Genomic DNA, 144,179 nt, shown 5'->3' on the forward strand with positions numbered 1-144,179 from the left:
GAATTCTAACTGGAAAGTGCTAAATGTAATGGAAGAAGTAATGGAATACGCTATGGGATTTGGAAGAGAAAGAAATATAGTCGTTATCCTTTATTAAGCATTTACCATTACATGCTTGGGAGTTAGCCTAACCATGATTCTCAGTTTTCAGGATCTTACATTATAAGACAGACAAAAATTCAACTCATAATCCAATAAGTACTGTATGTATCAGTGGGTATACTGTATGTATTAGTACTTTGGTCAAAGCAGCTCTGTGTTGTAGTGTTTTGCAGGAAAGCCATGAATCTGCCTGGAGTGACTTGATGGTTGGTGGTCAGGTGTTAGACATTTTAAGCAGCTTTCCAGCTAATGGCCGATCACACGGACTATGAGTGCGCCTTGGTAATAGGACTGCGTCCCCCACGGAGCCAAGGAATCGCTGGGAACCTAACCACGCAATTCTCAGCAGGAGCAGCGGCGGAAGATGCCGAGGGTGGACCCAGAGGAGGGGCGGGGCCATCGCGGCTGCCGAGGGATTTAAGTCACGAGTGGACTGGGAGGAGCAATTGTGACCTGCCCCGGTCCCTCCCCTCCCTGGGCACTGTGATGCAGCAGGGCAGCTGCTGGCCCAGAAAAGTGGGATGTGAGACTGGGTTTCTTATTTCAGCAGAGATTGATTGGCCTCTGCTGGGGAAAGTGGATGGAGGTTTAATAATGTTTTGTAAAGAGAAGGGCTCATGCCAAGGCCAGACCCAGTTGCTCCTAGCCATCTCCAAATAGTAGGGGAAATCCCTTCAACGTCCTGTGGCCCCCAAGAGGAGGCCCTATTATTGGGCAAAGAAAGCCAGATCCCTGATATCGCTTAGTACATTCTGGGCTTAAATGTAGGAAGAGGGAGCGATGATAAATGGATCAAGAAAGAGATTTGAAAATAATGGTGGAAGAGTGATGTATACCGATAGAGCAATAGAAACAGAAACAGCTTAAGCATTGAGCACCTGCTGTGTACCTGGAGCTTTATGGTTTTATACATGTTATCTCAGGTAATTCTCCAGTAACCACATAGTCTTTGATGGAAGTAGAAAGAGGTTACTAGACCAGAGACTCAGCAACTTGCTCAAGCACAGACAGGTAAGAAGCAGAGCTGAGCCTGGAAGCCTACTCCTCCTAGCAGTGAGACCAGCACTCTCCTGGGTTTAGGATGACTGCCGTCAACTAAACCCCAATCAGGTGGCTAGTGTTTGGCAGCAGGAAGAGAATGAAAGTTTGAGCAGTGACAAACATTTTGTCTAGCAGCACTTTTACATTTCTTTTTAAGCAGCTTTCCAGCTAATGGCCGATCACACAGACTATGAGTGCGCCTTGGTAATAGGACTGCGTCCCCCACGGAGCCAAGGAATCGCTGGGAACCTAACCACGCAATTCTCAGCAGGAGCAGCGGCGGAAGATGCCGAGGGTGGACCCAGAGGAGGGGCGGGGCCATCGCGGCTGCCGAGGGATTTAAGTCGCGAGTGGACTGGGAGGAGCAATTGTGACCTGCCCCGGTCCCTCCCCTCCCTGGGCACTGTGATGCAGCAGGGCAGCTGCTGGCCCAGCATGTCTGTCCCCGGCCCCCTCCCGCCCAGTGTGTCACAACAGCGGAGGCGGCTGTATCTAGAGCAGTTGGGGTGGGCAGGCCCAGCTGGGAGGCGAGCCGGCGAGGAGAGCAGCCGCCATGGTGAGCCTTTTCAGGTCCCGGGGCTGGGGGCCAGGGATCTGGGGCGCGGGGCTGGCAACAAGCCGAGAGCCATATCTGCGCGGGGGCTAACAGATCCATCGCTTTGGATCTGCAGAGCTTGAAGTCTCTTGGGGTGTCAGTTCAGGGTCGAAGAGGTCCCTGCCCTTGGGCGGAGGACACCCGTGCCAGTACCCTTTATAATATACATAAAGTAGAGACCTGAGGCGAATCGCCCCCCAAAGGGACCTAGGGGAGATTTGCGCACGCAGGTGAGGAGAGGGAGGATATGGGAAGCAGGCACCGAAGAGGTGAGATTCTGAGGAATCCCCAGATGGGCAGCTCAAGGACTAGAGTGGGTTAAGTAGGAGACAGTCCAGGGATTCCAGATGGCTGAGGTGGGCTCCGGCAGCTGGGGGAGTGGGTGCAGTTAGGTCCCCAAATCCAATCAAATGAGACAGAGCCCCAGAATGTGACAGAGGACTTAAGGCATCACGGTCTCCTCGCTTGAGGTCATTTTCCTTTTTTGTCTCTGAATATTCGCTTGGGCTTGCGGGGCAGGGGGTGGCATTTAAAACTTGAATGCTCTCAGCCTCCCAGACACCTGGCACCCACGCCAACTCCCCAGTTTTTCCAGCGGTCGAAACCGGAAGGACTTTGGTGTACAGAAGTCTCCCTCAGAAGGCAAGGGGACCTCCGGACTTCTCTTTTTTGTTTACTGTCATGGTTAAGGGCTCAGCGGTGGCTCCTCCGCCCCCCACCCCGCCCCTGAAATCTATCTCCTCTTGCAAACGCAGATCCTACTTGGCTGGAGGGGGCTTCCCCAGGCTCTCTAGAATCCTTCCTGTGACCCTCCCCGTTCTCCCCCGGGAGTAGATAAAACCATTCCCAATCTATTTCCCTGAACACCTGAAAACCCAGAATCTCCTTGCTCAGAGCCCTGGTATTTTGGTAGAGAAGGGGTGCATTGGGAGAGTTGGGTGGAGGAGGGGGACAGAATAAGCAAACCAAGGTCAAGTTCTCTGGGCACTTTTGCTCCAGGTGTCAGCGATCACGCAGGGCAGGCTAGAAAACCCTCCTCACCCAGCCTCTGCTCTTTTTGGAAAGTGCCCAGGCCTCTCGCTCTGGCTCCAGCTCTGTTTTCTAGCTAGAGGTCTGTGCAGCAGCCTTTCTCTCTGGAGCATGCTCCCAGACCCATCTGGGAGCTTTAAGAACTTGGGGGATATTGGTGATAGTGGCCAAAGGAATCGACTCCTGTCTGAGGCTCCCCATGTGAAGTTATAGAAGAAGCCCAGAGAAGAATTTTGACTCCTGGCTCTGCAGCTAGCTTCAAGAAGTTCGATTAACCTCATTAGATGGGTTTTCTCATCTACAAAATGAAGAGGGGTTAAGGTTACAATTTCCACAGCTCCACCTAGCTTTACTATTTTAAACTTCTTATTGTGGAGAATTTCAAACATATGCAAAAGGGGAGAAAATGGTATAAGAACCCCAGTGTATGCCTCATCCAATTTTGACAATTATTTACTTATGACTAATCTTGCTTCATTTATTCCCCTTTCCCTTACTTCCTACTATTCTGAAGGAAATCCTAGGCATACTCAAAATTTGATACTTAATATTTATACTATCTAGTATGTAGTGCTTTATAATTTTCAAAGTGCTTTATTTTGTATGTTTTAACTTTGACCTGAATGCTATAGCGACTCTCAGAATAGAGCCTTAAAGGAGACTTACAAGGGAGCCAAGGATTGTAATTATTGACTATGTATTCAAAAGGAAAGTTTCTGAAAATATCTAGTAAATAAAAATTTTAAACAGTAAAACCTTATTTTAAATGTGGCTGAAAACCTATGGTTGAATATTTTGAGAAGAGTTTTTTAATTTATTTTGAAACAGAATTTTGTATAGCAGATTGTGTTTGAAATATTTAATTACATGGGCAGCATTGTCTTTTTTTTTTTTAAGATTTATTTATTTATTTATTTGACAGACAGAGATCACAAGTAGGCAGAGAGGCTGGCAGAGAGAGAGAGGAGGACGCAGACTCCCTGCTGAGCAGAGAGCCCTATGTGGGGCTCTCCCAGAGTCCTGGGATCATGACCTGAGCCAAAGGCAGAGGCTTTAACCCACTGAGCCACCCAGGCGCCCCTGGCAGCATTGTCTTAATGGGAAAACTTTTTTTTTGGAAAACATTTTTTATTGGCCATTTCCTACTCATAGAACCTCTTTTTAAAAATCTCTTTACTCATTCATGAAAGGCTAGAATGATCCATCTAATAAATGAAGACCCAAAGAATTCTACCCTTGCAGAAAGGACTTTGCTTCCTTTAACAGATTGTCTCAGGCAGCCATCCTCCAGGATTCCCTTCTCTTGTGAGGATGGAGGGAGAAGGCTACTTCTGTCTTAAGAAGAATTAGATTAAGCATTTCTGTAGGTATATGTATAACTAATCCTATAACTGAGCATCCCAGTCTGCTCCCAGTGGCCTTCTAGTAAGTTGTTCTGGGAACTGAGACTAGGACACCTTTGGGGAAAGTGGTATGGAGACTCCTGGCCAGGTGCCCCAAGCCAAGCCTGTGTCAATAATACAAGGGTACAGAGAAAGTGTCTGGGTTTATGGGGAGGTGAGAATATCTGTAGCACAATCTCCTTAACTGCATTTCTTCTGAACAAAGGAGCACCGATTCAGATGGGGATAGGCATGAAGTAGCAACAAAGAGCTTGTTTCCTCAAGAAAAAAAGTAGAGGGGAGAGTGTTTGGGGGATGAGATGGACACTGCTTCTGTGTCTGCAGTCCTCTGCAAACTGCCCCCACGTAGGCAGGCATGGCTGAGCTCTGCAAGGTCCATACTTATTTTCTGACTTCAGACACTTCTAGAGTCACCGCTGCCTCTGCCCTTCCCATTACGAAGCACAGATTCCCCCAGAATTTGTGGGGGTCCATGGCTCTGAGTAACAGAGGAGCCCTGATGAACAGAACTTCCCTCTGCAGCGGCTAGGGCAAAGGTGCTGGCTAAATGAGGAGGAGTTTTCAGGCTTAAGGAGGAAGCTTCAGGCTTAAGTCAGGCCCATGCAGAGCTAGAGGGGTATTGCTGTTACTGAGTGTCCTTTTGGAGTGTCCTAAGGGGCTCCTGAGTGACCTTGAGAGGAAGATGAAAAGTTAAAAATAACTTCTGAGGGGGAAATAGCTGGTGAATTCAGGACTGGTGATAGGGGGTGGGTGGATCCAACTGGCTTCTTCCTTGGGGGAGAAAGAGGACCAACTGCTTCTTTTCCCTTTGGCTGCCAAGGGACCAGTAATGCTATCTGTGGCCTTTGTGGTTGACATTTCCACTATCTGTGTCTTCCTGTTAGAATTTCTCCCAGATAATGAGAGAATGGGAAAAAGAAATGGGTGCTATGTACCAGATTAAAAGTCCTTAGCTGTCTCTCACACTTGTCCCCAATGTCAGCTAAAGCCTAAGGGCCTTCGGACACCAATAGGTCTCTTAGGCTGGGAGTCTATTTACTTCACATTCCTGCCATTCCTAAAGGTGGTCTTAATGTCATCTCTATTGCTGCCCTAAATGCAGTGCCTATAATCCAAGACCCCTCTCTTGAAGCTCTTTCACTCACTGATGTTAATTTAGGTCAAGTTTTTTTTTTTTTTTTTTTTTTTTTTCTTTTTCTGGCTTGCTATATATTCTTTGTTCTGAGTGATTCTAAATATGCTGTAATTGAAGGGCTTTGAGCAGAGATAATTCAAACAATCTTTAATGAGTCACAATTCTTCTTACTTTAGTTATTCCTCCATAACACGGTGGATCTACTTTTTATTAGTAGACCACATCTTTGACCTAGATCCTAAAATATAGGTGATTTATTAGCCCCACCTGACCACTAGACATAATTTGGTGTAATGATATGCTTCTGAAAGCAGCTGTGTGGCATTTGACCACATTGGTGTTCAAGAGATGTGGACTGGTTTCAGGTTTTCATGTGTCATATACTGCTGGTCTGTGTCAGTTCCTTTCCTAGATAACATGCCAGTTTTATTGTTTTATGATATTTCAAAATGATTTTTGAAGCTACAAATCTTCTTCCACACCTTAATTAGCTGATCTTAGTCATCTGAGAACAAAATAAAAGGGAATGACCAATATTAAAATAGAAATAATATAAGATTGATGTATGAAAAGGTTTCTTATAGTGGAATTATAATAAGGCTGTAAAGTTTTAGAAATTCTTTTTTGATATTCTGCAAAATATAGGTTCCCCTCTCAATGGAAGATGAAGGTAGGTGGCACAGATGTCTTATCTGTTCTGCTTTTCATGAGCCTACACATCAGGCAAACTGCATGATTTGTGGGGCTTGCCCTAAGTTTTCTTGCCTTTTGTTAACATTGCTCCTAAGCTCAACTAAAATGATCATTTTGGCATGTTTTTAAAATTCGTCAAGGTCGCTGCAAATATTCCTGTTCCAGGAAGCCAAGCCAGAGTTGTTTTTTTCTCCTTTGAACTCCCATTGTCTCTTCAGCACTGCCTACTCTTTTGTTAAATAGATTATAAGACCCCTCAGTGCAGACTTTTCATTCTAATCATCCCTATATTTGTTAAGCACCCACTACATTCAAGCACTGTGCTTGTTACCTGGGATGTACTGAGTAAGCAGGGGTTCCTTGCCCTCACAGATCTTTTTCTCTCTGCTAGGAAGTCAGAAAATTGAACAAGCACCTATAATAGGGTATGATAAATACAACAATAGAGAAGAAGTGGATCTTGGGAACACATAGTAGGGACCCTGAGCTGGTTTGTGGTTTCCCAGACTTCCTGTATGAAGTGAATTTAATGAGTAGGAGGAGTAGGAGTTAGCCTAGTACCTTTCCATACTTTCTTACACATAATAACACAATAAACATTTGTTGTAGGAATAAACAGTGGGTAACTTTTGTAGTTACACCAGCACTAGGTCTGTGTAAGGTTATGTCCTACTTTTCTTGAGGAAAGAAAACTTCTGTATTAGGTCTGTCCATCTCCTTCATCTTCACCCTCTGGATTGCTGGGCAGAGAGGTCCAGCAGCAAATAGGGAACCCCTTTCACCTCACAGCATCCCCGGAGCACAGAAGTGGTCTGAGCTCTATAAGCCCAGATTCGAAATGGAACTGAGAGAGAGAAATACTGTGAGAGAAAATATGAGCTCTGATTGGCTAGATAGGGAGATCTGAAATCGGAGTTTGGAGAAAATTTAGGATTTAAATATCCTCTGCTGGGTCAGCTTCTTCTATACTTTGGCCCCCTCCCTGTCCTTGTACACATCAGCCCTGAAAAAAGATTCTTGGTTCTATCAGAGAAGGATGCCACCATAAGCCATTCTGTTTCTTTCTGCACTGAGCTTTTTTCTGTTTGGAGTTTTGCTATACAAGGTTGGTCTTGCTATATACACTATCAGGCTTGCATGGATGTAGATGTGGGCACCCCCCAGGGTCCTGAAAGTTCAGAGTGCAAGTGAGGCTGGAGGTTGTGTGGTGTAAAGGAAAGAACTCAGGCTGGGGTCAGAAGACCTGGGTTCCAGTCTGGGCTCCTGCTGCAGAGCTGTGAAATCTTGAGTTTGTCCCTTTAACTTTCTCAGCCTCAGATTTTTCATCTGTAAAATGGGGAGGGAATTATATTTGGTGACCCACGAGGCCAGTATAGTTCTAGTGTCCTAAACATTTACAGTTGACATAGTATCCCTGGTTATGCCAGATAGATGACCTCTCTTCGGCATGAGGGGTGACCTCACAAGGCCATCAGCACTGGGTCTGCTCTGTGTTTATCTATGTAGAACTTCCAGGGAGGGAGATGGGGATGGTGATCAGGCAGTGGCTGGAGAAAACTAGCTCCGTGCACTAACAAATTAGTTCTTTTTTTTTTTTTTTTAAAAAAAAGGTTTTATTTATTTATTTGACAGAGAGAGATCACAAGCGGGCAGAGAGGCAGGCAGAGAGAGAGGAGGAAGCAGGCTCCCCGCTGAGCAGAGAGCCCGATGTGGGGCTTGATTCCAGGACCCCGGGATCATGACCTGAGCTGAAGGCAGAGGCTTTAACCCACTGAGCCACCCAGGCGCCCCTGACAAATTAGTTCTTAATATTGTTAGTTGAATAATGACTAAGTGAAATGGGATAGGAAGAGCCTGGGCCCTGCAGGATAAGATAATTATGGTGAATGGAATCTTTACTCCCATTCTTCCTGTAGTTCCTTTCTTTAATTTTTTTCTTTTGAGTGTGAAAAAATTTTAATGCCACCCATACATATATGATCTAGATTTAATAATAGTAATTATCATTTTTCTGCCATTTTAATTTTATCTGCTGTGTTTGTTGAAGTATTTTAAAGTAAAATACAGACATAATGGCATTTTGCCCCAGATGCTTTAGAAGTGACCCTCAAAAACTAATGACGTACTCTGTTGGCTAACTGAACATAATAAAAAAAAAAGTACTCTAAAAAATAAGGACACTGTTATACCTACATATACTTCATTATCATGCTTAACAAAATTAATCAATTTCTCTATTTGTTTCCCAAATAATTTTGATTTGTTCAAATCAGAATTCAGACAAAGTGCACATACTGCATGTGGACTTGTGTTTCTTGAGTATCTTTTGATATGGAACAATCTCTCCTATCATCTTTATTTTCCATGAACTAAAAAGATTGTATCAATTGACCTGTAGAATGTTTCACCTTCTGGATTTATTTTATTGTTTTCTCATGATGTCACTTATCACTCAGAACCTGGTGTTTTCTACCATTTGAAAACTAAATTTAAAGTGTTTAATAGTGCAGCGGCTCTTTCTGCCCATGGGTCCTTTTCCTGTGCTTTAATAAACCACAGTTTTGCACCCCCCCCAAAAAAAATGTTTGGTAGATTAAGGCTGAGTTTTGTTTGTTTGTTTTAGAGAGTGAATGCAAGAGCAAGACTGAGTGGGGTGGGGAGGGGCAGAAGGGGAGAGAGAGAGAGAATCTTAGGCAGGCTACAAGCCCAGTGCAGAGCACAACGTGGGACTCGATCTCACAACCCTGAGATCATGACTTCAGCCAAAATCAAGAGTTGCTTAACCAACTGAGCCACTCAGCCATCCCGAGGCTATGTATAAGAATTCCTCGGGGAAGATGTTGTCATGTTGCATCACATCAGGATGTTCTTAATATCTGGTGCTCTCACTATCAGTACTGTTAAGATTGATCCCCATGTTTGGCTAACAAATGTTGTTGTTACTTTTCCCCCTTGTAACCTGTAAATAACAGTGATGATTTAATGCTATGTGAATATCCATTCTTTTCCCATCAACCTTTCACTTAATGGTGTTGGCATCCTTGTCCAAATCAATTACGTGATTAGGGATTGTAATATGGCAACATTTCTTAATATATCATTCCTTGTGCATTTATTAGCTGATATTCTTCAGTAAAAAAAGGGCTTTCCCTCATAAACTGTGCTATTTGGGGACAAATGAGTTATTTGTTTTCTTGATAACACTAAGGAGTTGTGGATTTTTATATATATCCTGTTCCAATCAAGTACCATTATTCTTCTTTTTGGTGCTCATACTGTCTTATCTTTGATAGTGGAAGTTTCTTCAAGTTGGTTTCTGAGATCTTTCAATGTCATCCCAATCTGTGTTAGCTTCTGTGCTTTCAGGCACCATAAAATGTTCCAGGCTCATCTTGTATGTTCCTTGCCCCAGACCTAGAACTCATCATTTCTCCCAGGAGTCCTGGTTCCTGTTAGTGGGGAATGGTATTGAGGGATCTTCCTTTTCTCTTGATTGGTGTAGCCACTTTTGGGTTTTGGAAGCATCTATGAACATATCAGTTAGTTCTGAGATTCTTTTATACTTCCAGTTGCTCTAAATTAGTTTAACAAGGAAAATAGCTCTTCCTAAGGAGTGTGTATGTGTGTGTATGTGTGTGTGTGTGAGAGAGAGGGAGAGCAAGAGAGCAAGAGCATGTTTGTGAAGACTGGCATATTAGTGTTTGTGAGATTAAAGGGGATAACAAAAAGGCTTGTGTCATTGATATCATCATATTGGTAGTTTTCTGGTCCCAAAGAGGCCTTACTCTTCCTCCCATGACCTCTGATCTTTCTGAAATATCCCTGCATTCTTACTGAAAAAGAGTGTTCCAGAAGGAAGGGCTGACCGGAGAGCAAATAGCACCACAGACAGACCTGGAGGATAGTTGGGGTATGGTGGTGGTTGGTGGGGGAGGGCAAAGCTCAGAAGACTGAGGGTCAGGGCCACAGAGGATTCAGTCACCTGGAACGTGATCCATAGGATCAGATATATTTTTAGGTCTCTCCAAATTCCCATCAGCTTTAGACACCTCTTTAGGAAGCCAGGGCTGCCTGGATATGAAAGATGTGGACTGATTAACAACACACTGGTTGTGGGGTGGTTTCTGGGTGTAGGACACTTTCTTAATGTCTGAATTAAGACCCAAGGTGAAGGCAGAAAATAGACCTTACAGTAAAGGTGAGTAGAATGGGGACCTGGAATCTCTAACTTTCTACCTGTGTTTCTTCTGGGTGGAGAATAAAGCCACAAGGTATTATCATAATGAAAATAATAATGGTAAAGGCAACAACAACATAATCATGGCTAACTTATTTTCATTAAATTTTTTAAAAAATTTTATTTATTTGACACAGAAAGGGTGAGGGAGACACAGAGACAGAGAGCAAGCACAGAAAGGGGAATGGCAGGCAGGGGAGAAGCAGGCTCTCCGCTGAGCAAGGGGCTCAATTCCAGGACCCTGGGACTTGATCCGACTGAGTCCCAGGGACTTGAACCGACTGAGCCACCCAGGTGCCCCTAACTTACTATTTTCAGATAAGGCAAAGTTAGTTAACTCAGCCAAGGTCACACAGCATAGCAAGTAAATTGAGAAGGCGAGATTTAAACCCTGGGGTGTGGACAACTTTGTGAGTGGAACCTTTCTCTGGCCACCAGACTCATGGAAATGTAGCTGGGTTTTATTCCCAGATAGGGCTATGTTTCATACTGGCTGCTGTGAACACCCGTGCTCTATGCTCCATGAGGCGAAGGCAGGTGTAAGATAGGTACTCAGCTCTAAAATTGAATTAGGGAGTAATGGGTCCTGGCACCTCTGGCTCTTTGAGGTGTTATTCGGGGCAGCTGCCCTGTTCCCTTGCCCAGAGAACCTACAAGTTCCCTCCGGCTCCATGTGTTTCAATGCCCAGCCAAATTTTCTGGAGGCTTTGCTCCTGGCTTGGGTTACCTAGCTGGAAAATGGCAGGTCAGATCATGGATAAGAATAGAAACCCACGGATGAAGCACATGCTTCCCATCTGGACTCTAGCAGGCCTCACAGGCACAGAGCCACTTTGTGTTGGCCACTGCTTCCTCATTGATGGGATATATGGAGGTGATGCGATCATGATTTCTGGTGAAACCCCAGCTTCTATTAATACACAGACATTCATATTCTCTCTCTCTCTCTCTCTCTGCCACCCACACACCCACACACCCACCCATTCTCATCCTCAAATATTAGTATCATGATCAATCAGGTAATTGTGGCTTTATCCCAGAGTAACAAAGAGGTAAGGACCCTCTAAAGGTTAGCTTTAATATGTGGCCTGACATAGACAAGGGAGCAAATTACGGTAGCTACAAAGAAATTTTCCAGCTTCAGTGAGGAACCTAATTTAGGTTCCCAACAAATTATGTGCTCTCAACTCTCCTTTGCTGATGTAAGTCTTTTCTTCTTCCTACATTTGTAGCCAGAACACTAAAGACACTCATGATACCTAGTTACAAAGTATTTTCCTTCCATGAGAGTTTATCTGCTCTATGATATTCTGAGACTCTGAGTGAGTGTGTGTGTGTGTGTGTGTGTGTGCATGAGGAAGAGAGGGAGAGGGAGGGAGACGAATGGAGGGAGAGAGAGAGAGAGAGAGAGAGAGAGAGGGTGTTGTCTAGGAAGGTCAGGGCTTAGGCATGAATATGAATGCTGCCACTGTGTATGCTAGGGAATTTATGGACAGTTTCTGCTATTATCACTGGTTCATCCTTTGACCTCCTTCATCAGCACAGGAATTTCATGGTTTGGAATTAGCCCCTTGTTTTATCAGTATAGCTGCCCTCTTTTTCGTTTTCTTGGCACAAAGGATTAACCTGGGAAACAAACTTTGGAGCAAAGCCATAAAACCGATTCTTCCTCAGAGCCAAGTGTCAGTCCAGACTGAGGGGGTTAGGGTTAGACACCTGACACCTCATATCCCACCTGGTTTTATATGGCATGGTTGGAGGGATGGATATCCTGCGAGTTGAATGCTAGGGAGAGACAAGTCCTCAGATGTGCGGGATATAGCACAAGGGCATAACCAAGGCCTAGGACTCTCTGACCTTGATTCTGCACTCTCCTCACAGCGGGAGTGCATATCAGTCCACGTGGGTCAAGCAGGAGTTCAGATTGGCAATGCCTGCTGGGAGCTCTTCTGTCTGGAACATGGCATCCAGGCAGATGGCACCTTTGGTGTCCAGGCCAGCAAGGTCAACGACGATGACTCATTCACCACCTTTTTCAGTGAAACTGGCAATGGGAAACATGTGCCTCGGGCTGTCATGGTAGATCTGGAGCCTACCGTAGTAGGTGAGTATGGGCTAGGATCCTTTCTACAGAAAACAACATGAAGCTGCAGAGCCTTTGGTCCTTGATAGCTAAGGAAGCAGAATCTCTAACTGGAAGGTGGGGTGGCTCAGCTAGAACCTCCCCACCCCACCCCACACTTACTTCTGTCAATTTCTTGAAATCTCCACAGTCTGGTGGAGTCTCACAATAGAGACCACAGATCTCTGCTTCCCCATTACAGCTGTAACCTATGCAGAACAAAATACCCTGTACTTAAACCCCTTAAACCTGTTGAGAAAGATCCAAATTGAGAGAGTCTTAACTATGTGCTAAGAGCAGAAAAATAAAATAGTAGAAAAATAAAAATAATTTTAGGAATTATGAGAGGTCTCCAAATAGTCAATTTTCCAAAGTATAGGTTTCTGATTCTATAACAATTGCAGTCTTTTCTCATGGTTCTGGTATAACCTTGAAGTATCTTACTCAAAATGAAATAATAGCAGACACATTCTCTTAAAGCCAGAGGTTGCTGCAGTTCTAGAAGGAACCTCCTCTGGATCCTAGAAAACAGACTTGTGTTGGAACAGGGTTCTTGGTGCTTCACCATTCCCTTGAGTCCTCCTCTCCACCACCCTGGCATCCTTTCCCTTGGGTATGATTCCTGGATCAATTCTCAGCTTAACATCAGGATTTCCTCAGCTTCAACGCTGGTTCACCAAGCAAGGGATGGGTAAATCTAACAGAGATATCTGGGCTAATGTCTGTAATGACGAAACACTAATTTCTAGGGGCAACAGACTATAGGTACACAACCCTGGGATACTCTGTACAAATATAAAATGTGCAGATTACCCTCCCAGGCACTATGCAAATGAGTGATTTCCCTGGGTGGGGGCGTAGAGGAACTCTGAAGAAAAGAGGACATGTAGTTGGGGCTTGATACGTCTTGGTCTGCCATATATCTACTTTGTGTGGACCCTTCTAGGACCTGGAGCATAGCTCTGCTTCAAAGTCATTCTAAAATATCTCTAGTGCCTTACATATGTTAGCTTAGGGGTGGGACAATTCCTGGGAGAGCAGATCACCCGGAACCTTTCTCTGTATCCCTAGAACATTTTAGTGCGAATGAAATTGGGTTAAAGTTTTGGGTCACCTTGCAGCATGAAAGAAAAAACAAAAAGGAAGACTTAAGGGGCCAAGGTAGAAAGAAGAAGGGGCAATCAGCTTTGGTGTTTGGTGAAATTTGTGAACCTAATGCTTTTAGAAGTTCCTGCCAGCAGAGCAGAAAAGCTTCTCTTTGCCTGAATCACAGGCTTCTGTTTCTATTAGTGCCTATGTTACCCTGGAATTCTCTCAACCCTTTCCAGATTTATTATAGTGTTGTCTGGTTTTACCTCAGTGGAGTTTTACAGGTAGAGGAAATGGATACCCAGAAAAGTATTATATGATATTTAATGAGGGATGTATCTCCTCTATAAACAATGTGATAAGACCTGATGGCTTCTGTCTCTTGGTAGATGAAGTTCGGGCAGGAACCTACCGTCAGCTCTTCCATCCAGAGCAGTTGATCACAGGGAAGGAGGATGCAGCTAACAACTATGCCCGGGGCCACTACACAGTGGGCAAGGAGAGCATCGACCTGGTGCTGGACCGCATACGGAAGCTGGTAAGTATGAACAAGGGTATGGAATTGATGAGTCAGGCTAAAAGAGACAGGATAAGTGGAAGCATTTGTCCCCTGGCTACAGAATAGAGCTCCTAAGATTTGGGAATTTTTGCTTATATTCTGTGAGAAGCATTCACAGGGATGATGCCCCTTCCTCCACCTGGACATCATGAACTACCCTACAAGCCAATGCCTTACTAAATCTTATCGGTACTATATGGTAATATCTGGAGGAAATTCCAGGTATAAAGAAGGCTAGCTCTTTGCTTGTTGGAAGCATAGGTTAACACAGAATTTAACTTGGAAGAGGAGAGGAAGAGATTGTTGATACTTTTGAGCACTTACAAATGCCATTACAAATATCAATTAGATACATTCCTTCACTTAATTCCTTTAGTAATGATACACAGAAAGTCATTTACCTGTACTTTACAATGAAGAAATTGAGGGCCAGTGTGGCTCAATAATTTAGCTGGATCACACAACTAGAAAGTGGCAGAGTTGGGATTTAAATCAGGTGGTTTTGGCTAGAAAGCACTGAGTTGTATGGTGGGCCACTTTATCGCCTTGAGCTTTCATTTCCTTATCTTTACAATGGAAATGGTTGGACTTAATCAGGGGTTCTTGGGAGCTAAAGGTGCCAAATTTTTGTATATGTTCACTTTTTCTGTTTAGTGGAGGGCTCACAGGGGTTATCTGTCTCAAAGCTTTCTGTGGGCCCCAAAAGTTTAGAACAAGTATCATAGATCATACCCAATGGGAAAATTTGTGACTGTCTGAATTCTCTTAGTTCTCATAAAAGCTAACATTGACTACTTACTACATATCAAGTCTTTGCTCAGCATATCATGCTATCTCATTTGATAATCACAATAACCTTGTGAGATGAGGTGTTTTTTTTTTTTTTTTAATTGCCCTACTTTAGTCAGGAAGAAACAGTGATCTGGAGAGGTTCAATAACTTGCTCAAGTTTTTACAACTGGGAAATGACAAAATTGGTACTAAAACTCAGGTTCTTTGACTCCATTTATATCTCTGAAATTTGTACACTGAGCCACCTTTCAAGGTGGGGCTGAGATGTATACTCAGCAGCTCCCACAAAACCAATGACAAGGGCAGGGAAAATGGGCAAAGAGTTGGGGTTCTCAAAGGGCAAAGCTATTAACCACTGTGGTTCTGAAATTCTTATTCCTGGTTCAACCAAGCCACTGGGCTGGAGCCTTCCATATACCTAGTGGCATGTACCTGTGCAGTTTGCCACCCTATATATTTTAGCTAGTCCTCTCAAGATCAACCCAACTCCTTTTATCTTACTTCTCCAAGACTGTTTTGATTTTACTGACATAAAAATGTTAAGGAATAGAGTGGGGGCAGCAGATAAGATTGCCTGCCTTTGTTCACATGAGGGTATTCTCATAAACTTGTCTTCATGGTTTCTTCTCATGTTCTTTCTACTCTCCCCAGACAGATGCCTGCTCTGGCTTGCAGGGCTTTCTGATCTTCCACAGTTTTGGAGGGGGCACTGGCTCTGGCTTCACTTCTCTGCTGATGGAACGACTCTCCCTAGATTATGGCAAGAAGTCCAAGCTAGAGTTTGCTATCTACCCAGCCCCTCAGGTCTCTACTGCAGTGGTGGAGCCCTACAACTCCATTCTGACCACCCACACCACACTGGAACATTCAGATTGTGCTTTTATGGTGGACAATGAAGCCATCTACGACATCTGCCGCAGGAACTTAGACATTGAACGCCCCACCTATACCAACCTCAATCGCCTCATCAGCCAGATTGTGTCCTCCATCACTGCCTCTCTCCGCTTTGATGGGGCCCTTAATGTGGACCTCACTGAGTTCCAGACCAACCTGGTGCCCTACCCCCGCATCCACTTCCCACTGGTCACTTATGCACCCATTATATCTGCTGAGAAAGCCTATCATGAACAACTCTCTGTGGCTGAGATAACCAGCTCCTGCTTTGAGCCCAACAGCCAGATGGTGAAGTGTGACCCAAGACATGGGAAGTACATGGCCTGCTGCATGCTCTACCGGGGGGACGTGGTACCTAAGGATGTGAATGTCGCTATTGCCGCCATCAAGACCAAGAGGACTATTCAGTTTGTAGATTGGTGTCCCACAGGCTTTAAGGTGAGAGCTGATGACTTAGGGAGAAGATAGACAATTAGAGAAGCAGGAGGAGATTACCAGGGAGAAGGGAGAAAGAGGTGTAAATTCCAGGGTCTTTGATATACAATTCCATGGGAGCTTCAAGCTTTATGGGATGATATGGGGAGAGGGCTTAAGACAAATATAACCATAATTTCATTAGTTCATTCATTTTAGGTAAGAAGAAATTAGAGAATATTATTGAAAGATGGGGGAGGAGGACAGTTGTGATACTTGGAGGGGCAATACTGCAGTAGGGAAAAGCCTCCTGCTGCTCATACCCTAACATCTGCAAGCATCTCAAAGGTCAGGAAGAAAAGGACTTTTCTCTAATAAGGAGGAGTGAACAGGCTAGAAAGAACCCATGCAGGCAAGTGGGATGAACAGGATGAATGAGTGGAGGTACCTGTAATCTGACAATAGATCAAAGAAAGGAGTTAACCAAGTTATTCAAGTTACCAGAGAGATAAAATTCCCTCCTTTAACAAAATATGTATTCCTCTCCCAATTTTTGAAAAATTAAATATTCATCCTGTAAGTCTTAATTAACTTAGAGTGAGGATAAGAAATTCTATGGTGACTACAGGATAGTGAAGCACTTATTTTGTGAAGCCCTGACATTTTCCACTAACCAGGAATAAGCAGAAGCTGGGGAAACCTATTGTAGATCAGGTGTCTGCAATCTGGAAAATGCCAAACTCTGAGGGTTAGTGGGTAGATACAACATCCTGGGAAAACCCATGGATCTCAGAACTAGTGAATGTTAAGTGTCAGAAGTCACTCCTTTGAGTTGCACTGATAAGGCATGCAGCTGGTTCTGTGCTTATGAACTGCTTGATCACTTTGCCCTGTGGTCCCATTATCTTTAATCAGATTCTACTATCGAAATAGCTACCATCATTTACATTAGTTAATAACCCCCAGCCATGCCTTTAATAGTTCAGAGGTTCACTCAGCACCAGGGGTGGTTATACCAGTTGCTAGATATACAGAGATGAGCATGCCTGTTTTTCCCTGATGGGACTTACAAAAACAAGGCATCATGTACCAGTCTCTTGACTGACCTATTTGTATATTAGGCTTTGACCGAGCTCATCTCCTTTTGTAGCATTTTTCCTCACTGCTGTACTTCTAGCTATACACACAATCTTTCCCCCCAAGACTACACCAGTTTTTAATCAGTTTTGGTCATTCTTGTGAAAACTGAGGAGATCTTCCAAAATATGGAGTTTTTCAAAATTTTAAAATGGAAACAAACAACAAAACAAGCTAGTAGGAAAATAAATATGAAAAAAGAAAAAACGAGATGTGAGGGTGGTGGGGAATTTACTAAAAGGAGATGCCTCTCATTTTCTCCTTTTATTTTAAGCTGAAGTTTGGGGATTGTATCCAGAAAGATAGGTAGGGCTAGCATCTTAAGATGATTTTCAGAAAAGCTCATGTTTGTTAAACTTCATCCTCTCATATCCTCCCCAAGGGTGTTTGTCCCTATTTGACTCAGTTGAAGGGATAATTACTCTTTGAGAGAAGACAGTTAGCTCCAGGTACAAAGTTTTTTGCTGGTCAGGTTCAGATCTAGCAAAATATGTGATACAGCAAAGTTTATATTCATTGTCCTTTTCTTTCTTATTTTTGGTCCTTTGTCCCTGTCTCAGCATCACCTCTACCAACAAGATGCTACTTTTGTCTAAAAGGAGTGATGGATGATGTGAATTCATTTAATGGGCTACCCACCTTGGCTATATAGCCTGCTGCAACTCCCACTTACATCTCAAGAGGACATGCATTTTATTTTATTTATTTTTTAAAAAAGATTTTACTTATTTTTTGACAGAAAGAGAGATCACAAGTAGGCAGAGAGGCAGGCAGAGAGAGAGGGGGAAGCAGGCTTCCTGTGAAGCAGAGAGCCTGATGCGGGACTCGATCCCAGGACCCTGAGACCATGATCTGAGCCGAAGGCAGAGGATTATACCCACTGAGCCACCCAGGCACCCTGAGGACATGTATTTTAAAGCTATGAAATTAAGAGGCTGACAGTTAAGGCATGATGACCCGGGTAGGAGAGCTATTTTTTGGATAGTATTTTGGTTCTCAGTGTCCCTTAAATATTATCATGGTTTGTTCCTTTCAACTTCTTCCAGTTTCCTATAGTTTTGTTTCTGGGATTAGCTTTGATTTGGGATATGTGTATAGGGAGGAGGGAGATTTCTCAGATAGTGCCTCTAACATCAGATTGGGCTAGGCTTAGTTTATAGGACCCTGCCATGCTATCAGATCTTGGGAATTTGGCTTGTCCAGGCAAAAGTTTTAATTAACTTTCTTTGATGGAAGTCCTTGCTTTTCTTCTAACCAGCCTCACTCCCCTCAGATGTGGGGCTGGATTAACATTAACACCATCTCCAGGAACTTTGGGATTTTAAAATTTATTGCTCTGGATTATCTCCATGATTTTTTAAAAATTTAAATTCAATTAGCCCAGGTATCATTAGTTTTTGATATAATGTTCAATGATTCATTAGTTGAACATAACACCCAGTAATCATCATATCACGTGCCCTCTTTAATTCCCATCACTCAGTTACCCCATCCCCCACCCACCTCCCTGATCTTTTAAACAGACCTTTGCCTTTGGCAGAGAATTTTCCCTAAATTTGTTGACAATATAACTAAGAGAAACTTTACATGACCATGTGGAAAAGAGTAAATGTCAAGTCTAAAAATTAATTTGCCTCTAAAGGGGATCTATTTCCTTTTAAAGATAAACATGTATCGTACACCCCTTAATAATAATCTCACTCACTACTCTCATTTGTCTACTTGGATCTCCCCTCACTAACATTTCTACCTATTATCAGCCCTGTACTCCTTCTTTTCTTTTCTTTTTTAAAAAATATTTTATTTATTTATTTGCTGGGGGGAGGTGCAGAGAGAGAGTGCAAGCACACAGCAGGGGAGTGGAAGGCAGAGGGAGAAGCAGACTCCCTGTTGAGCAAGGATCCTGATGTGGAACTTGATCCTAGGGCCCTGAGCCGAAAGAAGATGCTTAACTCCCTGAGGGACCCAGTTATCCCTGTTCTCCTCCTTTTCTTTTGCAGTTTTTATTTTGTCTCCAAGTTTTAATTTAAATTCCATATAGTCTTTTACAGTCTTTAGATTTTATAGCCCTTCTCTTGAATTTGCTTTCGCCCAGTTCTACTCACTTTTAACCTTCTCTTCAACACTCTTTCTACCTGTCCATTTCTCCAAACCTTTGGTTCCTCCTTTTCACATCCAGGCCTGCTCCCATTCCCAACCCATGGCTGTGTCTTGCTACCACACCGTGTTACCAAGATAACCCCATCTTGAATTATCTTTTGGCTTTTCTGCATTTTATTTGGTTGCTCCTCTTTTTTCTCTGTTCCTCAGGTGGGTATCAACTATCAGCCACCCACTGTGGTGCCAGGAGGGGACCTGGCCAAAGTCCAGCGGGCTGTTTGCATGCTGAGCAACACAACTGCAATTGCGGAGGCCTGGGCCCGCCTGGACCACAAGTTTGACCTCATGTACGCCAAGCGGGCCTTTGTGCACTGGTATGTTGGAGAGGGAATGGAAGAAGGAGAATTTTCTGAGGCCAGGGAGGACCTGGCTGCTCTGGAGAAGGATTATGAAGAAGTGGGGACTGATTCATTTGAAGAAGAAAATGAAGGGGAGGAGTTTTAAATAGAACACTTTCCCCTTGGCTGTGTCTCTTTATTTATGCTTCTCCACTCAAAGCACATTTAACTATTCCAAGAATAATAGACTACACTCCTAAGCCCAGCCTAATTTCTGTTTTCCATTGGAAGAGGCATCTGACACCAGTGCCTGGGCGAAAATCGAGGCTAAGCTGTTCAGACCCTCCCTTGGGCAAAAGTAGCTTTGTGCCACTAAAAAAAAAGAGAGTCACTGTCTCTAGGTTAGGGTGAAGCAGGTTATATGTTGTGAAGAGGCCTAATCAGGATTTTAAATGCTTAATTAGTCTGGGCCCACCCCAAAATGCAGCCTACTGTCTGTGGAGGGATCTGAGCATTGGAAGATTTCAGGAAGAGAGTGGCACTTTTAGAGAGTAAGAAGACAGACACATTTCTTGCCCTTGTAAAAACACAAATAAATGAATGAATTCAGGTAGTGTTAACTGATGTAAAGTTAAAAAAAAACAAACAAACCGTGATGAGGGAAAAAGTGTCTGGGAGTGCTCCTTTAACCTGGGTGGTCAGAAAAGGCCCCTTGGAGACCTGAGCAACAGAAGAGAGCATCATTTGAAATTCTGGAGTTAGAGAATGCTGGACATAGAGCAAAACACAGATGTGGGCTTATTGTGAGATGGAGATGAGATCCGAGAACCAAGCTGGGGCCAGAGCGTACTTAGTCTTATAGACCACGGTAAGGTGTTCAGATTTTTCTCTAAGTGAAAAAAAAATTTGGAAGGTTTAAAGCGGGATATAATATACTTTATATATGTACATATCTTATCTCTAATCCTCCCAACAATCTCAAATGGATATTCTGCTCATTTTATAGATGAAGAAACTGGGGTTTACAGAGTTGATATATTGCACATAGTAAGAAGAGTTCAGAGAGCAGAGACTACTAATTCTATTCTCTTTTGTCTACCCTACACTGTTTCTATGCCTTGGTATCTGTGTCCAGGTTTCAATTGCTGCTTCATAGAATGATGGATGGAGGAGAAATAAAAGTCTATAACACTTGCAAAAGAGAGGATGAATTAATGCATCTTTTCTCTGAAGTTGGCAGCTCTGGTAGGATTTTAGGAAAATCAAAAAACTGTTCTGATGAAGCTACTATTGATAAAATACCCAGGGTTGGAACCATAGTAGGTCCCTGTGTTTTAAATGTAAATTTTGTTAATTATTGATTTTCCCTAATTTTTATTGTATATTCCTTGGAAGCCCTGAGAAAAATAGAATAAAATGGTCCAAGAAAAGGGAGTTTAGGTAAGAAATAATGCTAATCACTGTTAGAAGATTGTTTTCAGAAAGCACACTTTCTTGCTCTTCTATGAAGGAGATAATGGTGAAAAAAAAAAAAAAAGGTCCAGATCTCCTGTCCATTCTGACCTCCCTTACCTGAGATCATTCCTGCACCAAGTACCATAGGTACTTGCATAGACAAATTTATTAGAAAATTGTATTACAGAATTAGAGTCAGGAACTCAAGAAGGGGCATATTCCCTCTTGATTTGAAGTTGAGAGACCTACCTATGGATTTCTGATAAGCCTCGAATGACTTCCTTGGTGTATAACTATGACTTAACTAGGGAGAAGATAACACAACTTCAAGGCCAGGTTTAGGGCTGTGATAAATCACTTATGGTATGTTCCTTTCCTTTAGACTAATGTAAATTAGTTTAAATTAACAGGAATGGCAGAGTCATGTTTAAGAGGTATGAATAAAGGGGGATAGGGCTGCAAGAAAGTTTGAGGGATGATATATAAAAGCTTTGGATGTATTTCCCCCAGTTTCTCTTCCATTTTTCTTCATTTGGTTAAGTCCTTGCCCAGTCATGGGGTTGGGTACCTCCAGCCCTGCTCAGCTCTGGTCATGAAGTAGGATATTGAATTTTAGAGCTGGAGTTAGATGTCCCTACAAAGAGGGTACATAGGAGAGTGGGTGATTCTGTACCATTCCCTAAGATAGGAACCATGATTATTCTTTCTCTAGTAGGGGATTAGAAAGAGGCTTCTTAAGACTGTAAAGCAAGTTTGGCAAATGCTAGATAAGAGAATTGTGTTTGTTTACCACACTGGGTCTGGATTATCCAGGCTCTTCAATCCTAACACCAGTTCTTAGGTATTCCTAAGTCATTCTCACTTATCCCCTACAAAAGTCATTTTTACCTTTTAAATACTTTATCCCAGGAATTAGGAGTCCAAAGTTAATATAATATTTAGTGAAATTTCTTTAGTTTTATACCATAATTTCTCAATTATAGTTCTTTCTAGTTTGGCAGTGTGGACATTCATATGCATTCCTCATTCCTGGGTCCTGAATTGTTAAAATGGACAGACCTCCAATCTTTTGACAGCAATCAGCTTAAGTTCCAAAATGAGCCTACTAAGGAAAAGATAATATGTTTATTTTCTCGAAACTGCTAATTCTATCAGCAATTAGATCTGCATTTAACTTTTCCCTAAAACAAAATTGCCGCTGGCCCCACTATTCTGAGTTGTTAAGGGCCACTGAGTGAATCTCAGTGGATTCACCTTTCCTATTATAATGCAAATTTATTAAGGGATTGAAAATTTATGTTGTGAGTCTAAACTGTCTACATTAAAAAACTAGTTTTTTGTTTGTTTGTTTGTTTGTTTTTTAGGTCTTGTGACAAACTTATAATGCTGGGCATTTTAGGGATTATGAAAGTGAGAGAGTAAGTGGGCCAGTAAGAATGAATATCAATATACTAATTAAATTTTGTAGTGCTTAGATTATCCTTCCTTCTCTTATGTAACATAATCGCCAAGAGTAAAGGTGAGACTTGACTTACATCTTTTCATGAATGTGCAGAATGGAACTCCTTATGTGACTTTTTTGGATTTAGAATTTTGGATTTAGAAACTAAAGTCTAAAATGTAAGTCTTTTTGTTTGGCTCTTGATCAATGAGACAGAACATAGACTTTTTTAAAAAAAGATTTATTTATTTATTTTACAGAAAGTGAGCATAAGCAGAAGGAGCAGAGGGAGAAGGAGAGAGAATCTCCAGCAGACTCCATGATGAGCATGGAGCCTGATGTGGGGCTCGATCTCACAATCCTGAGATCACAACCTGAGCCAAAACCAAGAGTCAGATGCTTAACTGACTGCCCCACCCAGGCACCCCCAGAAGATAGACTGTCTAAGCAGGTTCCATTATTTTGCAGTGGGAGGGAAGGAATAAAAACATAAAATGGTCTTCCTTATAAATGTCAGTGCAAAAATCATTAGCAAATTATTATCAAACAGAATTTATGCACTGAAAAATACAGCACAACCAAGTGGGATTTATTCCAGGAATTCAACCATAGTTCCATATTAGGAATTCCATCAGTCTTAAAGCCTGTATCTTAATGGGAAAACATTAGAGGCATTTTACTAAGTTCAAGGACAAGGCAGGGATGCTGGATGCTTAGGACCTCCACTACTATTTAAATTGTACTAGAAGTATTAGCTAATGTATTCAGATAAGGGAAAATAGAAGAATAATAGTTGCAAATGAAGAAATGAAACTATTTCTATTTGTTGATGATATGGTGGTACATTTGGACAACCCTATTCTATAGGACCAACTTAGACAATATATTAATAGTCTTGATTTCACAAATATGATAATTGGTTAGTAGAAAAAGAAACCTCCATTGACAACAGAAATAAAAAGAGAAATACTTAGAAATAACAATTTAACTAGTAATGTTTAGCAGCCTTTATGAGAAAATTTCAGACTCAAAGACATAAAAATAGGCTTGAGCAAATTTAAAGACATTCCTTATTATTGGTTGGTAACTATCAACAAAATACACATATTATTCTCCCTAAGTTCATTTACAAATTTAATGTAATCCAATAAAAATGCCCATTTTTTTGCTTATTTTTCTTAAAAAAACTTTATTGTGAGATAGAGATTTACAGGAAGTTGCAAAAATGGTACAGAGAGGTTTACTCAGTTTCCTCCAACAATTATATTTTACATAATATCAAATTCAGGAAATTGACATTGACACCATTTGTGAGCATATCTCTGTGCCATTTTATCACGTGCAGATTTGTGTAATTACCGCTCCAGTCAGGATAAGGAACTGTTCTATCACCACAAAGATCTCTCTCCTGCTACCCCCTTTATTCCTACTCATTCTACCGCCCCAACCCTTAAACACTGGCAATCACTAAATTTGTTTTCCATCTCCATAGTTTTGTTACCTTGAAAATGTTATACAGATGGAGTTATATAGTATATAAGTTTACCTCTATTTCTAGTTCTTTAAGAGTTTTAAATAATAAATAGGAGTTGAATTTTGTTAAATTTTGTTAGAAGCCTTTTCTGTATCAGTTGATTTTGATCACGTGATTTTCTTCTTTAACCTGCTAACATGGTAGATTACATTGATTTTTGAATATTGAGCTATCTTTGTATCCTTGGAATAAAACCCTATCTGGTCGAGGTGTATATTTCTTTTTATATATTGCTGAATTCTATTTGCTAACATTTTGTGAAGAATTTTCACATCAGTATCCATACAGGATATTGGTCTGCAGTTTTCTTTTCCTTTTTGCACTGTCTTTGTCTTATTTTTGTATCAAGGTACTATTACAGGGAAACCAACGGGGACTGGAGATTTTTTTGGAGTTGTAAAAATTAAATGTTCAATTTCTTAAAACTTATTGAGTTATTCAAAGTATCTCATATTGGTTAGGTGTGGTAGTTTATGCTTTTCAAAGAATCATTCAGTTCAAACAGGTTGTCAAATTTATGTGTGTACAGCTGTTTGTAATAGTCTCTTATTATGCTTTTATACCTGCAGGGTCTGTAGTAGCATATTCTTTTAAATTCCTGATGTCGGCAATTTGTATCTTCTCTCTTTTTAAAAAAAATCTTATTTTATTTAAATTCAATTAAATAACATATAGTGTATTATTAGTTTCAGAGGTAGAATTCAATGATTCTTCTTTCGTTGTCAGTCTTGCTAGAGGTTTGTTAATTTTATTCATCTTTCAAAGAATAATTTTTCTATTTCTCTGATTTTTCAACATTGTGTATTTTTCAATTTCTTTGGAATATCCTGTATGTCTTCCTTCTTTTTGCTTAGGGTTTATATTGCTCTTTCTTCCTAGTTTCTTACAGTGAGAACTTATATTACTAATTAGAGACTTTTCTTCTCTAACAGAAACATTTAGTCCCATGAATTTCTTTCTTTCCTTTTTTAAGATTTTATTCATTTATTTGACAGAGAGTGGGAGAGAGAGCAAGAGAAAGCACAAGCCGGGGGAGCACCAGAAAGAGGGAGAAGCAGGCTCCTCACTGAGCAGGAAGCCCAATGTGGGGCCAGATCCCAGGATCCTGGGATCATGATCTGATCAGAAAGCTGATCCTTAACCAACTGAGCCACCCAGGTGCCCCTATAATTTCTTTTTTAGTACTGTTTTACTTATGACCCACAATTAAAATTTTTTATTTAAATTAAACTTATTTACTTATTTTTGAATGCATTAAGAATTTATTTATCTATTATTATGTTGTTAGCCCCCATATGTGCTTATCACAATACCTGCCCTCCTTAATACCTACCACTTGGTTACACCATCCCTCCATCCTCTCCCTTCTGTAACTTTCAGCTTGGTTTCCAGAGTCCAGAATCTCTTATGGTTTTTCTCCCTCTCTGATTTCTTTGCAATCAGTTTCTTCTCCCTTCCCCTGTGGTCCTCTGCACCATTCCTTATGTTCCACATATGAATAAATCCATATGATAATTGTCTTTCTCTACTTGATTTGTTTCACTTAACATAATCCCCTCCAGTTCCATCCATGTTGATGCAAATGGTAGGTATTCATCCTGATGGCTGAATAATATTCCTTTGTATGTATGAAACACATCTTTATCCATTCATCTGTTGAAGGAGATCATGAATCCTTCCACAGTTTGGGTACTGCGGATACTGCTGTATGAACATTAGGGTGCATGTGCCCCTTCTTTTCACTATGTCTGTATCTTTGGGGTAAATACTAGTAGTGCAATTGCTGAGTCATAGGGCAGCTCTATGTTTTACATCTAGAGGAAACTCCATACTGTTTTCCACAGTGGCTGTAACAGCTTGCATTCCCACCAACAGTGTAAAAGGGTTCCCCTTTCTCTACATTCTTGCCAACCCTTGTTTCCTGTCTTGTTAATTTTTGCCATTCTAATTGTTATAAGGTGGTATCTCATTGTGGTTTTGATTTGTATTTCCCTGATGGCTAATGGCATTGAACCCTTTTCATGTATCTGTTAGCCATTTGTATGTCTCCTTTGTCTGTTAATGTCTTCTGCCCATTTCTTGATTGGATTATTTGTTTTTTGGGTGTAGAGTTTGAGGAGTTCTTTATAGATCTTGGATACCAGTCTTTATCTGTAATGCAAATATCTTCTCCCATTCCGTGGGTTGCTTCTTTGTTTTATTGACTGTTTCCTTTGCTGTGCAGAGCTTTTTATCTTAAAGTACCAATAGTTCATTTCTGCTTTTGTTTCCCTTGCCTTTAAAGACATATCTTGAAAGAAGTTGCTGTGGCTGATGTTAAAGAGGTTACTGTTCATGCTCTTCTCTAGCATTTTGATGGATTCCTGTTTTACATTAAGGTCTTTCATTCATTTTGTGTTTATCTTTGTGTATGGTGTAATTATATGTTGAATCCAGTTTCATTCTTCTGCATATGGCTAACCAAGGCTCCCAACACCATTTATTGAAGGGACTGTCTTTTTTTCATTGGATATTCTTTCCTGCTTTATCAAAGTTTAGTTGACCATAGACATGAGGGTCTATTTCTGGGTTCTCTATTCTGTTCCATTGATCTATGTGTCTGTTTTTGTGCCAGAACTGCACTATCTTGATGATTACAGCTTTGAAGTCAGGCATCATAATGTCCCCAGTTTTTGGCTTTCTTTTTCCCTGGTGATTCAGGGTCTTTTCTGGTTCCATACAATTAGAGAATTGTTTGTTCCAGCTCTGTGAAAAATGTTGATGGTATTTTGGTAGGGATTGCATTGAAAGTGTAGATTGCTCTGGGCAGCATAGACATTTTCACAGTGATTATTTTTCCAGTCCATGAGCATGGAATGTTTTTCCATGTCTTTGTTTCTTCCTCATTTTCTTTCCTAAGTGTTCTGTAGTTTCTAGAGTATAGATCTTTTACCTCTTTGATTAGGTTTATTCCTAGGTATCCTGTGGTTTTTGGTGCTATTATAAATGGAAATGATTCCTTAATTTCTCTTTCTTCAGTCATACTGTTAGTGTATAGAAATGCAACTGATTTCAGTGCATTAGTTTTGTATTCTGCCACACTGCTGATTTGCTGCATGAACTCTAGTAATTCAGGAGTGGAGTCTTTGGGTTTTTCACATAAAGTATCATATCATCTGTGGAGAGAGAGAGTTTGATTTCTTCTTTGCCAATTTGAGTGCCTTTTATTTCTTTTTGTTGTCTGATTGCTGAGGCTAGGAATTCTAGTACTATGTTGAACAACTGTGGTGAGAATAAGCATTCCTGTCATGTTCCTGACCTTAAGGGAAAAGGTCCCATGTTTTCTCCATTGAGAATGATATGTGCAGTGGGCTTTACATAGATGACTTTATGATGTTGAGGTGTGTTCCCTCTATCCCTGTATTTTAAAGAGTTTTAAGCAGGAAAGGATGTTGTATTTGTGAAATGCTTTTTCCTGCATTGAAAAAAGCATTGAGGATGCTTTTTCAGTTGAGAGAATCAAACGGTTCTTGTCTTTTTTTTTTTGTTAATGTGATTTATTATGTTGATTGATTTGCAAATGCTGAATCATCCTTGCATCCCAGTAATAAATCCCACCAGGTCGTGGTGAATAATCCTTTGATCCTATTGGTGAGGATCATGTTAAATATTTTGGCATCCATGTTGATCAGGGATACTGGTCTGTAATTCTCCTTTTTGATGAGGTCTTCAGTTTTGGGATCAGGGTCATGTTGGCCTCATAGATTGAGCACTAGAAATTACCATATTAACAGCAGAGAGAAAACAGACTAAATAATTTAACAGAGCCTCAATGACCTGTGGTACTGTACAAAAGATTTAACATTTGTCCAGACGTCATCAAGTTCCAAAAGAGAACAGAAAATGTGAGGCCAAAATATATTTAAAGATCAGATGATTGAAACTGCCCACATATGGCAAAGACATAAACCTACAGATTCAGGGAGGAAGAAAGATGGCAGAGTAATAGGGAACCCTAAATTCATCTGGTACCTGGAATTCAGTTAGATAGTTATCAAATTACATTTATCACCCGTGAAATCAATGGGTGAACTGAGAAAATAATTACTTAAGTTCTACAAATAGAAAAGTGATCACTTTTTGCAAGGTAGAAGACATGAATCTAGGGTGATATATTGTAAAATAAACCATGGAGGGGAGGGAGCTCTTAAGCAAGCTACTGGAAAGATTATAAGCAGCAGAGCACAAAATTGGAACTTTTAGAAGTCTCCTACAGTTGGGGATGTCATTGGTTTAAAGGTGCTCAGGTGTTAAGGTGGGGCAGAATCCTAAGTGGGAAAGCATGGTCTCAGGATCCTTAGGGTCATAAAAAGAAGGGGGGTGCCTGAGTGCAGCAGAATTCCCAAGCACTGGAGCAGGGAAGCTGGCTGAAAACAATGTCTAGGTGCTGGTTTGCTGCTCAGTGTTGCCATAGTGAATGGCTGCATGGTTAGGTAACTGCTTTCTGGGAGGGGCCCTGCAAATAGTGGAAGCAGGGTGAAACACCCGTTATTTCCCTGGGAGGAATAGCATGGGTCCATGAAGCAGGACTCCAGAAAATTTGGAATCTTGAAACCCAGTCATGGGTCTGAGATTAAAAACAGCCACAGGCTCGTAAACACAGAGTTAGGATGGAAAGCAGGAAGACAAGAGTGACTGACTGCTTTTCTGTGAGGGCTCATTGAAAAGTTGGGGGAGGGTGTGTGAGTACAAACTTTCAGCTCCAGGGCTAGATGCACTGCCATTTTCACTGGGTGCCGAAAGCCTTAAGGGAGCAAAACAGTGCCACATGGTGCAATCCAGAGCTGCTTACACTGAGCGAGACCCTTGGCAAAGGGGAAGCATACATGGGAAACAGCACAAGGCTTCTCCCCCAGGAGACCAGCAGGAACAACTGCTTAGCACCAAGTTTACCAATTAGAACTGTAAAGCTTCAGCTCTTGGGGAAAACAGTATACAGCATTTGTGTTTTTAAAAAATTTTCTAGTGCTTCAGTATTATTTTTCAGCTATTTTCTTATTTTGTAAATTCTTTATTTTAAAAATTTATATATATGTATATATATATTTGTTTCCCTTCATTATATATATTATATATAATATATATGTTTTATATAATTGTGTATACACACACAAACACACACACACACACACACACACACACACATAAGTTTTCTTTCTTTCCTATTTTGAGATCTAGTTTTCTTTTAACAAGCAGACCAAACACACCCAGGATCTAGTTTTCTGTTCTGCTTTGTTCTAGATTTTTGTTCTGCTTTGTTTCTTGTTTGTTTTTTTCTTATTTGGTTTTCTTTTTCTGGTTTGTTTTGTTCTTTTTCTGTTGTTGTGGTTGTTATTGTTGTCTTCTCTCTTTCTTTCTTCTTCTTCTTTTTTTTTGCTGGACAAAATGAGAAGAATGATAAACTCACCAGTGCTTTAAAACTTGAAGTCAACCAGAAAAAAACTTTTGGAAGGACCACAAATACATGGAGATTAAAGAGCATCCTACTAAAGAATGAATGAATCAACCAGGAAATTAAAGAATTAAAAAAAATACATGGAAGCAAAGGAAAATGAAAACATGATAGTTCAGAACCTTTGGGATAGAGCAAAGGTGGTCCTAGGAGGGAAATACACAGCAATACAGGTCTTCCTCAAGAAACGAGAAACTTCATACACAACCTCACCTCACACTTAAAGGAGCTAGAAAAAGAATAGCAAATAAGCCTAAATCCAGCAGGAGAAGAGAATTAATAAAGATGAGAGCAGAAATCAATGACATAAAAATAATAGAAACCCAGTAGAACAGATCAATGAGACTAGGAGCTGGTTCTTTGAAAGAATTAATAAGATCAATAAGCTCCTAGCCAGACTTATCAAAAAGAAAAGAGAAAGACCCCCAATTAATAAAATCATGAATGAAATGGGAGAGATCACAATCAACATCAAAGAAATACAACTACAAGAGAATATCATAAGCAACTATATGCCAACAAATTAAGCAATCTGGATGAATTCCTAGAAACATATCAACTACCAAAACTGAACCAGGAAGAAATAGAAAACCTGAACAGACCCATAACCAGCAAGGAAATTTACATAGTAATAAAAAAATCTCCCCCCAAAGAGGCTAGTGTTGGATGACCTCCCAGTAGAATTCTACTAAACATTTGAAAAAGAATTAATACCAATTTTTCTGAAGCTGTTTCAAAAAAATAGAAATGGAAGGAAAACTTTCAAACTCATTCTATGAGGCTAGCATTACCTTTATTCCCAAACCAGACAAAGACCTCACCAAGGAGAATTACAGACAAATATCCCTAAAGAACACGGATGCAAAAATTCTCACCAAGACACTAGTTAATAGGATCCAAGAGTACATTCAAAGGATTATTCACCAGGACCAAGTGGAAGTCATTCCCAGGCTGCAAAGGTGGTTCAATATTCACAAATCAAGCAATGTGATACACCACATTAATAAAAGAAAGAACAAGAACCATATGATCCTCTCAAATAGTTGCAGAAAAAGCATTTGACAGAGTACAGCATCTGTTCTTGATAATAACTCTCTGTAGTGCAGGGATAGAGGGAACCTACCACAATACCATAAAGGTGATATAAGAAAAATCCACAGTGAATATCAGTCTCAATGGGGAAAAACCGAGAGCCTTTTCCCTAAGGTCATGAACAGGACTCTTTTTTTCTTTTTTTAACATCTTAATTTAATTTAATTTTTTTCAGTGTCCCATGATTCTTCATATATACACCACATCCAGTGCTCCATGCAATATGTGCCCTCCTTAATAACTGCTACCAGTCTCACCTAACCCCCACTCCCCTCACCTCCAAACCCCTCAGTTTGTTTCTCAGAATCCATAGTCTCTCATCCTTCATCTCCCCCTCGGATTTCCAACAATTCACTTTTCCTTTCCTTCTCCTAATGTCCTCTGTGTTATTCCTTATGTTCCACAAGAAAGTGAAACCATTTGATAAATGGATTTCTCTGTCTGACTTGTTTCACTCAGCATAATTTCTTCCAGTCCTGTCCATGTTACAAAAATTGGGTATTCCTTCTTTCTGATGGAGGCATATTTCATTGTACACATGGACCATATCTTCTTTATCCATTCATCTGCTGAAGGCCATCTTAGCTCTTTCTATGGTTTGGCAATTGTGGCCATTGCTGCTATGAACATTGGGGTACACGTGGCCCTTCTTTTCACTCCATATGTATCTTGGGGTAAATACCCAGTAGTGCAATTGCAGGATCATAGGGTAGCTCTATTTTTAATTTTTTGAGGAATCTTCACACTGGTTTCCAAAATGGCTGCACCAGCCTGCATTCCCACCAATACTGTAAGAGAGTTCCTCTTTCTCTACATCCTCTCCAACACTTGTTGTTTCTTGTTTTGTTAAGTTTGGCCATTCTAACTGGTGTAAGGTGGTATCTCAATATGTTTTTTTTTTTTGTTTTTTTGTTATTTTAATTTTTTATTTTTTATAAACATATATTTTTATCTCCAGGGGTACAGGACTGTGAATCGCTAGGTTTACTCACTTCACAGCACTCACCAAAGCACATACCCTCCCCAATGTCCATAACCCCACCCCCCTTGTCCCAACCCCCCTCCCCACAGCAACCCTCAGTTTGTTTTGTGAGATTAAGAGTCACTTATGGTTTGTCTCCCTCCCAATCTTGTTTCATTTATTCTTCTCCTACCCACTTAAGCCCCCATGTTGCATCACTACTTCCTCATATCAGGGAGATCATATGATAGTTGTCTTTCTCTGCTTGACTTATTTCGCTAAGCATGATACGCTCTAGTTCCATCCATGTTGTCACAAATGGCAAGATTTCATTTCTTTTGATGGCTGCATAGTATTCTATTGTGTATATATACCACATCTTCTTGATCCATTCATCTGTTGATGGACATCTAGGTTCTTTCCATAGTTTGGCTATTGTGGACATTGCTGCTATAAACATTCGGGTGCACGTGCCCCTTCGGATCACTATGTTTGTATCTTTAGGGTAAATACACAGTAGTGCAATTTCTGGGTCATAGGGCAGTTCTATTTTCAACATTTTGAGGAACCTCCATGCTGTTTTCCAGAGTGGCTGCACCAGCTTGCATTCCCACCAACAGTGGAGGAGGGTTCCCCTTTCTCCACATCCTCGCCAGCACCTGTCATTTCCTGACTTGTTTATTTTAGCCATTCTGACTGGTGTGAGGTGATATCTCATTGTGGTTTTGATTTGTATTTCCCTGATGCCGAGTGATATGGAACACTTTTTCATGTGTCTGTTGGCCATCTGGATGTCTTCTTTGCAGAAATGTCTGTTCATGTCCTCTGCCCATTTCTTGATTGGATTATTTGTTCTTTGGGTGTTGAGTTTGCTAAGTTCTTTATAGATTCTGGACACTAGTCCTTTATCTGATATGTCGTTTGCAAATATCTTCTCCCATTCTGTCAGTTGTCTTTTGGTTTTGTTAACTGTTTCCTTTGCTGTGCAAAAGCTTTTGATCTAGATGAAATCCCAATAGTTCATTTTTGCCCTTGCTTCCCTTGCCTTTGGCGATGTTCCTAGGAAGATGTTGCTGTGGCTGAGGTCGAAGAGGTTTCTGCCTGTGTTCTCCTCAAGGATTTTGATGGATTCCTTTCGCACATTGAGGTCCTTCATCCATTTTGAGTCTATTTTTGTGTGTGGTGTAAGGAAATGGTCCAATTTCATTTTTCTGCATGTGGCTGTCCAATTTTCCCAACACCATTTATTGAAGAGGCTGTCTTTTTTCCTTGGACATTCTTTCCTGCTTTGTCGAAGATTAGTTGACCATAGAGTTCTCAATATGGTTTTGATTTGAGTTTCCCTGATGGCTAACAATGAACATTTTTTCATGTGTCTGTTAGTCATTTGTATGTCTTCTTTCGGAGAAGTGTCTGTTAATGTCTTCTGCCCATTTTTTGACATTATTATCTGTTTTTTGGGTGTTGAGTTTGAGAATTTCTTTATAGATCTTGGATATCAGCCCTTTGTCTGTAGCATCATTTGTGAATATCTTCTCCCATTCCATGGGTTGCCTCTTTGTTTTGCTAATTGTTCCCTTTGTTGTGCAGAAGCTTTTTATCTTGATGAAGTTCCAAAAGTTCATTTTTACTTTTTTTCCCTCGCTTTTTTTTTTTTTTAATTTTATTTATTTATTTGACAGGATCACAAGTAGGCAGAGAGGCAGGCAGAGAGAAGAGGGGGAAGCAGGCTCCCTGCAGAGCAGAAAGCCTGATGCGGGGCCCTGGGATCATGACCTGAGCCGAAGGCAGAGGCTTTAACCCACTGAGCCACCCAGGCGCCCTTTTCCCTCGCTTTTAAAGACGTGACTTGAAAGAAGTTCTTGAAAGAATCTGTGACTGATGTTGAAGAGGTTACTGCCTATGTTTTCCTCTAGGAATTTGATAGATTCCTGCCTCATGTTGAGGTCTTTCATCCATTTTTGTTTATCTTTGTATATAATGTAAGAGAATGGTCAAGTTTCATTTGTCTATACATAGCTGTCCAATTTTCCCAGCACCATTTATTGAAGGGACTTTTTATCCATATTTTTTCCTGGTTTATCGAAGATTATTTGACCATAGACTTGTGGGTCCATATCTGGACTCCCTACTCTGTTCCACTGGTCTATGTATCTGTTTTTTGTGTCAGTACCATGCTGTCTTGGTGATCATAGCTTTGTAATAAAGCTTGAAGTCAGGCAACGTGATGCCCCCAGCCTTGTTTTTCTTTTTCAACATTTCCTTAGCGATCTGGGGTCTTTCCTGGTTCCATTCAAATTTTAAGATTGTTTGTTCCAGTACTTTGAAAAATGCCGGTGGAATTTTGATTGAAATGGCATTGAAAGTTTAGATTGCTCTGGGCAGTATGGATGTTTTAACAGTGTTTATTCTTCTGATCCATGAGCATGGAATGCTTTTCCATCTTCTTGTGTCTTCTTCAACTTCTTTCATGAGTGTCCATAGACTTATTCCAAGGTATCTTATGGTTCTTGGTATTATAGCAAATGGAATGGATTCTCTAATTTCCCTTTCAATTTTTTTATTGTTAGTGTATAAGAAAGCAACTGATTTCTGTGTTTTGATTTTGTATTCTGCCACATTACTGAATTGTTATATGAGTTCTAGTAGTTTGGAAGTGGAGTATTTTGGGTTTTACTTATAAAGTATCATGTCATTTGTGAAGAGAGAGAGTTTGACTTCTTCATTGCCACTTTGAATACCTTTTATTTCTTTTTGTTGTCTGATTGCTGTTGCTAGAAATTCTAGTACTATGTTGCACAGCACGGTGAAAGTGTTTCTGATCTCATTGAGATGGCTCTCAGTTTTTTCCCATTGAGAATGATATTGACATGAACAAGATTCTTAACTCTAGGGAACAAACAGAGTTGTTAGAGGGGAGGTGCATAAGGGGATGGGATAACTCGGTGATGGACATTAAGGAGCACACTTGAAGTAATAAGTACTGGGTGTTGTATACAACTGATGAATCACTGAATTCTACCTCTGAATTCTATAAAAAAGAAAACTGGAAATTATCCAGATATTCTTCAATGTATTAATTGTTAAACTGTGGTGTCATGTAATCCTACTGAGTAATAAAAAGGAGCAAACTAATGATATACTCAATAATCTGGATAAATCTCAAGAGAATTATATTTTGTGGGGAAAAAAACCCTCTTTTCCAAAGGTTTACATGTTGTTTGATTCCAAATACATAAAACTTTTGAAATGACAAATTATTGAAAAGGAGAACAGGTGAGTAATGTCAGATGAGGAGGGAGCAGTGCTGGAAGGAAATAGGTGTGGGTATAATAGTGCAATATAAGGGATTCTTGTGGTGATGGAAATGTTCTGTATTGACAATGACTTCAGTGGTATCAATATCTTGGTTGTGATGTGTGCTATCGTTTTAAAGGTTGTAGAAACTGGAATTTCTCTGTTGTATTTGTTATAGCCACATGTGACTCCACGATTTTGTCAAAATAAAACATTTAATAATAAAAACCCAAATGAGGGATGCCTGGGTGGCTCAGTGGGTTAAAGCCTCTGTCTTCAGCTCAGGTCATGGTCTCAGGGTCCTGGGATTGAGCCCCATGTTGGGCTCCCTGTTCAGTGGGGAGTCTGCTTCCTCCTCTCTCTTGGCCTGCCTCTCTGCCTACTTGCGATCTCTGTCTGTCAAGTAAATAAAATCTTAAAAAAAATAAAAACCCAAATGAATAATATTATAGCTTGGATTTTGTGTTGGTAAAAAAAGAGTTAATATAAAGGACAAATTGGGATAATTGGCAACATTTAAATATTTAGTGTATGTGTTGGAAAATTGTATTTTATCAATATTAAATTTTCTGATTTTGACAATTGCTCTCACTTAATGTAAGAAAATTTCTTTGGTCTTAGGAGTTACATTGGATTATTATGGGTGGTGAGTCTTTATAGGCAATTTCCTTTCCAATAGTTCAGCAAACAAAAGAACACTGATTTAAAATATATACATATAGGGTGTGTGTGTGTGCCTGTGTGTACACAAGAGAAAAAATAATAAAGCAACTGTGCCACAATGTTAATAATAAGTAAAGAGTATATGGGATCATTGTTATACTTTTGTAACTTCTCTGTATGTTTAAAATTACTTTCCAAAAAATAAAATATTTAATTAAAAAAGGCAATAAATTGCCAGAGAATAGAGAATAATTTAGGAAAGGTAATAGATGCCAAATCGTAATCTGTTTTAGTTTTAATTTCCTGGCATGAATTTCAGGGTAAACTAAAACAGATTATGGTTCTGTTTGACTGCTTCAGTTTATCTCCACTCACTCCTTAACAGACTGTGTTTACCCAAAAAAGTTTTATGACAGAGATTCAATCTACACACCTGAAAATCAAACTTATAATTTATTTTTGGAACCATGCAAAATAAAATAAGTTTTAAAATACAAAAAGCATGTCTTGATAAAATGCAGAAGAAAACAGACAAGGGAAAGAGTTATGGAGGAGAATGAGCAAACAAGTCATATGAAACCAGAAGTGTTTGTGGAGAAATGAACTATGTAAAGAGTACTAATAAAGTACTAATATGTACTTTATTAGTCATTGATTTTTTTTTCTTTTTCTTAAAACACCACTTCCCTAGCCTGTCCTTTTCCTAGAATGAAAATTAACAGGTTCTATAAATTTTTAACAGGTTCTATAAATTTTTCCTCATCTGGTACAAATAGCTTTTCTCTAAAAGTAGCTTTCCATAGCAAAGGAGAACTTGATAATCGAATAAAGTCAGCCAAGGGTTTTTCTCTGTGATCAAATTTAGGCAGTTTTCAAGTGAGGTAGTTAGGTGTGGCTTCTTGTCTTGCACTTGGAATCAAAAAGGAAAAGGAGAAGGAAATCCACCTGTGATTTTCAGTGAAACCGTGCAAGTTATAGAAAATGCTTCTTAGGGCACAAACTTTCTTTCTCTCTGTCTCTCTTTACCTCCTTTTCTCTTTCTTTCTTTCTTTCTTTCTTCTCTTTCTTTTTCTCTCTCTCCTTCCTTCTCTCTTTCTTTCCTTCCTTCTCTCCTCTTTCTTCCTTCCTTTCTTCTTCTCCTCTTTAAATATTTCATTTATTTGAGAAAGAGTGAGCAAGAGCACAAGCGGGGGTGGTGCAGAGTGAGAGGGAGAAGGAGGGTCCTCACTGAACAGGGCTTGATCCCAGAACCCTAGGATCAGGACTCCAGCCAAAGGCAGACGCTTAGGGACTGAGCCACCCAGGCGCCCCCCCCCCCAAACTTTCTTTTGAGGCAACTATCAGCCAGTTTCAATTTAAACTCTTTCTTGCCTGGTTTTGAGAAATGTCAGCCAATGCTTTCAAAGAACACCCTTTTGTTAGATCTTCTCATTGTAAGTTCTGAGGAATAAACAGTTTACTTCTTCTCTCCTCTTTGCTTCACCATTCACCACCACTGTCCTCTGCTGGCTCCGCGGAACAGCAGCAGAATCAAGGAATAAGGTCATTATACCCATGTGCCACATTTCACTGAATCAACAAGCCATCGATTTTAAGATACACAATTTCAGAAATTATATTATGAAAGGCAAAATGTATACTGTGAAACACCAAAAGACTGTAAGACACATCCTTTTTTTAAAACTTAAATTCAATTAGCCAACTAATTTTTAGTTTAGTTAGTTGGCTAATTAGCCAGCTAACTTTTTAGAGGAAAGCTATTTTTACAGCAAATACATCATTAGTTTCATAGGTCGTGTTGAATAATTGCTCAGTTTCTGTAATACCCAGTGCTCCTCACATTAAGTGCCCTCTCAATGACCATAAAATGCCGCATAAAAAGGCCCATATATGCTTGGCCTCGCAGGCAAAGGGCAAGCCCCGGAAGCACAGCATACCTGTTGAAAAGCGAAACCCCAGTGACCACTGGGTCTCCCAGCGGCCGGGTGTGGGCAGTGCATCGCTCTTGCTCCCCAGGCGGAGGCACTGGGCACAGCTGACTCCCGCTGAGTTTCACTTTCCATTCAGTGGGAAACGAAAGCTGGGCGGCCGCTGGTGGGCGGGGCCTGAGCGAACCTTGGAGGGGCGTCCCGCCATCTAAACTCTAGGCTAGATGACTGGACGAGCCGGCCCAGCTCTGCTGTGCATGTGCATTCTCCGCCAACCCGGCTGCCAGCAAGGCTACAGAAGCTTTTTCTGTTTCCCGGGCATCCATCTTCGCGGTGGAGGTTTGACGCTTCCCTGGAAGTCCAGGCAAGTTTGGTGTTCATTTTCAAAGCTTTCTTTCCAGGGACGACATCCAACGGGGCTTTACTAAGATGCCACCAGGGCAATCAAGGGATTTATTTGGATTTTTGCAAATTATAATAATGGTCTATATTTATTACATACATATATTGGGTCAATGATTTTTTTTTTACACGCTGATATATTTATTTGGACTTCTTGCGTTTTGTGTTTAATTTAAAAAGAAATTCCAAAAGTGGTGTAACCTTGTAAAAAAATTGGAAAAAATGCAGACAGGTGAGTAAAGTAGAAACAGAAATTTCTCTTACTCCACAACTCTGTATCGTTTTTCGGTGTACTTTAACAGAAATTTTCATCCATACAAGTTATTAATATTGTTTTGTAATTTGCCTTTTCCCACAGATGGATCTCTTTTCACGGCAAGATGTATAGCTAGGTCAACCTCATTTTAAAAAAATTGGTGCATAATATGGTGCGTGCATCATTTATTTAAACAATTAATAGGCATTTATGCTGTTTCTAGTTTTTACTGGTATAGATGATGCAGCAGTACACATTTATGTACACATTCATGTGAATATACAAATATATTTGTGAAAAATTCCTAGAAGGGGAATTGCTGGGTCAGTGGGCATCTATACTGAGAAATTTGGAAGATTTTGTCAAATTGTGCAAATAAGGAGTATTTTAGTCTTAATCTCCCTCCAACCTCCTCGACTTTTTTTCCTGGAAGAAAGCTGAATTTAGATGTTTAAACATAAAACGCCATTCTATGACTTTTGAAAATCTGGGTTCAAAGTGTTTGGAAATTAAAACAGTGGCTTTAGTAGCATTATTTATAGCTTTGAGGTAGTTATTCTTTGAAATTGTTTCAGAAAACAGGCAAATTATTTATATTTTGTTTTATTATTTTTATTTTTTGAGGAGGGAGAGGGGCCCTGGAAGAGAAAAAAGAGAGAGAGAGAGAGAGAAAATCTTAAGCAGGCTCTATGCTCAGCACAGAGCCCCATCCTGGGCTCAATCTCAGGACCCTGAAGTCACAACCTGAGCCAAAATTAAGAGTCAAACACTTAAACAACTGAGTTACCCAGGTGCCCTTTAAACAAGGCAAATGCTTTAAAACATTTGGAAACTTTCTTTTATAGTGTTATGTAGTGGCAGAGGGAGGTCAGGGGAGGGTGTTTAAATCTAGCTATCTAGGCTATCTAGATATCCTAGTTTATAGGAACAAAATGGGTAGGAGAGTAATGTATGTATATAGTGCTATTTTGATTTATGGAGCACTATCAAGAACTAAAAAAAACCCAACACTGTTTTGTTTTTCCTTTTTCACTATTAAAAATGTGCTTTGCTTTTGGCACTTTTATTTTTTAAACTTTTAAACTTTTTAATTTTTTATTACATATGGTACATCATTAGCTTTTGATGTAGTGTTCAAGGATTCTTCCATTGCGTATAACACCCAGTGCTCATCACAACATGTGCTTTTGGCACTTTTACACAAAGATGGACTTGCAAAGGGGAAACACTTAACATGTACACAGCCTCAAAGAGGGTAAGCCCTAATGCCTTCCACGTGGGCTGATTCTTTTAGAGAGAGTGGTCCCAAGATTCATTCCCTCTTATCTGGGGTTTCCTCTGGTATGGTTCTAATTCATGGACACAGCATATTACCATTACTTAAGAAACATACAACAAATGATTAAGGATGAGGTCTAAATTTGTTATTGCCATGATGGGTTGTATTTGTATGTAGATACAAACCACTATGAGGTAACATGTTCTAGGCATGTTAATTTTGTTCCTCTTAGGGCATTTCGAGACAGTCGGTTTTCCTTATGGAGAGAGAGTCTAGTTGTAGGTGAAGAGCCCGGTTAAAGACACAGACCAGCCAGGTTTCCTGCATCGCATTTTTTGCTGTTTCTTGGAAGTCCCTGATTGATTCTGTGGCTACAATGATGGTGGACTTAGACCTGCTTTTATCATTCACGTCTTCTACTTATTTTAAGAGTAAAAATTTGGGGAAGGTTGGGGACCAGATTAGTTTAGTTCTTTGGAACCAATAAGCATTTAATAAATAATAGACTATTTTCCAGAGCAGTTTTAGGTCCACAGCAAATTTGGGTGGGATGTACAGAGTTCCCATATATCTTATCCCTCTCCTGACCCTCATCTTAACCATTATCATCATCTGACACCAAAGTGGTACATTTGCTGCAACTGATGAGCCAACAGTGACACATGATTATCATCAAAAGTTCATGCTTTACAATAGGGTTCACTCTTGGTGTTGTGCATTGTATGAGTTTTAACAAATGTATAATGACGTGTATCTACCATTATAGTATCATATGGAATAATTTCACTGCCCTAAAAATCCTCTGTTGGAGTCAATTTTTTGAGTCAGGGCTTGAGTTTGAAAATTCAGCTTCGTTGGAATAAAATCATCCTTTTTTCTCTGGTATGTGCTAATCACCACCAACTTAGCTCAACAGCGTATTCTCTGCCAGCTCCGCCTTTCTTCATCCTTCTTAGATCTCTAGGTTTCATTTTCCTTCCTTTTGTAGCCACACCTACTTATTTCCCCTCTGATCAGCTCTGAAGATTTTCCTCTTGGAATCTGGCTTTCCAGCCTGCCCAAATGATACTCTCCACTGGGGTTTACTGCTATATTTGGCTGACATAAAGAGTTTTGAGTTTTTTTTTTAAGACTTATTTATTTGCCAGACAGAGAGAGCGAGAGAGTATGAGAGTACAAGAAGGGGGAGCTGCAGGCAGAGGGAGGAGCTGGCCCCCCACTGAGGAGGATCCCCCCCCCCCATGTGGGACTCAATACCAGGACCCTGAGATCATGACCGGAGCTGAAGGCAGATGCTCAATGGACTGTGCCACCCAAACATCCCAGTTTTGAGGTCTTGACAAAGTACAGAACAATGTCTCTGGAAAACATAGGCCGGTCCTTTTCTATACTGTTTCATCAGATTTCTCTCTGTGTGGTCTTAGAATCCTATTTCTTGCTCATGGAATTGCTAACTGCCATCATTTCTCTCTTAGTTTTAACCCTTCAGGCTGAGGCTCCTCAGATTATGAGATTGTTTTTATTTATTTATTTAATTCATTACAAGACTATTTATTTATTTATTTATAATTTATTTATTTTCAGCATAACAGTATTCATTATTTTTGAACCACACCCAGTGCTCTATGCAATCTGTGCCCTCTATAATACCCACCACTTGGTACCCCAACCTCCCACCGCCCCCCCGCCACTTCAAACATGAGGTTTTCATTAATGATTTCCTTAAATGCAAATGAAACAACCAGGAAATCATGCACTTTTAAGGAAACTAATACAGAAGATTCTTCATGAAACTAAAGATTTTTGTCTTGTGTTGAAATCTGTATGTTTCATGGAGCACTGGATATTATATGCAAACAATGAATCATGGAATATTACATCAACAATTCATGATGTCTCTTTTTAATTTTTTGAGGAACCTCCACCCTGTTTTCCAAAGTATCTGTACCAACTTACATTCCCACCAACAGTGTAAGAAGATTCCCCTTACTCCACATCCCCTCCAACATTTGTTGTTTCTTGCCTTGGTCCAGTGATGGGTATTAAGGAGGACATGTATCGCATGGAGCACTGGGTATTACATGTAAACAATGAATCATGGAACACTACACAAAAACTAACCATGTACTATATGGTAACTAACATAACATAATAAAAAATAATAATAAGGAAAAAAACTAATAGTGTACTGTATGGTGACTAGTATAACTTAAAAAAAAAAAAAAGGAAAAGAAACCTGCATGTCACTGGTCAACCCTTGACATCCTAAGAGTCTTTAGTACCTGTTGTCTAAAACATCTTCTCAAACTTTATTGCATATATAGAGAGCCAGGAATCTTGTCAACGTGCAGATTCAATTTAGTAGGTCTGCTGTGCAGCCCAATATTCTGTTTTTTAAATAGACTTCCAGGTGATGCTGATGCTGCTGGTCTGGAGACCTGCTTTTATTTTTTTATTTTTAATTTAAATTCCATTTAGTTAACATATAATATATTATTAGTTTTGGGGTAGGATATAGTGATTTATCAGTTGCATATAATACCTGGTGCTCATTACATCAAGTGCCCTCCTTAATGCTTATCACCCAATCACCTCATCTTACCCCCTCTCCAGCAACCCTCAGTTTGTGTCCTGGAGTTAACAGTCTCTTATGGTTTGCCTTCCTCTCTGTTTTTATCTTATTTTATTTTTCCTTCCCTTCCCCTGTGTTCATCTGTTCTGTTTCTTAAATTCCACATATTCAGGAAATCATATGGTGTTTCTCTTTCTCTGATTTATTTTGCTTGGTGTAATACCCTCTAATTCCAGCCATATCGATGTAAGTGTAAGTATTCATTTTTTGATGGGTGAGTAGTATTCCATTGTATATATACACCACTTTTTTATCCATTCATCTGTTGATGGACATCTGGGCTCCTTCCATTGTTTGGCTATTATGGACATTGCTGCTATAAATATTAGGGTGTATGTGCCCTTTTGAATCACTATGTTTATATCCTTTGTATAAATACCTAGCAGTGTAATTGCTGGGTCATAGCGAGGGTGGCTCTATTTTTAACTTTTTAAGGAACTTCCACATTATTTTCTGGAGTGACTATACCATCTTGCATTCCCACCAAAGTGTGAGGAGGCTCCTCTTTCTTTGCATTCTCACCAATATCTGTCATTTCCTGACTTGTTCATTTTAGCCATTCTGACAAATGTGAGGTGGTATCTCATTGAGGTTTTGATTTGTATTTCCCTGATGCTGAGTGATGTGGAGCATTGTTTCATATGTCTGTTGGCCATGACTGTATGTTCATGATTTCTAAACAACTCAGAGCTTCCATCTTGTTTGTTCCACTGTTGATGTTATTGACATTTTAAAAAACTGGTTTTTCAGTCCATAAATATTTCTTCAATCAGATTTTCAAGGAGAGAATCCTGGCTGAATTCAATATCCACCATGCTCTTGAATTTTAAAGACTCTGGTTGTTTCTGCCTGTTCAAATAGATACCTGATGCACATGATATAGAAATGGCACATTTAAAATATAAATTTTTTGTGCCTTTTGTGGCCAACAGAATATAATTCAGGAAAATTATTTTTAGCAGAATATTTTCCAGAACAATGTTGTCCTAAGATTCAAAGTTTGGACAATTCTTAAAAGTTTCATTTCCAACTATCAAATTGAGTGACAATCTAAAGCAATCATTTGGATAACAGTTTTTAGCTTTCATAAGTAGACTAAACACTAAAAGTGCTGTGTGCTTGATTCAGTTGTGTAGTATATGATTTTTGAAGTTTGACTATTGAGAACAAACTGTTTATGGGTATCCCATTAGTTTTTAAACTTTTCTTCTTTTTTCAGATTTTAAAATATTCTTTATCATACTTGGATTGAGGGATGATTTATTACTGACTTTTTAGTATATATATTTGGGATTTTTCACCTCATGATAATTTTAGGTTATAAAGTTGACATTCTGCTTTTAATTCATCTTCACAAGATGTGAAGAATTTATAGATAGGATCTTTTTCTTGAAAGACCGTGGCATTGGGAATAAATAACTAAAATTTAAATGCAGTTCTTAATAATAAGTATTAAAGTGCAACAGTACCATTGGAAAGATGTAGCTGATTCTGATATGAAATGGAAAGGTGTATCAAAAATAAAAAAAATGGGGGTGCCCTGAGTTGCTTAGTCAGTTAAGCATCTGCCTTTGGCTCAGGTCATGATACCAGGGTCCTGGGATTGAGTGCCACGTCAGTCTCTCTGCTCAACTTGGAGCCTGCTTCTCCCTCTCCCTTTTCCCACAGCTCTGCCTGCTTGTGCGTGCGTGCTCTCTCCCTCCCCCTCTGTCAAATCAGTCAATCAATTAAATATATATATATATATACACGTGGAGATGTGTTGTCACAAATCTCATATTGTAGTGTCTTCTAATGGAAAAAATTAAATAGCCAGACCAAGTTTGGGTATGTAGGCACTGTCCCCCCTGCGGAATATGTAAAGAATATCCAGGTAAAAATGAGCTGAAAAAAAACTACCAAGCAGTGTACCAAGTAAATAAAAATGAACACATATTAAACAGCATAAAATAAAAGACATAATATGAAAAACCTAAAACATGGAAATATCATTCACTCGCGCCTATGGCCAGGACATTCAAAAAAGTGGCACTGTATCCAGAGGAATTCTAACTTATATGAAGACTTAAATTTTTCAGATGAAGTAGAAAAGCCTGAAAGTATGGCTTCAGTGTCATTATTCAGCCAACATCTACTCCTTGGCTTCAATTCTGACCCCAGTGCTTGAAAGTTCAATTAACAAAACACCACTTAAGTAGCATTTCTGGAGTCCTTGGACTTGTGCATGATCAGGTGATTGCATTGGTTACAACGATGTGTAATCAGTGTGACAAAAGGGAGGTCACATGGATTAGCTGTTAATATCTGAGTATATGCAGTGGCAAATACTACACACATGATTGAGGGTAGAAAATCTCATATACTTTTATGTTGAAATATAAGAGCATAATTTTTAGTGCATAAGTTAAATGTTGCAATAATGGATAGTTGGGGCCATACTTTTATGTATAAAACTATTATTTTAAAATCTTAAAAAAAGAAATTGAAAATTAATACATAAAGAGAATAAATCTGCTAAATAGTAGATGAGGTATCTTTTTAAAAACAATTTTTAAATTTTTTATTTATTTAATTTATTTGATAGACAGAGATTACAAGTAGGCAGAGAGGCAGGCAGAGGGACGGGGAAGCAGGCTCCCTGCTGAGCAGACAGCCCGATGCAGGACTTGATCCCAGGATGCTGAGATCATGACCTGAGCTGAAGGCAGAGGCTTCAACCCACTGAGCCACCCAGGCGCCCAGTGTATAAGTTATCTTTTGGGGGCTTACAGCTATTTATTTTATTTTTATTTTTATTATTATTATTATTTTTTAATTTTAAAGATTTTATTTATTTGTCAGAGAGAGAGAGAGCGAGCGAGCACAGGCAGACAGAGTGGCAGACAGAGACAGAGAGAGAAGCAGGCTCCCTGCTGAGCAAGGAGCTCGATGTGGGACTCAATCCTGGGATGCAGGGATCATGACCTGAGCTGAAGGCAGCCACCCAACTAACTGAGACACCCAGGTGTCCCTTACAGCTATTTATTAAATTAAAAAATAATTTCAACTAATAAAGTTAAGAATGTATCACTTCTATGCTTTATAAAATTGGTATGCCAGCATTCATAATACTGAAGAAAATAATCTTTAAGAATTTATTTACTTATTTTTAAATTCCTATAAATCATTTTTAAAATTTTATCTTCTTTTTTTCAGTGTTCCAAGATTCATTGCTTATGCACCACACCCAGAGATCCATCCATTATGTGCCCTCTTTAAATCATTTTTTTAAAAGATTTTATTTATTTATTTGACAGAGCACAAGTAGGCACAGTGGCAGGCAGAATGGGCAGAAGGAGAAGCAGGTTTTCTACTGAGCAAGGAGCCCAATGTGGGACTTGATCCCAGGACCCTGGTATCATAATCTGAGCTGAAGGCGGACATTTAACCAACTGAGCCACCCAGGCACCCCAGTGCATCTCTCTTTAAGGACTCCTCATCATAGTTAGTTAAAACTGAGTGTTGTTGGGGAAAATAGACAAAGTGACTTGTCATAAATTCAGATTTCGTGTTAGTTCTGCCTTAACTGCTTAAGCTGTGGCACGAGATCTCTGCAGAGTGAATGATTCTTTCTGGCATATATTAGACCACGTCTTCCTCAGACCATTAGCCTTGACCCCAAGTCCCAATTAATTACTTAATTAATTAATAACAAAGCCCTTAGGAAACCTCTTCATCCCCAAACTAGACTGTTGCTAGCAATAACACAATAACACAGGCTTCACTTGTTTCATCCTTCTGCCTCGGCACCAGAGGTCAGTCATTACTTGATCCTTGTGGTTTCACTATTTATTTAAAAAGTTTTATTACACACATATATACTGATGCCTAAGCAACATAATATTCTATTTTCCCTGAGTTTGAATATATTTTGACTCAACATTATGTTTCTTAGAGTCCCCATACTATGACATGTGCTATAGTTCCTTCAAATGCAACTGATGAATATTATTTCATTTGTATAAATTTATTACAGCTTATGTACCCATTCTTCTGTCTATTTGGTTTTCTTATTAACTACATCATTAGTTTCAGATGTAGCATTCAATAATCCATCAGTTGTGTATTAACACCCAGTGCTCATCACATCCTGTGACCTCCTTAATGCCCATCACCCAATTACCCCATTGTAATTACATTTCTAAGAATCTATTTTAAAGTTTGATTTAATATCTGGTTGTTTCTTTTCTTTTCTTTTCTCTTCCTTTCCTTTCCTTTCTTTTCTTTTTTCTTTCTTTCTTACTTTCTTTCTTTAACAGCTGGTTGTTTCTAATGGTCAAATAAATTGGAGGGCTGCAGAGTTACTGGCATGGAGTCAGGGAAACAACTGAGGAAACCTTTCATAAGTGCCTCTGAATGGAGAGAAGGGAGACATAGAGAAGACAATATATTTTATATTTCCCAGCTTAGACTTGGGCACGGACCTGGGCACAGAACCCTGGACAGAGAGCAGCTGTAGGCAGAATTATAAGCCCTTTCGGAAAGAGTTCAGTGAAATCAAAGGGCACAAGGCAGTTGGAGGAGCTGGACATGTATCCCATTTCCACATCAAGCCCCTACTTGGAAAGAGGAGGGAACCTTAATTCATTAATTGTTTTACCTTGCATTGCCTTGCGGTACTCCATGGATTCTCTGGAGTGGTAGTGGCAGTGTACAATAATTGTCACCTGTTCCAAAACACGTAAGAGTCTCCTCCTGAGAGTCTTAAATATGCTTGGGAGCATTTACAGGTGGCTGAAATCTGTGTTGTCAGGAGAAAGTAAAAGAGTAGGGGGATTTGCTTTATGTGGTTAATATGACCTCATTTATAGCTAAGTTTTGATGTGTCCATAGACTTTAGTTTGCATGAGGGACATCAAATAGGTAGAGAAAAGTTTTATGCCTAAAAATGTTCACTATAGTGTATTTGCTATAATTGTAAAAAATTGAAAAATAACCAGAATATTCCACAATGTTTTATTGCTACATTAGTCATCAAAAGGTATTTATAAAGAGCTTGGGAAAAGTTATGTTACAATGTGAAATGAGAAAAACAGTTAAATATAAGCCATGTCAAAAATATTTAGGAAAGAGGACACCTGGGTGGCTCAGTTGGTTAAGTATTTGGTTCTTGATTTTGGCTCAGGTCATGATCTCAGGATGGTGAGACTGAGCGCTGAATGGAACTTGGCATTAACTGTGGAGCTTGCTTGGGGATTCCCTCTTCCTCTCCTATTCCTCTCCCGCTCTCTCTCTCTCAAACACACACACACACACTCACATAAATAAATGTTTGTTTGTTTATTTGTTTATTTATAGGAAAAAAGATTGTTATATACCAAGTAGTGGTTATCCTGAGGTCCTGGGACAATGAGTGGTTAATGTTTTCTTCATTTTGTATTTCTACATTTTACAAATATCCTTCATAAGTTAGCATTATTTGAGAAAAACAACCTTAAAAATTATAATGAAAATCTTAAAAAATACATATATTTCTTTCCTTGGTGGGCATTTGTGTATGTACAAGGGAACTGTTTTCTCTAAGAACACCAGTGATTTCTCTTTCCAGCTGCCATGGTAATTCTCCAGAATACATAATTCAGTGGGACATATTTGAATGCTTCCACTTGAATTAAAATGAATAACTAGAAAGAATCAGAGGCTTCAGGTTTGGGAGGCAAACAAGAGATCTCACACTCCACCCACCCTTTAATTCCTGTCTGCACTCTCTCTTTCAAGGGCTAGCCCAGCTTCTGCTTACTGACAAATTACTGCTGCTGGAGTTGACTTTCTCTATTTTGAAATTAAATCTATTTCTTAGTAGTTTTCACATTTTAGGTAGTTTGACCTCCTCCATCCTCATGCCCCAAAGACAAGAAATCTAAGTAAGTCTAATTATATCACTTCCACATGATAGCCTTTTTAGTATTTGAAAACATTTCTTTGTTCCATACAAGTCCTTATTCTTTCTTGTGTTCATTCATTCATTCAGTGGTTATTTACTGAATGCCCACAAAACTCTGTGCTAAGTGTAAAGGAAACAGTTGAAGATACATACTTCCTGCCTCCCAGATGCTCACAGTTTAGGGTCTCAGGTCAGATACTGAAACTCTGAGATGGGTATGCAGGAGATTACTGGGGAGTACCCTTGGGAACAACATCTGGGAGATGTGAGCAAAGGAGGGAAGGACAGAGGGAAGGGCTGCCAAATAGTTGCAGCAGAGGCCTCAGCTGCTCTTAAGGGGAACTCTGGGGCTGGCTGACCCTTCAAAGCTATTTCATCTTGAGGCAAGGTGGTTAGATTTTATACCTGCTATTGTCCACTCATTGTATAGGGATAAACTTCTTTTCAAGGGTAGATTATTGGACAGGGGCTGAGTGGGGAGCTGTCAAGCTGTGTTCCCCTCAGCCTAAGAAATCATGTTGGTCCTGCAGGAAGAGTGTGAGTGGTGCATCACTGTCCAGTACAAGTGGAGAGATAGCTATTCCCCACAATAGAATATAGTGAACCAATTATCTGATTAGCTCTGAGTACAAGGTATATGGACACACAGACAACATGTAGGCTTCATGTGAGGAGTCAGGACAGGCTTCCCAGGAAGTCAAGGGTACGGATAACAAGGAGAGTGCTTGTTATGCAACTTTAGATGGTGGAGTTGACAGTCCTCAATGATTGTTTGGGCCAGGGAGTGAGGAGAAAGGAGACACCCAGGTTTCTGATCTGGACCCCCTTGGTGCATGTTGTGCTATTTGCCAGAGTAGAGAACCTGTGGGAAAGAGTTATATGGTAGTCTGTTTTGAAGAAGAAATTGGAAACATGTGAGACAAAGGTAAGGAGAGTCTAGCCTAGTTGTCATTTCTAGCCCTAGAGCTTTATAAGTCAAACATTTCTTTCTAAGACTTGTCTGGTTTTTTGTTGTTGTTTTTTTTAATTTTGTTAGTTAACATAGAGTGCAGTAGGGGCATCTCGGTGACTCAGTTGGTTAAGTGTCTGCCTTCAGCTCAGGTCATGATCCCAGAGTCCTGGGATTGAGCCCTGCATCAGGATCCCTCCTCGTGGGGGGCCTGCTTCTCCCTCTACCCCTCACCCCACTCTTGTGGTCTCTCTCTCACTGTTTCAAAAAAACCAGACAGTGCAGTATTGGTTTTTGGAGTAGAATTCAGTGATTTTTTTTTACTTACATATAACCCAGTGCTCATCACAAGTCAGCCCTTTTTCCTCTCTCCCTCCTTCCCTCTCTTTCTAAAATTTTAATTTAAATTCCATTTAGTTAACATATAGTGTATTATTAGTTCGGGGTAGAATGTGGTGATTCATCAGTTGCGTATAACACCCAGTGCTCATTACATCAAGTGCCCTTCTTAATGTCCATCACCCAGTTACCCCATCATCCCATCCACCCCCCCCTCCATCAACCCTGTCTGTTTCCTATAGCTAAGATTCTCTTAAGGTTTGCCTCTCTCTCTTTTTTTTTTTTTTAAATTTAAGATTTTATTTAGTTATTTGGCAGAGAGAGAAAAATCAGGGGGAGCTGCAGTGGGAGAGGAAGAAGCAGGCTCCTTGCTGAGTAGGAAGCCAGATGTGGGGTCTGATCTCAGGACTTTGGGATCACCTGAGCTGAAGGCAGATGCCCAACCGACTGAGCCACCCAGGCACCCCCCTCTCTCTGTTTCTATCTTATTTTATTTTTCCTTCCCTTTTGTTCATCTGTTTTGTTTCTTAAATTTTACATATAGTGAAAACATATGGTATTTGTCTTTCTCTGACTTATTTTAGTTATCATAATACTCTCTAGTTCCATCCATGTCATTGCAAATAAGTGCCTTCTTTAACACCCATCACCCATCTAGCCCATCTCCCCCAAATCTCCCTCCATCAACCCTCAGTTTGTTTTCTTCCCTTAAGAGTCACTTATAGCTTGTTTTCCTCTCTCCTTTTTCTCTTTTCTCCCTTCCCATATGTTCATCTACTTTCTTTCTTAAATTCCACATATGAGTGAGATCATACAGTATTTGTCCTTCTCTGACTTATTTCACTTAGCATAATACACTAGAGTTCCATCCACATCTGACTTGTCTCTTTGGAATTAGAACTGATCACGTGAATATGCTTTCCCTCTTCCCTTATCCTTATCTACTTCTGGTGTGTTTTCACAGAACTCCCACCAATGCTGACTTATGTGAGCTCTTCCCGGAAGTGTGCAGTCCTGAAGACAGGCTGGGCAGCCAGTGGCCTGGGGATTTTGGAGTGATCGCTAATGAGTCAGGTGCTGGAGTGTCTGAGGAAATTTGCCTGTGCATCCTGGCTGAGACTCAGCATTTCTCAGCAGAACCCATTGAGAAGAAGGAAGAGAACAACATGAAGAGGAAGAAGGAGCAGTTAAAGGAGCGCCTCAGTGCCTGGGACTCGCCCCATGGTCATTAGATTCCTCACATTTTTCTCTTTTGGATTGCATAGAAATGCTTTGCTCACCCACTTTACTCTGAAGTAGTAGATCGTTGTGGTTAAAGACTCCTGATTTCTTTTTTTTTTTTTAAGATTTTATTTATTTATTTGTCAGAGACAGAGGGAGAGAGAGCAAGCGAGCACAGGCAGAGAGAGAGGCAGGCAGAGGCAGAGGGAGAAGCAGGCTCCCTGCCAAGCAAGGAGCCCGATGTGGGACTCGATCCCAGGACCCTGAGATCAAGACCCGAGCTGAAGGCCACTGCTTAACCAACTGAGCCACCCAGGCTTCCCAAGACTCCTGATTTCTTATGCCTCCATTTCTGCATCTGTAAAATGGGAATAATCATAGTACTGAGCACATAGGGTTGTTGGGAGGGGTAAGTGAGATAATCTGCAGAAAGTGCTTTGAGTTATAGTTTGGCATAGAACAGCAGCCAGCATTAGTTCTTGCCTTTACTGTTACATCTGTGTGCTAGGATATCTAGAGGCAAGGTGCTTCTTTCTGCTGATTCAGGAGCCAAAATCTGTGATTACTTGCTGTCCCTGGATTTTTTTCATCTTAATCACACACTCAAAACTACTTCCTCAGGAACTCTGAGATTATTGGTATTCCCTCCCTCTTAAATTACTCACCTTGTGCTGTCAGCTGTGTCCAAGTTGAGTTGGGAAAAGAGAGGTTGGTTCCTAGTATATCAAAGAAATGCTGTCTTTTGGTTTTCTCACATCTTCATAAGTTCCTTTTGGCATCTGGCCTCTGGAAGTGAACTTAGATTAGTGAATTTCCCCCAGAGCTTTTTTCCCCCCGATTTCTTTCAGCCTTTCCACTGGAGTCTGAAATAGACTAGCTAGGAAATTACTTTTATCTATGAGCTCCATAGATGCCCATTCTGACTCAACTCTGTAGGGACCAGCTTGAATGGGAAGAACTCAAATGCTCCCAGCTATGCTTTTTTTTTTTTTTTAAAGATTTTATTTATTTGTCAGAGACAGAGGGAGAGAGAATGCGTGAGCACAGGCAGACAGAGAGGCAGGCAGAGGCAGAGGGAGAAGCAGGCTCCCTGCCGAGCAAGGAGCTCGATGTGGGACTCGATCCCAGGACCCTGGGATCATGACCTGAGCCGAAGGCAGCTGCTTAACCAACTGAGCCACCCAGGCGTCCCCAGTTATGCTTTTTGTAATGTTTCTTTCTTTGTCTTTGCTCTTACAACGATTGCTTGTACTACTCATTTAACATTGCATAATACTGTTTCTTTTTTTAAATTTTATTTTATTTTTTCAGTGTTCCAAGGTTCATTGTTTATGAACCACACCCAGTGCTCCATGCAATACATGAACTCCTTAATACCCACCACCGGGCTCACCCATCCCCCTACCTCCTCCCCTCTAAAATACTGTTTGTTTCTCAGAGTCCCCAGTCTCTCATAGTTTGTCTCCCACTCCGATTTCCCCCAATTCACTTTTCCTTTTCTTTTCCTAATGTTGTCTATGTAATTCCTTATGTCCCACACTGCTGGTGGGAATGCAAGTTGGTGTAGCCACTGTGGAAAACAGTGTGGAGATTCCTCAAAAATTAAAAATAGAGCTACCTTATGACCCTGCAATTGCACTATGGGTATTTACTCCAAAGATACAGATGAAGTGAAAAGAAGGGCCATATGTACACTAATGTTTATAGTAGCAATGTCCACAATCACCAAACTGTGGAAAGAGCTAAGATGCCTAATAAGAATATTACTCAGGCTTCAAAAAGGATGAATGCCCAACTTTTCTATCAACATGGATGGGACTGGAGAAGATTATGCTGCATGAAATAAGTCGAGCAGAGAAAGTCAATTATAATAGTGTTTCTTGTGACAACTCTCTTTTCCTAATGAATTATTAAAAGTTTTACTGTTGGATGTGAGAGTGATCTGGCTGTGAGATCTGTCACCTCATTGATTTCCAGGGTTGATTTGGCTGATCTGACTGTCAAAGCAGGTGTCCCCTTCCTCCCTCACCACTCCACATGCATCCCTCCTGAAGCTGCATGCTCAGTCCAAAGAGGACAGCTTTCCCTGATACAGGAGGGCTGTTGTTCTGTCATGGGTACACAAGTCACTGTGCTCCCCTTCTAGAACCTCCAAACAAGCTCTCCAGGTCTGTTTTTAGGAGAACATAAGGTAGTCAAGCTTCCAAGACTCAGAATCGCATGCTTTTATCTCTCCTCTCCAGTTTGTTTGCAAGCTCTTTTGTGAAGTCTTTGTACCTCTGAGAGTATTTTGCAGGATTTCATGACCTTAGTAGATCTTAGAAAACCATCTGATTTTTGTTAAGTCCCTTAGCTTTCCCTTGTCCTCAGTATCTTTTTTTTCTCTTCCCTGTATAGGCCTGGTTGGTTTACACAACATTGGCCAGACATGCTGTCTTAACTCCCTGATTCAGGTATTAATTATGAATGTGGGCTTCACCAAGATATTGAAGAGGTAAGACAACATGTATATTATTCTACATTTTCATATGTTCAATTTCTCACAGTGACTTATACTTTAAAAAATCTTCTTTGAATGGTTGCCAGAGAAAAGATCTTGTTCTAAACAATCTAGACTACACTCTGTAACCACCTAAGAAGTTTAAAAAGAAATATGAATACCTATTTCCACCACCAGATATTTGGTTTCGGTTGGTCTAGGATGGGGTTCAGGTATTAGTACTTCTATTTTTTACTTTAATTAATTAATTTTTTGTCTTGTTTTTAAATTTAAAATTCATTTAATTAGCATGTAGTTTATTACTAGTTTCAGAGGTAGAATTTCGTGGTTCATCAGTTGCATATAATACCTAGTGCTCACTTCATCAAGTGCCCCCTTTAATGCCCATCACCCAATTATCCAATCCCCCCACCCACCTCCCCTCCAACAAGCCTGTTTGTTTCCTACAGTTAAGAGTCTCTTATGGTTTTTCTCCCTCTCCAATTTTTTCTTATTTTATTTTTCCTTTCCTCCCCACTATGTTCACCTGTTTTGTTTATTTTATTTTTTAAATTTATTTTTATTTTTTATTATTATTGTTTTTTAATTTAAATTACTTATTATTTTTAAAATTTCTTTTCAGTGTTCCAGAATTCATTGTTTGTGCACTACTCCCAGTGCTCCATGCAATATGTGCCCTCAACAATACCCACCACTAGGCTCATGCTATCTCCCACCCTCCTCCCCTCCAAAACCCTCAGTTAGTTCCTCAGAGTCCACAGGTCTCTCATGGTTCATCTCCCCCTCCAATTTCCCCCAACTCCCTTCTCTTCATCTTCCCATGTCCTCCGTGTTATTCCTTATGCTGCACAAATAAGTGAAACCATATGATAATTGACTTTCTCTGCTTGACTTATTTCACTCAGCATAATCTCTTCCAGTCCTGTCCATGTTGACACAAAAGTTGGGTATTCATCCTTTCTGATGGAGGCATAATACTCCATAGTATAAATGCACCACATCTTTATACATTCGTCTGTTGACAGGCATCTTGGTTCTTTCCACAGTTTGGTGACTATGGCCATTGCTGCTATGAACATTGGGGTACAGATGGCCCTTCTTTTCACTATGTCTGTGTCTTTGGGGTAAATACCCTGTAGTGCAATTGCAGGGTCATAGGGAAGCTCTATTTTTAATTTCTTAAGGAATCTCTACGCTGGTTTCCAAAGTGGCTGCACCAACTTGCATTCCTACCAATAGTGTAAGAGGGTTCCCCTTTGTCCACATCCTCTCCAACACATGTTGTTTACTGTCTTGTTAATTTTGGTCATTCTAACTGGTGTAAGGCGGTATCTCAATGTGGTTTTGATTTGAATCTCCCTGATGGCTAGTGATGATGAACATTTTTTCATGTGTCTTTTAGCCATTATTATAGTTTTTTACATTTTATTTTTTCAGTGTTCCAAGATTCATTGTTTATGGACCACACCCAGTGCTCCATGAAATATCTTCCCTCCTTAAAACCCACCACAAGAGTCACCCATCCCGCCACCCACCTCCCTTCCAAAACCCTCAGTTTGTTTCTCAGGGTCCACAGTCTCTTCTGGTTCATCTCCCCCTGCGATTTCCCCCAATTCACTCTTCCTATTCTTCTCCTAATGTTGTCCATGTTATTCCTTATGTTCCACAAGTAAGTGAAATCATATGATAATTGGTTTCTCTGCCTGACTTATTTCACTCAGCATAATCTCCTCCAGTCCCACCCATGTTGATACAAAAGTTGAATGTTCATTTTTTCTGATGGAGGTGTAATATTCCATTGTATATATGAATCACATCTCATCCATTCATCTGTTGAAGGGCATCTTGGTTCTTTCTACAGTTTGGTGATTGTGACCATTGCTGCTATGAACATTGGGGTACATATGGCCCTTCTTTTCACTGCATCTGTATCTTTGGGTAAATACCCGGTAGTGCAATTGCAGGGTCATATGGTAGTTCTATTTTCACTTTCTTAAAAAATCTCCACACTATTTTCCACAGTGGCTACACCAACTTGCATTCCACCAATACTGTAAGAGGGTTCCCCTTTCTCCACATCTTTGCCAACACTTGTTTCTTGTCTTGTTAATTTTGGCCATTCTAACTGGTCTAAGGTGCTATCTCAATGTGGTTTTGATTTGAGTCTCCCTGATGGCTAATGATGATGAACATTTTTTCATGTGTCTGTTAGCCATTTGTATATATTCTTTAGAGAAGTGTCTGTTCATGTCTTCTGCCCATTTTTGATATGTTTATCTGTTTTTAGGGTGTTGAGTTTGAGAATTTCTTTATAGATCTTGGATATCAGCCCTTTGTCTGTAGTGCCATTTGTGAGTATCTTCTCCCATTCCATTGGTTGCCTCTTTGTTTTGTTGACTGTTTCCTTTGCTGTGCAAAAGATTTTTATCTTGTTTAAGTCCCAAAAGTTAATTTTTGCTTTTGTTTCTTTTGCCTTTGGAGACGTGTCTTGAAAGAAGTTGCTGTGTCCGATGTCAAAGAGGTTACTGCCTATGTTCTCCTGTAGGATTTTGATAGAATCCTGCCTCATGTTGAGGTCTTTTATCCATTTCAAGTTCATTACTGTGCACGGTGTAAGAGAATGGTCGATTTTCATTCTTCTATACATAGCTGTCCAATTTTCCCAGCACCATTTATTGTCAAAGATTATTTTATCATAGAGTTGCGGGTCCATATCTAGACTCTCTACTCTATTCCACTGGCCTGTGTATCTGTTTTGTGCCAGTACCATGCTGTCTTGGTGATCACAGCTTTGTAATAAAGCTTGAAATCAGGCAACGTGATGCCCCTGTTTTGTTTCTTAAATTCCACATATGGGCACTGGTGCTTTTAAAGACTCCCCAGGTGATTTGAAACTACAGCCAGGATTGACAGCCACTGATTTGGTTAAAACAGTGTTGGGACTAGTTCAATATCAGAAATATCAGTGAAGGAATAAATCAACAAGTAGGCCCCTGCATCTCTCCATTGATTTCTCTCAAACAGAACACACACACACACACACACAGTGTATATATGTGTGTATATATATTCATACATGTACATACTTCATCACACATTCTTTTTAAAAAATGTTTATTATTACTTGATTAAATTATTTTTAGTAAGTTTTTTTCTTGCTGCTAGATTTTTAAAAGTTTTTAATTAATTAATCAATCAGAAAAATGTTATTTATTTATTTATTTGACAGACAGAGATCAAAAATAGGCAGAGAGGCAGGCAGAGAGAGAGAAGGAAGAAGGCTCCCTGCTGAGCAGAGAGCCCAATGCAGGGCTTGATCCCAGGACCCCGGGATCATGACCTGAGTGAGCTGAAGGCAGAGGTTTAACCCACTGAGCCACACAGGTGCCCCTAAGTTTTTAATTTAAATGCCAATTAGTTAACACACCATGTAATATTAGTTTCAGGGGTTCATTATAGTGAGTCAACACTTCCCTACATCACTTGGTGTCCACCACAAGTGCCTTCCTTAATCCGCGTCATATATTGCACCCATCCCCCTTCCCAGCTCTGTTCTAGTAACCAGCATTTTGTTCTCTGTAGTTAAGAGTCTGCTTCTTAGTTGACCTCTCTTTCTTTTTACCCCATGCTCATTTTTTTAAAATTCCATAAATTAGAGCAATCATATGGTATTTGTCTTTCTCTGACTGACTTATTTTCATTTAGCATATTGTTGCTTCCTCTATCTGTGTTGTTGCAATTGGCAAGAATTCATTCTTTTTTATGGCAAAGTAATATTCCATTATATCACACACATATGCACACCTCTTTGGTTAGGCTTATTCCTTGATACCTTATGGTTATTGGTGCAATTGTAAAGATGATTGGTTCCTTCATTCCTCTTTCTTCTGCCTCCTTGTTAGTGTATAGAAATGCAACTGATTTTTATGCATTGATTTTTATATCTTGCCACTTTGCTGAGTTCCTGTATTTTGAGTTCCTGTATTTTACAGTGTTTTGGTGGAGTCTTTTGGGTTTTCCACATAGAGTGTCATGTCAGCTGTGAGGTGTGAGTGTTTGACTTTTTTTTTCCTATTTGGGTGCCTTTTATTTCTTTTTGTTGCCTGATTGCTGAGGCTAGGACTTCTGGTACTATGTTGAACAGCAGTGGTGAGAGTGTTCTGTCTCTGTCCTGTTCATGACCTTAGGGAAAAGCTCTCAGGTTTTCTCCATTGAGGTTGATATTTTATTATGATACACTGTCTTTCTTCATCTCTTATTACAGTCTTTGGTTTAAAATAGTTTGTCTGATACAAGGATGGCTACTCCAGCTTTGTTTGGGTGTCCATCGGCATGATAGATTTTTCTCCACTCCTTCACTTTCAATCTAGAGGTGTTTTGGGGCCTAAAGTGAGTGTCTTGTAAGCAGCTTATTGATGGGTCTTGTGTTTTTATCCTTCCTGATACCCTGTATTTTGATTGGAGCATTTAGTCCATTTATATTCAGAGTAATTATTGAAAGATATGAAGATATGAAGTGAGTGTCATTGTATTACCTGTATAGTTGCTGTTCGTGTAGATTGTCTCTGTTCCTTTCCGGTTTTTGTTACTTTTGGGCTCTCTGTTCACTGAAGGGATACCCTTTGATAATTCTTGTAGGGCTGGTTTAATGTTCACATATTCTTTTAGCTTTTGTTTGTCCTAGAAACTCTTTCAGCAATTTTATTCTTAAATAAATTTTCTGTCCCCTGTTCTCCCTCTTCTTCTGGGACTCCTATAAAACAAATGTTATTACACTTAATAACTCAGTTCCTGAGTTCTGTAAATCTATGCTCATGTTACATAATTCTTTTTTTTTTCTTCTGTTCAGCTTCATTGCTTTCCATTACTTTGTTTTCTAAGTCATTAAATCATTCCTCTGGTTCTTCCAGTCTGCTGTTCATTGCGTCAGGCAGGTTTCTAATTTCATTTATTGCACTCTTCATCTTTGTTTTTTTCTTTAACTCTTTTATCTCTGTGATAAGGGTCTCACTGATGTCTTTCATTCTTTTCTCAAGCCCAGTGAGTATCCTTATGATCATTGCTTTAAATTTTCCCTCAGGCATGTTACTTGTATCTGTTTCATTCAGATCTCTAGCTATGGCCTTACCTTATTCTTTCATTTGGGATAAATTCCTGTGTCTTCCTGTTGTGTCTAAGTCTCTGCCTGCTTCTCTGTGTTAGAAAAGTCAGTTTTGTCTCCTCTTCCTGAAAGTAATGACCTAATAAAGAGAGGTCCTATAATGTCCAGGGCCTGCTGCTTCAGGGAGTGTCTCCTGTGTATGCTGTATATGCTCTGTTGTTGTTTTGGTTGCCCTATCCTTTAGGTCAGTCATTTAAAGAAGCTCTCCTTGCCTGCTGTGATCAGTGTTTTATCTCTGGCCTGAATTTTAACTAGGTGGTGAGTTTTAACTAGGTGTGCCCTGGTTTGCTTGTGAAATGAGACCTGTCACCACCTTCTCCACAACTGAGGTCCTGCAGGACTTTCTGGTTGGGAAGTGTGCTATGCACAGGGGTTTGTGCTGGTCTTCTGGAGGAGGGGCTCACCACTCTGGGACTTAGGGAAACATGACTGAGAAGGGTTGTTTTACTGGAGCTCAGAAGTATGGGTCTTGGTGTAGGTAAGTTAGGCAGCCAGTGTTGGTACACCTGCTTCCCACAGGTGGCTCTGTGTTCATGCTGAAGGATGGGGGAGGGAAATGGTGCCACCTGTCTCTTTTATTCCTGAATGATGTCCCTGTACATGCTTCCTCTCAGGGATGTGCTCTGAGAGGAGCAAATAATCTCCCCACTGTGTGCCCCAGGCATGCTTTAAATCCCTGTTTCCATGCTGTCTGCCCCTCAGGTTGTTTCCTGCCTTCTCTCCATGAACAGCACAGTGATCTCTAGGCTCTATCCCAGTCAAGCCCTCTGATCTTGGCTCTGGCCCTCTGATCTCTGGCTGTGGTTCCAGATGCTGATTGCAAGAACTCATGAAATTTTACCCCTATCATTTTCTAAACCAATGGCTTTGGGGAAATGTTCTCCTTGTGTGTTCTCCTGTGTACTCCTTTTTCTCCCCTTTTTCCATGACCATGACTCCCTTCCCTCTGCAGCATCTGCAGTCTTTTTCTCCCCTAAACAACATCTCTGCATTTTCTACATTCTTTGATGTGGCCTCTTCTTTCCCTTTAGTTGTGGAGTTTGTTCTGTCTTCAGGTCTACTTGATAGTTATCTAGTTGTGTTCCCGGGACTAGTTGTGCTCCTCCTTCTATTGGCTTGGGCAGTGAGAGATACCTATAATTAAATAGGTTATTTAAAAAAAAAAAAAAACCCTGACATTCCTTCATGTCCTTTATTGCCAGGACCTAAATTGGTATTTGCCTTTTCACTTTGGAGTACTTCAGCCTGGACATTTTGCTGTATTGCCACCTTGATGTGGACCCAGTACTCTCTTCATCTGCCCTTCATTTAAGTGCGATTATTGGGCAGAGTGGGGAGAGGGGTAAGGCAAGAGTTGTCTTATCCCCGCCTTGAAAAGGTACTCTCCATAGCCAGTTAGCTAATTTGGTGCTTCTTAACCTTGTATACATTTAAATCATCTGGGAAACAAAAATTCTGATAACTGGGCCCCACCATCAGAAATTCTAACTAAAAAAAAATTCTGATTTTATTAGTCTCCCAAGTGGCCTGAGCATAGAGAGTTTTGGAAGTTCCCCCAAGTGATTCCAGTATGCATCTAGCACTGGGAACTGTGGGGATAAGGAGGTTCATGGATGTTCTTATTTGGCAGGATAACAGTACCAAGGGGAACAGAAGAGCAGAGGAGAAGTGTCCCCTTCCAGTTGCTTTTACTACTGGAGAAGATGCAGGACAGCCGGCAGAAAGCAGTGCAACCTATGGAGCTTGCCTACTGTCTCCAGAAGTACAATGTTCCAAGTAAGATAGCCTTCTCAGCTCTGAAAGAGAGGGAGGGGGAAGAAGTTAGGAAGGGGAAGGAAGGGGAGTGCTTCAATGAATGAGTCAGCTGCTGTTACCTCCTCTTCTTTGTTTTGGAAGCATTTGTGAAGGGATAGGTTCTTTAGGTGTTTGGTAGAATTAAGCCAATTCTGGACCTACGCTTTTCTTTGTAAGAAGTTTCAAAATGACTGATTCAGTCATTTTCTTTTTTACAGTTAGGGTCCTTTCTTTGGGTTAAACTGAGCTCCCTTTAGCAATTTCTTGTAAAGCAAGTGTAGTGATGAACTCCCTCAGCATTTGTTTGGGAAGGTCTTTATCTCTCTCTCATTTCTAAAGTTAAGTTTTCTTGACTGGCAGTGTTTTCCTTTTATCACTTTGAATATGTCATTCCATTGTCTCTTGACATGTAAGGTTTGTGCTAAAAATTCCAATGATAGCCTTATGGGAGCTTCCCTTATAAGTGATAAGGTCCCTTTCTCATAATGATTTTAATCCTTGTCATTGATTTTTTTTATTAAGTTCAATTAGCCAACATATAGTAAGTACATCATTAATTTTTGATGTATATTCAATGATTCATTAGTTGCTTGTCACTGATTTTTAAAAGTTTTGCTATTGATGTGTCTTGGAGAATATCTGTTTGAGTTTAATGTGTCTGGGGACCTAAGAGCTTCATGAACTTTGATGTCTAAATCTCTCCCTAGATTTGGGAAGTCTCAGACACTATTTCTTTATTTTTTTAAATTTTATTTACATTCAATTAATTAACATATAGTGTATTATTAGTTTCAAAAGCAGACTCATCAGTTGTGTATAACATCCAATGCTTATTATATTGGACATTTCCACCCCTTCTCTTCCAACAACCCTCAGGTGTTTCCTCTAGTTAAGACTCTTTTATGGTTTATCTCCCTTTCTGACTTAATCTTGTTATATTTTCCCCTCCCTCCCTCTATACTCCTCCATTTTATTTCTTTTTTGTTGTTGTTGTTCTTAGGTGTTTTATGATTTTGTCACTTAAAAAAAATTTTTTTTTTACTTATTTTAAATTTTTATTTTCAGCATAACAGTATTCCTTGTTTTTGTACCACACCCAGGGCTCCATTCAATCCGTGCCCTCTCTAATACCCACCACCTGGTTCCCCCAGCCTCCCACCCCCCGCCGCTTCAAACTCCTCAGATTGTTTTTCAGAGTCCATAGTCTCTCATGGTTCACCTCCCCTTCCAATTTTTAAAAAATTTCATTTTATTTTTTCTGTGTTCCAAGATTCATTGTTTACACCCCACACCCAGTGCTCCATGCAATATGTGCCCTTCTTTAATACCCACCACCCGGATCACCCATCCCCCCACCCCCTCCCTTCCCAAACCCTCAGTTTATTTCTCAGCGTCCACAGTACTCTCATGGTTCGTCTCCCCCTTCCATTTCTCCCAGTTCACTTTTCCTTTCCTTCTCCTCCATGTTATTTTCTGTGCTCACAAGTAAGTGAAACCATATGATAATTGACTTTCTCTGCTTGACTTATTTCACTCAGCATAATCTCTTCCAGTCCCGTCCATGTTGATACAAAAGTTGGGTATTTATCCTTTCTGATGGAGGTGTAATATTCCTTTGTATATATGGACCATATCTTCTTTATCCACTCATCTGTTGAAGGGCATCTTGGTTTTTTCCACAGTTTGGTGACTGGCCATTGCTGCTGTGATCACTGGGGTACAGATGGCTCTTCTTTTGACTACATCTTTGTCTTTGGGGTAAATACCCAGTAGTGTAATTGTAGGGTCATATGGTAGCTCTATATTTAATTTCTTAAGGAATCTCCACACTGTTTTCCAAAGTGGTTGCACCAACTTGCATTCCCACCAATAGTGTAAGGGGGTTTCCCTTTCTCCACATCCTCTCCAGCTCTTGTTGTTTCTTGTCTTGTTAATTTCAGCTATTCTAACTGGTATAAGGTGGTATCTCAATGTGGTTTTGATTTGAATTTCCCTGATGACTAATGGTGTTGTACATTTTTTTCATGAAGGAAAACTTCCAGACTCTTTCTATGAAGCCAGCGTTACCCAATCCCCACCCAGGCAAAGAACCCATTGAAAAGGAGAATCTCACACCAATATCCCTGATGAATATGTTTTAGTTCTTCTTTGCCAATTTGAATGTTTTTTATTTCTTTCTGTTGTCTGAAAAATGAGGCTAGAACTTCTAGTACTATGTTGGTGTTTTAAATTTTGGCCATTCTGATAGGTTTGTAGATGTATCTCACTATTTTAATTTGCAATTTCTCTTTTTAATTATTTTTTCATTTAAATTAAATTAGCCAAGTATAGTACATCATTTGGTTTGATATAATATTCAATGATTCATTAATTCACTGTAACACCCAGTGCTCATTGTATCACCTGCCCTCTTTAATTCTCTTTCACATATGCCATGCAATACTTCATGTGCTTATTTGCCATTTGTATATCGTCTTTCATGAGATGTCTATTCATGTTTCTTATCCATTTTTTATTCAGGTTTTTTTTTTTTTTTGGTCTTATTGTTGAGTTTGAAGAATTGTGTATTTTGGGTAACAGTCCTTTGTAAGATACGCCTTTTGGACATATTTTCTCTCAGTCTGTGGCTTGTTGTCTCATGCTCTTGATAGTATCTTTTACAGAGCAGAAATGTTTATTTTTAATGAGATCAGTATACCACTTCTCCCTTTTGTTGCTTGTACATTGGAGTTGCATTAAAAAGTAATCACCAAACACAAGTTCTTCTAGATTTTCTCCTGTATTATATTTAGGACCTCTATAGTTTTGCATTTTACATTTAAGTTTATTACACATTTTGAATTTGTTTTCTTAAGGGATTTAAGTTCTGTGTATAGATTTATTTGTTTGCTTGTGGATATTCTGGGTCTTTGCCTCTCCAAATAGACTTTAGAATCACTTTGTCAATATCCACAGAATAAATTGCTGGGATCTTGACTGAAATTACAATGAGTCTATAGATCAAGATGTAAGAATTGGGGGTCGCCTGGGTGGCTCAGTGGATTAAGCCACTGCCTTCGGCTCAGGTCATGATCTCAGGGTCCTGAGATCGAGTCCTGCATCGGGCTCTCTGCTCAGCAGGGAGCCTGCTTCCCTCTCTCTCTCTCTCTCTGCCTGCCTCTCTGCCTACTTGTGATCTCTCTCTGTCAAATAAATAAATAAAATCTTAAAAAAAAAAAAGATGTAAGAATTGGCACCTTGACAATATTGAATCCTTCTTTCCATGAACATGGGATATCTCTCCATTTATGTAATTCTTTTGATTTCTGTCATCAGAGTTTATAGTTTTTCTCATATAGATCTTGTATATATTTGGTTAGATTTGTATCTAGGCATTTCATTTTCATGGTTTCTAACATAAACAATATTATGTTTTTAATTTAAATTCCCCTTAATAAAAAACTAATGATGTTCTTTATGTTGGCTAGTTGAACACAATAATAAAAAAAGGAAAAAATCCCCAGTTCATTGCTGATATATATTTACCTGTATCTTTACCTTTATATATTTAACTTGTATCCAAGTTAGTTCCAGTTGTATCCAACTCCTAGTTCCAGGAGTTTTTTGTTGATTCTTCTGAATTTTCTACATAGATGATCATGTCACCTGCAAATAAGGACATTCTTAATTTTTCTTTCCAATCAGTATACCTTTTATTTCCTCTCATTGTCTTACTGCATTAGCTAGGACTTCCAATTCCACTGAAAGGGATGGTGATAAGGGACACTATTATCTTTTTCCGGATCTTCGCAGAAAAATTTCTCACCATTAAGTGTGATGTTGGCTGTAGGTTTTTTTTTTTTTTTTAAAGATTTTATTTATTTTTATTTGACAGACAGAGATTACAAGTAGGCAGAGAGGCAGGCAGAGAGAGAGAGAGAGAGAGAGAGAGGAGGAAGCAGGCTCCCTGCTAAGCAGAGAACCCAATGCTGGGCTTGATCCCAGGACCCTGAGATCATGACCTGAGCCGAAGGCAGCGGCTTAACCCACTGAGCCACCCAGGTGCCCATGGCTGTAGGTTTTTTTTTTTTTTTTTTAAATTTAGTTATTTATTTTCAGAAAAATAAATCCGTGCCCTCTATAATACCCACCACCTGGTACCCCAACCTCCCACCCCCCCGCCACTTCAAACCCCTCAGAATGTTTTTCAGAATCCATAGTCTCTCATGATTCACCTCCCCTTCCAATTTACCACAACTCCCTTCTCCTCTCTAACACCCCTTGTCCTCCATGATATTTGGTATGCACCACAAATAAGTGAAACCATATGATAATTGACTCTCTCTGCTTGACTTATTTCACTCAGCATAATCTCTTCCAGTCCCGTCCATGTTGCTACAAAAGTTGGGTATTCGTCCTTTCTGATGGAGGCATAATACTCCATAGTGTATATGCACCACATCTTCCTTATCCATTCGTCCATTGAAGGGCATCTTGGTTCTTTCCATAGTTTGGTGACCGTGGCCATTGCTGCTATAAACACTGGGGTACAGATGGCCCTTCTTTTCACTACATCTGTATCTTTGGGGTAAATACCCAGGAGTGCAATGGCAGGGTCATAGGGAAGTTCTATTTTTAATTTCTTGAGAAATCTCCACACTGTTCTCCAAAGAGGCTGCACCAACTTGCATTCCCACCAACAGTGGAAGAGGGTCCCTGGGACCATTCTGAGGCTCCTTCTGCATTTTCTATCCTCAGGCTCTGGTGGTCTGAGCTCCCCTTCCCTCATACTCACCTGCATGCTAACAACCTGCTTTATGCATGTTTCAGAATTAAGCTCTTTCACGCATGCTTGTCTCAGACTATACAGCTTTATACATTTTTTGCCCCTTTACTCTGAGGTGCAGGAAGTGGATGGATTCATCACGCTTCCTTTCCTTTCCTTCCCTTCCCTTCCTCCCGGTCTTTCCTTCAACAAATCACTTTCCCACGTCCCGGGTGCTGAGGGCACTTAGGAAAATGAGACATGGCCCCTACTCTTGAGAAACTCGCTCTGTGCACACCTGTGGGGAAATAAGGGGATTTTCCCATTGCCGTGAAATACACAGCCCTCTGCCTACAGGTAAGTTAGTCCAGCTGGCTGTAGGACAAGCAAAGCTTGAGCACTGCATGCATTCCCCCAGATCCCTTACCTACAGAGAAAAAAAGAAGAAAAAAATGACAGATAGGCCCCTCACCCACACTTTGAGTGGGGAGTTGCAGATCTTTCTGGCCCACTCCCCGCAGGCTGAGGCAGGTTGCCCCACGGGTGGGCACTTCCTCCTCTGTCATTCGCCCTACCCATCCCCCAGATGTGGCAGCCAGCAAGGTCCTTTGTCCCTCACTGCCTCAACTCTCTGCTCACTCTCTCAGGGAGCGGCACACTGTCATTTCTGGATGCTGAGAAGCCAAAGTCTCGGCCATTAGTTCACTCTGTCCACCTCTGCCCTGGGCTGGGATTTTCTCTTGCAAACCTGGGGTTAGAACTCCCAGAACCCCAGGGTTGTGTGGCAGACACAGGAATACATACCTTCTTTCCCTCCAAGGTGCAGGAATGCTTTGCTTTAACCATACCCTAGATAATGCACGTCCTCGCCCTTCTCTGCCTTAACCAGATTCCCCATCAGGCTGGTACTCCTCCCACTCCCTGGCTGGACTGGACACAGCTCCTGCCTAAGAACCCAGAATGGAGGACGCTTTTCTCAACTCACCAACAGTCTGGGTTGCTGGTTTGCAAGCCCTCTTTGATTCCTGTGCCTCGTTGTGTTTTTTTTTTTTTAATTTTTTATTTTTTATAAACATATATTTTTATCCCCAGGGGTACAGGTCTGTGAATTACCAGGTTTACACACTTCACAGCACTCACCAAAGCACATACCCTCCCCAATGTCCATAATCCCACCCCCTTCTCCCAAACCCCCTCCCCCCAGCAACCCTCAGTTTGTTTTGTGAGATTAAGAGTCACTTATGGTTTGTCTCCCTCCCAATCCCATCTTGTTTCATTTATTCTTCTCCTACCCACTTAAGCCCCCATGTTGCATCACTACTTCCTCATATCAGGGAGATCATATGATAGTTGTCTTTCTCTGCTTGACTTATTTCGCTAAGCATGATACGCTCTAGTTCCATCCATGTTGTCACAAATGGCAAGATTTCATTTCTTTTGATGGCTGCATAGTATTCCATTGTGTATATATACCACATCTTCTTGATCCATTCATCTGTTGATGGACATCTAGGTTCTTTCCATAGTTTGGCTATTGTGGACATTGCTGCTATAAACATTCGGGTGCACGTGCCCCTTTGGATCACTACGTTTGTATCTTTAAGGTAAATACCCAATAGTGCAATTTCTGGGTCATAGGGCAGTTCTATTTTCAACATTTTGAGGAACCTCCATGCTGTTTTCCAGAGTGGCTGCACCAGCTTGCATTCCCACCAACAGTGGAGGAGGGTTCCCCTTTCTCCACATCCTCGCCAGCACCTGTCATTTCCTGACTTGTTTATTTTAGCCATTCTGAGTGGTGTGAGGTGATATCTCATTGTGGTTTTGATTTGTATTTCCCTGATGCCGAGTGATATGGAGCACTTTTTCATGTGTCTGTTGGCCATCTGGATGTCTTCTTTGCAGAAATGTCTGTTCATGTCCTCTGCCCATTTCTTGATTGGATTATTTGTTCTTTGGGTGTTGAGTTTGCTAAGTTCTTTATAGATTCTGGACACTAGTCCTTTATCTGATATGTCGTTTGCAAATATCTTCTCCCATTCTGTCAGTTGTCTTTTGGTTTTGTTAACTGTTTCCTTTGCTGTGCAAAAGCTTTTGATCTTGATGAAATCCCAATAGTTCATTTTTGCCCTTGCTTCCCTTGCCTTTGGCATTGTTCCTAGGAAGATGTTGCTGTGGCTGAGGTCGAAGAGGTTGCTGCCTGTGTTCTCCTCAAGGATTTTGATGGATTCCTTTCGCACATTGAGGTCCTTCATCCATTTTGAGTCTATTTTCGTGTGTGGTGTAAGGAAATGGTCCAATTTCATTTTTCTGCATGTGGCTGTCCAATTTTCCCAGCACCATTTATTGAAGAGGCTGTCTTTTTTCCATTGGACATTCTTTCCTGCTTTGTCGAAGATTAGTTGACTGTAGAGTTGAGGGTCTATTTCTGGGCTCTCTATTCTGTTCCATTGATCTATGTGTCTGTTTTTGTGCCAGTACCATGCTGTCTTGATGATGACAGCTTTGTAATAGAGCTTGAAGTCCGGAATTGTGATGTCACCAACGTTGGCTTTCTTTTTCAATATCCCTTTGGCTATTCGAGGTCTTTTCTGGTTCCATATAAATTTTAGAATTATTTGTTCCATTTCTTTGAAAAATATGGATGGTACTTTGATAGGAATTGCATTAAATGTGTAGATTGCTTTAGGTAGCATAGACATTTTCACAATATTTATTCTTCCTAATCCAGGAGCATGGAACATTTTTCCACTTCTCTGTGTCTTCCTCAATTTCTTTCATGAGTACTTTATAGTTTTCTGAGTATAGATTCTGTGCCTCTTTGGTTAGGTTTATTCCTAGGTATCTTATGGTTTTGGGTGCAATTGTAAATGGGATTGACTCCTTAATTTCTCTTTCTTCTGTCTTGCTCTTGGTGTAGAGGAATGCAACTGATTTCTGTGCATTGATTTTATATCCTGACACTTTACTGAATTCCTGTATAAGTTCTAGCAGTTTTGGAGTGGAGTCTTTTGGGTTTTCCACATATAGTATCATATCATCTGCGAAGAATGATAATTTGACTTCTTCTTTGCCGATTTGGATGCCTTTAATTTCCTTTTGTTGTCTGATTGCTGAGGCTAGGACCTCTAGTACTATGTTGAATAGCAGTGGTGACAATGGACATCCCTGACGTGTTCCTGACCTTAGCGGAAAAGCTTTCAGTTTTTCTCCATTGAGAATGATATTTGCGGTGGGCTTTTCATAGATGGCTTTGATGATATTGAGGTATGTGCCCTCTGTCCCTACACTTTGAAGAGTTTTGATCAGGAAGGGATGCTGTACTTTGTCAAATGCCTTTTCAGCATCTATTGAGAGTATCATATGGTTCTTGTCCTTTCTTTTATTGATGTGTTGTATCACATTGACTGATTTGCGGATGTTGAACCAACCTTGCAGTCCTGGAATAAATCCCACTTGGTCGTGGTGAATAATCCTTTTAATGTACTGTTGAATCCTATTGGCTAGTATTTTATTGAGTATTTTCGCATCTGTGTTCATCAAGGATATTGGTCTATAGCTCTCTTTTTTGATGGGATCCTTGTCTGGTTTTGGGATCAAGGTGATGCTGGCCTCATAAAATGAGTTTGGAAGTTTTCCTTCCATTTCTATTTTTTGGAACAGTTTCAGGAGAATAGGAATTAGTTCTTCTTTAAATGTTTGGTAGAATTCCCCCGGGAAGCCATCTGGCCCTGGGCTTTTGTTTGTTTGGAGATTTTTAATGACTGTTTCAATCTCCTTACTGGTTATGGGTCTGTTCAGGCTTTCTACTTCTTCCTGGTTCAGTTGTGGTAGTTTATATATTTCTAGGAATGCATCCATTTCTTCCAGATTGTCAAATTTGTTGGCGTAGAGTTGCTCATAGTATGTTGTTATAATAGTTTGTATTTCTTTGGTGTTAGTTGTGATCTCTCCTCTTTCATTCATGATTTTATTTATTTGGGTCCTTTCTCTTTTCTTTTTGATAAGTCTGGCCAGGGGTTTATCAATTTTATTAATTCTTTCAAAGAACCAGCTCCTAGTTTCGTTGATTTGCTCTCTTGTCTTTTTGGTTTCTATTTCATTGATTTCTGCTCTGATCATTATGATTTCTCTTCTCCTGCTTGGCTTAGGGTTTCTTTCTTGTTCTTTCTCCAGCTCCTTTAGGTGTAGGGTTAGGTTGTGTACCTGAGACCTTTCTTGTTTCTTGAGAAAGGCTTGTACCGCTATATATTTTCCTCTCAGGACTGCCTTTGTTGTGTCCCATAGATTTTGAACCGTTGTATTTTCATTGTCATTTGTTTCCATGATTTTTTTCAATTCTTCTTTAATTTCCTGGTTGACCCATTCATTCTTTAGAAGGATGCTGTTTAGTCTCCATGTATTTGGGTTCTTTTCAAACTTCCTTTTGTGGTTGAGTTCTAGCTTTAGAGCATTGTGGTCTGAAAATATGCAGGGAATGATCCCAATCTTTTGATACCAATGGAGTCCTGATTTAGGACTGAGGATGTGATCTATTCTGGAGAATGTTCCATGTGCACTAGAGAAGAATGTGTATTCTGTTGCTTTGGGATGAAATGTTCTGAATCTATCTGTGATGTCCATCTGGTCCAGTGTGTCATTTAAGGCCTTTATTTCCTTGCTGATCTTTTGCTTGGATGATCTGTCCATTTCAGTGAGGGGAGTGTTAAAGTCCCCTACTACTGTTGTATTATTATTGATGTGTTTCTTTGATTTTGTTATTAATTGGTTTATATAGTTGGCTGCTCCCACGTTGGGGGCATAGATATTTAAAATATTAAATTTTCTTGTTGGACAGACCCTTTGAGTATGATATAGTGTCCTTCCTCATCTCTTATTATAGTCTTTGGCTTAAAATCTAATTGATCTGATATAAGGATTGCCACTCCTGCTTTCTTCTGATGTCCATTAGCATGGTAAATTCTTTTCCACCCCGTCACTTTAAATATGGAGGTGTCTTCAGTCTTAAAATGAGTTTCTTGGAGGCAACATATAGATGGGTTTTGTTTTTTATCCATTCTGATACCCTGTGTCTTTTGACAGGGGCATTTAGCCCATTAACATTCAGGGTAACTATTGAGAGATATGAATTTAGTACCATTGTATTGCCTGTAAGGTGACTGTTACTGTATATGGTCTGTGTTCCTTTCTGATCTACCACTTGTAGGCTCTTTCTTTGCTTAGAGGACCCCTTTCAATATTTCCTGTAGAGCTGGTTTGGTGTTTGCAAATTCTTTCAGTTTTTGTTTGTCCTGGAAGCTTTTAATCTCTCCTTCTATTTTCAATGATAGCCTAGCTGGATATAGTATTCTTGGCTGCATGTTTTTCTCGTTTAGTGCTCTGAAAATATCATGCCAGCTCTTTCTGGCCTGTCAGGTCTCTGTGGATAAGTCAGCTGCCAATCTAATATTTTTACCATTGTATGTTACAGACTTCTTTTCCCGGGCTGCTTTCAGGATTTTCTCTTTGTCACTGAGACTTGTAAATTTTACTATTAGGTGACGGGGTATGGGCCTATTCTTATTGATTTTGAGGGGCGTTCTCTGAACCTCCTGAATTTTGATGCTCGTTCCCTTTGCCATATTGGGGAAATTCTCCCCAATAATTCTCTCCAGTATACCTTCTGCTCCCCTCTCTCTTTCTTCTTCTTCTGGAATCCCAATTATTCTAATGTTGTTTCGTCTTATGATGTCACTTATCTCTCGAATTCTCCCCTCGTGGTCCAATAGCTGTTTGCCCCTCTTTTGCTCAGCTTCTTTATTCTCTGTCATTTGGTCTTCTATATCACTAATTCTTTCTTCTGCCTCATTTATCCTAGCAGTGAGAGCCTCCATTATTGATTGCACCTCATTAATAGCTTTTTTGATTTCAACTTGGGTAGATTTTAGTTCTCTTATTTCTCCAGAAAGGGCTTTTATATCTCCCGAGAGTGTTTCTCTAATATCTTCCATGCCTTTTTCGAGCCTGGCTAGAACCTTGAGATTTGTCATTCTGAACTCTAGATCTGACATATTACCAATGTCTGTATTGATTAGGTCCCTAGCCTTCGGTACTGCCTCTTGTTCTTTTTTTTTTTTTGTTGAATTTTTCCGTCTTGTCATTTTGTCCAGATACGAGTATATGAAGGAGCAAGTAAAATACTAAAAGGGTGGCAACAACCCCACGAAAATATGCTTTAACCAAATTAGAAGAGATCCCAAATCGTGAGGAGGGAGAAAGGGGATAAAAAGAGGTTCAAAAAGGAAGAAAGAAAAAAAAAGAAAAAAGAAAAAAAAGAAAAGAAAAGAATTAAAAAAAAGAAAACAAATAAGAAAAATATAAAAAAGAAAATATATATATATTGGATAAACTAGTTAAAAAACGTTAAAAAAGAAAAAGGTAAAAGTTAAAAAAAAATTTACCAGAAGGTGAGAAAAAAAACAAAAAATGAAAAAGAAAAAAATTAAATTAACTGCAAGACTAAAAAAAATCACAGGGAAAAAGCCATGAGTTCCGTGCTTTGCTTTCTCCTCCTCTGGAATTCTGCTGCTCTTCTTGGTATTGAAACCGCACTTCTTGGTAGGTGAACTTGGTCTCGGCTGGATTTCTTGTTGATCTTCTGGGGGAGGGGCCTGTTGTAGTGATCCTCAAGTGTCTTTGCCCCAGGCGGAATTGCCCCGCCCTTATCAGGGGCCGGGGTGAGTAATCCGCTTGGGTTTGCTTTCAGGAGCTTTTGTTCCCTGAGCGCTTTCCGTAGAGTTCCGGAGGACGGGAATACAAATGGCGGCCTCCTGGTTTCCAGCCTGGAGGAGCCGAGAGCCCAGGGCCGCACTCCTCAGTGCGTCCTCAGAGAACAGCGCCCAGTTACTCCCGTCTGCCTGACCTCCGGCCGCGCTCGAGCTCACTGAGCCTGCGACTGGTTCAAGGTAACACTGAGCTGTGAGCTTACTGTCGGCTCTGTCTCTGTAGCCGGCTTTCCCGTTCCAATACCTGCAAGCTCTGCGACACTCAGACACCCCCGATCCTTCTGTGACCCTGTGGGACCTGAGGCCACGCTTACCCCGCGTGGGCTTCGCCCCGGTTTAGCCTCTGTAGCGATGTCCCTCAGCGGAACAGACTTTTAAAAGTCCTGATTTTGTGCGCCGTTGCTCGCTGCTTGTCAGGAGCCGGCCCCTCCCCCCGGGGTCTATCTTCCCGTCGCTTTGGATTCACTTCTCCGCCGGTCCTACCTTTCAGAAAGTGGTTGTTTTTCTGTTTCCAGAATTGCTGTTCTTCTCTTCAATCTGCCGATGGATTTTCAGGTGTTTGCAATCTTTAGATAAGCTATCTAGCTGATCTCCGGCTAGCTGAAGTAGTCTCAGCCTGCTACTTCTCCGCCATCTTGACTCCTCCCTCTGTAGGTTTTTTTTGAAGATGTCCCTATCAAACTTGGGAAGCTCCTCTCAGTTTCTAGTTGGCTGAGAGTTTTTATCATGAATGAATGTTGGATTTTGTCAGATGCTTTTTTGGCATCTATTAATAAAATCATTTGAATTTTGTTTTTAGTGTATTGATGTGATGGATTACATTAATTAGTTTTCAGATGTTGGACTAGTCTTGCATACCTGGGGTAAATCTCACTTGGTTGTTCTATATAATTTTTATATTTTGTTGGATTCTATTTGCTAATATTTTCTTGTGGATTTTTGTATCTATGTTCATGAGAGATATTGACCTGTAATAATCTTTCTTGTAATGTCTTTGTCTGGTTGTTGTAATAGGAGAATGGTAACCTTATAGAGCAAATTCCTCTATTTCTATCTTGTGAAGAGTTTTTTTGAGAGCTGGTATAATTTATTCCATAAATGTTTGGTAGAATTCATCATTGAGCCCATTGGTGCTCTGTACATTTATCCTCATTCGTTTTTCTTTTTATTCCTCAGACTGTATGACTTCATTGACCTGTTTTCAAGTTTGATAATTCTTTTTTTCTGCCAGCTCAAATCTGCTATTGACCACTTCTTGAAAACTCTTCATTTCTCTTACTGTATTTTTCAGTTCAAGAATTTCTATTTGGATTTTTAAAATAATTTTTTCTTTATTGATATTCTGTGTTTGGTGAGACATTGCTTTCATACTTTAGTTATTTCAATATTGTTTTATTTAGTTCTTTGAACAAATTGTAACTAATCTAAATTCTAGTGAGACTAAAGTGCCTGGGTGGTTTAGTCATTAAGCATCTGCTTTGGGCTCAGGTCATGATCTCAGGGTCCTCGGATAGAGTCCTGCATCAGGCTCCCTTCTCAGCGGGGAGCCGGATTCTCCCTTTCCCACTCCCCCTGTGTTCCCTCTTTCACTGTCTCTCTCTCTGTAAATAAATAAATAAAATATTAAAAAAATTTAAAGTCTAGTGAGACTAACATCTGGATCTTCTCAGTGATAGTTTCTACTGATTGCTATTTGTGTGTATGTGTACCACATTTTTCTGCTTCATTGTATGTCTTGTAATTTTTTGTTAAAAACTAAACATTTTAGATAATATAATGTGGCAACAGTGGAAATCAGAAACTCTGACAATGAGGTTGTTGCTGTTGTTTTGTTGTTGCTATTTGTTTAATGGCTTTCCTGGACTAATTCTGTAAAGGCTATGTTTCCTATTGTGTGTGGCCATTAAAGATTCTGTTTGGTTAGTTTAATGTCACCTAATGATTGGTCAGGGATTTCTTTAAAGGCCTACAAATGGCGTTCCAGATCACCAAGAATATGTCAGAGATTTAGAAGTCCACTATGGACATCTCAGTACTCAGATCCATCTTTTAAGTTTCAGCTGGTCTCTTTTTTATTTTGCCCTATCTGTTATTATAACCTTAGGTAATCACAATATTAACTATCATTGGTTTCTTTTGACAAATATCCTGGGAATAGGATTTTAAGCTCTGAGTAGGTCAAATAATGACAACCTCCATCACAGGATGCTTTTCCATAAAGCTGCAAGACAAGTCAAATAATAAAAATGCTTTCAGTATGGAACTTTTTGAGGAACTCCCATCCCACTCTGTCTCTTTCTCGGTTACAAGGCTTCTGGTTTTCACAGCCTATATGATTGCAGGTTTTCTTATTCTCAAAGCTACCTCAGAGCTGGGAAGAAGGAAATGGAAATAGGCCAGGTTGAAATCCTGTTGTTCTTATGTAGGTTCTGCTGTGTTTGTTGAATAAATATTCCTAAGATTTTTTAAACCTTTGGGTAATTTTTAGAGTTCTGAAAAAATGATTTTTATAATTTTTTTTCCCAGGATTTTCATTGCTTTTCTGGAGGATTAGATTTATAGAGCTCCTAACTCCATCATTCCAGTTGTATTTTCACTTTTATATCAATTTTCATAGCAGTTTGATTACTTTAGGGAATTTTTCTTATTCTTTAAATTATGACTTTGTGGATACTTGTCCTCCACTAGAATATAAGTTTCTTGGGGATAGTAACTTTCTCTAGTATGTGCAATGCCTTTCACATAGCAGGTGTTAACTAAATTATGGGTTGGGCAGATATCCCTGTATTTTTTAGACAAATCAGGACTCTTGGCTCTGGTATGATCAGAAGAGGCAAAATGTCTTTACATGACAAGGAGATCTATCTTTATGTCCAGTGTTGGCTTCATGGCAGGCAGTCTTCTGTAAAGAATTCCCTGGAGACAGCATAGTTCAACCCTAGTTCCACTCTGTTTGTCTTTAGGTTTTGGGGTTATTACCTTAAAATATGGATTAATTAATTCATTCAGCTCATAGATAGTGTTCACCTATTATGTGCCAGGTATTGTGCTTGTATTGCAGATAAAGGAACAAGACTGATAGGGTCTTTGCTTCCATGGAGCTTATAATCTTGAGAAGAGACAGGCCAAAACAAAAGTCAAACAAAACAAATTGAAATAAAAAATGTTAAGTACAAACTGTGATAAGTATAATAAAGGAAATAAAAAGGTGTTGAGACAGCTGATATGAATATTTAATACATTTACAATAACTACCTTTTCTTGCAGTGTCTTTGCATGTTGGCAGACATATGTTCTTTTATAAAATAGTCCTCAGTGTGTTTTTCATGTTCTTTGTATTCCTAGGTTTCTGTTAAACAATAGAAATTCATTTATATCTGTCTTTTAGGCTTCTTACCTAACATATGAAAAATCTACTGTTTAATTCCTGTTTCCTCTTAGTCAGCATCATCTAACACTGAGACAGTTCTTTCCTTTCTTGTCCTCCCAGATACCTTTGGGGAAGACCTGGGTCAGATATGAGTATTGGGAAACTGCTCAATTTATGGGGAATGAAAAAGAAATTAAATAAAAATACAGAGAAATGAATGGTCATTAGAGTCCAAATAAGGTGTTGGCTTGGCTTGGAAATTGGAAAGAATCCACTATGGAATATTGGTTTTATGTGGCTGGATCCCCTAGTAGAGGCCAGTAGGAATGGATGGCTGGTCAGAAAAAAGGAAACTTCTATGATGCAGTCAGACTGGATTTTGAATTTTAAGAGGAGTTGTGAATACCCAACTTTTGTATCAACATGGACGGGACTGGAAGAGATTATGCTGAGTGAAATAAGTCAAGCAGAGAGAGTCAATTATATGGTTTCACTTATTTGTGGAGCATAAGAAATAACATGGAGGACATGGGGAGATGGAGAGGAGAGAAGGGAGTTGAGGGAAATTGGAGGGGAAGACGAACAATGAGAGACTATGGACTTTGAAAAACAATCTGAGGGTTTTGGAGGGGCGGCGGGGAGGAGGTTTGGTGAGCCTAGTGGTGGTTATTATGGAGGGCACGTATTGCATGGAGCACTGGGTGTGGTACATAAACAATGAATTCTGGTACACTGAAAAGAAATTTAAAATAAAAAATTAAAATAAATAAATAAATAAATAATATTTACTGAGCTCCTAAAAAAATAAACAAGCTTATTTTTCATTTTTAGTGCCTAACTAAAGTGGGGGTTGGTGGTGATATTGAGGGCTGGGAGAGGACAAAATGGTGAATGTTCATGTACATGTAGGTAGCAAGGGCACAAGGACATGCATGAGAATTGTCCCTTGGTGACCTCACTGATCGGGCTGTTATTTTTCTCTTTGTCCAGTGTTTGTCCAGCATGATGCTGCTCAACTCTACCTCACGGTCTGGAACCTAATTAAGGACCAAATCACAGATGTGGACCTGGTGAGATCCTAGAACCAGAGAACTCAGAAGTTTAAGATGCTGCTCATTTAGCTCATCCAGCAATCAATATAATGTATAGAGAGGATTAAAAGAGAAATCCACATATGATGCTTATCACAATTCCATAATATTATTATTATTATTATTTTGCACCTTTTTGAAGAGCAAAGAGCATCAGTGACTACCATTTTTGGAGCTTCTGTTTGATGGCTACAATTTCTGGAAATTGACTTGACTTGTTTTGTTTATGACTTTGTACCCTTCTTTCCTCTCACCTTCTCTCTCTTACAGGTAGAGAGGCTGCAGGCCCTGTATACAATCCGGGTGAAGGAGTCCTTGGTTTGCCTTGAATGTACTGTGGAAAGGAGCAGAAACAGTAGCATGTTGACCCTCCCCCTTCCTCTTTTTGATATGGACTCAAAACCCCTGAAAACACTGGTAAATGATTTCTTTTGGTGATTTTTCTGTTCCCATAAACCTGGTGCTGCCAGTGTGCCCTTACTTCTTTAATCCACCATTGCCTTTTAAAAAGTAATTTCTATTTCCTTTGCACAGTTCTGTTTCTCCTTTGATTTGGTGAAAAAAATTTTGTTTCCTTTTACTTTCTCTCCTTACACTGCTACCTTAACAAGTGATCCCTCCTATTTATCAATCCAGTCACTAGGTCTTTTTGGAGATCCTGCCACATGCACCACACTGGGCCAGGGGGGAGGATATGGGGAGAGCCAGAAGAAAAACTTTTATCCTCATTTGTAGTGTGGTAAATACTAACTCTGATTTTTTTTTTTTTTTTGATCTTCTGAAACAGGAGGATGCCCTTCGATGTTTCTTCCAACCCAGGGAATTATCAGGCAAAAGCAAATGTTTCTGTGAGAAATGTGGGAAAAAGACTTGTGGGAAACAGGTACTCACTCTCTGAAACCAGATGCTGCCATAGTTTGGGGTTGCCTTTAGTGGATTTCCTGATAGAGCCTTCATAGAGGGTACCATGTGTTGGTTGAGGGTGGGAATTTATATTCTGGCTAGTATCTGGGATCTGGGGATCCTGATTTTCAGAGGCCCATCACTGAGAGGGGCAGAGCCTTTTAAAAGATAAGAGAAGGGATGCCTGGGTGGCTCAGCTGGTTAAGCATCTGCCTTCAGCTCTGGTCATGATCCCAGGGTCCTGGGATTGAGTCCTGCTTTGGGCTTCCTGCTCGTTGGGGAGTCTTCTCCTTTGCCTGCTGCTCTCCCTGCTTGTGCGCACTCTCTCTCACTGACAAAATAAATAAATAAAATCTTAAAAAAAAAAGAGAAAGTCCAAGAGCAGCAGGCAGTTTTCCATGCAGAGTTAGACTAGCTCTCTAGAGCAGACTCTAGTTCCTGTGGTTCCTGGTTCTTGTGCAGAACCCTATGGCTGCTCATGATTTCTGTGAAGAGCTCAACAGATTCAGCAGATGGGAGCCCTTAATTCTGTATTATATCATTCTGATACATTTTGGAGAAGAAGAACACACCATCGGCCCGGGTATTTCTCTAAATCTACCCATTTCAAGTGCCTTAGGACTTCATCTCCATAGTAATTTTGCTTTTTCAGGTCTTGAAGCTGACCCATTTGCCCCAGACCTTGACAATCCACCTCTTGCGGTTCTCCATCAGGAATTCTCAGACAGAAAAGATTTGCCACTCACTCTATTTCCCCCAGACCTTGGATTTAAGTCAGGTCCTTGTGATTGAAGAAGGCCTCTGTAATGCTGAGGAACAGGTGAGAAGCTCCTTCATGCCCTTCCATCCTCCATCTCTTCAGACCCCTTGTCTGCTTGATTTTGCCTCTCTTCCCCTAAGATGCTTAAAGTCACGCACTCAACAGACATAGCACTTTTGGTCATCTCATCTTTGCCATTATAGCATCTCATAAATCACAGCCTATGTTGGACATGCTTGGGGCACACAAAGGGAGGAAAACTCACCAGCAGCTGCTTGGTGTGATTCATAGAAACACATTCATATGTTCAAGAAACATTTATTTTTTTAAAACAGTATTTTAATGATGGAAACCTATGTGTTCTTAAATGAAAAAATGATGGCTTGTTATTACCATACTACTTATCACCAACATTTGCTGTATGTGGTTGCTTTTCTTATAAGATTCAAAATACTTCTGTCAATGGACATCTGAGCTCTTTCTTTAGTTTGGCTATTTTGGACATTTCTGCTATAAACATTGGGGTGCTGGTGCCAGATGAATGGATAAAGAAAGATGTGGTACATATATACAATGCTATATTACTCGGCCATAAAAAAATATGATATCTTACCATTTGCAACAATATGGATGGAACTTGGGGGTATTATACTAAGTGAAATAAGTCAGAGAAAGACAATTATATAATTTCACTCACATGTGGAGTTAAGGAACAAAACAGGTGAACATAGGGGAAGGGAGGGAAAAACAAAACAAGACATAATCAGAGGGAAACAAACCATAAAAAAGACTCTTAACCACAGGAAATAAACTGAGGGTTGGTGGAGGTTGGGAGGTGGTGAGGGGATGAGGTGACAGGGTGATGGGCATTAAAGAGGGCATGTGATGTAATGAGCACTAAGTGTTATATACAACTGATGAATCACACTCTACCTCTGAAACTAAAAATATATGTTAATTAATTGAATTTAAATAAAAAAGACTCAAAACATTATTTCTTTTTTTTTTTAATTGCATTTTATTTTTTCAGTGTTCCAAGATTCGTTGTTTATGCATCACATCCAGTGCTCCATGCAATATGTGCCCTCCTTAATACCCACCACCAGGATCAACCCCCCTCAAAAACCTTTAGTTTGTTTCTCAGAATCTGCAGTCTTTCATGGTTCATCTCCCCACTCCGATTATTTCTAAGTATTGGACTTTGTTCATAACCCTCACAGCACTAAGGAATGGGAGGAATCCATAATTCAGGGCTTTCTCCTTAAATGAAGTATATAATACATATATACATAAGTAAACGCAAGATCTTGGGTTCTAAACATAATACCAACCTTTCTTTTTAAAACAGCTTATACCCACTTTGAGGATAGTAACAAAAGAGCCAGTTCACTGGGCCAAATTTTTTTTTTTTTTTAAAGATTTTATTTATTTATTTGACAGACAGAGATCACAAGTAGGCAGAGAGGCAGGCAGAGAGAGAGAGAGAGAGAGAGAGAGAAAAGCAGGCTTCCTGCGGAGCAGAGAGCCCAATGCGGGGCTCAATCCCAGGACCCTGAGATCATGACCCGAGCCGAAGGCAGCAGCCCAAACCACTGAGCCACCCAGGCGCCCCGGGCCAAATTTAATCAGAGTAAAGTTGAATTCAGTTTTCCTGACCTAATAACTTACTGGGAAATTCTGAGAAAAAATATAACATAAATCTCTTTTTTTAGGTTTAAAATGTTACATTTAGTAAATTCTATATTGCTACATATATATGTATTGCTATATATATATGTAGCAATGTAGAATTATATATACATATAGTGTATATATATATATGGACTGTTTTTTTAATGCTCTTTACTATTCATGCTGTAGAAACATGGTTTCTTAAAAATGAGGCCTACAACAGACACATGAAAAAAATGTTCCACATCACTCAGCATCAGGGAAATACAAATCAAAACCTCAATGAGATACCAGCTCACACCAGTCTGAATGGTTAAAATGAACAAGTCGGAAACAACAGATGTTAGTGAGGATGTGGAGGAAGGGTTGGTGGGAATGCAAGCTGGTGCGGGCACTCTGGAGAACAGTATGGAGATTCCCCAAAAAGTTAAAAACAGAGCCACCCTATGGGCCAGCAATTGCACTGTTAGGTATTTAGCCAAAGGACACAAACATCATGATCTGAAGGGGCATTTGCACCCCAATGTTTATAGCAACAATGTCCACAATAGCCAAACTATAGAAAGAGCCGAGATTCCATTGACAGATGAATAGATAAGGAAGAGAGAGAGATCTATCTATCAATTTAAATTAAAAAAAATTCACTATACCAAAAGCTAATGATGTGCTATATATTGGCTAACTGAACACAATGGGAAATTTAAATTGAAAAAATAAAAAATAAAAACTGAGGCCTAATAATATAATAGCTCCTATATAACATGCTTTCTTTACCTATTTAGTACATATGTGTTTCATAAGATTCTCATTTTCTATTCTTTGAGTTTTCCTTATTTCTATTTGTATACTATGAAGTATACAAATTTCATAATGAAATATCTTTCCAAAAAATTATTTAGATACAATGTAGTTTACATATACTGTATTATTAGTCTCAGGGGTAGAATTTAGTAATTGGTAAGTTGCATATAACACCCAGTGTGCATTATAAGTGCCCTCCTTAATGCCCACCACCCAATTACCCCTTCCTCCATCCCACCTCTCTTCCAGCACCCCTCCATTTGTTTCCTGGAATTAAGTGTCTCTTAAGGTTGGCTCCCTATTTTCATCTTATTTTAATTTTCTTTCCTTTCCCTTATGTTCATCTGGAAGGAATTAGAGGGTATTATGCTAAGCAAAATAAGTCAGGGAAAGACAATGCCTTATGATTTCACTTGTATGTGGCATTTAATAAGAAACAAAACAGATGAAATAACATCTTGAAATTTTCAACTAATGAATCATCAAATGTTCTATCAAAAACTAATGATATACTATACCCTGGGTAATTGAATTAATTAATTAATTAAAAAAGATTTTATCCATTTATCTGACAGAGACACAGAAAGAGAGGGAACATAAGCAGGCAGAGTGTGAGAGGGAGAAGCAGTCTTCCTGCTGAGCAGGCAGCCCGATGGGGAGCTCAATGCCAGGACCTGGAACTATGACCTGAGCTGAAGGCAAATGCTTAATGAGTGAGCCACCCAGGTGCCCCAGCTAATTGAATTTAAATAAAAATTTTTTTCCACTTAAGAAGACATTGTGATTGAAAATCTTGAATATATACCAAAATAGCAAAGACTTATACAGCGAATTCCCATGTCCATCAAGCAGTTTAAACGTTATCAAAACCCATGACCAATCTAGCTTTACCAACATCCTCACCCTCTTCTTTCTCCAACCCCCTACTGGATTATTCTGAAGCAAGTCCCAGACTCTGCTCTTTCATTTGAAGTATTTCATTATGTCTTCCTAAAGACTAAGCTCTCTTTCTCTAGATGTGACCAATTCTATCTCATAATTTCTTTTTTATCATTTAAATTTTAAATTTTAATTCCAGTTTAGTTACCATACAGTATTATATTATATATTATACATATAATTGCATAATATATATATTATATATATAAAATATTATATATTATACATATAATTGCATAATATATATATGTATATATATAAAATCCAGGTGTATGATATAGTGATTTAACAATTCTATACTTTACTCAGTGCTCATGGTGATAAGTGTACTCTTTTTTTAAAGGTTTTATTTATTTGACAGAGAGAGAGCACAAGCAGGGGAGCGGGAGAGGGAGAAGCAGACTCCTCACTGAACAGGGAGCCCCATGTGGGGCTAGATCCCAGAACCTTGGGATCATAACCCAAGCTGAAGGCAGTCATTTAACCAACTGAGCCACCCAGGAGCCCCAAGTGTACTCTTAAAAAATTTTTTTTTGATAAGAGTATTCTTAATCCTCATCACTTCTTTCAACCATTTCCCACCTACCCACCTACCAACCCACCCAAACCATATGTTTGTTCTCCATGGTTAAGAGTTCATTTCTTGGTTTGTCTCTCTCCTTTTTTTTTTCTTTGTTCGTTTGTTTTGTTTCTTAAATTCCACAAATCATTTTTATTATTTTATTTTTATTTTTTCAATGTTTGAGAATTCATTGTTTATGTACCACACCCAGTGCTTCATGCAATATGTGCCCTCCTTAATATGCACCACCAGGCTCACCCACCCTCCTCTCTAAAAGCCTCAGTTTGTCCCATATGAGTAAAATCATGTGGTATTTGGCATTCTCTGACTGACTTATTTCACTTAGCATTATACTCTCTTGCTCTATCCATATTGTTGCAAATGGCAAAATTTCATTCTTTTAATGGCTGAGTAATATTACATTGTGTGCGTATATCACATCTTTATCCATTCATCAATTGATGGATACTTGGGCTGTTTCTATATCTTGGCTATTGTAAATAATGTTGCTATAATCATCAGGGGGCATATACCCCTTTGAATTAGTGTTTTGTATTTTTTGGGTCTATACCCAGTAATGTGATTATCAGATTGTAGAGTAGCTCCATTTTAACTTTTGGGGGGAATCTCCATACTGTTTTCCACAGTGGCTGTAACAGTTTTCACTCCCACCAACAGTGCATCTCATAATTTCATAATATCATTGATGCCCAGCCAATATTTAGATTTGTTTGCTTTTTCAATTTTTATTTATTTATTTATTTGAGGGAGGAAGAGAGAGTGAGAGAGACAGCATGAGCAGAGGGAAGGGAAGAGGGAGAGAGAATCTCAAGCAGACTCCCTGATGAGCACAGAGAAGACATGGGGCTCTTTCAAGACCCTGAGATCATAACCTGAGCCAAAATCAGTAGTCAGGCATTCAACCAACTGAGCCACCCAGGCACTTCATAACCAATTATTTTTGAAAAAAAATGATTTTTTTTCCCAGTGTCAAAACTCCCAGTGGTTTTTTCCCTTTTTAAAAATTTTTAAATTTTTTATTATTATTTTTATTATGTTATGTTAGCCATCATACTGTACGTAGTTTTTGATGTAGTGTTCCAAGATTCATTGTTTACATATAAGACCCATGCAATATGTGCTCTCCTTAGTACCCATCACTGGGTTGCTCAATCCCCAAGCCCTTCCCTTCTGTAATCTCAGCTGGTTTCTGGTGTCCAGAGTCTCTCATGGTTTGTCTCTTTCCCTGATTTCTTCCCATTCAGTTTCCCCTTTCTTCCCCTGTGGCCCTCCATGCTATTCCTTATGTTCCACTTATGAATGGAACCATAAGATAATTTTCTTTCTCTGCTTGACTTATTTCACTTAACATAATCCCCTCCAGCTCCATCCATTCAGTGCAAATAGGGGGTATTCATCCTTTCTGATGGCTGAGTAATATTCCATTGTATATATGAAATACATCATCTTTATCCATTCATCTGTTGAAGGGCATCTCAGCTCCTTTCACAGTTTGGCTATTGTGGACATTGCTGCTATGAACATTGGGATGCATGTGCCCCTTCTTTTCACTATGTCTGTATCTTTGGAGTAAATACCTAGTAGTTCAATTGCTGGGTCATAGGGTAGCTCTTTTTTTTTTTTTTTAAAGATTTTATTTATTTATTTGACAGAGTGAGATCACAAGTAGGCAGAGAGGCAGGCAGAGAGAGAGAGAGGAGGAAGCAGGCTCCCTGCTGAGCAGAGATCCCGATGCGGGACTCGATCCCAGGATCCTGAGATCATGACCTGAGCCGAAGGCAGCGGCTCAACCCACTGAGCCACCCAGGTGCCCCGGTAGCTCTATTTTTAACATCTTGAGGAATCTTTATACTGTTTTTCAGAGTGGCTGTACTAAGCATGCATTCTCATCAACAGTGTAAAAGGGTCCCCTTTTCTCCACATCCTTGCCCACACTTTTTTCCTGTCTTGTTGATTTTTCCCATTCTATCTGGTGTAAAGTGATATCTCAGTGTAGTTTAGATTTGTATTTCCCTGATGGCTAGTAACGTTGAATACTTTTTCATGTTTCTGTTAGCCATTTGTATGCCTTCTTTGGAGAAGCGTATGTTCATGTCTTCTGTCTATTTTTGACTGGATTATTTGTTTTTTTTTCGATGTTGAGTTTGAGAAGTTCTTTATAGATCTTGGATACCAGCCCTTCATGCCATTTGCAAATATTTATGTCATTTTCAAATATCTTCTCCCATTCCTGGATTGCCTCTTAGTTTTGTTGACTGTTTCCTTTACTGTGCAGAAGATTTTTTGCTTGATGAAGTCCCCAAAGTTCATTTTTGCCTTTGTTTTCCTTGCCTCTGGGGATGTGTCTGCAAGAAGTTGCAGAAGAAGTTGGCTGCAGCCAAGGTCAAAGAGGTTGCTGCCGGTGTTCTTCTCTAGGATTTTAATGGATTCCTGTCCCAAATTAGGTCTTTCTTCCACCTTGAGTTCATCTTTGCATATGGTTTAAGAGAATGGTCCAGTTTCATTCTTCTGCATGTGACTGTCTAATGTTCCCGGCACCATTTATGGAAGAGACTGTCTTTTTTTCCATTGGATATTCTTTCCTGCTTTGTTGAAGATTAGTTGACTATAGAGATGAGGGTTCATTTCTGGGATCTCTATTCTGTGCCATTGGTCTATGTGTTTGTTTTTGTGCCCATACCATGCTGTCTTGTATATCAGCTTTGTAAGACAGTTTGAAGTCGGTCATCGTGATGCCACCAGCTTTGGCTTTCTTTTTCAACATTCCTCTGGGTATTCAGAGTCTTTTCTGGTTCCATACAAATTTAAGAATTATTTGTTCCTGATCTGTGAAAAATGTCAATGGTATTTTAATAGGAAATACCCTGAAAGTGTAGATTATTCTAGGTAGCACAGACCTTTTCACAATGTTTATTTTTCCAGTCCATGAGCATGGACTGTTTTTCCAACTTTTTGTGTCTTGCTCAATTTCTCTAAGTATTCGGTAGTTTCTAGAATTTAGATCCTTTACCTCCTTGGTTAGATTTATTCCCAGGTATTTCATGATTTTGTGTGCTATTGTAAGTGGAATCAATTCCCTAATTCCTCTTTTGTTCATTCACTTTGTTAGTGTATATAAATGCAGTTGATTTCCGTGCAATAGGTTTGTATACTGCCACATTGCTGAATTGCTGTATTAGTTCTAGTAATTTAGGGGTGTTTTGGATTTTCCACAAAAAGTATCATGTCACCTGTGAATAGAGAGGGTTTGACTTCTTTGCCAATTTGAGTGCCTTTTATTTCTTTTTATTATCTGATTGCTGAGGCTAAGACTTCTAGTACTGTGTTGAACAAAAGTGGTGACAGTGGCCCTCCCTGTCGTATTTCTGACCTTAAGGGAAAAGGTCTCAGGTTTTTCTCCATTGAGAATGATGTGTGCAGTGGCCTTTTAATAGATGGCTTTATGATGTTGAGGTATGTTCCCTCTATCTCTGTATTTTTAAGAGGTTTCATCGGGAAAGGATATTGTATTTTGTGAAATGCGTTTTCTGCATCAGTTGAGAGGATAATATGGTTCTTGTCTCTTATTTTGTTAATATGATCTATTCCATTGATTGATTTGTGAATGTTGAACCACCCTTGCATGCCAGGAATAAATCCCACCAGATCATGGTGAATAATCCTTTTCATGTGCTGTTGGATCCTATTGGATTGATCTTCAGTATTTTTGCATCCATGTTCATCGGGGATATTGGTCTATAATTCTCTTTTTTGATGGGGTCTTTGTCTGGTTTTGGGATCAGGGTAATACAGGCCTCATAGAGCAAGTTTGGAAGTCTTCTTCCCATTTCTATTTTTTTGGAACAGCCTCACTAGAATAGGTATGATTTCTTCTTTAAATGTTTGGTAGAATTCCCCTGGGAATCCATTTGGCTCTGGACTCTCACTTTTTGGAAGGTTTTTGATTACTATTTCAATTTCCTTGCTGATTATTGCTCTGTTTAGATTGTCTATGTCTTCCTGTTTCACTCTTGGTAGTTTATAAGTTTCCAGGAATGCATCCATTCCTTCCAGATTGCCTAGTTTGTTGGCATAAAACTGCTGATAGTAAGTCTAATAATTCTCTCTATTTCCTTGGTATTGGTCATTATTTCTCACCTTTCATTCATGATTTTATTAATTTGGGTCCTTTCTCTTTTCTTTAGATTAAGTCTGGCCTGACATTTATCAATTTTCTTAATTCTTTCATAGAATCAGCTTCTAGTTTCATTGATCTGTTCTGCTCTTCTAGTTTCTATTTCTCTGATTTCTGCTCTATATTATTTCTCTTCTCCTGCTTGGCTTAGGCTTTATTTACTGTTCCTTTACCATATCCTTTCTGTGTGACTAACCAGAATTTAAATAAAAACTTAAAAAAAATAAAATTTTAATTCTTTTTTAAAAAAAGATTTTATTTATTTACATGAGCAAGAGAGAGAAAGCACGAGCAGGGGGAGGGGCAGAGAGAGAAGCAGGCTTCCCACTGAGCAGGGAGCCTGACACAGGGCTCGATCCCAGGACCCCTGGATCATGACCTGAACCAAAGACAGACACTTAACCAACTGAGCCACCTAGGTGCCTCTAAAGTTCTAATTCTTTTTTTTTTTTTTTTTTAAAGATTTTATTTATTTATTTGACAGAGAGAAATCACAAGTACACTGAGAGGCAGGCAGAGAGAGAGAGAGAAGGAAGCAGGCTCCCTGCTGAGCAGAGAGCCCGACACGGGACTCAATCCCAGGACCCTGAGATCATGACCTGAGCCGAAGGCAGCGGCTTAACCCACTGAGCCACCCAGGCGCCCCTAAAGTTCTAATTCTTGACTTGATCTTTATAACCACATATCTTGTGACTTCCCAGCATCCTCCATGCCTCCCATTTCCTCAACATGCTCTGTTGTGCTGTGCTGCCAAGTCTTTGGAATGTGGGGGCCTATTTAAGTATACCCCCTACTTAGAATTTGTCTGCTAGTCTTGTTTATCCTTCAAGATCAATTCAAGGCATGTCTTCTCTGGGGAGCTTTTTCTCAGATGATTATTTCTTCTCCTTTTTTGGTGCATGGCATTATAATTGTGGCTTTATTAATCATGAGATTTTTTAGTTCAAAGACTATTTTCTAGCCCCCTTGAAGTACTAGTGCCTGCAATGTGATGAAATAATGTTTCTTTATTCTAGACTACAGTTAGAAAAGGAGGCATGATGGGTGAATAATTTTTGTACCTTATGTCCTGCCAGCTTGGAAGACAGTATGAGCTCTTTGCTGTGATTGCCCACATGGGGGCAGCTGACTTTGGTCATTACTGTGCCTATATCCAGAATTCTGTGGATGGAAAATGGTTCTGCTTCAACGATTCCAATGTTTCTTGGGTGAGAACATTGTCCAAAATTTCCTCTTGTCCTGGATTAGCCACCTGTAATAAATTTTGACCGAACTAGATGGGTCCTCAAGGTCAACACACACTGTGGACTAGTTCTCTCTTTGTGTAGGGCCTTTAAAAAGTCCTTTTCTTTATAAAAAGCTTTTTAAAGTTCAAGTACAGTTGCACAATGTTACCTTTTCCAGATGTACAAGATGGTGATTCAACAAGTTCATACATTATGCTGTGCTTACTGCAAGTGTAGCTACCATCTGTCACTGTACAATGCTATCACAGTATCACTGACAATATTTCTTATGCTGTACCTTTTTCTTTTTAAGAAAAGAGAGAGAGATAAGAAGAGAGAGAGAGCAAGTGGGTGGGGCAGAGGGAGAGAATCCCAAGCAGGCTCTGCACAGAGCGCTTATGTGGGGCTTGACCTCATGACCCTGAGAATATGACATGAGCTGAAATCAAGAGTCAAATGCTAAACTGACTGAGAAACACAGGTGCCCTATACTGTGCCTTTTATTCCTGTGACTTACTCATTCCATAACTGGAAGCCTGTATCTTCCGCTCCCCTTTACCTCTCTTGCCCATCCCTGCCTCTCCCTTGGCAACCATCGGTTTGTTCTATTTATAGGTCTGTTTCTGCTTAAAATCCTTTTCTGCATGAAGTACCCATTCGGTATATAGCCTTCTGAGAGTTAACTTAGCTCAATGTCTAGGTTTTTGGTGTCTTCATGCTTTGTGGGAGACTTAAGAAAAGTAAGAAGAGTTAGATATATGTAAGTTAGAACCAAGCACAATCAAGTTTAAATAGAGGGAACAGGGTACTAAAAGTGCCTTCGTAAACATGGCGTCCTATCACTGAATGATCCAGGCCTTGAGAGGTACCTAAGGGTGGGTTTGTCTGGATGAGTGAGGAGGGATACAATGTAGCACCCCTTACTCTCTGGGTGCTTAACATATGCTAGCTGGATGATTCACTTCATCTCTTTATGTACTTCCAGGTATCCTGGGAAGACATCCAGTGTACTTATGGAAATCATAACTACCGCTGGTAAGAGAAGTGTTTGAGTGATGGAAACCAAATGAGTTTATGCAGGGTTCTTTTACTGTATGAAACCTATGGATTTAGCTTCCACTTGTATTTGGATAACTCCCCAGTGACTCTTTAGCCTCATCTCTCATTACATCTCACCGTACCATGCATTTTTCACAATTTAGATGCCAATAATACTAAAGTATAACTAGCTCGCCAGCATCATATCCTCCAATGGCTTGCATTTGCAGTTCCTGGTCTGTTTTTCCCTCTCCTAATTTATTATTGGGGCAAACACCCACTTATCCTTTAATATCTCTGCTCATGGCTTTTCTTACACTGTAAAGCATTCACTGATTGATGCTGGATTTGTAGGGTTTTCTCATATGCTTGTCCTGCAGTTTTAGTATATGTCCTTTATAACAAGGACCACCCTGTTTGTAACTGTTTGTATGTATAACTTTATTTTATATTAGACCATGAAATATTTGGGATTAAGGATCTTTCTTCTCTTTTTCTTTGGCCAATATAGTGGCTTGCATTTAGTAAATAGCTACAAATGTATTTTTGAAAACCCAATGACTACAGAGGGGCAGCTAGAGAAAAAAAGCTGGATTAAGTTTTTTTTTTTTTTTTTAAGATTCTTAAAATTTATTTGAGAGAGAGAGCACAAGCATGGAGAGTAGTTGGCAGAGGGAGAAACAGACTCTCCACTGAACAGGAAGCCCGATGCAGGGCTTGATCCCAGGACACTGGGATCATGACCTGAGCTGAAGGCAGACACTTAACTGACTGAGCCATCCAGGTGCCACAGGATGAAGATTTTATTATTTTTCATCTTTTTAAAAATTATGTTCAGTTAGCCACTACATAGTACTTCATTAGTTTTTGATGTAGTGTTCAGTGATTCACTAGTTGCATATAACACCCATTGCTCATCACAACATGTGCCCTCCTTAATATCCACCATCCAGCTGCCCCATACCTTACCCCTCTTCCCTTAACCCTCAGATTGTTTCCCAGAGTCCAGAGTCTCTAATGATTTTCTCTCTCTCTGATCTCTCCCCCTTCAGTTTTCCTTCCCTTTCCCTATGGTTCTCAGTGCTATTCCATATGTTCCACATCTGACTGAAACCATATATTTATATATTTATATTTTATAATATATAATTTATATATATTCATATACAATATATTTTATATTTTATGTTATTTATATATTATATAATTGACTTTCTTTGCTTGACTTATTTCACTTAGCATAATCCCCTCCAGTTGCATCCATGTCAATACAAAAGGTGTGTATTTATCCTTTTTGATGGCTGAATAATATTCCATAGTATATATGAACCACATCTTCTTTTTATTTATTTATTTGTCTTTAATTTCAGTGTTCCAGAATTCATTGTTTATGCACCACACCAAGTGCTCCATGCAGTATGTGCCCTCCATAATACCCACCACCAGGCTCTCCCAACCTTCTACTCCTCTCCCCTCCAAAACCCTTTATTTCTCAGAGTCCACAGTATCTCATGGTTCATCTCCCTCTCCCATTTCTCCCAATTCACTTTTCCTTTCCTTCTCCTAATGTCCTCCATGTTATTCTCTATGATCTACAGGTAAGTGAAACCATATGATAATTGACTCTCTCTGCTTGACTTATCTCACTTAGCATAATCTCTTCTAGTCCCATCTATGTTAATACAAAAGTTGGGTATTCATCCTTTCTGATGGAGGCATAATACTCCATAGTATATATGGACCATATCTTCTTTATCCACTCATCTGTTGAAGGGCATCTTGATTTTTTCCACAGTTTGGTGACTGACCATTGCTGCTGTGATCACTGGGGTACAGATGGCCCTTCTTTTCATTACATCTGTATCTTTGTGGTAAATACCCAGTAGCGTAATTGCAGGATCATATGGTAGCTCTATATTTAATTTCTTAAGGAATCTCCACACTGTTTTCCAAAGTGGTTGCACCAACTTGCATTCCAACCAACAGTGTAAGAGATGAACCACATCTTCTTTATCCACTCAACTGTTGAAGGGCATCACAGTTCCTTCCGCATACTGTGGACATTGCTGCTATGAACACTGGGGTGCAGATGCTCCTTCTTTTCACTGTGTCTGTATCTTTGGGGTAAATACCTAGTAGTTTAATTGCTTGGTCGGAGGGTAGCTCTATTTTTAACATCTTGAAGAGCCTCCATACTGTTTTCCAGAGTTACTGTACTAGCTTGCATTCCCACCAACAGTGTAAGAGAGTTCCCCTTTCTCCACATCCTTGCCAACATTTGTTGTTTCCTGCCTTGTTGATTTTTGCCATTCTAACTGGTGTAAGATGGTTATCTCATTGTGGTTTTGATTTGAATTTCCCTGATGGCTAGTGATGTTGAATGTTTTTCGTGTGTCTGTTAGCCATTTGTATGTCTTCTTTGGAGAAACATCTGTTCATATATTCTGTCTAGTTTTTGACTGGATTATTTGGTTTTTGGGTGTTAAGTTTGAGAAGTTCTTTATAGATCTTGAATACTAGCCCTTTATCTGTAATGTCATTTGAAAACATCGTCTCCCATTCTTTGGGTTGCGTCTTTGTTTTGTTGACTGTTTCCTTTGCTGTGCAGAAGCTTTTTATCCTGAAGAAGTCCCAAAAGTTCATTTTTGCCTTTGTTTTCTTTGCCTCTGGGGATGTGTCTGCAAGAAGTTACTGCAGCCGAGGTCAAAGATGTTGAGTCTGTGTTCTCTTCTAGGATTTTGGTGGATTCCTGTCTCATGTTAGATCTTCCACACACATTGAGTTTATCTTTGCATATGATGTAAGAGAATGGTCCAGTTTCATTCTTCTGCATGTTACTGTCCAGTGTTCCTGGCACCATTTATGGAAGAGACTTTTTTTCCCCCATTGGGTATTTGTTCCTGCTTTGTCAAAAATTTGTTGACCACAGACATAAGGGTCCTTTTCTAGGTTCTCTATTCTGTTCCATTGGTCTATGTGTCTGTTTTTGTGCCAATAAAATATTGTCTTGATGATTACAGCTTTGTAAGATAGCTTGAAATCAAGCCTGTGATGCCACCAGCTTTGGTTTTCTTTTTCAACATTCCTCTGGCTATTCAGGGTCTTTTCTGGTTCCATACCCATTTTAGGATTATTTGTTTTCACTCTGTGAGAAATGCTGGTGGCATTTTGATAGGATTTGCACTGAATGGATGGATTTCTCTGGGTAGCATATACATTTTAACAGTATTTGTTTTTCCAGTCTGTGAGCACAGAACATTTTTCCATGTCTTTGTTTCTTCCTTAATTTCATTCATAAGTGTTCTATAGTTTTCGTAGTACAAATCTTTTACCTCTTTGGTTAGGTTTTTCCTAGGTATCTTATCTGGATTTGGTGCAATTGGAAATGGGATAGATTCCTTGGTTTCCTTTTCTGCTGCCTCATTACTACTGTACAAAATTGCAGTCAACTTTTGTGCATTTTTTTTTTTAATTCTGCTACTTTGCTGAATTCCCATATCAGTTCTAGCAGTTTTTTGGTGGAATCTTTAGGGCTTTTCACATACAGTATTCTGCCATCTGTGAAGAGTGAAAGTTTGACTTCTTTAGTGTTTTGGATGCCTTTTATTTGTTTTTTTGTTGTCTGATAGCTGATGCTAGAACTTTGAGTATTATGTTGAAAAACAGTGGTGATAGTGGACATCTCTGTCATATTCCTGACCACGGGGGAAAAGCTCTTAGTTTTTTCCCCTTTGAGGATGATGGTCAATGTGGGCTCTTTACAGATGGCTTTTATTTTTTTTATATATATAATTTAAAATTTTTTTTTTTTTTTTTTTTTTTTTTTAAAGATTTTATTTATTTATTTGACAGAGAGAAATCACAAGTAGATGGAGAGGCAGGCAGAGAGAGAGAGAGGGAAGCAGGCTCTCTGCTCAGCAGAGAGCCCGATGCGGGACTCGATCCCAGGACTCTGAGATCATGACCTGAGCCGAGAAACATATAATATATTATTAGCCCCAGAGGTATAGGTCTGTGAATTGCCATACAGATGGCTTTTATGATATTGAGGTCTGTTCTCTCTATCCCTACACTGTGAAGTTTTAATTTTAATACAGAAATGATACTGTATTTTGTCAGATGCGTTTTCTGCATCAATTGAGAGATTTATATCATTCTTTTCCTTTCTTTTATTAATGTGGTGTATCAACTGACTGATTTGCAGATATTGAACCACCCTTGCAGCCCAGGAATAAATCCCACTTGGTCCTGGTGAATAATCCTTTGAATGTACTGTTGGATCCTATTGGCTAGTATCTTGGTGAGAATTTTTGCATCCATGTTCATCAGGGATATTGGTCTGTAATTCTCCTTTTTGATGGGGTCTTTGGTTTGGGGATCAAGGTAATGCTGGCCTCTTATAGTGAGTTTGGAAGTTTTCTTACATTTCCATTTTTTGAAACAGAAGAATAATGATTTCTTCTTTAAGTGTTTGGTAGAATTCACCTGGGAAGCCATCCAGCCCCAGACTCTTGTTATTTGGGAAGTTTTTTCATTATTGCATTAGTTTCCTTGCTCGTTATGGGTCCGATCTTGTTTTTTTTATTTCTTCCTGTTTCAGTTTTGTTAATTTATATGTTTCTAGGAATGCATCCTTTTCTTCCAGATTGCCTAATTTGTTGGCATATCATTGCTCTGTATTCTCAAAATTGTATTTATTTTGTGTTGGTTGTGATCTCTTTCATTCATGATTTTATTAATTTGGGGCCTCTCTCATTTTCTCTCTCTCTCTCCCTCTCTCTTTTGATAAGTCTGGCTATGGGTTTGTCAATCTTATTAATCCTTTTAAAGAACCAGTTCCTGATTTCACTTATCTGTTTTACTGTTTTGTTTTTTTAAAATTTCTGTATCTTTTTTTTTTTTTTTTTGGCAGTAACACACAACAAGATTTATTGGGTGTGGCTCAAACAGGATTGCTTGTGAGGGGAAGACCCTCACAGCATGAGACCATCCAGAGGCTTACAGCTTGGGAACTACTCTCAGAAGGGGAGGGGACAAGGGAACTCAGGGGGGGGGCAAGAACATTGGAAAGGGGGCTTGCATGTCTGGGTTGTATCATTGATTTCTGCTCTCATCTTTATTACTTCTCTTCTCCAGCTGGTTTTAGACTTAGTTTTGAAGTTCTTTCTCTAGCTTCTTTAGGTGTACATTTAGCATATATATGTGAGACTTTTCTTGTTTCTTGAGAAAGGTCTGTATTGCTATGTACTTTTCTCTAGGACTGTCTTTGGTACATCCCAAAGATTTGAGCAGTTGTATTTTCATTTTCATTTGTTTCCATGAATTTTTAAAAATTCTTCTTTAATTTTCTGATTGACCCATTAATAATCTTTAGTAGGATACTCTTTAACCTCCATGTGCTGTGTGCCTTCCAAATTTTCTGGAGTTCAAGTTTTAAAGCACTGTGGTCTGAAAATATGAAGGGAATAATCCAAGTCTTTTGTACTGGTTGAAACCTGATTTGTGAACCAATATGTGATCTCTTCTGGAGAATGTTCCAGAATGTGTATTCTGTTGCTTGAGGATGGAATGCTCTCTATATATCAGTGACATCCAAATGGTCCAGTGTGTCATTCAAATCCCTTTTTTTTCTGGTTGATCTTTTGCTTAGATGATATGCCCATTATTGTGAGTGGGGTGTTAAAGTCCCATATTATTATTATTATTATTTTTCTTTAATTTTGTTATTAATTGGCTGCTCCAAGCTGGGGGCATAAATATTTACAGTTGCTAGATCTTCTTGTTAGATATACCCTTTGATTATGATATAGTGTCCTTCTTCATCACTTATTATGTCTTTGGTCTAAAATCTAGTTTGATACGAGGATGACTACTCCAGCTTTTTTGGATTTCCATTAGCATGATGAATGGCTCTCCACTTCCTCACTTATTTACATTTTTAAATTTTTTATAATTTATTTAATTTTTCAGTGTTCCGAAATTTATTATTTAATGTACTACACCCAGTGCTCCATGTAGTATGCCCCCTCCTTAATACCTACCACCAGGCTCATCCATCCCCCTACCCCATCCCCTCTAAAACCCTCAGTTTGTTTCTCAGAGTCCACAGTCTCTCCTGGTTCATCTCCCCCTCCAGTTTCCCCCAATTCCCTTTTCCCTTCCTTCTCCTAATGTCCCCCATGTTATTTCTTATGTTCCACAAGTAAGTGAAACCATATAATTGACTTTCTCTGATTGACTTATTTCACTCAACATAATCTCCTCCAGTCCCATCCATGTTGATACAAAAGTTGGGTATTCATCCATTTTGATGGAGGCATAATATTCCATTGTATTTATGTACCACATCTTCTTTATCCATTTGTCCATTGAAGGGTATCTTGGCTCTTTCTATAGTTTGGCAATTGTGGCCATTGCTGCTATGAACATTGGGGTACAGAGGGCCCTTCTTTTCACTACATCTGTATCTTTGTGGTAAATACCCAGTAGTGCAATTGCTGGGTCATAGGGCAGATGTATTTTTAATTTTTTGAGGAATCTCCACACTGTTTTCCAAAGTGGCTGCACCAATTTGCATCCCCACCAACAGTGGAAGAAGGTTCCCCTTTCTTTACATCCTCTCCAACATTTGTTGTTTCCTGTCTTGTTAATTTTGGCCATTCTAACTGGTGTAAGGTGGTATCTCAGTGTGGTTTTTATTTGATTTCCCTGATGGTTACTTAAAAAAAAAAAAGATTTTTATTCATTTATTTGACAGAGAGAGAGAGAGAGAGAGAACAAGAACACAAACTGGGGGAGTGGGAGAGGGAGAAGCAGGCTTCCTGCTGAGCCGGGAGCCTGATGTAGGGCTCGATCCCAGGACGCTGGGATCATGACCTGATCCGAAGGCAGATGCTTAATGGCTGAGCCACCCCGGTGGCCCTCCACTTTTTCACTTTCAATTTGGAGGTGTTTTGGGGTCTAAACTTTGTCTTTAATAGACAGCATTTTGATGGGTCTTGTGTTTTTTTTTCTTTCTGATTCCCCATGTCTTTTGATTGGAGCATTTATTTAGTCCATTTACATTGGGAATAATTATTGAAAGATATGAAGTTAGTGCCATTGTATTACCTATAAAGTTGCTGTTTCTCTAGATTATCTTTCCTTTGTGGTGTATGTTACTTTTGGGCTCTCTCTTTGCTTAAATTATCCCCTTTAATGTTTCTTGCAGGGCTGGTTTAGTGATTCTTTTGGTTTTTGTTTGTCCTGGCTCTTTTCTTTTTTTTTTTTTTTGTCCAGACTCTTTATCACTTCTTCCACTCTGAATGACTTGCTGGATAAAGTATTCTTGGCTGCATATTTTTCCCCTTTAGCATGTTGAATGTATCATTCCAGTCCTTTCTGGCCTGCCGGATCTATGGATAGGTCTGCTGCCAGCCTTATGTTTCTACCCTTGTAGATTAAGCATCTGTTGTCTTAAGCTGCATTCAGGGTTTTCTGTTTGTCTCTGAAAATTGCAAGCTTCATTATTATATATTAAAATGTTGACTTATTTTTGTTGATTTTTGAGGGGAATTCTCTGTGTCTCCTGGACTTGAATGCCTGTTTCCTTTCAAGTTAGGGAAGTTCTCCTCTATATTTTGCTCAAGTAAACCTTCTTCCTCCTTTCTGTCTCTTTTTCCTCTGGGACCCCAATTATTGTAGTATTGTTTTTCTCTGTGGTGTCACTTATCTCTTGAATTCTTCCCTGTGATCCAATAGTTGTTTATCTCTTTTTTTTCAGCTTTTTTGTTCTCCATAATTTTGTCTTTATCACTGACTCTCTCTTCTGCCTCATTTATCCTAGCAGTTAGAGCCTCCATTTTGCATTGCATCTCAGTAATACCTTTTTTTATTTCAATCTGATTAGATTTTAATTTTTCTGTTTCTCCAGAAAGAGATTTTCTGATATCTTCTTTGCTTTTTTCAAGACCCATAGTATCTTTATTACCATTCTAGTTCTGTTTTATTATCAGATTCTGATTCTGACATCTTACTTATATCCACATTGATTAAATCCCTGGCAGTAAGTACTGTCTATTGTTCTCTTTTTTGGTTGAGTTCTTCTGCATTGTCATATGTCCACAGAATAGATGAAAGAGACCAGAAAAGGTAAAAATAGCAACAGTGACTCTAGGAAGATATACACTAAACAAATTGGAAGAAATTAGAAACCAGAAAAGAGAAAAGAAAAAGGAAACATTTTTTTCATGTGTTTGTTAGCCATGTGTGTATCTTCTTTGGAGAAGTGTCTGTTCATGTCTGCTGACCATTTTCTGATGTAATTGTCTGTTTTTTGAGTGTTGAGTTTGAGGAGTTCTTTATAGATTTTCCCAGCACCATTTATTGAAGAGACTTTCTTTTTTCCACCGGTTTTTTTGTTTTTTGCTTTGTTGAAGATTATTTGACTATAGAGTTGTGGGTCTATATCTGGGCTCTCTTAAGGAGGGCACCTATTGCCCTGAGTGTGGTGCATAAATAATGAATCTTGGAACACTGAAAAAATAAAATTAAAAAAATAAAAATAATAAAAGAAACAATAAAATTAAACAGAAGGTGAACAGAACAGAATAATAAACTAGATCCTGGGTATATTTTGGTCTGTTCGTCAGAAGAAACTAGGTCCCAAAATTGTAAAGAAAGAAAAAAATATATATATACACAAATAAAAATGAATATAATGAAAGCAGTCAAAAATGATAAATATATATGATGTAACTGTAAAAATATCAATTAAAAAAGACCTAGAAAAAGAGTTAATAAAATAAGAAATTAGGTAAAAAGGAAAAAATTTAAAACTGAAAAACTAAAGAATCATGAGAAAAACCCATGAATTCTAAATACTGTTTTTCCTAGCACTGACTTGATTCAACAACCAGAAACTTTTCTGATGCTTGTCCTATCATGAATTAGTAATGTGTCAATTAACTATGAATGTTTCATTTCTGTTATGCTGTTGCATTTTTTTCTTCTAGGAGAGAAACTGCTTATCTTCTGGTTTACATGAAGACTGAGTCCTAATGGATGTACCCTAAAACTTCAGAGACTGACAGAATTTCATTTTCCTCTCTATCCCTGGATCTGTTGACTCTTCCATGAAATTTTGCAGTGAGAAGAAGCCTCATCTTCAAATTGTGTAAATTGTTTATAATAAGGGGTAATTTAACAGTAACTTTGCAGGGGTCTTGATCAGTCAGAATAGATGCTTCCACCTCTAGACCTTTGGCCATATGGCTGGGGAAGAGAGTGCTCCTTGCTGTGGAAGATATTAATTTTTTAGTTAGGGTAGTGTGGGAGCCCAGATGCTCCTACGGGAGGAGAAACCAGGCCTACAATGGCAGTGGGAGGCATTCAGCGGGTAAGGGGCAATGTTAGGGAGGTATTTCAGTATTTTACAGCTACTGTGACAGTACTGGTATGTACTGGTAGAATATGATTTTTGTTTATAATTTGAAACTATTTTAGGGGCGCCTGGGTGGCTCAGTGGGTTAAAGCCTCTGTCTTCAGCTCAGGTCATGATCCCAGGGCTCTCTGCTCAGCAGGGAGCCTGCTTCCTCCTCTCTCTCTGCCTGCCTCTCTGCCTACTTGTGATCTCTGTCTGTCAAATAAATAAATAAAATCTTAAAAAAAAAACAATCTACCTTTAAAGCTATTTTAGAACACATATCAATTCTATAAAAGTCAAATGTTTTGTCACTGCTATTCATTTATGTGACAAATACATACTGATCACCTACTCCTTAAAATAGCGTGCTAGGCACCATAGTGAATAAAGTTCTTTTTCTCAAAAGGAGTTTGCAGTTTAATTCCGGGGCGGGGGGTGATTAATATACATTAAATACAAAGGGTTTGTGCTTCAGGAGTTGAAGGACAGTGAAATACTTCTATTGTGGGGCCACGGGAGAAGCCATGAAGCTGGAAAGGGGGTTAGGATGGAGGATAGTTCATGTATATGGGTAAGCATACACAATGACATGGCTGAAAAAGGCAAGGCTCAAGGTTCAAAGATTATCCACAAACCTGGCTTCCCTCTACCAAGGAAGCATTGGAGACTGATAAGCCTAGGTGGTAGGTGATGCTCAGAACATAGTAGGGCTTGAACTGCTAAGAAGTTTGGATTCAATTTAATAGGTAATGAAACATTGAAGGGTTTTAGAAAGGAAAGGAATATTTAGTGGTAAAATATTTTTTGGTAAAATGAATCTGCTAGAGACTGGCAACAGGAATTAGAGACAGAGATGGTAGTGTAAATGCTAAAGTCTCTAGAGCCATTTTGGGGGAGAAATGGATGTGGACAATGAGACAAAAAGGGTCCATGGGGACTCCAGTACCACCCTGGAAGGTGAGGAGGGTAGATGTTACTATCCCCATTTTACAAAAGAAACAGTTGAGACATTCATATGTTTAATGACGTACTCAAGATTTCATATTTGATAAATGGCAGAGTCAAAAATTCCAATATAAAATGTGGGTTATTTATTTTTATTAGCAAAATAATTAGCCATGCAATAACAAATTCTCACTGTAAAATATTCAAGCAATATAGAAATATATAGAATCTCTTCTGTAGAGCTAACCATTATTAAACAGGTATAAATTAGCTTCCTAGCACTGCCACAGCAAATTATCACAAAATGGGTGGCTTAAGACAACAAATTTTTCTCTCTCATGGTTCAAGGAGACCGGAAGTTCAAAGTAAGGTATTGGCAAGGTTGATTCCTTCTGGAGTCTCGGAGGGAGAATCTGCTCCAGGCTTCTTTCCTAGTTTCTGGTGGTTACCAGCAGTCCTTGTTCATTGACCTGTAGCTAATGTCAACTCTCTGTCTTCATCTTCACATGATCTTCTTCCCTGTATGTCTTCATATGACATTTGTATAAGTATAGCAGTCATTGGATTTATGTCCCACCCTAATCCACTGTGACCCCATTTTTACTTGGTTAATTATATCTGTGAAGACTCTATTTCCAAATAAGTTTACATTCTAGGGTTCTAGAAAGACATGAATTTTTGTGTGACACTATTCAGTGCAATGCAAGGTGTGTATGTCACTAGGCTGTTTTCTATGCATTTGCATACATATATCACATACATAACTTTTACATAATAAGTTATTCACTTAATGACCTAGAAAATCTTCTTGGAAAAGTTGCATTTAATTCCATAGATAGGTATACTATATTTTTTAGATTCTCATATTGGTGAATGTTAAGGGCATTTCAATTTCTTCAGTATTTAAGAAATGCAGAATGAATGACCTCCTTTAAACATCTTTTTGTACATGTATAAATATTTCTGCAGGTACTGAGAAATAAAATTAGGTCAAGGCATGGGTTTCTAAAATAGTACTAGATACTGATAAATTGACTCCAATTAACACCAATAACTTATGTTACGCTGCTGCCTTTTTTTTTTTTTTTAAAGTAGGCTCCGTGCCCAGCAATGGAGCCCACCATGGAGCTTGAACTTGTGACTCTGAGATCCAGACCTGAGCGGAGATTGAGTCAGACGCTTAACAGACTGAGCCACCTAGGTGCCTCTAGGCTTCTTTTCCCCCCAAGTTTTTTCTTTTTAATTTTTTATTTATTTAAAAAATTTCTTTTCAGTGTACCAGAATTCATTGTTTATGTACCACACCTACTGTACCATGCAATAAGTGCCCTCCATATTACCCACCACCACGCTTACCCAACCTCCCACCCCCCACCCCTCCAAAATCCTCAGATTGTTTTTCAGAGTCCATAGTCTCTCATGGTTCATCTCCCCCTCCAATTTCCCCCAACTCCCTTCTCCTCTCCATCTCCCTATGACCTCCATATTATTCCCTATTCTCCACAAATAAATGAAACCATATGATAATTGACTCTCTTGTTGACTTATTTCACTCAGCATAATCTCTTCCAGTCCCGTCCATGTTGATACAAAAGTTGGGTATTCATCCTTTCTGATGGAGGCATAATACTCCATTGTAAAATGCACCACATCTTTATCCATTCGTTTGTTGAAGGGCATCTTGGTTCTTGCCACAGTTAGGCGACTGTGGCCATTGCTGCTATGAACATTGGGGGTACAGATGGCCTTTCTTTTCACTACATCTGTATCTTTGTGGTAAATACCCAGTAGTTTGCAGGGTCATAGGGAAGCTCTATTTTTGATTTTTTAAGGAATCTCCACACTGTTTTCCAAAGTGGCTGTACCAACTTTTATTCTCACCAACAGTGTCTTTGTCTACATCCTCTCCCAACACACATTGTTTACTATCTTGTTAATTTTGGCCTAACTGGTGGTATCTCAATGTGGTTTTGATTTGAATCTCCCGATGGCTAGTGATGATGAACATTTTTTCATGTGTCTGTTAGCCATCTATATATCTTCTTTGGAAAAATGTCTATTTATGTCTTCCACCCATTTTCAAACTGGATTGTTTTTTGGGTGTTGAGTTTTACAACTTCTTTACAACTACCCCTGCAAATGACATATTTGACAAAGGGTTAGTAACACCAGATTTCAAGTTTTATCTTTTGTCATTCTGAAGAATCTGGATTAAATTTGATCTTTATAGATTAAGACAATTAAACTTCTCTCCATGTTTATTGACCATTTATCTTTCTTCTGTGAATTTCTTGTGATGTCCTTTGTCCTTGTTGTGTTTTCCTTTTTATATAAAGATTGTTTGCTTTAATTTATTATTTTTTAACTGATAAGCATTTTATTTTCATTTTATGGTGTGTGAGTGTGTAGAATGCAGCTTTTTAAAAATTATGTTCAATTAGTCAACATATAGTACATTAGTTTTTGATATAGTGTTCAACTTTTCAAATTTTAGAGAGAGGAAAGTGAGAATGGCAGGGGTGAGGGGTAGAGGAAGAGCAAGAGAGACAGTTCTCAAGCAGACTCCCTGCTGAATGTAGAGTCCAGTGTGAGGTTCAATCCCAGGTCCCTGAGATTATGCCCTGAGCTGAAATCAAGTCAGTTGCTTAATCAACTGAGCTACCCAGGCTCCCCAAGAGTTTGCTATTTTTATTTTAACTTTTTTCTTCCTAGATTTATTGAAATTCAATTTAGTTAACATATAGTATAGTATTAGTTTCAGGAATAGAATTTAGTGACTCTTCACTTATAAATAAAACACCCAGTGCTCATCAAAACAAGTGCCCTCCCATCACCCATTTACACCATCTTCCCACCCACCTCCCCTGCAGCAACCCTGTCTATTCTCTATAGTTAAGAGTTTCTTATGGTTTGCCTCCCTCTCTGTTTTTATCTTATTTTTTCCTTCCCTTCCCCTATGTTCATCTGTTTTGTTTCTAAATTCCACATATGAGTGAAATTGAATGATATTTGTCTTTCTCTTACTTCGCTTAGCATAATACCTTCTAGTTCCATCCATGTCATTGCAAATAGCAAGATTTCATTCTTTTTGGTGGCTGAGTAATATTCAGTTGTATATCTACACCACATCTTCTTTATCCATTCATCTGTTGTTGGGCATCTGGGCTCTTTCCAAATTTTGGCTATTGTGGACATTGCTGCTATAAACATTGAGGTGCATGTGCCCTCTTCGATTCACTATGTTTATATCTTTTGGATAGATATCTTGTAGTACAATTGCTGTGTCATAGGATAGTTCTACTTTTAAGTTTTTGAGGAATGTCTATACTGTTTTCTGGAGTGGCTGTACAAGTTTCCATTCCTACCAACACTGTAAGAGGGTTCCCATTTCTCTGCCCTCACCAACATCTGCTGCTTCCTAAGTTGTTAATTTTAGCCATTCTGATAGATGAGAGAAGAAATCCCATTGTGGTTTTAAAAATTATTTTATTTTAAAAATTCTTTTAAATTTAATTTGTCAACATATACTCTATTATTAGTTACCAGTGTAAAATTTAGTGATTCATTATTTGCATATAACACCAGTGCTCATTACATTACATTACATCAAGTGTCCTACTTAATGCCTATCACCCAACTACCTCTTTCCTCCACCCACCTACCCTCCAGCAATCCTAGTTTGTTTCTTAGAGTTCAGTGTCTCTTATGGTATTCCTCCATCTGTATTTTCATCTTATTTTGTTTTTCCTTCCTTTTCCTATGTTTATCTATTTGTTTCTTAAATTCCACATATGAGTCTCTTGTAAGCAGCATTTCAATGGGTCTTGTTTTGTTTTTATCCATTCTGATACCCTGTATCTTTCAATTGAGCATTTAGTCCATTTAGATTCAGAGTAATTCTTGAATGATATGAAGTTAGTGTCATTTTATTGCCTGTAAAGTCTCTGTTCCTGTAGCTTCTCTCTGTTATTTTTTACTTATGGGCTCTCTCTTGGTTCAAGGGATCCCCTTAAATATTTCTTGCAGGGCTGGTTTAGTGTTCACAAATTCCCTTTGTTTTTGTTTGTCCTGGAGACTATCTCTCCTTATTTTCTGAATGACAGCCTTGCTGAAAAAAGTATTCATGGCTACATATATTTCACCTTTAGCATGTTGAATATATCATGCCAGTCCTTTCTGGCCTTCCAGGTCTCTGTGGGCAGGTTTGCTGCCAGGCTTATGTTTCTACCCTTGTAGGTTAAGGACCTGTGTTCCTGAGCCCCTCTCAGGATTTTCTGTTTGTCTCTGATATTTGAAGATTCACTATTATAAGTTGAGGTGTTTACTGATTTTTATTGATTTTGAAGGGGGTTCTCTTGCTTCCTGGACTTGAATGCCTGCTTCCTTTCCAGATTAGGGATGTTCTCAGCTATATTTTGTTCAAATAGGGGCGCCTGGATGGCTCAGTTGATTAGGCGACTGCCTTTGGCTCCGGTCATGATCCTGGAGTCCTGGGATAGAGTCCCGTATCAGGCTCCCTGCTCAGCAGAGAGTCTGCTTCTCCAACTGACCTCTCTCATCTCATGTTCTCTCAAATAAATAAATAAATAAAAGTCTTTATAATTTGTCCTGGGATAGATCCCATATCAGGCTCCCTGCTCAGCAGGGAGTCTGCTTCTCCAACTGACCTCTCTCCTCTCATGTTCTCTCAAATAAATAAATAAATAAATAAATAAAAATCTTTATAATTTGTTCAAATAAACCTTCTGCTCCCCATCTTCTGGGACCCCTATTATTTGAATATTATTTTGCTTTATGGAATCACTGAATTCTCAGAGTTTCCCTTCCTGATCCAGTAGCTGGATTTAAAAAAAAAATTTCCCATCATTTTCTGTATCAATTACTCTCTTCTGCCTTGTTTATCGACACTTTTAGAGCCTCCATTTGGGACTGCATCTCAGTAATAGCCTTTTAAATTTTGGCGTGCTTAGATTTTAGTTCTTTTATCTCTATATGAAGGATCCTCTAGTGTCTTCTATGCTTTTTTTCAAGTTCAGCTAGTATCTTTATAATCGTTAAATTCTAGTTCAGATATCTTAGTTATATCCATGTTGATTAAATCACTGTCAGTAAGTACTAGCTCCTATTCTTTCTTTTGGTGTGAATTTCTCTGTTTCATCATTCTGTCCGGGAAAGAATAGAAGAAAGAGAAGAAGAGAACAAAGAGAATAATAATGGCAAAAACAGAAAAAGAAAACAAACCAGAAGAAAACAAAAACAAAAGAAAATTTTAAAAATCAAAGAAGAAACAAAACAAAACAAAAAAACTAGATCCTGGGTTTATTTTGGTCTGCTTGTTAAAGGAAACTAAATCCAAAAATAGGAAAGAAAGAAATACATATACAAAAATAAAATACAATGAAAGGAAACTAAAAATTAAAAAAATATGTATATATAAAAATAAAAGCTAAGGAATAAAAAAGAAAATTCCTGAAAAAAAAACAAAACAAAACTGAAAGACTAAATAAGATGCAGAAAAATGAAACTGGACCACTTTCTTACACCATACACACATATAAAAAAAACTCAAAATGGGGGACAATTTAACATGGCAGAGTATTAGGGGGACCCTGAACTTGCCACATTCTTTGAATACAACTCGATCAACATTCAACTATTTTGAACAACTAGGAAGAGGATGAGAGGAGTAAGGAATCAATTTGCACAGTTTGAGCCAAAGAATTTGGTAGAGGAGAGTTTCAGAGCCCTGGATTAGGGGATTAGGAAGCTATGTGGCCAGCTCGCAAAGCAAAGTCAGGAAGAGGGATAAAGTTGGAAAGAACTCAGCAGGTTGCAGTGAGGAGATCCCCTGGGTCCCTCAGGGTGAGATTACTCCCCTTCCTGGAGGGTATTTTGAAGAGTGTATTTAGCCTCTCTAAAGACAAAAGGTCAGTTGGGGAGTCATTGAGTGGAACCCAGCCACAGTGTCAGAGAGGTGGGCAGAGGGCAAAAAAACCCTCAACTTTTTGCTCTCTGCTATAATAGGCTTAAACCTCTGTATTTGTGCCAAGCTGCCACTTTTCTGGGGCTGAACTGAGCAGAGTGTATAGACGGGAGGAGATTGCAGATAATGTGGCTGCTGTTTTTTCCTGTGAGCCACAGTAGGCTTAAACCTCTGTATGTGCATTGAGCAGCTGCATTTCTGGGGCTTAAATGAGCAGAGTGTAGATACTGGAACATATTGCAGATAAGCTGGAAACCTCTTTTTGTTTGTCTTATATTGTCTGCCACAATATAACCAAGCCTCTGCAAAAGTTTTTCTGGGACAAAAGGGAGTAGGAGACTGAGTTTATTTCAGATGACTGATAACCTGGCTCCATTTCACAGAGTGTTACAATAAACTCTAGCTTCTGTGTACACACTGTGGGCATGGGGCAGTGGTGAGCATACCTAAAGGTTCCCTAAACCTCTCTGCCAGGAGACAGGAGTGAGCACCGACCTCACCAGGCCCTTTAAAACTTGGGAGTTTTGGGGCACCTGGGTGGCTCAGTTGGTTAAGCAACTGCCTTCGGCTCAGGTCAAGATCCTGGAGTCCCAGGATCAAGTCCCACATCAGGCCCTCTGCTCATCAGGGAGCCAGCTTCTTCCTCTGCCCCTCGCCCCTTTCATGCTCTCTCTCTCTCTCAAATAAATAAAATATTTAAACAAACAAACAAACAGACAAAAACCAAACTTGGGAGTTTTGAATCCCAATCACAGTCAGAGATAAAATACAGGAAATCTATGGCTCTGGGAGTGGTGACAACCCAGACACAGAGGGGTTAGAGTAGGGAATTGATGTGAGCCTGGGTCTCAGGAGACTGTTTGTTTTTCTAGGAGGGCCTTCTGAGCAGCAGCTGCCAGAATTTCTGCTCCCCAGGAACAAGAGGGCAAGATGATGCCATATTCCACCTCCTCTACCTTCCCATCCTCCTCCCACACACCAGCACAGTCTGACTCCAGAGAAAAGCACTGTGCCTCCAGTGGAGGCTAGAGTCCCCTACACTAAACCCCACCCCCCAATCTAGCAGGAGCATCTTTACAAGGAAAAGCCAACTGTGAAAGAGCCCAGCAGGGCGCTCCCTCAGAATAGCATACAGGCCCCCACATCTACCAAGTCTACTGATTAAAGAAAGATTTAAAATATCAGCGTTGGGCTTAACGTCACAAATCAAAGCACACCTACTTAAGGCCCAAACATTCCCCATACAAGCAATGAGGAAATGTGTAGATTAAGGACAAGTGGGAAAGAGCAGCTGAAACACCATAGCAGAGTGTATACAACATGCACCAGCATTATGTCATGAAATTGTTGTTGTTGTTGTTATTGCTGTTATCCCTTTTTGCTTTTTTCTTTCTCTCTTTTCTGGACACAATGGCTAGAAGGAGAAATTCACAACAGAAGAAATAACTGGAGGTAGTACTCTCTGCCAAGGATATAATTAATATGGATATAAGTAAGATGTTAGAAGTAGAATTCAAAACAATTATAAAGATACTGGTTGCACTTGAAAAAAAAACATAGAAGACTCTAGAGAATCCCTTACTGTAGAAATAAAAGAACTAAAATTTAATCAGGCTGAAATTAAAATCCCATTACTTAGATGTAGTAAATTGGAGGCCCTATCTGCTAAGACAAAGGAGTCAGTGATACAGAAAGCAAAATGATGGAAAATAAGGAAGTTGAGAAAAAGAAAAACAACTACTGGATCATGAGGAGACACTTCAATAAATCACTAATACCATGAAGTGCAATAATATTAGAATAATAGGGATCCCAGAAGATCAGGAAAGGGGGGGTGTAGAAAGTTTATTTGAACAAATTATAGCTGAGAACTTCCCTAATTTCGGAAAAGAAATAGGAGTTCAAGATGCACAGTGAACCCCTCTCAAAATCAATAAAAATAAATCAGCATCCCAACATATTAGTGAAGCTTGCAACTTTCAGAGAAAAACAGAAAATCCTGAGAGCAGTTCAGAACAACAGGTCTTTAACCTATAAGGGTAGAAACATAGGTTGTGGGGGGAGGCAAGATGGTGGCAGAGTAGAGGACCTCCTTTTATCTGGTCCCTCGAACTTAGCTGGGTATCTATCAAACCTTTCTGAACATGGATGAATTCAGCCTTGATGTAGGAAAATATATCTGGAACTCTGAAAGCAGAAAAATGAGGGCTTTTTGTAAGATAGGAGGTGCAGAATCATGAATCTCTGGGGAAATGTCAAAGGATAAACAGAGAGGGGATGGAGCCACAATTAGCTGGCTTTGGAAAGTCATAGAACACTGAACTGCAAAACTGAACCATTAGAAATCTGTTCCAGTGAGAGACATCTCTTTCTTTTTTCCTTTTTTTTTTTTTAAAGATTTTATTTATTTATCAGAGAGAGAGGGGGAGAGAGCAAGCACAGGCAGACAGAATGGCAGGCAGAGGCAGAGGGAGAAGCAGGCTCCCTGCCGAGCAAGGAGCCTGATGTGGGACTCGATCCCAGAATGCTGGGATCATGACCTGAGCCGAAGGCAGCTGCTTAACCAACTGAGCCACCCAGGCGTCCCGAGACATCTCTTTCTGAAAGGGGCACAGACAATGAAAAGGGCAGAATTCTAGGTGGGTCATTATGGACTTAGGATCCCAAGTAACACAGAAAGAATAGGGATGTCTAATCCTATAGAAAGCCTAAGCAGTGGAGCAGGGAAACTTGTTAAAGTCAGCGAGCCCAGAAAGGACTCTCAGCTTTGGTTGTCATAAACCACCAGCTAGGCTGGTAGGGAGACAGTACTTTGCTTGAGAACACTGAAGAGGACTAGAATGTTTGGGCCACTTGACATCCCTTGCGAGAGATGAAACAGCAGTGCACACAACTGTGCAACAGCTCTTGGGGTGGCAGTGACCCCAGAAAAGATGGTGGGATGGCACTCAGTTTGACCAGGGAACAACAAAGTAGGATGCATGCGCAAGTCCACAGTTGCTCATAGTCATAAAGACACAAAGGGAAGTGTCGCTCATAAGCTATGGAGACTCCTCTCCGGAGAATTGCCATGTGGGTGAACTGTGGGAATTGCGGGTTTAGTGCACTCAAAAGTGGAGATGGTTTGACCTGGAGGGTTTACTGAAGAAGAGGGATGGTGATCTTGTGGTTCTGGGTCAGAAATCCTGGCATGGCCATTTTTGCCCTGACCCTCTGAAGACATGTGGAGAGCCACCAGGGCACAAAGGCCATACACAAGCTCACCTTGAGCCCATCTCCATGACAAAGGGTAGTGCAACTTTGGCAGACAAAGAAACCTGAGAAGCAGAACAGCAGGCCCAACAAGACAAGACTGAAAGAACAGGTGAATGACAAGCATATAGATCTCACAGGAATCTAAAACTCCAGGACTCTTAAAATTCTATTGGGCTCCAGGTGTTTCCTCATGACTCATTTTCCTTCAGTGGAAAATTTTACATTTCCTTTTTCTCTCTTAACCTTTCTCTTCTTGCAACGAGATTCTTATTTGACAAATTCATGTTTTTAAGTCACTTTTTAACCTTTCTTTATTTACATCTACATTTTATAGATTTACGTCTCACCATCCTTTTTTCCCCACTGCATTCAATTTTATTATATATATAAAAATTTATTTTTATTTTTATTTATTTATTATTTGTTTAAAAGATTTTATTTATTTATTTGGCACACACAGAGAGAGAGAGAGTACAAGCAGGGGGAGCAGCAGAGGCAGAGGGAGAAGCAGACACCCTGCTGAGCAGGGAGCCATCCCAGGACTCTGAGATCATGACCCGAGACAAAGGCAACTACTTAACTGACTGAGCCACCCAGGTGCCCTTTATATTTAATATATATATGTGTGTGTGTGTGTGTGTGTGTGTGTGTGTGTGTATGTATATATATATATATAATTATATATAATAATTTTAAAGTATATATATTTATATTTATTTATTTTATAATGTCTTCTAAAACCCATACCTAAATTCAATCAGGTACAAGTAGATCACCCTGCTTTGTCCACCTTGTAAGATTTTAATCTCTTTCCCCCCACCAATCTTTTTTACTGTTTTGTTCCATATTGGCTTTGCTTGCTTTTCAGTGATGGCTTCCAACAACTTCAGATGTTTTCCAGGATGCATTTTGCTTGAGTAATGCTTAATAATTTGGACTCTGCCAATTTGCTCACCCATAATTCCTTGGACAGAATAACTAGGAGGAGGAAGTTACAACAAAGAAAGGAACCAGGGGCAATGTTATCTGCCACAGAGCTAATAATATGGATATAAGCAAGATGTCAGGGATAGAATTCAGGATAGCAATTAAAAGTTAATAGCAAGGCTTGAAAAAAGCTACATGACAATACAGAATCTCTAAGGGTGGAAATGATATCTAATTGGGCCAAACTTTAAAATGCTATGTATGAAATGCAGTCTAAATTAGATACTCTAACAGCAAGGATCAGTGAAGCAGAAGAGAATAAGTGACCTAGAGGATGGTCTGATGGAAAGGAAGGAAGCTGAGGAAAAGAGAGAAAGACAACTAATAGCCCATGAAGAAAGGTTTTGAGTATTTAATGATAACATTGAAAAGAACCAATGTCAGGATCATGAGGATCCAAGAGGTGGTGGAAAGAAAAAGAGGGTTAGAAAGTATATTAGAGCAAATCATGGCTGAGAACTTCCCTAATCTGGGGTAGGAAACAAATATTCATGTTCAAGAAGCAGAGAAGACCCCTTACCCAAATCAATAAAAATAGATCAACACCCTCGACATATAATAATGAAGCTTGCAAATATTACAGCCAAGAAATTATCTTGAGAGAAGCTGGGGAGAGGAGGTTCCCTATGTATCAAGTGAGGAACATCAGAATAATATCAGACCTATCTACAGAAACCCAGCAGCCCAGAAAGGGCTGGAGAAATATATTCAGGGTACTAAATGAGAAGAACATGCAGCCAAGAATACGCTATCCAGCAAGGTTGTCATTCAGAATGAAGGAGAGATAAAGAGCTTCCAGGACAGACAAAAACTGAAAGAGTATGTGACCACCAGGCCAACCCTGCCATAAATATTAAGGGGGATACAGTAAGTGAAGAGAGATCCCAAGAGTAACATACACCAAAAAAGAAACAGAGACATATACAGAAACAGGGACTTTACAGGCAATACAATGGCACTAAATTTATATTGTTACTCCAAATGTAAAGGGGCTAAATGTTTCAATCAAAAGACCCAGAGTATCAGATTGGATAAAAAGCAAGAGCCATCCATATGAAGTCTATAAGAGACTCATTTTGAATAAATTGCTGCTATCCTTCTCTTTGACTTTGTATCCATCTGTTCCTACTTTGTTGAGGGCTTTTATCAGAAAAGGATGCTGTATTTGCCAAATTCTTTTTCTGCATCTGTTGATGAGATCATATGGTACTTTTCCTTTCTTTTATTAATATTGTATATCACATTGATTTGAGAATATTAAACCACCTCTGCATCCCAGGAATAAATCCCACTTGATCATGGTGAATAATTCTTCCAATGTACTGCTGACTGACTTACTATTATTTTATTGAGAATTTTTGCACCCATGTTCATCAGGGATATTGGCCTAGTAATTCTGCTTTTTAATGGGGTCTTTGGTTTGGGAATCAAGGTAATGCTGGCTTCATAGAATGGCTTTCGGAAGGTTTTCTTCCATTTCCATTGTTTAGAGCAGTTTGAAATGCTTAAGTCTTTAAATGTCTGGTAGAATTTCGCTGGATTGCCATCTTTTCCAGGACTTTTGTTTGTTGGGAGATTTTTTGATTACTGATTCAATTTGTTTGCTTAGGGGTCTGTTCTATTTCATCGTGTTTCCGTTTTGGTAGATTGTAAGTTTCTAGGAATTTGCCCATTTCTTCCAGATTGCCCAGCTGGTCAGCACATAATGTTTCATAGTATTCTCCTATGATTGTTTGAATTTCGCTGGTGTTGGTTGTGATTCCTCCTGTATACATTCATGACTTCATCTCTGAGTCATCTCTCTTTTCTTTTTGGTGTTTCTGGCTAGGGATTTTCCCACTTTTATTAATTCTTTTGAAGAATCTGCTCTTAGCTTTGTGAATCCATTCTTTGTGTGTATTTTGTTTTTACTTCTGTATGATTGACCTCTGCTCTCATCTTTATTATTTCTTTTCTTCTGCTGGACTTAGGCTTTATTTGCTGTTCTTTTTCCAGATCCTTCAGGTGTAGCACTAAGTTATGTATTTGAGACTTTTCTTGCTTCTTGCTGTAGGCCTGTACTGCAATATACTTCCTTCTTAAGCCTTCTTTCCCTCCATACCAAAGGTTTTGGCGTGTCATGATTTCATTTTCATTTTCTTCCATGTATTTTTAAAAAAATTTCTTTAATCTCCTGGCTAACCCATTCATTCTCTGGTAAGGAGTTCTTTGACTTTCATGAATTTATGGCCTTTCCAAATGTTTTCTTGTGGCTGACTTCCCATTTCATAGTGCTGCGGCCTAAAACTATATGCATGGCATGATCTCCAACTTTTTGTACTTGAGGGCTGATTTGTGACCCAGTATGTGAACTATTTTGGGGAATGTTCCATGTGCACTTGAGAAGAACGTCCATTCTGTGGCTTTAGGATGAAATGTTCTGAAAAAGATCTATTAAGACCTTCTGGTCCAGTATGGCATTCAAAACCATGGGTGTGTTTTGTTTGTTTGTTTTCTTCTTAATTTTCTGTTCAGATGATCCGTCCACTGTGATAAGGGGTTTGTTAAAGTCCCCCATTATTGTATTATCATCAGTGAGTTTCTTCATGCTTGTTATTAATTAATTTACATATCTTTGGGTGCTCCCAAGTTGGGGGCATGAATACCTACAGTTCTTTTTTTTTTTTTTGTCTTTTATGTCATGTTAGTCACCATACAGTATTTCCGTAGGTTTTGATGTAGTGTTCCATGATTCATTATTTGTGTATACCACCCAGTGCTCCATGCAATATGTGCCCTCCTTAATACTAACCAATGGGCTAACCCATCGCCCTGCCTTCCCTTCTAAAACTCTCAGTTTGTTTTCCAGAGTCCATAGTGTCTCATGGTTCATCTCCACCTCTGATTTTCCCTTAAACCCTTCATTTTTCCCTTTTTTCTTCTAATGTCCTCCATCCTATTTCTTCATATGTGAAACCATACGATAATTGTCTTTCCCAGTTTGACTTGTTTCACTTAGTATCATCCCTCACCCCGTTCCATCCATGTCGATGCAAATGGTCAGTACTCATCTTTTCTGATGGCTGAGCACTGTTCCATTGCATATACAGACCACATCTTCTTTATCCATTCATCTGTTGAAAGCTACCTTGGCTCCTTCCACAGTTTGACTATTGTGCACATTGCTGCTATGAAACATTGGTTGCATGCAGCTCTTCCTTTCATGACATCCATATCTTTGGGGTAAATACCCAGTAGAGCAATTGCTGGGTCACAGGGTAGCTCTGTTTTCAACTTTTTCAATGTGGTTTTGATTTGGACTTCCCTGGTGGCTAGTGGTGTTGAACACTTTTTCATGTGTCTGTTAGACATTTGTATGTTCTCTTTGGAGAAGTGTCTGTTTAGTTCTTCTGCCCATGTTTTGACTTGATTATCTTGGTTTTATGGGGTGTTAAGTTTGAGAAGTTCTTTATAAATCTTGGATATCAGCCCTTCGTCTGTTGTGTCATTTGCAAATATCTTCTCCCGTTCCCTGGATTGCCTCTTTGTTTGGTTGACTGTTTCCTTTGCTGTGCAGAAGCTTTTTATGTCAATGAAGTCTGAAAGTTCAGTATCAATTTTGTTTCCCTTGCCTTTGGAGACATGTCTTGAGAGAAGTCACTATGGCCAATGTCGAAGAGGTTACCACTACCCAAGTTGTCCTCTTGGATTTTGATGGGTTCCTGTCTCACACTGAGGTCTTTCATCCATTTAGAGTTTATCTTTGTGTATGGTGTAAGAGAATGGTTGGTTTTCATTCTGTATATTGCTGTCCAACTTTCCCAGCACCATTTATTGAAGAGACTGTCTTTATTCACTGGATATTTTTTCCCCTGTTTTGTCAAAGATTAATTTAGCATAGAGTTGAAAGTCCATATCTGGGCTCTCTATTCTGTTCCATTGTTCTATGTGTCTGTTTTTGCGCCAGTACCATGCTGTCTTGGTGATCACAGCTTTGTAAAAGAAATTGAAATCAGGCAATGTGATACGTCCAGGTTTGTTTTCCTTTTTCAACATTTCCTTGATGATTCAGGGTCTTTTCTGGTTCCAGACAAATTTTGGATGGTTTGTTCGAGCACTTTGAAAAATGCGGTTGAAAAATTTTTATCAGGATGGTGTTGAAAGTATATATCGCTTCAGGTGGCATAGGCATTTTATCAATATTTTTTCTTCTGATCCATGAGTATGGAATGTTTTTCTGTTGTTTTGTGTCTTCCTCAGTTTCTTTCATAAGTGTTCTGTGGTTCTATTTTCATAAGTATAGATCCTTTACCTCTGCGATTAGGTTTATTCCAAGGTATCTTATAGTTTTTGGTGCTGTTGTAAATGGAATGGGTTCTCTAATTTCTCTTTCTACAGTTTTATTGCCATTGTATAAGAAAGCAACTGATTCCTGTTCATTGGTTTACAATTCTTAAATCTTCTCAATGGATAGACCCCTTAATCATGATATAATGCCCTTCTTCACCTCTGGCTACAATTCTTGTTTTAAAATCTAGTTTGTCTGATATAAGTACGGCTACCTTGATTTCTTTTGAAGTCCATTAGCATGATGGATGGTTCTCCATCCTCGCACTTTCCTTCTGCATGTGTCTATAGGGTTAAAATGAGTCTCTTGTAGGCAGCAGATAGATGGATCTCTTCTATTTAATTCATTCTATTACATTATGTATTTTGGCTACTGTATGATCTCACTGATATGTAGAATGTAAGAAAGAAAACAGAAAAATATATGGGGAAGGCAAAAAGAATAAAAGAATTTGAGACACAAGACATGAGATTCTTAGTGATACAGAACAAACTGAGGATTGGTTGAGGAACATGGGTGGGGGGTGGGATGGATTGCTGATGGGTATTAAGGAGGGCTCTTGTTATCATGAGCATTGGACATTTTATGGAAGTGATGAATCAATGAATTCTACTCCAGAAACCAATAATACACTCTATAATAACTACTGAAAATAAAAAAAAGGGGGGGGGATCATTGATACGTGTGTACTTCTGGCCATTTTTGGTTTACTTGCTTTACAGTGTTTTTTTTTTTAAAGATTTTATTTATTTATTTGACAGACAGAGATCACAATTAGGCAGAGAGGCAGGCAGAGAGAGAGAGAGAGAGAGAGAGAGAGAGGAGGAAGCAGGCTCCCTGCTAAGCAGAGAACCCAATGCGGGGCTCAATCCCAGGACCCTGGGATCATGACCTGAGCTGAAGGCAGAGGCTTTAACCCACTGAGCCACCCAGGCACCCCTTTACAGTGTTTTTTAATAGTTCTCTGTTTCTTCTTTGCTCTATTCCTTTTTGATTTGATGGCTTTGTTTGGTGATATTCCTGGATTCCTTTCTCTTTATTTTTTGCACATATATTGCAGGTTTTTATTGGTAGTTATCATTAAAGCGATGCATATAGCCAGCTGTATTAATCTGATGGTAACTTAGGTTTGAACCCATTCTAAAAACATTCTAAAACGTTTATGCCCCTACAGACATTTTATATATATGTCATACTTTACCTCTATTTATTTTGTGAATCCCTTGACTAATTTTTATAGATATCATCGATGTTACTGCTTTTGTGCTTTAATGTCCCTAGTGGTTTTGTGATTAACCTGCTACTTATTATTATGTTTGTATGAATCTGGACTTTTTTTTTAACTGTCTTCATTTTATTTCTCTTGATTATCACCTTTCTTTCCACTCAAAGATTTCTCTTTTATGTATCTTGGAGTCTGGTTTAGTGGTAATTGACTGCTTTAACTTTTTGTTTGTCTGGGAAACTCTTTTCTCTCCTATTCTGAATGACAGCCTTGTGGCTTAGCATATTCATTGTTGTAAGTCTGTTTTTAAAAAACTATTCATTTATTTATTTAAGAGAAAGAGAGAGCACATGAGGAGGAAAAGGGAGAGGGAGAGGGAGAGAAACAGGTTCCCTGTGATGCCATAACACCCATGAACTTAGCCTGAGATATAAGATTATACATGTCTGGATCTCTACAGGGGCAGAAGATCATTGGTCAGGAGGTACAAAAGATGGAGTTGGGATTACAGGGACAGATATCAGAGGATAAACAAAGAGGGAGGGAGCCACTAGAAGCTAGCCACTGGAAAGTAAAACCCCAGCTCCAAAGCGCCCTGTGTTTAGGGACCAGCCATAGCTTGGAGATCCATAGCTGTGAGACTGGAAGGGACTGTTATCAGAACAAAAGGGCTTTAGGGACAATTGCCAGGACCAGGCAGCTACAGGGGCACACCTGAGCCCACGGTCGCAGGACCAGCCACTGCCACTGTCTGCCTGCATCTGAGAGGACCTGGCACGGACTTGAATGAGCAGTCCCTGGGGCTGGCAGCCTCTGCCACTGCCACTGCCACCACCACCTCCCCCGCTACCATGGCTTAGAGGACTTGGCTTGGAAGGAAGCCCACAGTCGCAGGAATGGCACCTGGCAGGGCCCGGCTCGCCTGGATCAATATTGCTCGAGGTTTTGGTGTCAAGGTGATAGAGAGACAAGCAGGGGCCTCAAGTTGAGCAGTGGGAGGATCGTTGGGGATGCACACCACCTGTGGGAGATGGCGGTATTCAATGGTGATTGCAGAGGAAGAGTTTGTGTGTTCTGGAAGATTCAGAGAGGAACAGACTGTAAATTGTCTCAAAGGCAGAGATCGAGTTGCAGACAATTTACTTTGTTCTGACCCTCCAAAAAGGCACAAAAAGCTGCCAGAGAACAAAAGCCTCCAGGGAACAAAAACCCCAGAAATTGGTTTCTGTGGAGACCAGCCCCTTGATAGGGGGCAGACTAACTGCACCCAAGCAGGATTGAGTGAAAAACAATGCAGCAGGCCCCTCCCCCAGAAGAAAAGCTGAAGGAACAAGAGGACAATAACCACAGGGTTTTCAAAAACCTGTAAATCCCCAACACTAGGGGAAAACAGTATATTAAGCCCCTGGTATTGCCTCACAACCTGTATATTTCTTAGATACAACTTCTTTCTCTCTCTCTCTCTTTTTAATAATTTCTCCTGATTTTTGTTTTTATTTGTATTTATCATTTCAACTATCTGTTGAACACAACATATTCCGTAGTAACTTTTTAACGTGAATTTTTCATACATACTCTTTTTAAAAAAGATTTTATTTATTTATTTGACAGAGAGAGAGATCACAAGTAGGCAGAGAGGCAGGCAGAGACAGAGAGAGGGATGGGGGAGCAGGCTCCCTGCTGAGTAGAGAGACCAATGTGGGGCATGATCCCAGGAGCCCAAGACCGTGATCTGAGCTGAAGGTAGAGTCTTAACCCACTGAACCACCCAGGCGCTCCCATGCATACACTTTGTTGTGTGTGTGCGTGTGTATATATATATATATATACATATATATATATATATATATATAGACAGAGAGAGGCTTCAGTGTAGTCCTTTTTTCCCCTATTCAATAATACTTTTGTATATATACCAGTTTTAATTTCCTTGTATCTCTGGAAAGTAGAGTTCTCTAATAATGATAAAAAATACAACCAGGAGGAACTGAAATACCCTTCTTCATCCATATCAAGGGATTATAACCACCTTCCCATCACACCCCCTCTTTTTATTTTGGGTCCCTTTTGTTTTTCTTTGTCAGTCATTTTGTTTGTTTGATTTTGTTTTTGTACTTTATAAATCTTATTCTTGGGGCTAATTTTGCTGGTGTCTTAATTAATTTTATTTATTTATTTATTTATTTTTGGTAGTGATTTCTGATTGCTCTGACCCTTCTCAGGGTTCACCTTCCCTTTATAGTGGTGGGTACTTTTGACTCTTCATCCCCTCAACCATGACTCAACAGAATGACTATGAGGAGGAACTCCCAACCACTAAAAGACCCAGAGACCATGGCCTCTCCCACAGATCTAGTGGGTATAGATATAAGCAAGATGTCAGAAATAGACTTCAGGGTAACAGTTATGAAGGCAATAGTCCAGCTGGAGAAAACTATTAATGGCAACATAGATTCATTATGCACAGAAGTGAGAGCAGATCTGGCAGAACTCAAAAATGCTATCAGTGAGATACAATCTAATCTAAGTACTCTAACAGAGTAAGTGAGGCAGAAGAAAGAATTAGTCATCTTGAGAAAAACTGATAGAAAAGAAGGAATGGGAGGAGGTCTGGAAGAAACAGCTTGAAATCCATGAAAATGCAATTGGAAAAATAAATGACACCATGATAATTTGTAAAGTCAGAATTATTGGGATCCCTGAAGGGGTGGGGAGAGAGAGACGACTAAAGATATATTCGGCCAAATCATAGCCAAGAATTTCCCTAATCTGGGAATGAAACAAGCAATCATGTCATAGAGCCAGAGACCACACCATCCCCCAGGTCAATGAAAGCAGACAAATGCCCAGGGATTTAATGCAAATCTTAAAACCAAGGAAACCACGTTAAGGGCTGTTAGGCGGAAGAGATTCCTTATGTACAGAGGGAAGAACATCAGAATAATATCTGACCTGTCCACAGAAACCTGGCAAGCCAGAAAGGGCTGGCAATACATAGTCAGGGCCCTAAATGAGAAAGCTATGCAGAGACTGCAGGAATATGTAACCACTCAGCCAGCCTGCAAGAAATTTTAAGTGGAGGTTCTATAAAAAGAGAAAGCCCCCGAGAGTGATAAATACCAGATATGCAGAGGCAATCTATAGAAACAAGGACTTGACTGGCATCACGATGACAATAAAAACCTATCTTTCAATAATGACTCTCAGTGTGAACGACCTAAATGCTCCCATAAAATGTCACAGGGTTGCAGATGTGATAAAAAGGCAAGACCCATCCATATGCTATCTACAAGAGACTCATTTTGAGCCTAAAGATATATCCAGACTGAAAGGGAAGGGATGGAGAACCATCTTGCATCCACTGGACCTCAAGAGAAAGCTGGGGTAGTGATTCTCATATCAGACAAATGAGATTTTAAGCTAATGACTGCAGTCAGAGATACAGAAGGACAGTACATCATTTTTTAAAGGGTCTATCCAATGAGATCTAACAACTAATAAATATTTATGCCCCCAACATGGGAGGAGCCAACTACATAAACCAACTGTTAATCAAATTAAAGAGACATATTGATAAGAATACATCAATAGTAGGGGATATTAATATGCCACTCTCAGCAGTAGACAGATCATCTAAGCAGAAATCAACAAAGAAACCAGAGCTTTGAATGACACCCTTGACCAGATGGACCTCATAGATAGATACAGAACACTCCACCCTAAAACAAAAGCATAGTCATTATTCTCCAGCATTCAGGAATTTCTCCAGAATAGACTGTATACTAGGTCACAAATCATGTCTCAACCGGTACCAAAAGATTGAGATTATTCCCTGCATATTCTCAGACCACAATGCTTTGAAACTGGAACTCAATCACAAGAAGAAGTTTGGAAGAAATTCAAACACTTGGAAGCTAAGGACCATTCTGCTCAAGAATGTTTGCATCCACCAGGAAATCAAAGAAGAACTTAAACAATTCATGGAAACCAATGAGAATGAAGACACATCTGTCCAAAACCTATGGCAAAGGCGGTCTGAAGGGGTCAATATACAGCCATCCAAACCTTAGTCAAAAAAAAAAAAAAAAAAAAAAAAAAAAAAAAAAAAAAAAAGAAAGAAAGAAAGAAAGAAAAACCTTGAATACAGAAACCCTCTTTACACCTTAAAGAACTGGAGAATGAACAACAGATTAAGCCTATGCCATGCACAGGAAGGGAAATAATTAAGATTAGAGCAGAGATCAATGAGTTAGAAACCAGATACAATAAAACACCTCAAAGAAAGTAGAAGTCAGTTCTTTGAAGAATTAATAAGATCAATAAAACCACTGGCCAGACTAATCCAAAAGAAGAGAGAAAAGACCCAGATGAAGAAAATTAGGAATGAAAGGCTAGAGGTCATGACTAATACCCTGGAAAGAGAAACAACATCAGAAATTACTATCAACAGCTATATGCCAGTAAGTTAGGCAACCTAGAAGAAATGAATGCTTTCCTGGAAATCTATAAACTTCTAGGGCTGAAACAGGAAGAAATGGGCCACCTAAATTGACAAATAACTAGTAAAGATATTGAAGCAGTGATCCAAGTATCTCCAAAAAGGAAGAGTCCAGGGGCTTACGGATTCTCTGGGGTGTTCTACCAATCATTGAAAGAAGAAATGCTACCTATTCTTCTGAAGTTGTTTCAGAAAGTAGAAACAGAAGGAAATCTTCCAGACTCTTTCTATGAAGCCAGCATCACCTTGATGCCCAAACCAGGCAAAGATGCCATCAATGGGGAGTCTTTCAGACCAATATCCCACAGTGAATATGGATGCCAAGATTCTCAACAAGATTCTAGCTAATAGGATTCAAGAGTACATTAAGAAGATTATCCACCATGACCAGGTGGTATTTATCCCTGGGATGCAAGGGTGGTTTAACATTCGCAAATCAATCAAGGTGATAGAATAAATCAGTAAGAGAAGACACAAGAACCACATGGGCCTCTCAATTGATGCAGAAAAGGCATTTGACAAAACACAGCATCCTTTCCTTTTTAAAAATCCTCAGAGTATAGGGACAAAGGAAACATTCCTCAACTTTGTAAAATCCATCTATGAAAAACCCACAGCGAATATCATTTTTGAAGGAGAAGAGCCAGGAGCCTTCCCATTGAGATCAGGAACACAAAAAGGATGTCCACTCTCACCACTATTGTTCAACATAGTACTAGATGTCCTAGAAACAGTAATCAGACAACAGAAAGAAATAAAATGTGTTCAGATTGGCGGAGAAGTCAAACTCTCTCTCTTCCCAGATGACATGATATTCTATGTGGAAAACCCAAAAGACTCCACTGTCATATTACTAGAATTCATACAGCAATTCAGTAATGTGGCAGGATACAAAATCAATGCACAGAAATCATCTGCTTTTTATACACTAACAAGGAAACCACAGAAAGGGAAATTAGAAAATACATTCCATTTACAATAGCACCAAAAACCATGAGATACCTTGGAATAAACCTAACCAAAGAGGTAAAGGATCTATACTTGAAGAACTACAGAACCCTCATGAAAGAAAGTGAAGAAGACCCAAAAAGATGGAAAAGCATTCCATGCTCATAGATTGGAAGAATAAATATCATTAAAAACCTCTATGCTGCCCAGAGCAATCTACACTTTCAAAGCCACTCCAATCAAAATACCAATGGCATTTTTCAAAGTGCTGAAACAAACCATCCTAAAATTTGTCTGGAAACAGAAGAGTCCCCAAATCGCCAAGGAAATGTTGAAAGATGAAAACAAACCTGGGGGCATCACCTTGCCTGATTTCAAGCTGTATTACAAGGCTATGATCACCAAGACAACATGGTACTGGCAGAAAAGCAGACACAGAGTACAATGGAACAGAATAGAGAGCCCAGATATACACCCTCAACTTCATGGTAAACTAAGCTTTGACAAAAGAGAGGAAAGAATATCCAGTGGATAAAAGACAGTCTCTTCAATAAATGGTGCTGGGAAAATCGAACACCTATTTATAGAGGAATGAAAATCAAGCATTCTCTTATAGCGTACACAAAGATAGACTGTAAATGGATGGAAGGCCTCAATGTGAGAGAGGAATCCATCAAAATCCTAGAGGAGAGTGTAGGCAGTAACCTCCTCGACATCAGCCACACCAACTTCTTTCAATACACGTCTCCAAAGGCAAGGAAGACAAACGTGATAATGAATTTTTGAGACTTCCTCAAGATAAAAACTTCTGCACAGCAAAGGAAACAGTCAAGAAAACAAAGAGGTAACCCATGGAGTGGGAGAAGATATTCGCAAATGACACCACAGACCGAGGGCTGATATCCAAGAAAGAACTTCTCAAACTCAACACCCAAAAAAACCCAGATTTTCAAGGCAAAAATGGGCAGAAGACATGAACAGATGCTTGTCCAATGAAGACAAACAAATGGCTAACAGACACATGAAAAAGTGTTCATCATCATTAGTCATCAGGGAAATCTGAATCAAAATGACATTGAGATACCACTGAGATACCAGTTAGAATTTTTAAATAAAAAATTGCAAAGATTAACAAGTGAGGACACTACAAATGTTGGGGAGGATGTGGAAAAAGGGGAATCCTCTTACACTATTGATGGGAATGCAAGTTGGTGCAGGCACCTTGGAAAACGGTGTGGAAATACCTCAAAAAATTAAAAATAGAGCTACCCGTATGACCCAGCAACTGCAATACTGGATATTTACCCCCAAAGATATAGATGGAGTGAAAAGGAGAGCCATATGTACCCCAGTGTTTATAGCAGCAATGTCTACAATAGCCAATCTTTGGAAAGAGTCAAAATGCCCTTCAATAGATGAATGGATAAAGCAGATGTACTCAGTGGAATTTTACTCAGCCATCGGAAAGAATGAATTCCCACCTTTTTGCATCAATATGGATGGGACTGGAGGAGGTTATGGTGAGTGAAATATGCCATGTAGTGAAAGTCAATTATCATATGCTTTCACTTATTTTAGGAACATAAGGAATAGCATGGAGATCAGTAGGAGAAGGAAGGGAATAATGAAAGGGGAGAATTCAGAGTGGGAGATGAATCATGAGAGACTATAGACTCCAGGAATCAAGCTGAGGGTTTTAGGGCATAGGGGGTGTGGGGGAATTAATGAACCCTGTGATGGGTATTAAGGAGGGCCTGTATTGCATAGAGCACTGTGTGTGATACACAAACAATGAATCATGGAACATTACACCAAAAACTAATGATGTACTATATGGTGACTAACATGACATAATAAGAAAAAATAACCTATTCTTGTGTTTTAATCTTTTCTTCTGTCTGCTGCCCAGTTAGGTTACTTTCCATTATTCTGTCTTCCAGTTCACTGATTTTTCTTCTTTCTCTAGTCTATTTTTTTAAGGTTTTATTTATTTATTTATTTTAGGGAGAGAGAGCACAAGTTGGGGGAAGGGGCAGAGCGAGAGGGAGAAGTAAGCTCCCCACTGAGCAGGGAGCCCCCGCATGGGACTTGATACCAGGAGCCTAGGATCATGACTGAGCTGAAGGCAGATACTCAGCAAACTGAGCCACCCATGTAATCCTCTAGCTTATTATTTATTCCCTCCAGTGCATTTTGAATTTTAGTAATTGAGTTCTTTTCTCTGACTGGCTCTTTTTATATTTTCTCTTTGTTTAAAGTTTCCCTGAGATCCTCCACTCTGTTCTCAAGTTCAATCAGTATCTTTACGACCGTGTCTTTAAACTCTTTCTCAGGCATATTGCTTATCTCCATTTGAATTTAGCTCTTTTGGTGTGATTTTGTCCTTTTATTTTTTAATCATCTAGGACATACTCCTCTGTCACCTCATGTGATCTAACTGTCTGTGTTTGTTTCTATGTCTTAGGAAAGCCAGCTACATCTCCTGCTCTTGAGAGTAATAGCTTTATGGAGAAGAGGTCCTGTAGTGCCCCAAGTCCCTTATTCAACAACACTAGATGTTTTGATGGTGTCTCCTTTCTGTGCTGTATGCACCTTACTATAGTGGCTGAATTGTATTTGCCTTCAGTGCAGTCAGCTTCAATGCATTACTTTGTCTGTTTTGGGCAGAATTTGGTCCCTGTGCTGTTAAGGGGCCAGTCTGAGGCCACTTTCAGTTGTAATTGGATCAGACTAGATGCTTACCCCAGACTTTTTGCTGGGGCTGTGTTTGCAGGGAACTCCAGGTCTTTCTCTTCTAGCTTATCCCTCTAAGGTTTTGGTTAATGGATGGTGTCAGTAGTCAGATCAGATGTCTGCCCCTGCCCATTGCTATGGCTGTAGTGGGACTGATGTGTTTGGTTATCTTCCCCTCTTCCAGGAGATGTCAGTTTGCAGTGACACCTTTCACTGTCATGATTCTTTATAGAATGAGACATGTCAGGAACTACTTTGAAGGAGAGCACAAAGGCAGGACACATGATGTTAACAGGGTCAGTATAGAGGATGCCGCCAGTTCCAACCAAGGCTGTTTGCAGGATGGGGCTTAGCTGGTGCTTTTTTTTGTAGGAGCACCTGCCAGCTGGGGAAGGTTGTATGATGTGGGTTCACAAGATAATGCAGAAGCAAGTCATGTTATATTAGCAAGCTACCTGGAGAATGTTCTGGTTGGTTCCCACAGGTATCTGGTTCTCTATGCCAAAGGTGGAAGGGAGAAATTATGCCTGCCAGTATTTTGTTGTTGTTTTTCTTGTTATTGTTTTTCTAAGGAAGTCTCCTAAATATCCCTCTTCCTTTAGTTCATGTTTTGAGATAAGTAAATAAATCTCCCTCCTGTATATCCTAGGCACTTTTCAAACTGCTGCTCCCATGCTGTACCTTGGCAGGATTTTTGTTATGCTGTTTCTTTAAATGTGGGTGCTCAGTCTTCCATTACCTTCCAGCTCTCCCAGAGCTAATCCTGCTGATTTTTAAAATACCTGGAGTTAAGTGAACAGATCATACAAAATCACAGAGTTAAGCCCCACCAGTTTTCAAAGCCATATGTTATAGGAACTGATCTTTCCCGGTCTTCCCTATTGGTGTGCTTGGTGTGGGGTCTGTTCTTGTCCCTTCCTTGTGTTTGTAGTGTCCCTCCTGTTTGTAGTTAGTCTCTTCAGGAGTTTGGTTCCAGACTGCATCTGTGCTACTTCTACCCTTTTACTGTGGCCTTCTCTCTATGATTAACCAAGGGGAGTTTATTCCATTAGGCTTTGGGTTGTTCTCTGGGTGAGTTGTACTGATGTGGCTGTTATATAGATGTACTTGTGGGATGACTTGAGCTTAGGATTCTTCTACTCTGCCATCTTCCCAGGCTCCCCTCTCTGTATGATAGTTTTATTATTACATTAGGGTCTGCAGCATCCTTGTTTTCTGCAATTAACCAATGGTTTAAATTATGATTCAAACTCACATTTCTATTTTTTAAAATTTCTTTTCAGCGTAACAGTATTCATTGTTTTTGCACCACACCCAGTACTCCATGCAATCCATGCTCTCTCTAATACCCACCACCTGACTCCCTCAACTTCTCACCCCCTGCCCCTTCAAACCCCTCAGATTGTTTTTCAGAGTCCATAGTGTCTTATGGTTCACCTCTCCTTCCCATTTCCCTCAACTCCCTTCTCCTCTTGATTGCTTCTAATAAAGCTGGCATTGTTGAGGTAGAGATGGGTTTGGAGTAATTGAGATACATAGATAGGAAATCATGTGGTCCATATACACTATGGAGTATTGTGCCTCCATCAGAAAGGATGAATACCCAACTTTTGTAGCAACATGGATGGGACTGGAAGAGATTATGCTGAGTGAAATTAGTCATGCAGAGAGAGTCAATTATCATATGGTTTCACTTATTTGTGAACAACCTTACTTTCTGTAAAATAAAATACATACAATATCTGAGATAGAAATAAACTAGAGTGATGCCACAAGTGACTAGTTTTCCACACTTTCTCTGACAAGGATTTTTTTAAGGTATTTACCCCACCCTACATCCATACCTTCACACACACTGGATATACCAGGAAGTTTTTTTTTTTTTAAAGATTTTATTTATTTATTTGACACACAGAGATCACAAGTAGGCAGAGAGGCAGGCAGAGAGAGGAGGAAGCAGGCTTCCCACTGAGCAGAGAGCCCGATGCGGGGCTTGATCCCAGGACCCTGGGATCATGACCTGAGCGGAAGGCAGAGGCTTTAACCCACTGAGCCACCCAGGCGCCCTACTAGGAAGTTTTAATCCAGTCAGTCTGCTATTGGCTTAGGAGTCACTTTTTATTACTCCCTATGCAAGTAATTACAATATAATTGGATCATATTTTGAAAAAATGCCAACCCAAAAATCAGTTCGGTTCAAATACTGTCCATCACTGTAGACACTATTCTATGGTTGATATTGAAAACTATGATGATTGAAAAGACGTTTAATTTGAAAAGAAGAGGAATGTTTCTGTTTAAAATGGTGAATAAAATACAAAGGCTTATATTGTAGCCCATCTCTCTTTTTTAATGTTTTGTTTATTTACTTTGGAGAGAGAGAGATAGATGATGAGAAGGAAGAGGGGCTAAGGGGCAGAGAGAAACAGACTCCCCACTGGGCAGGGAGCCCAATGCAAGGCTCAGTCCCAGGACACTGGGATCATCACCTGAGCTGAAGGCAGATGCTTAACTGAGCCTCCCAGGAACTCCTATTGTAGCTCATTTCTAAGCTAGATTACTTGTAATGTCCCCTTCTATTTTTCATTGGAGTATCATTTGTTTATTATGTCATAGTTATTTTTTAAAGGTCATATTTCTACTAATTGGGTCACTGATCCTATGGTGAGTCCATCAAAGTATGGTGGAGTAAGCATTAATAGATGATCATTTCCTTTCAAGATAGCTCTGCTTCAGAAGATGAACAAAATTTCATAATTAAAAGGCACCAAGTAATAAAGTTAAAGCAGTGGTAGAATGGGGAAAAATCATTTTGTTTTATTTTATTTTGTTTGTTGATTTGGCTTAAACAATGATGCTTAGGTGGCTAGCTACTAAGAAGAACAATACAATAAAGGAAAATAACTATTTTTAAAGGATATATGATTTGATTGATTCTGATCTTGTAGTATAGGAAATAGAAAGTTTAAGTAAGTACTGGAAAATTTATGTTGAAATTGAATATAAAATTTATTAGCACTGTGACCTGGATAAAAGGATGATTTTCATGAACCTGAGTGCCCTTTCCTGTCTTAAGTGCTTTTTTTGTTTATCCAGAAGTGTAAATGAAATAAAGATGCTTGAGGTAAAAGAACAAAGTGCATTTATTTCTAAAAGTGAAGTAAGTACCTGGTAGCATGTAGCATCAGATGTAGAAATAAAATACATTTTTTACAAGGAGATTTTGTACCTGTATAACCAGATTTCACCAGTCTAAGAATTTCAACATATTCAGTTATGGGTGATGTAACTTGGGCTGTCATTCTGTCCCTCTTAAACGCCATATTTTACTACTTGGCCTCCATGAACAGAAACTCATTCTCAGGATTTGTGTTTTTGTATAGGTTGTTAGTAATTTGTTCCTCTATTTCTGAGAAGTTAAAAATGACTACTGACTCAGGAAATATCCAAGGATTTACTGTGCTCTTTTAGGCTTCTCCAAGTAGGTGAGGTAAGATAGCATGGTAGGAGGCTTAGGAGGGTGAAGGGGAAATCATCAAATATTGCTGGTGCAGTTTCAAATCAATGTGCCAAAAGATCACAGGGAAAGTTTTATTTCCTATGTCTTTTTGTAAATATATTTACTCTTCTTTTGCTTTAATAATTTCCTGGTTGAGCTAAAATAGAATAAACAAACAAACAAATACATCCATATACTCTAAACCAGTAACAACTGCTGTGGCAGAGATCAGTGAATGAACTGCAAAGCAGAAGAGAGCTAAATCTGCATCAGACATATTTTTAAAAATTAGCATATAATGTATTGTTTCAGGGGTACATGTCTGTGATTCATCAGTATTACACAATTCATAGCACTCACCATTGCACGTACCCTCCCAAATGTCCATCACCCGGCCACCCTATCTCTCCCACCCCCTCCTCCAGCAACCCTCAGTTTCAGTCCTGAGATTAAGGGTCTCTTATGGTTGTCTCCCTTTCTGGTTTCATCTTCTTTCATTTTCCCCTCACTTATGATCCTCTGTCTTGTTTCTCAAATTCCTCATATTGGTAAGATCATATAATAATTGTTCTCTGACTGACCTATTTCCCTTAGCGCAATACACTCTAGTTCCATCCTTGTCATTGCAAATGGCAAGATTTTGTTTTTTTTTTATGATTCCATCATGTGTATATACCACATCTTCTTTATCCATTCATCTGCTGATGGTCATCCAGGCTCTTTCCATAGTTTGGCTATTGTGGACACTGCTGCTATAAACATTTGGGTGCACATGCCCCTTCGGATCACTATGTTTGTATCTTTAGGGCAAATACCCAGTAGAGCGGTTGCTGGGTCATAAGGTAGCTCTATTTTCAACATTTGGAGGAACCTTCATACTGTTTTCCAGAGTGGCTACACTAGCTTGTATTCCCACCAAAAATGTAGGAGGTTTCCCCTTTCTCTGCATCCTCGCCAACATCTGTCATTTCCCGACTGGTTAATTTTAGCCATTCTGACTGGTGTGAGGTAGTATCTCATTGTTGTTTTGATTTGTATTCGTCTGATGCCGAGTGATGTTGAGCACGTTTTCATGCGTCTGTTGGCTATTTGGATGTCCTCTTTGCAGAAATGTCTGTTCATGTCTTCTGCCCATTTCTTGAAAGGATTATTTGTTCTTTGGGTGTTGAGATAGATAGGTTCTTTATAGATTTTGAATACTAGGCCCTTATCTGATACGTCCTTTGTGAATATCCTCTCCCATTCTGTCAGTTGTCTCTTGGTTTTGTTGATCGTCACCTTTGCTGTGCAAAAGCTTTTTATCTTGATGAAGTCCCAATAGTTCATTTTTGCCCTTGCTTCCCTTGCCTTTGGCAATATTTCTAGGAAGAAATTTCTGTGGCTGAGTTTGAAGAGGTTGCTGCCTGTGTTCTCTTCAAGGATTTTGAAGATTTTTTTTTTTTTAATTTGACAGTGGATAGTTCCACATAAATTTTAGGATTATTTGTTCCATTTTGGTGAAAAAAGTTGATGGTATTTTGATAGAAATTACATTTAGAGGTCTAGATTGCTCTAGGTAATACAGACATTTTCACAGTATTTGTTCTTCCAATCCAAGAGCATGGAATATTTTTCCATTTTTGTGTCTTCCTCAACTTCTTTAATGAGTACTCTATAGTTTTCTGAGTACAGATTCTTTGCCTCTTTGGTTAGGTTTATTCCTAGGCATCTTATGATTTTTGGGGGCAATTGTAAATGGGATCAACTCCTTAATTTCTTTTTCTTCTGTCTTGTTGTTTTGTGTATAGAAATGCAACTGATTTATGTGCATTGATTTTATATCCTGACATTTATTGAAGTTCTCTATGAGTTTCTAGCAGTTTTGGAGTGGAGTCTTTTGAGTTCTCCACATAAAGTATCATATCATCTGCAAATAGTGAGAGTTTTACTTTTTCCCAATTTGGATGCCTCTTATTTTCTTTTTGTTGTCTGATTGCTGAGGCTAGGACTTCTAGTACTCTGTTCAGTAGCAGTGGTGATAGTGGACAGCCCTGTCATATTCCTGACCTTAAGGGAATAGCTCTCAGTTTTTCCCCATTGAGAATGATATTTGCTGTGGGTTTTTCACTGGTGGCTTTTATGATATTGAGGTATATAAACTCTATCCCTACACTTTGAAGAGTTTTGATCAAGAAAAGATGCTGTCCTTTGTCAAATGCTTTTTCAGCATCTATTGAGAGGATCATATGGTTCTTGTCTTTCTTTTATTAATATATTATATCACATTGACTGATTTGCAAATTTGAACCAAACTTGCAGCACAGGAATAAATCTCACTTGGTCTTGGTGAACAATCCTTTTAATGTATTGTTGGATCCTATTAGCTAGTATTTCAATGAGAATTTTTATACCCTTATTCATCAGGGATATTGGTCTGTAATTCTCCTTTTTGATGGGGTCTTTGTTTGGTTTTGGGATCAAGGCAATGCTGGCCTCATAAAATTAGTTTGGAAGTTTTCCTTCCATTTCATTTTTTGGGGAATAGTTTCAGGAAACTAGGTATTCATTCTCCTTTAAATGTTTGGTAGAATTCCCCCTGGGAAGCTGTCTGGTCCTGGGGACTCTTGTTTGTTGGGACATTTTTGATGAGTGCTTCAATCCCCTTGCTGGTTATGGGTCTGTTCAGGTTTTCTTTTTCTTCCGGGTACAGTTTGGTAGTTTGTATGTCTCTAGGAATGCATCCATTTTTTCCAGATTGTCAAATTTGCTGGCATATAGTTGCTCATAGTATGTTCTTATAATCTTTTGTATTTCTTTGGTTTTGGTTGTGATCTCTTCTTTTTCATTCATTATTTCATTAATTTGGGCCCTTTCTCCTTTCTTTTGGATAAGTTTGGCCAGGGGTTTATCGATCTTATTAATTCTTTCAAAGAACCAGCTCCTAGTTTTGTTAATCTGTTCTACTGTTCTTTTGGTTTCTATTTCATTGATTTTTGCTCTGATCTTTATGATTTCTTTTCTCCTGCTAGATTTAGTCTTTGTTTGCTGTTCTTTCTCTAGCTCCTTTAAGTGTAGGGTTAAGTTTTATATTTGAGACCTTTCTTGTTTCTTGAAAAAGGCTTGTATTGCTATATAATTTTCTTTCAGGACCACCTTTGATGCATCCCAAAGATTTTGAGCAGTTGTGGTTTCATTTTCATTTGCTTCTATGAATTTTTAAAATTCCTCTTTAATTTCATGGTTGACCTAGTCATTCTTTAGTAGGATACTCTCTAGCCTCCATGTTTTTTATTTCTTTCCAATTTTCCTCCTGTGGTTGAATTCTAGTTTCAAAGTGCTGTGGTTTGAAAATATGCAGTGAATAATCCCAATCTTTTGGTACTGGGCTGAGACCTGATTTGTGACCCAGGATGTGATCTATTCTAGAAAATGTTCCATGTCCAGTTGAGAAGAATGAGTATTCTATTGCTTTTGGATGGAATGTTCTGAATATATCTGTGATGTTCATCTGGTCCATTATGTCATTTAAAACCTTTATTTCCTTGTTGATCTTTTGCTTAGATGATCTGTCCATTTCAGTGAGGGGGGTGTTAAAGTCCCTTACTATTATCATGTTATTGTCAATGTGTTTCTTTGATTTTGTTATTAATTGGTTTATATAGTTGGATGCTCCCATATTTATAGATAATTGAAGTTGTTAGACCTTCTTGTTAGAAAGATCCTTTAAGTATGATATAGTGTCCTTCCTCATCTCTTATTATAGTCTTTGGCTTAAAATCTAATTTGTCTGATATAAGGATTGCCACCTCAGCTTTCTTTTGATGTTACATAGGACATATTTTAAGTTGTGTGGTTTTACAAGTACAGTTTTTTCCCTAATATCTTATTGAATATTAATTTTCCTTGTGGACATTTATTTTCTTTAAGGAAGAACATCTAAACTGCAAGATTGTGGATATGTATTTTCTAATTTATTTTTTTCCAAATAAACATTCTTTAAACTTTATTTTTTCAGTGTTCCAAAATTCATTGTTTATGCATCACACACCATGATGTTGTATATTGCTCCATGCAATATGTGCCCTTCTTAATACCCATCACAAGTCTCACCCAACCCCCCAAACCTCTCCCCTCCAAAACTCTGTTTCTCAGAGTCCACAGTCTCTCATGGTTCATCTCCCCCTCCGATTAACATTTTTAATTTAAATTCATTAGCCAACATAGCGTAAATAATAATTTTTGATGTAGCATTCAGATTCGTTCATTGCATACAATACCCACTGCTCATCACATCACATCGCCTCCAGAATAGTCATTAAAATGATTTAGTGTAGAATCTAAGAAATAGAGGAAGTAAATAGGAGGGAAGCTAATATACAGGGAGAAGTGTTAAAGGGCTACAAAAAAGGCCTAGAATGTCAGTGAATAAGGGTTAGGTTACAATGAGATCCAAAATTGAGATTATGTCAGGAAAGGGAGTGTTTACATCCAATATTTCTGAGGTGGATCTGTTTCATTGTAGAATAGGTCTAGTATATGGCAAGTGAACATATTGATGAAGGAGCATGAGGCTGGCTGAAGACAAAGCAAAAGCTGGCGCCTTACACCCCCTCTCTACCCGCTCCCCTTCATAATATGTGTAGCATTCCTCAGGCACCCCTGACTGCCATAAAACGATAGTTAACTTGCAGGGATCGCAATCCTGCAGAACAGGAATCTCCCTTGCTCTACAGATGTCCTAGAGATCTACAAACAGGGAGGTTACCTTATCAATATCACAAATTTCCAGAGGCAAATAACTCTCAGTTCCTGAAGCCCTAATGTCTCCCTCCCCACCATAAACTGGAGGAGGCTGAGGTAGAAGGGAATGTAAATGATAGCAGGATCATAACACCCCACCAAGAATCTCCCTTCCCTTCACACCCCCAACAGCAAGGTATATAACCTGCCATCCCTCACAATCTGGGGCAACAGCTCTTCCTCCCCATGGGTCCTGTCCCTGTGCTTTAATAAACCACCATTTTGCAGCAAAGATGTCTCAAGAATTCTTTATTGGTCATCGGCTCTGGACCTCAGCCCACCAAACCTCACCTAGGTTCTAGAACTTCATCATATGGCGCCCGAACGTGGGGCTGTGAGTCTTTACATATGGACTCTGAGCTTCGGTGCAAAATTGGTAAGTACATTCTCTCCTTTTCCTTTACTCTCATTTCTGGGCTTTTCAAGGAGTATGGTCTTATTGGAACACTTGCATGTCAATTGCTCAGGCTGTAATCCTCTAGCCTGTGGCTGCTCTATGGGGAGGAGAGCATCTGCCTTTTGGCTGTAAGTTAGTACCCTGGCCAGAATGGCAATAAGACCCAGAAACTAGATGGCCTCTCTTTATTCCTGTTCTTATAGAAAGTTGTCTCTCTTGGGCACGGGACAGCCACCTAAGTCACCAGGACGGCTGCCAATCTTAAGACTCCCATGTGAGGTTTCCTCCTGATTGATATAATGTGATCCCCTCCACATCCCTGGTCTAGCCACTTCTGGCTGAGGGACCTCCGCTGGGAGCTGGCTGAAACCAGTACTCAATTGAATTAAAATGCAACTGGGGACCGTTTCCTAGGGATTGGCTGTAAGGGCCATATGTGTTGGAATGTCGCACAGACCATGATGAATTTCAGTCTATACTTTTTCTTGTCAGTGTCTTCTACAGACTACTTAAAGCTATGAAATTGGGTAATTTACCCTTGCCAAACTTTTCTAGTACTTCCATGGGTTAAAATGGCAAAACAGTACGCAGTCTTCAGGACAGAAGGTGGCATGGCATGGCACAGTGTTTTGGTTCATTCACCAGGCAACCATCAGCAGCCTAGGATGCGATGGGGAAGTGGAGGGACGCCGGCACCCCTCCAGGGCCTCTTATGGCAGGAATGCCTTCTTGGGGAAGGCAGGATGGTGATCAATAGCGATATCTTGAGGGACGCCTCTGGTCGCTTTTGACACACGGGAAACTCTGACATATCCTGTGTGGGATGCCACTCAGGAGTCAGGGGGGATTTGGTAATGGACCTTCTTTACTTTTCGGGGAGCATGGCCTCAGTAGGCTTCTTCAGTTCCCAAGGACTCTACCTTGGGATGCCTTTTAACTCACTGGAAATAATTTGGATTGAAAAACTTAGGAAAGGACTGAGCTCCTGTAACACTGCATGGCCTCAGTGGGAACTATCAGATCTCCTCTGCAGGAAACAGGGCAAATTGACCTAGGTATACCTTCATTGCTCATACCTAGGCCTTCATTGCTCTGCACCAGGACCCCGAACTAAGGGGCTTTTGCAGAATATGTTTGCTCGAATGAGTCAGCTAGTAAACTTCCTCCTGACATATTGGATGATAATTATGTAAATAAGCCTTCTTCTAGTAAACCCAGGTTGCTGGGCCATCCCTAGCAAAGGGGACTCTGACTTTATTTCTTTCTATTTCTCCTAATAGATGTGGGGGCTTCCCCCTCACTCACTTCCTGTGTTAATGGCTATAACTGGAGCCAAGTGGGGTTAGTCTGACTGGAGACAGAGACCATAAGGAATATTCCCAAGCAGCTGCCGAAACTCTCTTTGTTTCAGGGAAGTTTCCTTGTCTTCTCTGGCCCGACTTGGACTGCTTAACCCCTCCCCCCTTGCTGGTGGGAAGGCATGGCATCTGCTCCTCTGTTGGGGCTGATGAGCTCTAAAACCGGGAATCCTTTCTCTGCCTCCTGGCAGCACTTTGTGTCTTCTGTTTCCCCCTTCTCCTGTTTCTGTACCAACGTGCGTGCAGCCTGTATGACTAGACTCTAGAACATGCACCATGGCTCCTTCTCTCTTCACTGTCAAGGAGCAAGAAGAGCAGCCTCTGGACCTAACACCCCCCACTCCAGATCTTCCCAACTGTGTCTCAGGTAAACATTCAAAGTGGAGTGGGTCCAGGTGAAATGTAAATCAGTATTGGAACTAAGTTAAGCTTGGTGATTTAATTAAGATAGACATGTCTTTGAAGTTAAAGTAGTAAATGTGAAGCTTTTATTCTATCGAAGTTTACTGAAGGTCAAATAAGCTCATGTTATTTGTTAAAATCTGTTAGCAAATAAATGACTAAACTGATGGTTAATTGTCTGTCTCAAAGTTTTAATGGGTAATTGCTGAGATAGCTTTCAAAGTCTTTGGTAACCTGAAACTTTAAAGTTTTGGTTGAATGACAAATGGAATTAAATTATGGACATCTAGGTCTTAACCAAACAGGATAAAATGCTAAGTCATTAATTAGTGGATGTAGGTTTGTGCTTTTGACTTCTTAACTGCAAATAAACTAAGAGTATTTAAATCTGTTGGTAAACGTGTTTTGCACTTAACTGTTTCATAAATTTGCCATCTGAAGAATTCTGTTATAACAGTTCACAATTGGTTAATACTTAGTCTTCACTAGAGATTAAGGTGTTTCTAAGAGTACAAAATTCTGCTTAGTGTAACTAAGACTGATGGAAATAAGGGAAACTCTGTAGGAAAGTAGATGATATGTAAGACAGATTTAAGGAATGGGAATACATTTTTTTGAGGGTAAGAGAAGGTAATTTTGTCCTAAATGAGATGGTTGTTTGGAAGAAATGGCTTGGGACAAAACCTGAATGCAAAGGAAAGTTGTAGAAGGTTTGTGAAAGGAAACTTTCCTTTTTCTTCAGAAAAAGAATTTTAGCTATGGTCAGGACGGACTAAGATTGAAATGAAAGGGTTTTAAAGGTACATTGGTATAAGACTGAAATTCTCTCTGTTCAAAAAGGATCAAGTTTTCTTAGATTAATTGATCTGCTGTTAAGAAAATATAAATGGTTTTCTCTTTGCCTGCCCAGAAAAACCAGTTTCTATGTTTTGTTTTATCAGGTGTTTAACATCCCTAATTATATTTAGGCATGTGTTTTAAAACTTTCTAAGGTTTTAGCAAATGTTGACAAGATTTAAGTTGTAAATCTCTTTAACTCAGGCTTTTCCTTGGTACATTTGGGAAAATGCTATAACTATTCTAGAGATTCTATGCATTTCCTAAAGTTTTAATGTTTTGATAGATCATCGCTTGATATCATAATTATGGAAATGTTATGTGTCACAGAAATAACCTGAATTCCTTGCCAGCTAAATTGTAAACTCTCATCTCATCAGCTCTAACCATATCCATTCTGGGTTTTTGTCATTTATAATTGTTTTAATTCTCTTGTAAAATGAGTTTTATCTTCAAGGATATTCATATAAAAGACTTTCAGGACAAATACAGATATTTGATATATTTGAAAATCCTAAAACTGAAATGGGTAAAAATTTCCAGAAGTAAAAGCTGCATTTGGAGTAAACCAGAATTAGTAACATGGGACTTGATAAACTGAAGGAAGTTGTAATGTTGTGTCTCTTAATGTTTTGTCTTATTTTAAACATTTCTGATTCTCTAATGTTTGCTCTTCCAGACTAGGGATACTTTTTCTTAAGCTATCTGTAACTTACAGAGATGTAAAAGTATTGATTTGTAAACAAATCAAGGCATTCAACTTTTCTCTCTATCTGAACCCTCTGAAACCAAAAGGTCTCAGTAAGTATTCTTTCTTCCATGGCAATCAGTCATTTGCATCAGTTCAATAAGAATCTGTTCTCCTTGTAACAGGACAGCATTGGAAACTGGTTATTTTACTAAGGCTTTGAGTGGAATGTCATATTTGAGAAAGACATGCATAGACACAGATATGACCAGACAGCTTTAAGGAACTAAGGTTGACTTTATGAAACCTGGAGCCATAAAGCCCCTTGGAACTGTTGGCCTGATACCTTGCTTACAGAGTTCCCAGTAGCCTCACCAGGTGAGTAAAGAATGTCAATCCTTGGTAGGTGCAGAGTCTCAGGAAGAGGAATTCGCCCAAATCGACAGTTATTGCAGGCATGCCTGATGGCAAATACATGGCTTAGTTTCTGGCTCGGAGAGGCTACTAAATGTTCAACCTAGAGATTCCTTAAAAAAAGTTCCAGCAAAGCAGATTCTATAAGATCTATATGATCACACTCAACTGTTCTTGCTGAGCTTATGTAAATAATAGGCCAAGTTTGTTAAAACTGGACTTGTTTCTCAAGTGAATTAGTCCTGATTTGGCTATCTCTGGAAATGAGGATTATTTTAGAGACAAAAACTATGTTTTAGTAACACACCTTTATGAATGTTAAATTCTAGATTTGATTGTCTTTAAATGTTCATTTACCTAAGCTAAACAATTTGAGGTAAACTTCAGAGAAGTTACACAATATCTCATTTAGATGATCTTCTTGCTTTTTTATTTCGTGGCGATAATAACAAGACCCCATGGTACATGATTAAACTGCTGGAAAAATGGGATTCATTCCCTACAATTGTATAACTTAACTATCACCTTGTGTGTGGCTGGAATAATGAAATTGCCTAAAAGCCAGCATACCGCACTCCATAGGATTAACTGTGGACTTGTGGAGATAATGGATGACCCCACTTTCTTTATGATTGGATTGGATGATGCATGGGGGATTTCCCTTACCTCTTGACAAGTTTTCTCCCACTTGCCAGTGATCCTCTGTATTCAGTATATTGTTAAGGCTGGACCACTCAAAAGGACTACTTAATGGTTTCATCCCTTACTCATATTTATCTAGAAGCCACCTTTGTTGAAGTGAAATTGCAAACAGATGCTTTAGGTAAGCATAGAACAGTCCTCCTTATAAAAAGAGCCTCAAAGCTCACTACGGAACAGTCCCTGACTGTAATGACTTCACATCAGGTCCAGATTTGTCTTAGAAGCCAAAGGCCACCAATGGATGATGGAGGCCAACTAAATATTGGGCTATACTTACAGATATGCCAGAAATAATACTTAAAACTTGTCAAACTTTAAACCTAGTTACCTGTATGCCTGAACCTGACCACTGTACTTCTTTCTCTACAGAGCAAAAATGTTCAGAGCTTATTCATCTTGCTTACTCTATTTGGCCAGATTTGAGATGCCCCTGTTAAAAATATGAATGACAGTTGGTTTACTGATGACAGTAGTTTTCATTAAAAAAAATTAGAAAAGCTAGGTATGCCATAGTGCTCACTAGCACTTTGCAATTTCCAAAGCCTAAAAATAAACATTAACACTGACTTCAAATATGCCTTCCTGGTACTACATGCCCATGAAGTTATTTGGAAGGAAAGGGGATTGCTGTCAAGCCATAACTCCCCAATCAAATATGGGCCTAAGTTACAAAACCCTCCTTATTGCTATACTAAGGATGGTATATATCAAATCTGGGTTACATATTTGTGGCTCACACCCACTATTGGACAGCTCAGTCAAAAGGCAGTTTTTGCTGGGAACAAAGAAATCAAACGTATGATACGTGGGCAAATAACACACGACATCTAGGATGGCTATCATTAGAAATGTGTTCCCAAGTAATAGTACTCCAGGCTACTGACAGGTTTGCTACTGACTGGATAAGGCGACCTGGCATTAGATGGTCAGCTCCAAATGGAACCCACTGGATTTGTGGAACTAACCTGTGGCCCTGGCTTCCTCCACGGTGGATAAGTCACTGTACTTTAGGATTTGCCTGGATTCATGGGCACATTACTTAAATCATCACCACTCCAGCTAATCTCCCCGATTTAAAGCAAAGATGGACACGATCTATTTTTAAATGGTATGATCACTTAACATTCATTTTTGTTCCATCTGCGGGACTAGAGGATGTCATACGGCATGTAGAAGCCCTTAATAAATATACTACAAAGGCACTCAGTGATTCACTAAATAGCATCTCCCTACTTAATACCAAAGTCTCACAGATACCCAAGGCAGTCCTACGAAATGCAGTGGCCTTAGATGTCCCAACAGGAGCATAGGGTGGCACACGCACAATTATCAAAGCAGAATGTTGTGTGTGTAATGGCCTACTTAGCCAGAGCGAGCCATTTTGTTGTTTATGCAGTAAACTTAGGTTGAACCTGCCCCTTCTCCCAAGAGGAAAGCGCTTAGAAACAGAACTGGTGAAATATGACTGACCAGCCCCTGATAACGGAGCCCACATACAAGGACGTGTCAGGCCAGGTGGAAACGTCCAATCAGTGAAAGTGCATGTATTATCTCCCTACCCGCCAAGGATGAGCCAGGCCAGGTGGAAATGTCCAATCAAGGGAAAGCACACGTATTACCCGCCAAGGAGTGTGAGCCCCGCCTTTTGGGCACCAGACAAAGGTGCCAGTTCTAGCCAAGGTCATAGGCTGAATTAGATGACTATCATGGGATAGAATGTAATTCAATTGGCCACCTGTGTGTGGCCAGGCTCAACCACATGGCCTTTAGGGAGGGGTCGCCTCTTTGCAAGAGACGGTCCTGGCCGGTCAGTTTGATTCTTGATGCTTGGCGTGAAATAAAGCCCAGCTTAACTTTCGCTTTGTATCCGTCTCGTCCTTTTGTCTATGGCCCCTTTCAGTGTGTACATCCCAGACTATCACAAGAATGTCACAGGACTAATAAAAGATACGAATACCCAAATTAAGTCTCTATGATGAAGTCCCAGAACCTAAGTCAGGTTCGGTGGGGTGAGGAGGTTCGGAGCCGACGACTAAAGAAAGAATTCTTAAGACGTCATTGGTGCAAAACGGTGGTTTATTAAAGCACGGGGACAGGACCCATGGGCAGGAAGAGCTGCTGCTGCCCCGGGTTGTGAAGGTGGGCATGTTATATACCCCACGGTTGGGGGGAGGTGGTGAAGGAATGGGAGATTTCAACAGGGTTCTCACATGCTAGGGAAGGCCTACAAGGTGCCGGGGGGGAGTCTTTGCCCTTATGGCTTGATCAATGTCGTCTTTAGGTCAGGCACTAACATCAAGATAATGGGGGATTCTTGGTGGGGCATTATGATCTGGCTATCATTTACATTCCTTTCTACCCCAGTCTCCTCCAGTTTATGGTGGGAGGGGGACATTAGGGCTTCAGGAACCAAGAGTTATTTGCCTCTGGAAATTTGTGCTATTGATAAGGTAACCTCCCTGTTTAGGTCTCTAGGACATCTTGTAGAGCAAGGGAGATTCCTGTTCTGCAGGATTGCGATCCCTGCAAGTTAACTCTTTATCGTTTTATGGCGATCAGGGATGCCTGAGGAATGCTACACATATGGAGGGGAGTGGGTGAAGAGGGGGTGCAAGGCTCCAGCTTTTGCTTTGTCCTCATCCAGCCTCCTGCTCCCTCATCATTCCCCCCTGAACAATTTTGACCCTTAAATCTTTAAGGTGGTTGAAGGTGGAAGGTCTCATCTTCTGTAACTTCTTCGTGCTGAATAGGGGCGTAGAGCTGTCCCTACCTGCTCAGGTCAATATTGGTCAGGGTAGGAACGTATAAGAGAGTTATGAAAGGTGGAGGCAGCTGAATCCAGCGCTGACAGTGAAGAGGCGTCCTCGCGCGCAACAAGGATCGTCTGTCGTGGTGTAGTCATTGTAGCAATGGAGTCTCGGCAACAAGTAGAGAAACATGGAACAAAGCAACATATTAAGGTTAATAAGGCGATAAGAATGAGAAGCCCGAAAAGGAGATTTGGCCATAGTCCTCCTTCAAACCAGGAACTTAACCATTCACTGAGAGAGAGAGAAGGATCTTGTAGGGCCTTAATTTGGGTATTCATATCTTTTATTAGTCCTGTGACATTTTTGTGATAGTCTGGGATGTACACACAACATTCTGTTTTGATGATTGCACATGTGCTACCCTGGGCTGCTGTCAGGACTTCTAAGGCCATCCTATTTTGTAGGACTGCCTTGTGTATTTGTGAGACTTTGGTATTAAGGAGGGAGATGCCATTTAGTGGATCATTGAGTGCCTTTGTAGTATATTTATTAAGGGCTTCTACATACCACATGACATCCTCTAGTCCCGCAGATGGAACAAAAATGGATGCTAAGTGATCATACCATTTAAAAACAGATCGTGTCCATCTTTGTTTAAAGTTGGGGAGATTAGCTGGAGTTGTAATGGTTTTAGTAATGCGCCCATGAATCCAGGCAAATCCTAAAGTACAGCGACCTATCCACCCTGGAGGAAGCCAGGGCCACAGGTTGGTTCCACATATCCAGAGGGTTCCATTTGGAGCTGGCCATCTAATGCCAGGTCACCTTACCCAATCAGTAGCAAAACATTCAGTAGCCTGGAGTACTATTATTTGGGAACACATTTCTAATGATAGCCATCCTCGATACTGTGTGTTATTTGTCCAAGTATCCTACGTATGATTCTTTTGTTCCCAGCATAAAACTGCCTTTTAACTGAGCTGTCCAATCGTGGGTGTGAACCACAAATATGTATCCCGGATCTGATATATGCCATCTTCAGTATAGCGATAAGGAGGGTTTTGTAACTTAGGCCCATATTTGATTGGGGAGTTATGGCTTGACAGCAATCCCCTTTCCTTCCAAATAGCTCCATGGGCATGTAGTACCAGGAAAGCATATTTGGAGTCAGTATAAATGTTAATTCTTAGACTTTGGCAATTGCAAAGTGCTAGTGAGCACTATGGCACACCTAGCTTTTCTTATTTTTTCTATGAAAACTACTGTCATCAGAAAACCAACTGTCATTCATATTTTTAACAGGGGTATCTTAAATCTGGCCATATAGAATAAGCAAGATCAAATAAAATAAAAAGAACATTTTTGCTCTATAGAGAAAGAAGTACAGTGGTCAGGTTCAGGCATACAGGTAACTAGGTTTAAAGTTTGACAAGTTTTATTTCTGGCATATCTGTTAATGTAGCCCAGTATTTAATAAGTTGGCCTCCATCATCCATTGGTGGTCTTTGGCTTCTAAGACAAATCTGGACCTGATGTGACATCATTACAGTCAAGGACTGTCCCATAGTGAGCTTTGAGGCTCTTTTATAGGAGGGCTGTTCCATGCTTAGCTAAAGCATCTGTTTGCAATTGCACCTCAACAGAGGTGGCCTCTAGGATAAATATGACAAAGGGGTGAAACCAATAAGACGAACTTTGAGTGGTCCAGCCTTAACAATATCCTGATTACAGAGGATCATTGTCAAGTGGGAGAAAACTTGTCAAGAGATAAGGGGAGCCCCCCATGAATCATCCAATCCACTCATAAAGAAAGTGGGGTCATCCATTATCTCCACAAGTCCATAGTTAATCCTATGGAGTGCGATAGGTTGGCTTTTAGGCAATTTCATTATTCCAGTTGTTTAATCATGTGCTGTGGGGTCTGCTAATATCCCCACAAAATAAAAAAGCAAGAAGATCATCTAAATGAGCTATTGTGTAACTTCTCTGAAGTTTACCTCAAATTGTTTAGCTTAGGTAAACAAACATTTAAAGACAATCAAATCTAGAATTTAACATCCATAAATGTGTGTTACTAAAACATAATTTTTCTCTCTAAAATAACCCTCATTTCCAGAGATAGCCAAATCAGGACTAATTCACTTGTGAAACAAGTCCAGTTTTAACAAACTTGACCTATTATTTACATAAGCTCAGCAAGAACAGTGAGTGTGATCAATAGATCTTTTAGAATCTGCTTTGCTGGAACTTTGTATAAGGAATCTCTAGGTCGAACTTTTAGTAGCCTCTCCGGGCCAGAAGCCAAGCCCATACTTGCCATCAGGCTTGCCTGCAATACCTTTGGGCGAATTCCTCTTCCCGAGACTGCACCTACCAAGGAGTGACATTCTTTACTCACCTGGTGAGGCTGCTGGGAACTCTGTAAACAAGGTATCAGGCCAACAGTCCCAAGGGGCTTTATGGCTCCAGGTTTCATAAGTCAACCTTAGTTCCTTTAAACTGTCTGGTCATATCTGAGTCTTTTCAAATATGACATCCCAGTCAAAGCCTTGGTAAAATAACCCGTGTTTCCAATTCTTTCCTGTTATAAGGAGAACAGATTCTTATTGGACTTATGCAAATGACTGATTGCCATGGAAGGATGCTTAACTGAGAACTTTTGGTTTCAGAGGGTTCAGATAGAGAGAAAAGTTGAATGCTTTGAGCCCTTTTACAAATGAGCACTTTTACATCTCTATAAGCTACAGATAACTAGGAGGGAGTATCCCTAGTCTGGAAGAGCAAACATTAGAGAGAACCAGCAATGTTTAAAGTAAGACAAAACATTAAGAGACACAACACTATAATCTTTTAGTTCATTTAGTCCCATGTTACTAATTCTGGTGAATGCGGCTTTAGTCAGTTCTGGAAATTCTTACCCATTTCAGTTTTAGGATTTTCAAGCATATCAAATATCTGTATTTGTCCTGAAAGTCCTTATAGGAATCTACTTGAAGATAAAACTCATTTTACAAGAGAATTAAAACAATTATAAATGACAAAAACTCAGAATGGATATGGTTAGAGCTAAAGAGACACGGGAGTTTACAATTTAGCTGCAAGGAAATCAGGTTATTTCTGTGATACATAACATTTCCATAATTACAGTATCAAGCGATGATCTCTCAAAACGTTAAAACTTTAGGAAGTGTGTAGAATCTCTAGAATAGTTATAGTATTTTCCCAAATGTAATCCAAGGTTTATCATTGGTTCAGTAGTACTTCATGAGCAACTTCACATACCAAGGAAAAGCCTGAGTTAAAGAGATTTACAATTTAAATCTTGTCAACATTTGCTAAAATCTTAGAAAGTTTTAAAGCACATGCCTAAATATAATTAGGGATGTTAAGCACCTAATAAAACAAAACATAGAAACTGGTTTTTCTGGGCAGGCAAAGAGAAAACCATTTACATTTTCTTAACAGCAGATCAATTGATCTAAGAAAACATTGTCCTTTTGAACAGAGACAATTTCAGTCTTGTACCAAGGTACCTTTAAAACCCATTCATTTCAATCTTAATCCATTCTTGACCATAGCTAAAATTCCTTTTCTGAAGATTTCCCTTCACAAACCTTCTACAACTTTCCTTTGCATTCAGGTTTTGTCCCAAGCCATTTCCTTCTAAACAACCATCTCATTTAGGACAAAATTACCTTCCTTTACCTTCAACAAAATGTATTCCCATTCCTTAAATCTTTCTTACATATCTCCTACTTTCCTACATACAGAGTTTCCCTTTATTTCCATCAGTCTTAGTTACACTAAGCAGAACTTTGTATTCTTAGAAACACCTTTAGTTATTAACCAATTGTGAACTGCTACAACAGAATTCTTCAGGTGGCAATTTATGAATCAGTTAAGTGGAAAACAAGTTTACCAACAGATTTAAATACTCTTAGTTTCTTTGCAGTAAGAAGTCAAAAGCACAAACCTACATCCAGTAATTAACGACTTAGCATTTTATCCTGTTTGGTTAAGACCTAGATGTCCACAATTTAATTCCATTTGTCATCCAAGCAAAACTTTAAAACTTTCAGGTTACCAAAGACTTTGAAAGCTACTTCAGCAATTACCCATTAGAACTTTGAGACAATTAACCATCAGTTTAGTCATTTCTTTGCTAACAAATTTTAACAAGTAACACAAGCTTTTTTGACCTTCAGTAAACTTTGATAGAATAAAAGCTTCACATTTACTGCTGTTACTTCAAAGACACGTCTTAATTAAACCAACAAACTTAACTTAGTTCCAATAGTGATTTATGTTCCACCTGGGCCCACTCCACTTTGAATGTTTACCTGAGACATGCGTGGGAAGATCTGGAGTGGGGGTGTTAGGTCTGGGGGGGGGGCTCTTCTCGCTCCTTGACAGTGAAGAGAGAAGGAGCCGTGGTGCATGATCTAGAAGCTAGTCATGCAGGCTGCACGCACCTTGGTGCAGAAACAGAAGGGGAAAACAGGAAACAAAGTGCTGCCAGGAGGCAGAGAAGGGATTCCCGGTTTCAGAGCTCATAAGCCCCAACAGAGGAGCAGACGCCATGCTTTCCCAGCAGCAAGGGGGAAGGGGGTGGGAATCCAAGTCAGGCCAGAGAACACAGGGAAACTTCCCCGAAACAAAGAGAGTTTCGGCAGCTGCTTGGGAATATTCCTTATGGTCTCTGTCTCGAGTTAGACCAACCCCAGTTGGCTCCAGTTATAGCCATTAATACGGGAAGTGAGTGAGGGAGAAGCCCCCACATCTATTAGGAGAAACAGAGAGAAATAAAGCCAGAGTCCCCTTTGCTAGGGATGGCCCAGCAACCTGGGTTTACTAGAAAAAGGCTTATTTACGTAATTACCATCCAATATGTCAGGAGAACGTTTACTAGCTGACTCATTTGGGCAAATACATTTCACAAAAGCCCCTTAGTCTGGGGTCCTGGTGTAGAGCAATAAAGGCCTAGGTATGAGCAGTGAAGGTGTCCTAGGTCCATTTGCCCTGTTTCCTGCAGAGATCTAACTGATAGATCCCACTGAGGCCATGCAGTGTTACAGGAGCTCAGTCCTTTCCTAAGTTTTGCAATCCAAATTATTTCCAGTGGGTTAAAAGGCACCCCAAGGTAGAGTCCTTGGGAACTGAAGAAGCCTACTGAGGCCATGCTTCCAGAAAAGTAAAGAAGGTCCATTACCAAATCCCCCCTGACTCCTGGGTAGCGTCCCACGCAGGATATGTCAGAGGTTCCTGTGTGTCAAAAGCGACCAGAGGCGTCCCTCAAGATATCGCTATTGATCACCATCCTGCCTTCCCCAGAAGGCATTCCTGCCGTAAGAGGCCCTGGAGGGGTGCCGGCATCCCTCCACTTCCCCATCGCATCCTAGGCTACAGATGGGTGCCTGGTGAATGGACTAAAATGCTTGCGCCATGCCATCGTATGTCCTGAAGACTGCATACTGTTTTGCCATATTAACCCATGGAAATACTAGAAAAGTTTGGCAAGGGGAAATTACCCAATTTCATACCTTTAGGCGGTTTGCAGAAGACACTGACAAGAAACAGTAAAGTCTGAAATCCATCATGGTCTATGCGACATTCCAACACATGTGGCCCTTGCAGCCAACTTCCCTAGGAAACGGTCCCTGGTTGCATTTTAATTCAATCGGGTACTGGTTTCAGCCGGCTCCCAGTGGAGGTCCCGCGGCCAGAAGTGGCTAGACCGGGCATGTGGAGGGGATCACATTAGATCATTCAGGAGGAAACCTCACACGGGAGTCTTAAGATTGGCAGCCGTCCTGGTGACTTAGGTGGCTGTCCCGTGCCCAAGAGAGACAACTTTCTATAAGAACAGGAATAAAGAGAGGCCATCTAGTTTCTGGGTCTTATTGCCATTCCGGCCAGGGTACTAGCTTACAGCCAAAAGGCAGATGCTCTCCTCCCCGTGGAGTAGCCACGGGCTAGAGGATTACAGC

General features: G+C 39.6%; 2 protein-coding genes across 11 annotated transcripts; both read left to right on the forward strand.

Annotated features, from left to right (window-relative positions):
- Positions 1-653: 653 nt before the first annotated feature.
- On the forward strand, positions 654-19,865 carry TUBA8 (tubulin alpha 8). 3 transcript variants are annotated; one of them, XM_045071679.1, is made up of 5 exons: positions 654-1,025; positions 12,117-12,339; positions 13,836-13,984; positions 15,449-16,129; positions 19,553-19,865. In XM_045071679.1, exons 1-5 carry the CDS (start codon positions 1,002-1,004, stop codon positions 19,844-19,846), a joined length of 1,371 nt encoding a protein of 456 aa, XP_044927614.1. In that variant the 5' UTR covers positions 654-1,001; the 3' UTR covers positions 19,847-19,865. The 3 variants fall into 3 exon arrangements, with proteins under 3 accessions (XP_044927614.1, XP_004773837.1, XP_012901943.1); XM_004773780.3 differs by lacking the exon at positions 654-1,025 and adding an exon at positions 1,528-1,699; XM_013046489.2 differs by lacking the exon at positions 654-1,025 and adding an exon at positions 1,528-1,699 and having other exon boundaries at positions 12,275-12,339.
- A 17,837-nt stretch (positions 19,866-37,702) lies between these two features.
- Positions 37,703-97,870, forward strand: USP18 (ubiquitin specific peptidase 18). Of its 8 annotated transcripts, none has more exons than XM_004773781.3 (12): positions 37,705-37,906; positions 50,287-50,546; positions 52,941-53,037; positions 59,835-59,980; positions 75,867-75,946; positions 76,238-76,384; positions 76,755-76,850; positions 77,523-77,690; positions 86,875-87,006; positions 88,010-88,059; positions 89,302-89,339; positions 97,056-97,870. In XM_004773781.3, exons 1-12 carry the CDS (start codon positions 37,767-37,769, stop codon positions 97,085-97,087), a joined length of 1,386 nt encoding a protein of 461 aa, XP_004773838.1. In that variant the 5' UTR covers positions 37,705-37,766; the 3' UTR covers positions 97,088-97,870. The 8 variants fall into 8 exon arrangements, with proteins under 8 accessions (XP_012901894.1, XP_004773841.1, XP_004773838.1 ...); XM_045071592.1 differs by lacking the exon at positions 37,705-37,906 and adding an exon at positions 38,348-38,372; XM_004773784.3 differs by lacking the exon at positions 77,523-77,690 and having other exon boundaries at positions 37,704-37,906.
- Positions 97,871-144,179: the final 46,309 nt, after the last annotated feature.

The sequence above is a fragment of the Mustela putorius genome, unplaced genomic scaffold (assembly GCF_011764305.1).
Source record: "Mustela putorius furo isolate JIRA1106 unplaced genomic scaffold, ASM1176430v1.1 tig00003988_pilon_pilon_pilon, whole genome shotgun sequence".
Taxonomy (NCBI): domain Eukaryota; kingdom Metazoa; phylum Chordata; class Mammalia; order Carnivora; family Mustelidae; genus Mustela; species Mustela putorius.

What these genes read in the sequence shown, in the direction of transcription:
- USP18 (XM_004773781.3), top strand. Translation starts at nt 37,767, where the DNA reads ATGACTGGACGAGCCGGCCCAGCTCTGCTGTGCATGTGCATTCTCCGC. An exon ending in ACGCTTCCCTGGAAGTCCAG is followed by an intron (nt 37,907 to 50,286) that starts GCAAGTTTGGTG and finishes GTGTTTTCACAG; the next exon opens with AACTCCCACCAATGCTGACT. An exon ending in CAAAACCCCTGAAAACACTG is followed by an intron (nt 76,385 to 76,754) that starts GTAAATGATTTC and finishes CTTCTGAAACAG; the next exon opens with GAGGATGCCCTTCGATGTTT.
- TUBA8 (XM_045071679.1), top strand. Translation starts at nt 1,002, where the DNA reads ATGGTTTTATACATGTTATCTCAG. An exon ending in TCTGGAGCCTACCGTAGTAG is followed by an intron (nt 12,340 to 13,835) that starts GTGAGTATGGGC and finishes GTCTCTTGGTAG; the next exon opens with ATGAAGTTCGGGCAGGAACC. An exon ending in GGTGTCCCACAGGCTTTAAG is followed by an intron (nt 16,130 to 19,552) that starts GTGAGAGCTGAT and finishes TCTGTTCCTCAG; the next exon opens with GTGGGTATCAACTATCAGCC.